Source organism: Saccopteryx leptura, chromosome 1 (genome assembly GCF_036850995.1).
Source record: "Saccopteryx leptura isolate mSacLep1 chromosome 1, mSacLep1_pri_phased_curated, whole genome shotgun sequence".
Taxonomy (NCBI): domain Eukaryota; kingdom Metazoa; phylum Chordata; class Mammalia; order Chiroptera; family Emballonuridae; genus Saccopteryx; species Saccopteryx leptura.
This window is the reverse complement of record NC_089503.1, coordinates 249,251,025-249,382,341: the sequence shown is the minus strand read 5'-3', so window position 1 is coordinate 249,382,341 and position 131,317 is coordinate 249,251,025. Positions and strand designations below refer to the sequence as shown.

Below are 131,317 nucleotides of genomic sequence, written 5' to 3'. Positions count from 1 at the left end.
CTAGATTCAACCAGCTCTACAAACAAAACACCCAACACACAGATATAATGAGAAGTCAGAGAAGTGCAATCCAAAAGAAACCACAAGAGAAACATCCAGGAAATGAACTGAGTGATATAGAAATAACCAAACTTCCGGATGTGGAGTTCAAAATAATTATTGTAAGGATGCTTTTGGATCTTAGAACAATGGATGGTCATTACAAACACCTAAATAAAGAAATAGCAAGTATAAAAAAGAATATTGAAATATTAAAAAAGAATCAGTCGGAGATGACAAATACAATATCAGAAGTGAAGACCACAATGGAACGAATTAAAAACAGGATGGATAGAGCTGAGGATCGAATCAGCAAGTTAGAGGACAACTGGAATGAAGGCAAGAAAGCAGATAAGAAAAAAGAAAGTCTGAGGAAACTCTTAGAGACCTCTGTGACAACATAAAAAGAAATAACATCCACATTATAGGGGTTCCTGGAGAAGAAGAGAAAGAACAAGGGATAGAGACTTTGTTCAATCATATCATAGCTGAAAACTTTCCTAAATTAATGCAGAAGAAGCTCTCACAAGTTCAAGAAGCACAGAGAACTCCATTAAAGAGAAACCCAAAGAAACCTACACCAAGACACATCATAATTAAAATACCAAAGCTAAGTGATAAAGAGAAAATATTAAAAGCTGCTAGAGAAAAAAAGGCTATCACCTACAAAGGAGCCTCCATCAGGATGACATCAGACTTCTCAACAGAAACATTTGAAGCCGGAAGGGAATGGCAAGAAATATTCAAAGTAATGCAGAACAAGAACCTACAACCAAGTCTACTTTATCCAGCAAGGCTATCATTTAAAATTGAAGGAAAAATAAAAAGCTTCCCAGATAAAAAAAAAACTCAAGGAATTCATTACAACCAAACCAATGCTGCAGGAAATGTTAAGGAGCATGGTATAAACAGATCAAAGTGGGAAAAGAATATAGCAAAAGAAGAATACAGCTTTAAAGAATAAAATGGCAATAAACAACTACATATCAATAATAACCTTAAATGTAAATGGATTAAATGATCCAATCAAAAGACATAGGGTAGCTGCATGGATAAGAAAACAGGACCCGTACATATGCTGTCTACAAGAGACACACGTTAAAACAAAAGATAAACATAGACTGAAGGTAAAAGGATGGAAAAAAAAAACATTTCATGCAAATGGAAATGAAAAAAAAGCTGGGGTAGCAATACTTATATCAGACAAAATGGACTTTAAAACAAAGAATATAGTAAGAGATAAAGAAAGTCACTACATAATAATAAAGGGAGCAATCCAACAGGAAGATATAACTATTATAAATATCTACACACCTAATATAGGAGCACCCAAATATAAAAAGCAGACTTTGATGGATTTAAAGGGCGAGATCAACAGCATTATTATAATAGTAGGGGATTTTAATACCCCACTAACATCACTAGATAGATCCTCAAGAAAATTAACAAACAAACAGCAGCCTTAAAGGACACACTAGATCAACTCGATTTAATAGATATCTTCAGAACCTTTCACCCTAAAACAGCAGAATATACATTCTTTTCAAGTGCTCATGGTACATTCTCTAGGATAGACCACATGTTAGGGCACAAAAGTGGTCTCAACAAATTTAAGAAAATTGAAATCATATCAAGCACTTTCTCTGATCACAATGGCATGAAACTAGAAATCAACCACAACAGAAAAGCTCAAAAATTCTCAAACATATGGAAACTAAATAGCACTTTGTTAAATAACGAATGGATTAAGAATGAGATCAAAGAAGAGAAAAAATTCCTAAAAATGAATGATAGTGAGCATACAACAACTCAAAATTTATGGGACACAGTGAAAGCAGTACTGAGAGGAAAGTTCATAGCACTACAGGCACACTTTAAGAAGCTAGAAAAAGCTCAAATAAACAACTTAACCCTGCATCTAAAAGAACTAGAAAAAGAACAGCAAGTAAAGCCCAAATGTAGTAGAAAGAAGGAAATAATAAAGATCAGAGCAAAAATAAATGACATAGAGGCTAAAGGAACAATACAGAGGATCAATGAAACTAGGAGCTGGTTCTTTGAAAAGGTAAACAAGATCAATGAACCTTTAACTAGACTCACCAAGAAAAAAAGAGCGAGGACTCAAATAAATAAAATTAGAAATGAGAGTGGAGAAATAACAACTGACACAACAGAAATACAAAATATTGTAAGAAAATACTATGAAGAACTGTATGCCAAAAAACTAGACAACCTAGATAAAATGAACAAATTCCTTAAAACATATAATCTTCCAAAAATCAATCTGGAAGAATCAGAAAACCTAAACAGACCGATTACACCAAATGAGATCAAAACAGTTATCAAAAAACTCCCAACAAAGAAAAGTCCTGGGCCAGATGGCTTCACAAGTGAACTCTACCAAATATTCAAAGAAGAACTAACTCCTATCCTTCTTAAGCTATTTCAAAAAATTCAAGAGGAAGGAAGACTTCCAAGCTCCTTTTATGAGGCCAGCATAATTCTGATTGCAAAACCAGGCAAAGACAACACAAAGAAAGAAAATTATAGGCCAATATCCCTGATGAATATAGATGCTAAAATCCTCAACAAAATATTAGTAAACCGGATTTAACAATATATGGAAAAAATCATACACCATGATCAAGTGGGATTCATTCTGGGAGGCAAGGCTGGTACAATATTTGCAAATCAATCAGTGTGATTCATCACATAAACAAAAGGAAGGAGAAAAACCACATGATAATTTCAATAGATGCAGAAAAAGCATTTGATAAAATCCAGCACCCATTCATGATCAAAAATCTCAACAAAGTGGGAATACAGGGAACATACCTCAACATGATAAAGGCCATCTATGACGAACCCACAGCCAACATCATACTCAATGGGCAAAAATTAAAAGCAATCCCCTTAAGATCAGGAACAAGGCAGGGGTTCCCCCTTTCACCACTCTTATCCAACGTAGTACTGGAAGTCCTAGCCACAGCAATCAGACAAGAAGAAGAAACAAAAGGCATTCAAGTTGGAAAAGAAGAAGTAAAGCTATCATTATTTGCAGATGATATGATATTGTATATAGAAAACCCTAAAGTCTCAGTCAAAAAACTACTGGACCTGATAAATGAATTCAGCAAGGTGGCAGGATATAAAATCAATACTCAGAAATCAGAGGCATTTTTATACACCAACAATGAACAGTCAGAAAGAGAAATTAAGGAAACAATCCCCTTCACTATTACAACCAAAAAAATAAGGTACCTAGGAGTACATTTAACCAAGGAGACTAAAGACTTGTACTCAGAAAATTATAAAACATTGATAAAAGAAATCAAGGAAGATACAAACAAATGGAAGCATATACCGTGCTCATAGTAGGAAGAACAAACATCATTAAAATGTCTATATCAGCCCTGGCTGGTTGGCTCAGTGGTAGAGTATTGGCCTGGCGTGCAGGAGTCCCAGGTTCGATTCCCGGCCAGGGCACACAGGAGAAGTGCCCATCTGCTTCTCCACCCCTCCCTCTCTCCTTCCTCTCTGTCTCTCTCTTCTCCTCCCGCAGCCAAGGCTCCATTGGAGCAAAGTTGGCCCTGGCGCTGAGAATGGCTCTATGGCCTCTGCCTCAGGTGCTAGAATGGCTCTGGTTGCAACAGAGCAACGCCCCCTGGTAGGCCTGCCTGGTGGATTCCGGTCGAGCTCATGCAGGAGTCTCTCTGACTGCCTCCTCGTTTCCAACTTCAGAAAAATACAAAAAATAAAAAATAAATAAATAAAATGTCTATATCACCCAAAGCAATTTATAAATTCAATGCAATACAAATTAAAATACCAATGACATACTTTAAAGATATAGATCACATATTCCAAAAATTTATACGGAACCAAAAGAGAATACGAATAGCCTCAGCAATTTTAAAAAGGAAGAATAAAGGGGGAGGTATCACACTTCCTGATATCAAGCTATACTACAAGGCCATTGTACCCAGAACAGCCTGGTACTGGCATAAGAACAGGCACATAGATAAATGGAACAGAACAGAGAACCCAGAAATAAACCCACAGCCATATGGACAACTGATATTTGACAAAAAAGGTAAGGGCATACAATGGAGTAAAGACAGACTCTTTAATAAATGGTGTTGGGAAAATTGGACAGCTACCTGCAAAAAAATGAAACTAGACCACCAACTTACACCATTCAAAAAAATAAACTCAAAATGAATAAAAGACTTAAATGTAAGCCGTGAAACCATAAGCATCTTAGAAGAAAACATAGGCAGTAAGCTCTCCGACATCTCTCGCAGCGATATATTTGCTGATTTATCTCCACGGGCAAGTGAAATAAAAGACAGGATAAACAAATGGGACTATATCAAACTAAAAAGCTTTTGCACAGCCAAAGACAATAAGAACAGAATAAAAAGACAAACTACACAATGGGAGAACATATTTGACAGTACGTCTGATAAGGGGTTAATAACCAAAATTTATAAAGAACTTGTAAATCTCAACACCAGAAAGACAAACAATCTAATCAAAAAATGAGCAAAAGAAATGAATAGACATTTCTCCAAAGAGGACATACAGATGGCCAATAGGCAGATGAAAAAATGCTCAACATCACTAATCATTAGAGAAATGCAAATAAAAACCACAATGAGATATCACCTCACACCAGTCAGAATGGTGCTCATTAACAAAACAACACAGAATAAGTGCTGGCGAGGATGTGGAGAAAAGGGAACCCTCCTGCACTGCTGGTGGAAATGCAGACTGGTGCAGCCACTGTGGAGATCAGTATGGAGTTCCTCAAAAAATTGAAAATCGAACTGCCTTTTGACCCAGCTATACCACTTTTAGGAATATACCCCTAGAACACCATAGCACTGTTCCAGAAGGAGAAATGCATTCCCATGTTTATGGCAGCATTGTTCACAATAGTGAAGATCTGGAAGCAGCCCAAGTGTCCGTCAGAGGATGAGTGGATTAAAAAGCATTGGCCCTGGCTGGTTGGCTCAGTGGTAGAGCATCGGCCTGGCGTGCAGGAGTCCCAGGTTCGATTCCCGGCCAGGGCACATAGGAGAAGCGCCCATCTGCTTCTCCACTCCTCCCCTTCTCCTTCCTCTCTGCCTCTCTCTTCCCCTCCTGCAGCCAAGGCTCCATTTGAGCAAAGTTGGCCTGGGCACTGAGGATATCTCTGTGGCCTCTGCCTCAGGCGCTAGAATGGCTCTGGTCGCAACAGAGCGATGCCCCAGATGGGCAGAGCATCGCCCCCTGGTGGGCATGCCGGGTGGATCCTGGTCAGGCGCATGCAGGAGTCTGTCTGACTGCCTCCCCATTTCCAACTTCAGAAAAATACAGAAAAAATAAAAATAAAAAATAAAATAAAAAGCTTTGGTATATATATAATATGGAATACTACTCAGCCATAAGAAATGATGACATTGGATCATTTACAATAACATGGATGGACCTTGATAACATTATACGGAGTGAAATAAGTAAATCAGAAAAAACTAAGACCTATATGAACCCATACATAGATGGGACATAAAAATGAGACTGAGAGACATGGACAAGAATGTGATGGTAAGAGGGGGTGGGGTGGGGGGGTTGGGAGTGGGCGAGGAAGGAGAGAGAGTGGGTGGGGGGAAGGGAGGGGCACAAAGAAAACCAGATAGAAGGTGACAGAAGACAATTTGACTTTGGGTGAGGGTTATGCAGCATAATCAAATGTCAAAATAATCTGGAGATGTTTTCTCGGAACATATGTACCCTGATTTATCAATGTCACTGCATTAAAATTAATAAAGATAAGATTAAAAAAAGAAAGAAAGAAAATGGTAATAACAATAGTAACTCCCTCACAGGATTTTTGTGAGGATTAAATGAGATAAGACATTGTAGAGGACTCAGAACAGCACCCGGCACGAGTTAGCACTCAATCAATGTTAGCTATTATTCTCTGGCACTCAATAACTTCTCAGTAAATGAAAACTATCATTCTTTCAATGATGGAATTTAATCAGTGGTGGGCTGGTAACAACTGGCTCTCCTTAAACTGGCCAGGTAGCTCAGTTGGTTAGAGCATCATCCCAAAATGCCAAGGTTGTGGATTTGAACCTCAGTTAGGGCACATATAAGAATCAACCAATGAATTCATAAATAAGTGGAACAGCAAATCAATGTTTTTCTTTCACTATCTCCCTTCTTTCTCTCTAAAATCAAATTTTTAAAATATATGTATGTATATACACTTTTATCATGAATTCTACTAATACAAATGATGCATTGCACAAAATTTCCTAATATTTATAATAAATACTAAATTTTGTAATAAGTAATATAATTGTACTGATTTTGCTAAACTCTGTATTTATTGTGCATTTTTAATCACATGATTTGATGAATGGAGGTTCACCTCAACCATGAGTTTTGTTCCAAAATGAATGTTGTATGATTTTTCACTCACATTAATGAGTAAGGTGAAAGTAAAACAATGAAAATGTATGTTGGAACTTCTTTCATCCACCAGTCATGTGAGCAATTCCTTTGCTAAACTGAATAATAGTTCTTGAATACTGGGAGAATATTTTCCCCAATTTTAGTGCTATTCACAATAAAATAAATACAATACAATAGACTTTAAAGTTTAATCTGCATCATTAATATTTTCTCCATCACTGTCTCAGGGCTAGATAATTAAGCACACAACGCCCTAATTTGTATTTGCCAATTTCCATGGTATAAAAACTTCCACTGTGGCCAAATTCGAGTTACCAAGAAGAAGCTGCACCATCTTTTACGACCTAGTCTTGAAAGTGATGTATGGATGGAAGCCGTTCCACCATACTGTATTGATCCAGACAATCACAAACTCACCCAATGCAAAGTCACTAAACGTGGAGTTGGGAAGAGATGCACAGTGGATTTATAGTAATTCTACTATGCGGTTATAATAGACTAACCACATAAGCATAGAAAACAGCAAAATGTATAAAATAATTAGAAAGTAATGAGCATTATATATTTATTACCTTTTTTAGTGAGCAAGTGAAAGAAAAAAAGCAGAGGGAGAGGACAGACAGGGACAGACAAACAGGAAGGGAGAGAGATGAGAAGCATCTAGGGAGTTGCGGCACCTTAGTTGTTCATTGATTGCTTTCTCACATGTGCCTTGACCAGGGGGCATCAGCCGAGCCAGTGACCCCTTGCTCAAGCCAGCGACCTTGTGCTCAAGCTAGTGACTTTGAGCTTCAAGCCAGTTACTGTTGGGCTCAAACCAGCAAGTATGGGGTCATATCTTCTATGATCCCATGCTCAAACCAGCAACCCTGCACTCAAGCCTGTGACCCTGCACTCAAGCCAGATGAGCCCTCACATAAGCCAATGACCTTGGGGTTTTGAACCTGGATCCTCAGCATACCAGTCCAATGCACCACTGCCTGCTAAGGTTTTATTACCTGTTTTTAATTTAATATATTCAAGTGTGAGATTATATAATGTAATTTTAAATAATTGCTGTGTTTAACAACCAGTATGTAGAATTCCTGAAAATTTTATGATCAGCTTTCATAACTACTGTGGGCTCTCTCCAGCATCCTACTGATTTTGATACCTAAATCTCCAGAGGAAGTCTCATGAAAGACAAAATGAGAAAATGCATTAAATAACTATTGGACATGAGAGTTTTTTATTTAGTGTAAAGGAAAATATTTTTCATAAATGAGGGATTTTCATACTATGTTAAATTGTATTTTTTGAAGATAGCCATAAAAATATCTCTTATTGCCAAGTGATCTTCTAGAACCTTACCATTTCCCTATCAAAAGGTGGAATCAGGCCTTGGTGAGGTAGTTCAGTTGATTAGAGCATCATCTCAACATGCCAAGGTTGCCAGTTCAATCCCTTGTCAGAGCACATACAAGAATCAACCAATGATGGCGTGAATAAGCGGAACAACAAACTGATGTTTCTCTCTCTCTCTCTCTCTCTCTCTCTCTCTCTGTGTGTGTCTGTCTGTCTCTCTCCCTTATTCTTTCTCTAAAAATCTATTTTTAAAAAAGAGGTGGAGTCAATGTGCCCTCCGCTTAAACTCAGGTGAATTTGTGATTGCCTGGTTCAATACAATATGGTGGAAGTGGCTTCCATCCCTATGTCACTTCCAAGTCTAGGTCATAAAAGATGGTGCAGCTTCTTCCTTGTGAGCTGGAACACCCTGGAAACCTTCAGCTTCCATGCAAGCAGCCTGGTTTCCCTAAGAACAATGTGCTGTGAGGAACCCTCAACTAGCGTATGCAGAGGCCTCGGGATTCCATGATGAGAGGACAAGTGCAGGTCAGCCTCCAGCTGTCCCCTGCTCCAGATTCAGATTCTCCACTTGACTACTACTGCACAAGAGACTAAGCTCCAGCCACACATCTGAGACCTTCCCAGGGCCTTGGAGTAACTAAAAACCTATGGAGGCCCTGGGCAGATGGCTCAGTGATAGAGGTTTGGCCCAGTGTGGATGTCATGGGTTTCATTCCCAGTCAGGGCACACAGGAGAAGCATCCATCTGCTTCTCCATCCCTCCCCTCTCACTTCTTTCTCTCTTTCTCTCTCCTCCTTCTCCTCCTGCTCCTCCTCTTCCTTGTCCTCCTCCTGCAGCCATGGCTTGATTAAAGTGAGTTGACCCCAGGCACTGGGGATGACTCCATGGCCTCTGCCTCAGGTACTAAGAAGAGCTAGATTGTTGAGCAATGGAGCAACACTCTATATGGGCAGAGCATTGCCCCCTAGTGGGCTTGCTGGGTGGATCCAGGTTGGGGCGCATGTGGAAGCCTGTGTCTGCCTTCCATCTTCTCATTGAATAAAAATTAAATAAAACTAAAAGAAAAAAACCTATGGAGCTTTCAGGGGGATGCCAATGAGGTCTTAAGAAAAATGTTGTTGGAAGAAAGGGAAACCTTGCTATGTGGTGGCAGAAGGTCTGTCACCTGCCGTAACCTGGAAAAGAAGAAATATATGTACTGAACTTAATGGTAGAGCAGAATATTAAAAGTATCTTCTGGCTTTTTCTTGCTACCTATGATAAAAATGCAAAAGGAGATGACTAAACAATAAACTATTAAATATCAAGGAGCTAAGACCTGCTGGGCTCACAAACAAAACTGCTTCTCATCCCTAGCCTCTCTAGACCAGTGGTCCCCAACTCCCGGGCCACAGACCGGTACCAGTCCGTGGGCCATTTGGTACCGGTCCACAGAGAAAGAATAAATAAATAACTTACATTATTTCCATTTTATTTATATTTAAGTCTGAACTATGTTTTATTTTTTTTTAAATGACCAGATTCCCTCTGTTACATCCATGTAAGACTCACTCTTTCTTTCTTTCTTTCCTTCTTTTTTTTTTTTTTTTTTTTTTGTATTTTTCTGAAGCTGGGAACGGGGAGAGATAGACAGACTCCCGCATGCGCCCAACCAGGATCCACCTGGCACGCCCACCAGGGGGGCGACGCTCTGCCCACCAGGGGGCGATGCTCTGCCCCTCCGGGGTGTCGCTCTTTTGTGACCAGAGCCACTCCAGCGCCTGGGGCAGAGGCCAAGGAGCCATCCCCAGTGCCCGGGCCATCTTTGCTCCAATGGAGCCTTGGCTGCGGGAGGGGAAGAGAGAGACAGAGAGGAAGAAGAGGGGGAGGGGTGGAGAAGCAGATGGGCGCTTCTCCTGTGTGCCCTGGCTGGGAATCAAACCCGAGACTTCTGCACGCCAGGCCAACGCTCTACCACTGAGCCAACCGGCCAGGGCCTAAGACTCACTCTTGACGCTTGTCTCAGTCACATGATACATTTATCCGTCCCACCCTAAAGGCCGGTCCGTGAAAATATTTTCTGACATTAAACTGGTCCGTGGCCCAAAAAAGGTTGGAGACCACTGCTCTAGACGTCAGTAAATTCTCCAACTAAGAAAATATCTCAGGCTTTTATTACCAGATTTCAAGACTTATTATAAAGCTACAGTAATCAAGACAGTGTGGTATCAGTAAAAGGACAGATACATAGATCAATGGAACAGAATAGAAAGTCCAGAAATAGACCCACTCATATATGGTCAATTGATTTTCAACCAAGGTAAAAAGGCAATGCAATAGACTCAGTAAGGATTGTCCTTTTCAACGAATGGTGCTAAAACAACTGGACATCCTTATGTAAAACAAAAAAGCCTCAACCCATATCTAACCCTCTAAACAAAAATTTACTTAAAATGTACAACAGACCTAAATGTAAAACCTAAAAATATAAAACTTCCAGATGACTTTGGAGAAGGTCTTTGTGACTGGAGTTAAGCAAAGATTTCTTATATAGGACACAAAACCAAATCGTAAAGGAAAAACGGAGACATTGGACTTCAACAAGATCTAAGACTTCTGTTCTTTCAAAGACATTGTTAAGGAAAAAGAAAAGCCCAGAAGCTACATATTTGAAGAAAGTATTTGCAAAGCACATGTCTTATGAATGTTTGTATCCAAGATAAGTAGATACAAACTCTCAAACCTCAATTTTTTTTTTAAAAAACTGTTATTATAAAACAAATAACCCAGTTTAGAATGGGCGAGGACTATCTTTTCTTCACTGTTGTTCTTTTATATTTGGATCTATTTCTGGACTCTGTTCTGCTTCATTGATCTATTTGTCTGTCTTTATACCAACAGCTCACTGTCTTGAATATTGTCATTTTATAATGGCTTGAAATTAAGTAGTGTTGACCCTGGTCATTTGGCTCAGTGGTAAAGCATCAGCCCAGAGTGTGGCTATCTTGAACTCGATTCTCAGTCAGGGCACACAGGAAAAGCACCCATATGCTTCTCCACCCCTCTCCTTCTTACTTCTATCCCCCTCCCATCCTACAGCCATGGATCAATTGGAGTGAGTTGGCCCCAGGCACTGACGATGGCTCCATGGGCTTTGCCTTAGGCACTAAGAAGAGCTTGGTTGCTGAGCAATGGAGCAACACCCCAGATGGGCAGAGCATCATCCCCTAGTGGGTTTTCTGGGTGGTTCCCAGGTGGGGAGCATGAGGGAATCTGTCTCTCTGCTTCCTCTCCTCTCACTGAATAAAAAATAAATTAAAGAAATCAAGTAGTGTTAGTTCTCCAACTTTGTTATTATTGTTCAACATAGTTTTGCTATTCTAAATCCTCTGCATTCTCATATAAATTTTAGAATCAGCTTGAAATTTTGTATAAATAGCCTGCTGGGATTTTTATCAGAATTATATTCAATCTATAGTTCAATTTGAGAAGAATTGACACCTCAACAATATTAAGTCTTCTGACCCATGAACAAGATACTTCTTTATTTCTTTAGGTCTTCTTTAACCTCTCTCAGCTTTGCAGTTTTCAGTCGATAAGTCTTACACATCTTTGTCAGACTATTGTTAAATATTTATTATATTTGATCTATTGTAAACAGCATTGTTTTTTAAAATTCCAATTGTTTATTACCTCTCTATATAGAAATGCAATTGATTTTTGTATAGTCATCTTGTATCCTGCAACTTTGCTAAGCTCACTAATTCTGGTGAGCTCACTAATTTTCATAGGTTTCATCAGATGATCATGTTATCTGAAAATTTTACTTCTTTTCTAATATTAATGCTTTTTATTTCTTTTCCTTGCCTTATCAAAGTGGCCATAACCTTTAATACAATGTTGAACACAAATGGTGAGAGCAGACAACCTACACCTTGTCCCACATACAAAAACTAACTCAAAATGATTTATAGACCAAAATGTAAAAATATAAAACTTCCTGAGGAGAGAAAAAAATATTGTGGTCTAAGGTTAAGCGAATATTATTCATATATAACACAAAAACCATGAGACATAAAAAAAATTGGTAAATTGTTCAAAATTTCAAAAGTCTGCTCTTTGAGTAACACTGTTAAGAGAATAAAAACACAAGCTACAGATCGCAAGAAAATATTTGCAAATCATATATCTGATAAATAACTTGTATCCACAATATATAAGGAACTCTCAAAACTCAGTAATAAGAAAAAAAACAACTCAATTTGTAAAACAGGACAATAGATTTTAACAGAGATTTTACCAAATAAGACCCAGATGAAAAGTAAGCATGTGAACAGATGCCCCATGTCACTAGTTGTAAAGGAAATGCAAATTAAAACCATAGTGAGACATCTCTACACACCTGTTAAAATGACTAAATGAAAAAGACTGACTGTACTGGGTTGAATAGTGTCCCTCAAAAGTTCATGTCTAGTGAAACCTCAGAATGTGATCATATCTGGAAATAAGGTCTTTGCAGATGTTGATTAGTTAAAGCAAGGTTCCCTCTAAGGATCTAAAGGTCATGCCTCACACTTTCCATTATATAATAAGACTTCCAAGAACCTTAAAGGCCTGAATAGGAGCCCAAGATAGAGAACAGCTTATCTTGAAGAGATTTTTTTATCTTGACTTTTATTTAATGGTGTGAACCTTAATAAGATTCATAGAAAACCCACAAAGTTTTAACAGAACTGTTCTGGTAAAAGCAGTGCCAGCTGAAACTAAAAAGATCAAAGACATTACAAAATAAAATGAGGCCCCAAACTTCTGAGGGTAGGAAGCAAGCTGAGAAAATCACTCACTCTAACAGGCTATGTTTTATGGGAAAAGAAGGATGGCTCAGAATCATATCTACAGAGCAACACTAGGTCCTAATCAAGAAATTTACAATACTTACCAACATTTCTTCAGCTGGTTCCAGAATTGCTATGGACCAGTGATTGCTCTACCTCCCATATTCACCCTCTTCATATGAGGAATGTCTATATCAATTGTCCTATGTCTGTCTCCCCATTGTACATTGGGTGTAAGAGGCAGACAACTTGTTCTTTAGTTCACAAGTCTTCAGGTCAAGAAGAAAGGCATTCAAGGACCTGTACCCAAAGCATTGTACCTGAGAAACCTCATCTGTATATGGACCTGATTATGTAACATCTTGAGTTTTAATACTGAGCCTGATCCTGTAATGGAGTAAGACTTTTGGGAGATTTTGAAAGGGTGTATTTTGCTTATGGGAGAGACATAAATTATTGTGGCCAAAGAGCAGATTTGGAAGATTATATTCCCCCCCCCCCCCAAAAAATAGCTGCAATAATATTTCCCATTCCATTTGCTCTTCTAGAAGTTTGTAATTTCTCCGTCAAGAAGTGGATTCAGCCCTGGTCAGTTGCTCAGTGGATAGTGTCGGCCTGGCATGCAGACATCCTGGGTTCAATCCCCAGTCAGGGTACACATAAGAAGCAACCATTTGCTTCTCTCACCCTCCCTCTCACTCTTTTCTCCATCTTCCCCTCCTGCAGCCAGTGGCTCAGTTGGTTTGAGTGTCAGCCCTAGGCACTGAGGATAGCTCGGTTGGTCCGAGCATCGGCCTGTGGTGCTGAGGATAGCTTGGTTGATTCAAGCACCAGCCCCACATGGGAGTTGCCAGGTGGATCCTGGTCAGGATGCATGTAGGAGTCTGTCTCTCTATCTCCCCTCCTCTCATTTAAAAAAAAAAGTGGAATCTATGTCCCATTCCCTTGAACTTTGGTTGGCCTTTATGACTGTCTGGACCTTACTAAATACAGCAAAAGTGTAACTTCTGAGGCTGTGTGACTTCTGAGGTTAAGTTGTAAAAATACCACTTACACTAGCCTTGATCTCTTGGGATGTTCACTCTTAGAACTCAGTCATTATGCTATGAGGAAGCCCAAGCAGCCCTTAGAGAGGTTCACATGGAGAGAAACCAAAGTCCTCAGGTTAGTGCTCCCGCTGAGCTCCTAGCCAACACTTAGCACCAGGATGCCAGCCATCAGTCTTAGAAGTGGGTCTTCTCACCTCCAGTTGAGCTGCCTCAGCTGAAGCCCCATGGAGGAGAGACAAGCAGACCCCAGTGAGGCCTGTCTAAATTGCTGATACATGAGCTAAACAAATGATTATCATATTTTTCAAGCCAGTAAGCCATGGAGTGGTTTGTTTCACAGGAATGAATAAACAGAGCCCTTACATAGAGATATTTTTAAATAATACAGAAATTATCCCAGAGCAAAGAAACAAAAAAATATTGATAAATATTTTCAATTGTAAAACTTCTGCATGTGAAAAAGAGTTAAAAGGTAAAGTTAAAACTTAAGGACATTCACTTCTGGAAATATACACAAAATAATAGAAAATAAAGACTCAAACATATTTATATGCTCTTGTTCATAGCAACATTATTCACTATAGTCAAAAGGTGGAAATACTGTAAATGTTCATTGATGGATAAATGTGGTCTAACCATACAATGGACTATGATCCAGCCTTAAAAAGAAAGAAAATTCTGTCACATGTTACAATGTGAACGGACCACAAAGGCAATATGAATGCTAAGTGAAATACCCGAGTCAGAAAAGGACAAATATTGTATTACTCCACTTATATAAGGTTCCCAGAGGATTCAAATTCATAGAGACAGAAAGAGGAACAGAGGTTACCAGGGGCTGGGGGAGAGGAGATGTTGGGAGTTAGTGTTTATTGGGGACAAAGTTTCAGTTTGGAAAGACACAAAGTTCTGGAATGGATGGTGGTGACAGCTGTACAACAGTGTGAATGTGCTGAATGCTACTGAGCTGAGCACTTAACAATGGTTACAATTGTGAATTTTAATATATATATATATCCACAATAAAAATGTAATAAGTTAACGATAAGTGGAAAACTGGAAAAACACTTGCAATATAGTTGGGAAAATAACATACATTGCCAGTTCTTTTTTCCATGGGAAAATGACAGACATGCAATAAAATGTGAGAATGAGGATGAAGAGAAGGAGGAGAAACAGAAATGGTTAGAGAGCACTTTGGGAATATAGTCAATCTCTCAAGTAATCAGTGTTAGTGAGCATGTGGGGTAACATTATATACAGCTGGTGAGTGTGTGAATTAGCACCTTTCTAGAAGGCAGTTTCGTTCTATGCATCAGATCTCTTTAAAAAGTGCCATTATCCCACAATTGCACGCTAGCAATTAATTCAAAGAAGTAGTCAGATAAGATACAAGAATAGCAATAGAGAATGGCTTATCATCAGACAAAAATCTAAATCAACCTAGAGGTCCATGAAGAGGGAGTCTGTAATAAATGCTGGTTACTTTGTGGACTGTGCAGCTTTTAAAAAGGATGACATTCTGTTATATTTACTGACACACAAGTAACCATGACATATTTTCAGTATGTTGTAGCACAGGGGTGGGGAGTGCATGTGTCTAGAAGTCTAGAGAAAATGTTAATCATACTCATTTCTGGGTAGGGGAACTTAGATAATTTTTCCTTTTTAAAATTATCAACATTTTCTAACTTTTGGGGGGAGCTATGAGCACATATTACTTCTGTCAGAAATGTTAGAAAGGGCTGTTTTCACAACTACAGTGAAGTACAGACAGGGCTGGAGACTGAAGACGCCGCTGTGAATCCCATGGCTGTTTCCATCTGAGCATCTCAAAGCACACCAGGAGACACGGGCTAAGTAAGGTCTTGGCAGATGCTAACTACGCCTTGGTCAGAGTCGCCTAGCCTCGGGGTGTCTTTGGATGAGGGCCCTGGATCCCACTCCCCACCATACAGCTCACTCCCGGACCCTCCTCAAGTCCTCCATGATCTGCCACAAATGAAGAAAACCGAGTTCCTGGACACCCAAGTCTCAGTCACCATCCCTTGTTCTGCCTTTCAAGGCACTGAACTCCCGCTTCACTGTTTTCTGTTGTTTCTTCATGCCTCCAGCTGGTGGCGCATGACTACCCCGAGTAGATATGGTCAAATGGTGCCTACAGCCGCCAGCCTTCTTTGGGCAGAGTCTGTCTGAATCTGTTCTTTGGATACTGGAATGCCGGCTCCCTGAAAAAGCGGGGCATTCCCATCCTGAACATCGCGGTACCCCCTCAAGGCAAGGGAGGATGCCGCAGGAAAACTGAGGCGGGTAGCCGGGGATGAGGTGCATCAATCACTGAACGAGAGTTATGGATTATGTGACCCTGCTAGTGGCCTTTTCCTTCAACTTCTTCACTTGTAAAATGGGAACTTTGGACTTCTCTCTAGATACTCATAGAGGTGGAGTAGCAACACTGATGGAAATAACACTGACAGGAATTCTATTACCCACCACTTCCTGAGAACCTATTGTGTGCACAGCCCTTTACACTTGCAGGCATCAGTCACTTGATCTTCACAGTGCCATGAGGTGGGGACTGTGACTGTACCCATTCCACAGAGGAGGAATTTGAGGCTAGGCGAGCCGCCCACAGTCCTGCAGGTAGGAGGTGGTACAGCGCGAGTCAGGCTGCCGGTCCCCAGGCCCATCCTGGGGCCACATTCTGCTCTGCCCTTCCTCTCCTCCCCACTCCCAAACAAGCCCTACAGTGAAGCACTGTGCTAGGCACTCGGAGAACACAGAGAGGGGCCTGGTCAAGTCTGCATGCCCCGCCCCCCGCCCGCTGGGTCTGATCCTGCCCTAGACGAGGCTGCGGACTAGAGCTAGGACATGTTCTGTGAATCATTGTTTATCACCACAAAACAACTGTCTGTCCATCCATAGGGGATCGAATAATAATTCATGTGACTGCTACACAATGGAAATCTCAGCAGCCATTGCAAAGAATAAAGTAGGCCCTTAGACTAGTGATTTTCTACCTTTTTCATCTCAAGTACACATAAACTAATTACTAAAATTCTGTGACACACCAAAAAATATATATTCCTTGCCGATCTGACAAAACAAAAACAAAAAACCAGGTCTAATTTTGTTTCATTCACACCAGACAGCTATTGTGTTGGCTGTTGTCATTTTTTTTATTTGACAATCTAAGGAAAAAGAGGTCAGTACCCTTGCCTAAATAGTCAGATGTGACACGTTTTAAAAGTTCTTGTGGCACACGAGTTGAAGGTTGCTGCTCTAGGCTCCTCCAACTCTTTCTCCCTCTTTCCCCATCCTGGCCTCATGAGGACACAAGTGTTTGTATACAGCAAGACTCTGGAATGAGGCCTCTGTGGCTCCCTCTGAGTGGTCCTTCCCTGTGGTTATGGGTGAATAAAGGAGGTGTCATTGGGCAGCATAATGTGTCAACAGTAAAGTTAAAAGCATCAGGACCGCTTTCTGGTGGCCAAACCTCAGATCGTGTATTATAGATAGGCTGTGAACAACTCCAAAGCACACACTCCTTTTTCTTCTCTGTTCCTCCTCCCTTCCCCAAGCAGGGACCCAGGTATCAGTCTAGGAGGCTGGGGCAGTAGTGCTACCGTTAGGCATACAGTGCCTGCTTTGGCTTTAATTTGGGGCTACCTGCTTTGGAATATCTGCTGTGTGTCTTTAAAACATTCATAAATGTTTCTGTTCCAATGGGTGTCTGTTTGCCTGTGTGTGAAGTCTGTCCATTGATTTTACATGTGGATATTATCATCTGAGTATGTAAGTCTTCAGTCAAGGGACAGGAGTGTGTGTTTCTCTGTCCATCTATTTTGAGGTGTTTGTTGTGCGTGGAGGCAGCATTGTTTCGGGCGTGTTTCTGTGCCCACTGGAGATTGGTAGCACAAGTGTGATCTATGTCACACCCCTAGACTGTACACGGAGAGCTGGTTGAGGTGATACATTTTATCTGTATGTGGAAACCAACAGAAGGAAAGGGTTGGGTGGGAAAGAAGGACGTTAAGCTGAGAGATGGGTGTGTTCTACCAACCCACCCCCAGCAAGCTCTACAGGGTTTCCCCACACCTTGCCTATGGTGGCGTCCACTGTGTAAAGATGGCTGCCAAGGGGGGTGATGCCTGCAGTTCCTCTGTTCTCAGGGAGAGGGCAGCAGACCCTGTTGGCACCATACTCATAGCTCCCCAGCTCTGATGACGTCCATACAGGTCAATGTCTCCAAAAATGCCTGTGGCCCTCTGGCCACCAAGGCAGGCACTGCCTACCTACAAGTATCCCTTAAGCAGTAACTGATGGAAGCTGATGAACAAATGCCCCAGCTCCTTTGCCCCTCAACTCCCAGGAGTCCTCAACAAGAGTGAGGCCCCCCTGCCACAGCTGTCACCTGCTCATCAGTGCACCTTGTCTTGGCTCCTTCACCTCCTTATCTGCTTTACTCCCTTCTGGAAGCTTCCTGGAATGATGACCTCACACGTAAATTTTACCACCACCCCCCAACCCAAATCCTTGTCTCAAGCTCTGCTCTGGAAAGTCCAACCTGAGACAGTGACCATTTCGTTTATCATCCCACCCAGGATGCTTTGGAGAATTCAAAGGTAATAACCACACCAGGGCAATAGCCAGGCCTGTCCAGGTAATCCAGGACACAGAGTCTCCACCCAACATTTAAGGAAAACAGCCAGATGTCTTGAATATGCAAAGAGGGATGTGGAAGGCACTGAGGAACCACAGTGAGGCAGAAGCAATGACATCTCAGCCAGCAGCAGGGTGATGAAGATGACCGCCAGGTCCCAGCGGTCTCCCCAGCAGCCAGAGCCCCTGAATGACAACATGATCTTGGGGAGAACTGACTAGAGAGACCCAGACTCAACTGAGATGAAGTTTCTACCACGAAGCAAAATAAGAGGGACTCCAGATAGTGATTAAGTTCTACTCTAGGAAAAGCAGATGAGAGTTATGTTTTTGTGACCCAGAACCCGTGAATGTAAACTTCTTTCTTGCTCCCTTTCCTTCTTCAGGTCTTAGTTCAAATGCAGAGGAAGGTGAAGTCAGGATTTGGAAGGTGGGTTTGCCTGTGCCCCGGTTCCCCTCGCAGGGACTCTGAACAATACCAGTCCCTCCATTCATCATTTTATTCAAAGCAATTGCCTTGAGCCTCACCTTCTCAAGGAGCCCCCTGGGGAAATCAGTGTGTTATAAATTAACCATGGCAGGGCATCACCCCAGGAGCCCTGTCAACTGGGCACAGGCCCTCCACAGTCCATCTCGGATTCTCAGCCGACTGGGGCCTGTCACAGCCCCTGGCCATGCAGCCTGCTCATCCTGGGCTCACAGCCTGCAGTTTCTTGTCTCTACCAGTGTGCCAGAGCTCAGCAGTATTCAGAATAATCCTCCTCCACATAGTTAGAGGGGAACCAGCCAACCTAGAAAGAGATGGGGAAGGGGTCAGAGCAGCTTCTACACTGTTCTTCCCACTGTTCCTCGACATACCAGGCAGGTTTCCTCCCACGCCAGGGCCTTTGCATGTGCCATACCTCCCACCCCAGAAAATCCACCTTTCAGATGTACACACAGCTGACCCCCTCCCACCTTCTACTGCTCTCTACTCACATATCACCTTATAAGCAAGGATTTCCTAACCATTCTATTTTAAATTGCAAACCCTGCCCACCCCAACACTCTTTAGCCCCCTTTCTACTTTAATTTCTCCACAGCACTAATTGCCATCTAATTGATTATATGTTATTATTTATGGGTTTGTTGTTGGTTGCCCCATAAACACATAAAAGCACACTACAATGTTAGCTCCACAAGGCAGGGATTTTTGTGTATTATTCACCACTAAATGCCAAGAGCCTAGCCTAGTTCCAGGCACACCGTAGATGCTTAAAGAATATTTGTTGGAAGGAAGGAAGGAAGGAAGGAAGGAAGGAAGGAAGGAAGGGAGGGAGGGAGGGAGGGAGGGAGGGAGGGAGGGAGGGAGGGAGGGAGGGAGGGAGGGAAGGAGGGCAGGAGGGAGGAAGGAGGGAAGGAAGGAGGGAAGGAAGGAGAGAGAGTTGGATCAGTACATGATGCATGGATGGAAAATGAATGTATGGATGAATGGATGCATGGATGGAAGGGTGGATGAGTGGGTGGGCGGATGGATGGGTGGGTGGGTGGATGGATGGATGGATGGATGGATAAATGGATGGAGAGGTGGGTGGATAGATAGGTGGATGGATAGATAGGTGGGTGGATGATGTGTGGATGCATGGATACATGGATGGATGCATGGATGGATGCATGGACAGATGAATGCACAGATGGATGGGTGTGTAGGTGGGTGTGTGGATGCATGGAGAGATGAATGCTTTACAGCTCAGACCTTCCTAAACAATCTGAAAGGCTCTCTCAAACCCTAACTGTCTTCTGCACACTAACCATACTTTCCATGGTTCTTAACAAAACTCTTCACACAAGCAATTGTCCAGGTCACTTTTTCATATGTATTTCCCCTCAGAATGTAAGCTCCTAACCCATTTCTTTGTCTTTATTTAACAATTATTTCTGAGAAGCCATTACGAGTGAGGCAGTACTCTCAAGGCTAAGGATTCATCAATAAATGAAATAACGAAGACTCTCTGCCTTTCTAAGACAAAATAAAAACCAGGAAGAAACAAACTTTTTTGAGAAATCTTGAGGTCCCTCACAGTCTGAATTTAGGCCAGCAAAAAAAGAAGAAAAAAGGTAAGGAAAAAGTGCTTAATCCCAACTGTGTCTCTTCATGCATTCAATATTTATTGAGCACCTACCATGTGCCAGACATTACTCCAGCCACTGATGATACTACAGTGAACATGATAGACACAAAACCTTCACTGATCAGCTCGGCCTCCTAGAAGTTGTGCTGACCTGCTCCAAGGGTGTGTCAGGGGTCACACTGGGGCTCTCATGCATCCCTGTGATTCCCCATTGTAATTCTGACCACTCAGCATTGTAACTGCTTAATTACTGGTTTGTCCTCTTCACCAGACTATGAGTCTCAGGGCGGTGATTGTACTGTGCTCATTTTTATCTCCTTGGCACCCAGTGGAATAGCTAGCACATAGTAGGTGCTCAGTAAATAAATGCAAGTTGCATTAATGAATAAAATTTCTGTGTTCCTCCCTCCCCTTAACCAGGGAAGACCTTCACATGAGCCACTCCCCACCTTCTCCAGCCCACAGTTCCAACAGAGCTTTACTGTGGCAAGGCTGCCTGGGATCCCAGCTCCGCCCGACTCACCCGGCCATAGATCTCCCCTCGCCACCAGCCTTGCTGCCCCTTCTTGTTAAGGATCTTGACAATGTCACCCTCCTTAAGGTTCAGCTCCGATCGGTCCCTGGCACAGAAGTCATAGCGGACTTTGGCTGTGCCAAAATACTTGGTGCTTCCTACTGTATAGGGGAGAGCAGAGTTGGTAAACAGGCCTGTGGCAGACACCGGCCCAGCGTGCAGAGGCAGTGGGAGAATAATGGTTTCAGGAGGGTAACACCAGGATGAAGGCTCTTTCAATGCTTCTTCATGCAGAGTGTTGGATGCCTCGTGCTATTAGGGGACACAGTTCTGCCGAAATCATCCTTGCAAGCCAACCAGCATTCAAATTTCGAAAAATAATACCATTTATAATTTTTTGTGTGTGTGTATTTTTCTGAAGCTGGAAACGGGGAGGCAGTCAGACAGACTCCCACATGCTCCTGACCAGGATCCACCTGGCACGCCCACCAGGGGGCGATGCTCTGCCCATCCGGGGCGTCGCTCTGTCACGACCAGAGCCACTCTAGCACCTGGGGCAGAGGCCAAGGAGCCATCCCCAGCGCCCGGGCCATCTTTTGCTCCAATGGAGCCTCGGCTGCGGGAGGGGAAGAAAGAGACAGAGAGGAAGGAGAGGGGGAGGGGTGGAGAAGCAGATGGGCGCTTCTCCTGTGTGCCCTGGCCGGGAATCGAACCCGGGACTTCCACACGCCAGGCCAATGCTCTACCACTGAGCCAACCGGCCAGGGCCCATTTATAATTTTTTAAATGGCTTAAGTATACAGTGTGTCCATAAAGTCATGGTGCACTTTTGACCGGTCACAGGAAAGCAACAAAAGAAGATAGAAATGTGAAATCTGCACCAAATAAAAGGAAAACCCTCCCAGTTTCTGTAGGATGATGTGGCAGCATGTGCACATGTGCAGATGATGATGTAACACCGTGTATACAGCGGAGCAGCCCATGGCCATGCCAGTCGAGATGTGGACAGTACAGAGGAAAGTTCAGTGTGTTCTGTGTTCTGTGGCTTGCTAAATTCGAATCCGTGACCAAAGTGCAACGTGAATATCGGCACGTTTATAACGAAGTGCCACCACATAGGAATAACATTACTCGGTGGGATAAGCAGTTGAAGGAAACCAGCAGTTTGGTGGAGAAACCCCGTTCTGGTAGGCCATCAGTCAGTGACGAGTCTGTAGAGGCTATACAGGATAGCTACTTAAGGAGCCCTAAAATATCTGTGCGTGAGCCCACATCAAACTGCACTGAATAGGTATGAAACTGGGAGAGTTTTCCTTTAATTTGGTGTAGATTTCACATTTCTATTGTCTTTTATTGCTTTCCTGTGACCGGTCAAAAGTGCACCATGACTTTACGGACACACTGTATTTATAGTAAAAGAAACAGAAATGGTGTGGGAAAATTCATTCTAAGCTGTTAAGTATTATTTTAAGAAGAGCCAAAGGTTGAAAAAGAGAGGGAATGAGAGAAAGATAAGCAAGGGGCGAAAGACTCAGAAAACTTTTCATAGTACAATATGTGATACTGTAATTAATTTGTAGTATTTCTGAAAATATGCTAAGATTAAACATCCATATCTATGTCAGGACAAATTAGTAATGTGCAGGCAGATAGAAACATTTATTTGATTTGGTGATGTGAATAGAGACAGTTTTTGTCTTGGAGTTCTGATGTTATGTAGGTTTTGCCTTTCAGTAATAAAAGTTTAATAATAATTAATTTTTTAAATATCTCTTTAAAAAATTTTTTGGATATAAAAAATTCAGACACAACAAAACCCGTGTGGCTTTTCAGGAAAATGTACTTCAGAATACACTCCAGAAAAATAAAATTAGAATCAAAATAAGGAATTTTAAAAATAAAGAAAATGGAGAACAAGAAATATAGAGTCTGAATAATTCTTGATTCTGTATTTTCAAGTTAAGTTCAATTGTAATGAAAGGATTCCTAAAATATATGCCATAATTAGTTTAATTCATAGCAAACAATATCCAACATTTCAGATTATTTCAACAAATCTAGCGGGTGAGGGATACAAAGGAAAAGGGAAGTTAAAGTGCACTAAAGGACTTGCCTTTTTGTAGGAGAAGGCTGTGGATACTAATTAACCCTTGATACTGTTACATAAATATAGGCTTAAAAGGTGCAGGTGAGGACCCTTCTGGTCCTAGTGTCCTCATCTTTCTCAATATAAAGTAATAATCCCTGACCCACCTTCCATACAAGCAAATGAGTATGCAAACCACTCAAGAGCAAAGGAACAAACAGGACTAGGAAGCGTCCCTGCTGACTCACAGATATGACCTCTGCATCCCCACTGGAAGCAATGTTCATGGTATTTCCAAACTTTCCCTCCATGATATAGGAAGAAGCTGGGGCTGCAGGTCCTCAGCCTGAGGCATTCTACCTGCTGGTTTGCTGATGGCTCTCCTCTCAGGCTCCTTGAAGGGGAACTGCAGGGTGGTATCCAGCGACTTGAAGCAATCCTTTAGGGAGTTCTGCTGGTAAAACTCCACCAGCTCCTGGAAGCAGGACAGCAGGACAGAGCTATACCAGCAGGCCAACCCGTGAGGGAAGAGGCCTAGAAGGAGACACATCCAACTTCTCATGTGAAACAGGCTCCCCTTCTGTTCTCCCTGGCAGATGGTTCCTTGAATACTCCCCATGATGGGAAGCTCATTCCTTTTCTGCACAGCCAGGATCATTTTATAGGGAAGAGACCACATTGCCTAAAGCCAATTCCTTTAATAACCAATTTGCTTCATGATAAATTTACACAATAATCAACTTGCCTAATGACCAGCTCACCAAAATCAATTAATTATTATAATAATATATGCTGGCCAGAAAGCAAATGTCATCAATATCTCCTAATAATCCTAATAAGTGAATAAGTTCATAGTATCCCATCTCATAAATGCAGAAACTGAGTCACAGAGAAGCCATGTTCCTGTACAGGGTCCTCTAGCTGGAAAAAGGGGGATCCAGAATTCAGCCTCAGGAGAAACAGTGGGGTATAGTGGCTAAGAGCTGGCTTCTGAAATATGACTGATCTAAATTCAAGTCCCAGACTTATTACACTTAGGAATAGTTATTACAAAAATGTTCAAGCTGATTCTAATAAGTAAACAATCAAGCAAGTCATAACTAATACATTCTGTAAAACAAGATGTTTGAGTTTTAGAGTTCTAGACTCCAAAGTTGCCAAAGTGAACCCTGAGAAAAAAAATACCCACTAAGACAGGCTCCTGGTGGCTAAATGGGCTCAAGTTTTATACGAAATACAGAGTCTAGCAGCCATTTCCACACAGGGTCCTCTTGGGTAAATTGCACTTCAGGAAGAAGCCTCCACTAAACTACCTGCCTCTGCACTGAACTGCCAGCCTGCACTGTTTCTGCCATCTGAGCCAGCCCTTATAAAGGAGTTCCTAGAATCCTACCTCAACCAATAGGACTGAGGCTTTCCCCATCCAATCGGAGCTGTGCAGCTCCAACCAACCAGAGCAACTCTATTCTAACCAATCAGGACACTGGCTTTTGGATCAATTGCACTACAAGGATTAGTAAGAGTCCTCATTTACATGAGGACAGACTAATCAGGGACCAGGGACGGAGGACTTCTGTCTATATAAGCCTGATCCCCTCTGGCTCTGGGAGCACAGTTTCCCTTTCTGCAAAGACTGAAGACTGCTTTTCCCGGGCTGAGCTGAAACACTGAAGACTAGCTCCCTGTGAGATCAGGTGAAATCTGAAATAATGCCCCTCCAAGAAAAAGCAGGTATGTGCAAGATTCTTGATTTTAAGGATCCACAGACCATGGGAAAGATCCATGTGCCTTAGATCAATTGGCACTTGAAAGGCATTTGCATTCTCAGATGATCATGACACAGATTAGGCAGAGCTAAATCTTGAAGTCTGACAGAAACAGGGATTCCGCTCTTCTGTGATACTAGATAAGATATAAACTTCAGTTTCAGAGAGTGAATTGAGGGGATTAACTAGAGTCCCACCTATACCATGTCTGGCACTAAGTACTCTGTAAATACCTGCTACTGTTACTTGTTATTATCATCATTATTATTACCATTATCACCATCATTATTGCTCATTAGGGGATTGAATTTAAGACCAATTGATCTAAAATAATCTTGGAGGAGCCAGTGTGAATATGGGTAAGAGGAAGGGAGTCCCAAAATGGAGCTTCAGGGCGGGTCCTGCCTGGATTCTAGGAGTCTGGTGACTAGGGAAGACTGGCCCTTACCGTCAGCCCTCGGAAAGCCTTCTTTTCTGTAATCCGATACAGTCCTTCTGCTGTCATGATTTTAATGTGCTTGACCTCAACATTATACCTGGAAACAGTGAGAGGACCAGATGGTCATTGAACACTCAGGCTGGGGACCCAGTCCCATCCTCAGCCAAGCTTCAGCCCCATGTTACACCCCCAACTATGGAAAAGGCAATCTTGGCTACTTCAGGGACAGGGTGACCACTGGGGCCCAAGGACTGAAGCTGCCTCCTGCAGTCCCAATGGGGTTCCTTCTCTGGGGCCTTCTCTGCTCTAAGCCTTCATTTCTTCATTTCTTCCTCTAAGGCTTCAGCTCTTTCCAAAAGAACAGGAATCCTCTTCCTACACTCAGGGTTGTTGACAAGTCAGAGACCTTGTAAAGAAAGGGATGCTCTAGAACAGCAATTTTCAGCCGGTGTGCTGCAAGAATTTTTAAAACACGCAATACCTGACTATTTAGTCAGTAGCACTGACCTCTTTTCCCTTAGAATGTCAAATAAAAAGTAACAACAGTAAACACAATGGCCATCCATACCAGTGGGAAGAAATCAAAATTATACCTATCTTTTTGTGAGATTGGCAAAAGATTTATTTTGGGTGTGCTGCAGAGTTTTAGTAATTATAGTTTATGTCAGTGGTGGGATTCAAATAATTTAATAACGAGTTCTCTGCCCTAATGACCATTTTCAGTATAAAAAAAGATATACCTTAAGGTAGTTTATTATTTCATGCATTTAAAACTTCCAGGGCTTCCGAAATGAGTGATAAGATAACCCTTGAAATCTACATTTCTATTGGTTCATTGTGTCCTAGCTTCCTATTGGTTTCACTATTGGGGGTGGGGGGCAACACCAGCACACTCATAATATCTCGGGAGAATTTTGGGCATAACACAAAGCTGAAACAAATGACAGCTTGTCACCCCTGGTTGTTTGGCACTTTTTCTCTTTACATTATATGTTTATTTACTGAAGTAACAAACACGAGGGAATTAAAATGTAGTATTTCATCAAAGGTATAATGAGTTTTATGAAATGAATAAATAAAAATTATAAGCATAGTTATGTCAAATTTTTTTCACCTATGGACAGAATGAACATTACTGCGGGTGCTTAGGATATGCTGTTGCAAAGTTGAATGTTAAAAAAGAGTAAGGAATGTGAATTTGTGATTTCCACATTGGGCAGCTGCCCAGGCACCCACCTTAGAGAGAACCCTGATTACAAGTGCCATTTTAACTGGTTTGCCAAACTCAACAAAAAATTAGGTATTGGTTCTGCCAAACCAGTGCAAACTGGTTGAATCCTACCACTGGTTTGTGCCATGATATGAAAAGGGTTGAAACTCACTGTTGTAGAAGAGATGGGACAAGACCTATACTGTCACCATCATGTTGTACCACAGGGCAGTAAGGACATAGAAAAGATAGTCACTTCCGCCAGTATGGAGAACTAGAAAACCATGCCTCTTCCCACTACAGAAAACCCCTAGAAATGCTGAGGATTAAAGTGCCGAGTTCTCAAAAAAGTAAGGAAAATGCCCAGATGCCAAAAATGAACACAAAACTAAAAACTAAGCAGTAAGCATGAACTGCTACCCTAAGGAATTTGATGATCTTGGGAACCAAGAAGTTTATGTCTCAATTATCACAGAGACAGAAGAGCTGCTGGGCCCCTATAGGGTGGAGAGTGGGCCTGAGACCTGCCCATACCCTGTCAGGCTGGACTGTTACGAAGCTATGCCTTCAGGAAAAGAGGTGGGTGAGAGAACACCACCCATCAGGCAGTATGGACAATAAGAAGCTTGTCTGCTTCAGCCCCAAAACAAAAAGTGACCCTTGCAAATTCATAGCCTCAGCCAGCTCTCATGTAGGTTTGGTGTGTCAACCAAAGAGAGGTCCAGGCTGTAATAAAGAACAAAAGGCATTTATTTTGAGACACAGATTATTCAGTTATGAACCAAAATTGGGTTCCAGGCGACAACAGAAAGGCAGCGTTTATAAAGGCAAAACTCCCAAAGTATAATTCTTTCTTTCCTGCAAATGAAGGACCGCTGGCTATGTTAACTGGACTCTGTTAGTTTAAATATGCAAGGGGGGTAGGGAGTGAGAAAGAGGATAGGTCCAAATGTGTCCAGGCAGCAGTTGTCCTAGGATGTTTATGGCTCAGCCTTGAGCTGAGTTTAGCAACAGGTTAGCAACTTAATAACAGCTCTGAGAACTGAGGCACAAGATGTGCAGAGGCCCCACTCCCCTCACAGCCTCCTGCTCTATATTGAGTATCTAGGCAATGCTTATTCCATTTTATTCTTTCCATTCTCAGGGGTTTGAACTTAAACCCACCTGTGTAGTCTGGGAAACTAAGGAATTAACCTAAACATATTTTTAACCTAAAAAAGAAATTAACTTGTTGGTGAATCCCACAGAAACAAACGTGAAATCTCTGGAGACACAGGCAGCAAGATTCCCACAGAGGAAGCTTCATTTAAGATCGCAAGACAAGATTACAAAACCTATAAGGAAATGAGTCACCACGAGGGAGAAGCTGCAGTCAGCAAACAGAGACACATGAGAGACACTGTCTGTGAGCCTCGGGTTCAGGTGGCATTTTGCCTCTTCCTAAAGGAAGCTAAATGCCCTTTGGAGCCTCCTAGGAAGCATATGGATTGTCAGTTAATTAAAGGAAATAAAAAAATTTTAAGCACCCAGGACACCAGTGATTGAATACAAGGTGGCTATCGTGACTACATTCCCTTCCTCCCAGACACCTGCATCACCCAGGTCAGGGAGGGTGTAATTACTTAATGCTGATGGCAAATTCCGCTGCATCCTTCACCCTCTGCCGCACCAAGAACGTCCCATCTGAGCGGTTGGTGAGGATGCCTTCTGCTCCAGCACGCTCCATGGGGCCAGCATACCTGCCAAAACACCAAGGAGAGAGGTCTGCACAGCCCCCAGGCCTGGGTTCCTATATAGCTACATGGAGGCCACTTTTTCTCCTAATCCTTGTGATATTTTATAGTTGGTGACAGGCTGGATCCAACAGGCCGTAAACACCAACAGAAGCAAGAGTCCAGAAGAGGACAATTTAAGTGAGGGGCTAAAAGATTCAGCCATCAAGGTAAATAATAACAAATAAGTATTATTTCACACTGTTGAAAAAAATGGAAGAAGCCACAAAGAAATGGAAAGATACTTTGTGTTCATGGATTGGAAGAATCAACATAGTTAAAATGGCCATATTACTTAAAGCAGTATACAGAGTCAATGCAATTCTCATCAAAATCCCACTGGCATTTTTCAAAGAACTGGGACAAAAAAATTGTAAGATTTTATGGAACCACAAAAGACCTGAAATAGCCAAAGCAATCCTGAGAAAAAAGGACAAAGCCAGAGGTTTCAGCCTCCCTGACTTCAAAGTATACTACAAAGCTACAATAATCAAAACAGAATGGGGCTGCAATAAAAGACAGACAGACCAATGGAACAAAATTGAGAGCCCAGAAGTAAACCCACGTGTATATGGGCAACTAATTGTCAACAAAGGAGCCAAAAACATATAACAGAGAAAAGAAATGTACTTCAATACCAGTGTTGGGAAAATTGGAAAACCACAGGCAAAAGAATGAAACTAGATGGTTGTTTGATACCTAACACAAAAGATAACTCAAAATGTAATAAAGACTTAAATATAAGACTTAAAACAATAAAACACAAAGAAGAAAACATAGGTACTAAATTTAATGGACCTTGGTCTCAGAGAGGATTTTTATGAAATTGACTGTAAAGGCAAGGGAAGTAAAAGCAAAAATAAATGAATGGCACTACATCAAACCTAAAAGTTTCTGCACAGCAAAAGAAACTATCAACAAAAGAGCAACCAATTGAATGGAAGATTTTTGCAAACAATACCCCTGATATGAGGCTAATATCCAAAATATATTTAAAAAATTATACAACTCAACAACACAAAAAACAAACAATCCTATTTTTAAAACGGGCAGAGGACCTGAACACTTTTCCCCAGAAGTCACACAGATGTCCATCAGATATATGAAAGGATGCTCAGCTTCACTAGCTATAAGGGAAATGAAAATCAAAACCACAATGAGATATCACCTCACACCTGTCAGAATGGCTATTATCAATAAGACAAATGACAAGTAGAGGATGTAGAGAAAAGAGAACCCTTGTGCACTGTTGGTAGAAATGTAAATTGGTGCAGCCACTATGGAAAACAGTATGGAGGTTCCTCAAAAATTTAAGAATAGTGCTACTGCCTGACCAGGAGGTGGTGCAGTGGATAGAGCATTGGCCTGGGGCACAGAGGACCCAGGTTCAAAACCCTGAGGTCACAGGCTTGAGCACAGGCTCACCAGCTTAAGTGTGGGGTTGCCAGCTTGAGCATGGGATCATAGGCATGACCCCCATGGTTGCTGTCTTGAGCCCAAAGGTCGTTGGCTTGAAGCCCAAGGTTGCTGGCTTGAGCAAGGGGTCACTGGCTCAGCTGGAGCCCCCAAGTCAAGGCACATATGAGAAAGTAATCAATGAACAACTAAGGTGCGACAACAAGGAATTGATGCTCTCCCTTCCTGCCTGACTGTCCCTTCTGTCCCTCTCTCTTGCTAAAAAAAAAAAGAGAAAGAAAGAAAAAAAGAAAAGAGAAAGAATAGCATTACCATATGACTTAGCAATCCCTCTTCTGGTATTTATCTGAAAAATTTGTAAACATTTATTCGTAAAGATATATGTACTCCTACGTTCATTGAAGTCTTATTCACACTGGTCTAGACATAGAAACAACCAAAGTACCCTTCAGTGGATGATTGGATAAAGAAGATGTAGCACAAATATACATGGAATACAGGGGTCCTCGGGTTACAACACAGTTCCGTACCTACAATAGTGATGTAACCCAAATTTTGGTATAAGTAAAAACACACCCTAGCCTAAGTAACTTATCTATCCTAACTGGGATATGCCACTGATGCTGGTCTTCCAGCCACAAAACTAGCAACCTTTCCATCTCGATCCTTATGCCACTTTGCTGTTTAGTAATCAGAGTCGATTTCATAGGGGCTGATCCCTTTACATGCTCTAGGATACGGTCTTTATCCTTGATAACTGTTGCTACAGTAAAGCAGCTCAGGCCTTGTATGTGGCCAATGTTTGTTGCTGATTCTCCTTTTTCTGATCTCTTTACAATGTCTACTTTCACTTCCATCATGACGCTTTCTTCTTCTTAGAAGCACTACCATCTGAAGATGCTGACTTTCATTTAGGAACCAGGATAAGGGCCAAAAGTCACCAAACGAAGCAACACAAACAGAACTCTTGCACTTTTAACAGTCCAAAATGGTGTAGGTAAGCACACTGGGGGACGCCAGCTCCCTAACTCATATGCTGCATTACTGTGTGTTCTTCTGACACACAATCAAACTAGTCCGCCCATGTAGTCCGTAAGTATGACGCTAACGGTGTAAGTCAAACCACTCACGTCTCAATATTCTTAAGTTTTTATGGGAGTGAGCATCATAAACTCGAAACATCATAGGTCGAGACTGTCATAACTCGAGGACCCCCCTGTACTACTAAGCCATAAGAAAAGATGAAACACTGCCATTTGCAACAACACAGATAGATCTTGAGAATATCATGCTAAGTGAAGTAAGTCAGATGGAAAAGGACAAAAACCATATGATTCCTCTCATAGCTGGGATATGATACAGAAAGCAACAAACAAAACAAGCCCATAGACACAGACAACAGAATGGTGGTTATGAGAGGGGAGAAGAGGGAGAAGGGTGGGAAGGGAGGTAGGGGAAGTTAAAGGGAATAAAACATATGGTGACAGAGGAGACTAGACTTTGGGTAGTGAGCATACAATGCAATACACAGATACTGTATTATAGAAATGTATACTTCAAACTTAGATAATGTTATTAACCAAGGTCATTCCAATACATTTAATTTTTAAAAGTAGTAGTTTAATGTAATGCTTTCAAAAATCAAGATGACTTACAAAAGCAGCCATGAAAAGGAGCAAAGCTCTGACACTCGCTACAATGCGGATGACCCTCATACACATGATGCTCAGTGAGAGAAACCGACACCAAAGGCCACACAGTGTGTGACTCCATCTATGAGAAATGTCCAGGACAGGCACATCCAGAGACAGGAAGTGATTTCATGGTTGCCCAGGGCTGGGGGAAGGGATGATGGTGACTGCTAATAGAGATGGGGTTTATTTTGGGGGGTGATGAAGATGTTTGCGAGCAAGATAGAGGTAATGGTGCACATCACTGCAAATGTAATAAATGTTACTAAATATAATTGTCAGTATTAATATATTTATGTTATAAATGTAAATATATAATAAACGTTAATTATACATTATATAATTATAAATATTAAATGTGAATATGAATATACTTATGTTATAAATGTGAATATTCAATATGTTAATTGTAGATAATACATAAATAGATGTTATATAAATGTGAATATAATATTTATGTTATAAATGCAAATATGCAGATATATAATTATGGATAATATAAATGTGAATATAAATATATGCTATAACTATATAAAAATATGTATTAATTATAGAGAATATATAATTATAATGATATATAGGTATAAATATGTAATATAAATATAAATGTTAATATAAATTATGCTTAAAATGGTTAATTTTGTGTTATGTGAATTTCACCTCAATTTAAAAAATGAATGCAAAATAAATCTGTGATGAACAAAATGCCAAAATTTGAAATAAAGACAAGGTCTGATTCTATGCTTACCTGATTCAAAACAATTCACCTTTTTATATTCCCTGCCCTGCCTTTATTTACAGTTTTTTTGCTCATCATGGATATTTTTTTTTTTTTTTTTTTTTTTTTTTTTTTTGCATTTTTCCGAAGCTGGAAACAGGGAGAGACAGTCAGACAGACTCCCGCATGCGCCAGACCGGGATCCACTTGGCACGCCCACCATGGGGCGACGCTCTGCCCACCAGGGGGCGATGCTCTGCCCATCCTGGGCGTCGCCATGTTGCGACCAGAGCCACTCTAGCGCCTGGGGCAGAGGCCACAGAGCCATCCCCAGCGCCCGGGCCATCTTTGCTCCAATGGAGCCTTGGCTGCGGGAGGGGAAGAGAGAGACAGAGAGGAAGGCGCGGCGGAGGGGTGGAGAAGCAAATGGGCGCTTCTCCTGTGTGCCCTGGCCGGGAATCGAACCCGGGTCCTCCGCACGCTAGGCTGACACTCTACCGCTGAGCCAACCGGCCAGGGCTCATCATGGATATTTTTTGCCTTGCTTTTTATTTTTAAAAAATATGGCATTAGGCCCTGGCCGGTTGGCTCAGTGGTAGTGCGTCAACCTGGCGTGCAGAGGTCCTGGGTTCGATTTCCAGCCAGGGCACACAGGAGAAGCGCCCATCTGCTTCTCCACCCCTCCCCCTCTCCTTCCTCTCTGTCTCTCTCTTCCCCTCCCGCAGCCGAGGCTCCATTGGAGCAAAGATGGCCCGGGCGCTGGGGATGGCTCCTCGGCCTCTGCCCCAGGCGCTAGAGTGGCTCTGGTCGCAACAGAGCGACGCCCTGGTGGGCAGAGCATCGCCCCCTGGTAGGCATGCTGGGTGGATCCCGGTTGGGCGCATGTGGGAGTCTGTCTGATTGTCTCTCCCGGTTTCCGGCTTCAGAAAAATACAGGAAAAAAATAAATAAAAAATATATATATATTGCATTAAAATGTGTGGATTTGAGGTTTTGGCACCCTGTTAAATGTTGTACCCACAGAGTGCCTCACTCTCCTCCCCCTACTTTCAGCCCTGCAGACCGCTTCCCAGCAGGGGAGGGCGCTGGGCGTACAGCCTGTAGAGGCTACGGTTTGAATCCTAGCTTTGCCACTTCGCTGCTCTGTGACCTCAGCAACTGATTTTTTCACACTGAGCCCCAATTTCCTCTTCTAAAAAGCCTACCCACCAGAGAGAAACAGTTTTGACAAAGGGCTATAATGCAGTTGAAGTGCCTCACTGGTGAAGACAAGGTTGTTATGTGCCCATTGTGTTCCTATGACTTTCAAGAGGCAGTGAAGTTAGGCTGTGGAATCAGGCCAGCTTGGGCCAAAATGCCATCTCTGTCATTTCCTCATTGTGTGACACTGAACAGATCACTCCTCTCTGAGCCTCCATTTCCTCCTCCGCAAAACGGGAGTTAAGAATAGCACCTACTTCTAAGGGCTATTATGAAAATTAAATGTGCTGACACATGGTCATAAAACAATACTGTGTTACATCAAGGCTAAGATGCTAACAAGTATAAAATGCACCATTCTTTCATGGGCTGTTACAAAATAAAAATCACTATCCATTATTAGTCAAAGACTCCATTGACTGTAAAAAAATGTTAAAATATAGGGCAGGGGAGGATGAACACCTCAGCATTGACGAAATGCGATCATAATAGCTAATGGAAAGAACAACAGATATTAAGTGCTTATTATTATCTGCTCATAACTGTGCCAGTTATGAAGCCTCATGACAGTGCTATGAAGTAAATATTGGTATTAATCCGTTTTCCAGAGAGGAAAGCTGAAGCATAGAGAAGCTGACTTATTAGCCCAAGGATACACAGCTGGGTAATGTTGGAGTCCGGATTTGAACCGAGACAAGTGGGCTTCAGAAGCAACACTGTAAACCTCTACCCCTCACTGCTCTATATGCAGTAAGTATTCATAAAAAAATGAACCACCTTTACCATCACCACCATCATTTTCCTCCCAGTGAGACCATAATCTCCTAAGTTTAGGAGCCTCTTTTGTCTGCTCTCTCTTCAGCAGCTTCCAGTGTGGGGTTGGACCCAGCTGTCAATGCCCAGGGTTCAAAGAATGGATAACTGATTGGTTTGGAGGCTCCTCCCATGCCCAGCCCAGGCACCCACCCCAGACAGACCCCAACTTGAAAGTAAGAAAGGTGGTTCTACTCACCAGAGATAAACAGACAGGTCCTGAGGGGGACCCTAGGGACACAAAGACCAAGACTTAGGGCAAAGAGCCCAGCTGGGCAACAGACTGCAGCACACTTCATTCGTTCGTTCATTCATTCATTCATTCATTCATTCCAGTCATGTGCCAAGTACTGGGGAGACAGTCCTGGAATCAAGTAGGAGAGGCTGGTCCCCTATCAGATAAATCAGGGATTGTCTAGACACTTGTTTTAGCATGACCTTCAAGCTAAGAAAGGTTTTAACATTTTTTTTAGTGATTGACAAAACATTTTTAAAGACTAATATTTCCTGGCACATAAAGATAATATGAAACTCATAGGTCAGGATCCATAAATTCAGTCTGGTTGGAACATGGTCATGCCCCTCATGTACAGACCATCTTTGGCTGCTTTGGCACGACTGTGGAGGAGTTGACCAGTCACAAAAGGGAGTATATCAGTTGTGAAGCTGAAAATGTTTACTATCTATTTACAGGAAGTTTGTCAATCCTTGATCTAAATAAATGTAAAAGAGTGCATTTCTACCACCTCAGACCCATGAGGAGGGCTATCCCCAAGAGAGAGACAATGAGAGAGGGGGGAAAGAGAGGAAGAGAGACAGTAAGAAGGAAAGAGAATGAGAGAGAGGGGACAAAGAGAAAGAAGAAAAGAAGAAAGGAAGGAATGATGGATAGAAGGAGAAGAAAGAAAAGAAAGAGAGAGAGAGAGGAAGGAAGGAAGGAAGGAAGGAAAAGAAAGAAAGAAAGAAAGAAAGAAAGAAAGAAAGAAAGAAAGAAAGAAAAGAAAGAAAGAAGGAGGAAAGAAAAAAAATACATGTTGATGAGGATATGAAGAAATTGGAAGTCTAACTGCATTACTCAAGGAAGAAAATGGTATGGCCTCTATAGAAAACAGATGACAGTTCCTCAAAATAAAATAAAATAAAATGCTCATATGACACAGCAATTCCTCTTCTGGGTTCATACCCAAAAGAATTGGAAACAGGGACTCAGATAGGTACTTGTACACCCACGTTCACAAAAGCACTATTCACAGTAGACAAAAGGTGAAAGCAACTCAAGTATCTATCCACGAAGGACTATATAAACAAAATGTGGTCCATCAGACAATGGAATATTATTTAGCATTAAAAAGGAAGGAAATTCTGACATATGCTATACCACGGATGAACCTTAAAAATATCATACTAAGTGAAAGATACCAGACATAAAAGGATAGCTACTGTGTGATTCCAGTCACAGGAGGTCCTTAGAGGACTCAGATTCACAGAAACAGAGAGTAAATGGTGGGAGCCAGGGGCTGAGGGAGGGGGCTGGGGAGTTAGTGCTTAATGGGGATAGAGGTCAGCAGAACCTTGGCTTTAAGAATGACCTGCATGATGGGCAGCCCCTCCGTATCTGAGTTCTCCCCAAGCCCACATGCCCTCTCAGAACCCCCTCTGGACTTCCTTGCCCTCGCTCCAACCAGACTTGAGGTACTTACGTGCACGAAGGGCTTGACCCTGTTACAGGGAAACCAGCCAACTTCATTGGTAGCTGTATTCCTGCCCTAAAAATCCAGGAAGGAAAATCAGGAAGAGAAAGGTTATAGGCATCTGCTTGCATGTGTGTATCCATTTTCCTGTCTAATAGCCACTTTGCCTGGCCATGTCTTTATCTATGGCCTGGATCACCCAAAGATATGCCAACCAGTTTCAACTTCCTGGGAAGACAACCATCCCTGAAGGACCAGTCCAGCCGCAGAAATCTCTACCTACACCACTCTCCCCAGGTGCTTCCTCCAGACCAGCCTCCCCTTGCCAGAGTCCAGTAGGGCCAAAACCCCACTTCCGAGGGTCATGTATACCTGTGACCCCACACTCGGGTCCTTCTCCACCACTCCCGCAGCCCAGCCTGTACCTGCCACCAGTTCTGTTCAGCCTCAGCCTTGGTGAGCTCCACAATGTCTCCAAGGTTGAGCCGTAGAAAAGGTCCAATGGCTCCCGGGGGTGGAGGAAGCCCATAGTACTCCTGGCAAACCTCCATCTTGGGTAGCCCTGAAGGGGAGGAAGAAAACTGCCATCTGTTTTCCACAACGTGCTTGGCACTCGGGAATTTTCAAACCTGAGTTTCACCACCCACCAGGATAGCAAAACTTAAAAAGACAATAGCAAGTGATGGCCAGGATGGGAAGCACCTAGAACTCTCCTACATTGCTGGTGGGAATCCACTTTGGAAAACTATTTGACAGTATCTACTAAAACTAAACAGATGTCTACCTAGTGATCCAGCAATTTCCCAGGAGACATGAAAACACATGTCCACCAAAAGGCATAGACAAAATGCTCACAGCAGCTTGGTCCACAATAGCCCCAAACTGGCAACAAACAAAATTTCCTCAATAACATGGATAAACAGAGCATGATACAGTCATGCAATGGAATATTATACAGCAATGAAAAAGAACACGCTACTGCAACAAGCAACCACATCAATGAATCTCACCAACATTGTGTCGAATACAAGAAGCTAAATGCAGTAAGAGTATATACTGGATGGTTTCACTTGCATCAATTTCAAGGACAGGCAAAACTAATATATGGTGATCGAGTCAGATAGTGATTCCCTCTAGGAGGTGGGTACTGACTAGCTGAGTATATGAGTTCCAGCACTGTCCCATAATCACTTCCTGTGATTATGGAGATGTTCAGTAATCTGTTCCATGGTCATTGGCCACTGAGCACTGGAAAGGTAGCTAGTGTGACTGCATGAAAGGATTTTTAATGTTATTTAAATTAATTTCTATTTATATTGGGCAGTGCAGGTCTAGAGTGATAGTAATGTTCTAGACCTTGATATGAGTATTGTGCACATGGGTAAAAATTAATTGAACCGATCCATATAATTAAGATTTACGGTAATCACTTTGTGTACTTTACAATATATATATATTTTCTATCTCAATAAAAAGTATATATATGATGGGTATGTGTAAGTGCATATACACATACACACATATGATATGTGTGAACATGTATATAGGGTATTTGTATATAATGGATATATACACACATACACACACTCATATATTTCCTCCTATGGAGGACATTTGGGTTGTTTCTAATTTTTGAGTATTGCAAATAAAGCTGAAATATGTATATATGTAAACATATCAATATAAATAGGTAAGTAGACAAGAAATCTGAGTCTTTACACTAACTCAGTATGATACTAGCAAAGAGTTTATTTCTCTCAGCCACTCTGTTTTTACTTCTTTCATAATGCTTTGCCCTCCTGACGCCTGGCCTTTGCACATGCTGTTCCCTCTGCCTGGAACACTCCTACCCTCCTCATCACCTAACTCCTCCTCATCCCACATGTCCACTTAAATGTCTCCAACTCTGAGAAGCCTTTCCAGAAGGCTCAGATTTGTCAGGTCCCCTAATTTTATGCTCAAGAAAACCCTATAATTTACCTACCACAACCATAACGGACTTAACCAGTCTGTCTCCAGCTCCCAGGCAAGAAGCACAGATGTTTAGTTATTATTTTCTCCAAATGATCCAATAGATGCTGAATAAGTAACCCATCATTGCAGTGATTCCACAAAAACCATTGACTTACAAGGATTCCAGCCTGTTCCGCCTGCCATTGGACTAAAATGGAATTCTGGCTTGGCCAAACTGTTTCCCATCCCCCATCCTCCAGGTGGAGGCTGCTTTGCTGGCATCACCGTATTACAACAAGATTTTGTGGTGCAGAATCAATAAAACAGGGGATGAGAAGAACTGCAGAGATGTACCTCTTTGGCTAAGACTCCAGGAATTTGTCAGCCAGAAAAAAAACAAGAGGTAGTGAATAAGAAAGGTGGACAGTAGTGGAAGAGGATCTTACAAGGATCACTCCATTTCATACATTCCCTTCATGGTTTTTGAGCAAAGCAGGTAAAGAATTTGAGTTAGTTATTTTTAAGTCCTTTCAAGTTTCTAGGATGGAAGCAAATGCTTTAATGTAAAGCAGGACATTAAGTGGTCACTGACAGAATTGTTGAGATCTGTCCCTGGGCCAGCATCACTGAGACAAAGACCAGATTTCCTCCTGCCCCACACAGCACCCCCTGCTGACTCACCCAGCTCATTCCTCTTTTTGTCCTGAGCCCGGCGATGTGTCTTATCCTGGAGAGAGAGACCAAGAAAGCCAGCATGGACACCTGTGCTTAGCCTGGGGATTCCTCAGCCCCTTTCTGAATACCTAGCAAAGGGCCATACCCACTGCTGGGGTCTCCCGGGGCCTCCTGTCATCACCCCCCATGATTTCCAGGCACAGAAAGAAATATGGAGTCTTACCTTCCTCATAGTTCCAGAAAAATCTATGGGAGGGAAAAGGAAGATTAGGATGGGAAATGCCACATGCAGAACCAAGCCCACGTCCTCCCTCTCTCCCACTGGTACCTTGCCCATGGCGGCCGCAGGGAGGGACCCTCCCCAGACATTCTTTGTGTGCAGGTGCCCGACACCGATGACAACGATAGCCCTGGTAGAAGGTGCCTCTGGCATTCAGGGAGTGAAATAAAGGAGAGTCAGTGATGTTGATGGACCCAGCCAGTCATTTTACCAACAGCGTGAAGGGCTGAGCTCTCTCTAGAGCAGTAGAGAGATGGAGAAGCTTAAGATCGAAGGAGAACCTCCCACCTCCCAACTCAGAGGACTGATGGCTGGAGGAGCCTCTTTAAAGAGGAACTGCTGACTAAGCCCAGGACCCAGGCCATCCTCCCAGACTTCCACCTCAGCAGCATCTGGCAGGCCTTGCAGGATGTGGTCTCCTCGAAAGAGAACATCTGGAAGTCATGCCCGTTGGCTGTGGCATTCTCAGGATAGATGTTGGAGCTGGAGAGGTAAGATAATTCCATGCAATGAAATAGTATTCAGCCATGAAAAGAATAACATGCTCATAAATGCTGTAACTTGGATGTAGCAGTTCTTTCTTCCTTTGTGTGGCTGAATACCGTTCCACTGCGTGGATACACCAAATTGTGTGTATTCATTCATCTACTGATGGGCATTTGGGTTGTTGCCACCTTCTGGCCACTGTGAATACTTTTGGCCAAAGCTGCTATGAACATGGGAGGAGACAGAAGGCAGATTAGTGGTTGCCAGGGGCTGGGAGTAACCTTTTCAAGGGTACAAGGTCTTCTTTTGGGGGAGATGAAAATTTTTTGAAACCAGAGGTCATAGTTGCACAATAATGTGATATACTAAATGCCGCTGAATAGTATACTTTAAATTGGCTAAGGTCTTTTTTATTGATTGATTTTAGAAGAAGCGAGAGAGAAGTATTCATTTGTTGTTCCACTTCATTGTACATTCATTGGTCACTTCCCATATGTGCCCTGATCGGGGATCAAACCCACAACCTTGGTGTCTCTGTATGATGCTCTAACTGACTGAGTTAACCAGCCAGGGCCTTGGCTAGGTTTTTGGTATGTGAATTTCACTTCGGGGGGGGGGAGGAGGAAGAGGAGGAAAATATTCTAGGCTGATAACCAAACTTGCACAGAACCTTGAGCATCTGGGAGATGCTGAAAGTCTTAAGCCTGTCCCTCCCGTTTCTCAGATAATGAAACAGGTTCAGAGGGGTGCCACAGAATGTCAAAGCAGATGTGAGACGAGAGCACAGAATTGCCTCTCAGCCCCTGCACATACATGACAGAGTCCTCTGAGGATAGAAATATGGAGGAGGAAAGGGTCTTACATGGCCATCTCGAACTGTTCCATCCACTTCTTCTTCAGTTCTCGTGTCTTGAAGAACAGCTCATAGCCCTGAGCACCTTGGTCCTCGATCAGGAGAAACATGTGAGTCCACTGCAGGGAAGCAGTATTCAGATTGAAGGTACCCACCCCACAGAGGGTGGAGCCATATGCCCACCAACCCTTACTCTTGTAAGGAGAAAAGAGTGGGGACAGTAACAGCCTCTCTGCCCCCAGGAGAACCAAACACACAGCCAAAATCCAAAATCACACACACTCACATCTGAGACAAGTGCACACAAGAATTCCAAAGGCCAAGTGGAGTGTCTCAAAAATGGGGGTTTCCCAGCAATGGGGTCCCCAATTCTGGCCTTAGAACCCTACCTTCTTATTGTCACGCTCTCCCGAAGAGTCATCCCGAACTTGGAAGTTGTGCAGGTTCACAAATTCCTTGAGGTCATAGGAGTCCCCTCGGCGCTTACAGATGAGCAGAGCTTTGTCAAGCAGGAACGCGTACCTGGGAGCAGCTAGGTCAGGTGCCTCTGTCTGGCTCCTCCCAACAGTCTCTTCTAGCTCTTTGCCTGATTCCTTCTACCTTCCCAGTCTACGTTGCTGTCCATGTAGGACTCCTACCCTTCTCCTCCTCCGTAGTCAGCTTGGCAATACTCACCTTCCCATCTTGACCTCACCCAAATGTTCTATGCTGGTCCCGACACCTGGTGGTCTTGGCTCCACCCACATATACAAGGTGGCCTTGCCCTGTCCATCCAGACTCCACCCCTGGTCCAAGTGGCTCCACCCATACATCTATTTTGAAACATGGTTCTGCTCATGCCAACACTCCACCCAGATTGTGTTGGCTCTGAGCCTTGCCTTTGAACCTGGATCCACCCTTGCCCAGGCCCCACCTACCTGTCCATCTTGGAGCGGCGCTCCACAGTGGTGATCTTGAGCTCCCCATCGATCTTGGGCCGGCCATAGTGAGCCAGAGACTGGTCCTAGGCAGCAGGTAAGGGTTCTGGCATGGGGCCACCAAGGAGGAAACTAAACATCCTTCCCACATGGCCCTCCCAGCCATACCCCCTCACCAGGTTCTCAATAGACAGCTGGAAGTTGGTGATTTGCCGCAGGGTCTCATTGTCTCGCTTGACCTCATTCACACACTGCGCCAGGTCCTGGGGGTTAGCCAGATGTGAGCCTGGGCTCCCCCACCCAGCACAATCCCTTACCCGGCCGAGGATAGGGGTCAGCCCTCGCTAGGGACAGCCAGAGTGGTAAAGACAGTGTCCATAGCATGTCACTAGCCTCAAGGGGGAATGCTGTCAAAAACTTGTCATAAGGTGTGTGGCCCTGTGGTAGAGGAAGGTGTTGCCCATGGTGTGACTTTGTGTCTGAATGGCACTATGCAGCACTACCCTGAAAGTGTGTGACTGTCACCCTGTGTGTGACCACTCACTCTCATTGTGTGTGACTGTCACCCTGTGTGTGACCGTCGCCCTGTGTGTGACCGTCACCCTGTGTGTGACCGTCGCCCTGTGTGTGACCGTCGCCCTGTGTGTGACCGTCGCCCTGTGTGTGACCGTCACCCTGTGTGTGACTGTCGCCCTGTGTGTGACCGTCACCCTGTGTGTGACCGTCGCCCTGTGTGTGACCGTCACCCTGTGTGTGACCGTCGCCCTGTGTGTGACCGTCGCCCTGTGTGTGACCGTCGCCCTGTGTGTGACTGTCGCCCTGTGTGTGACCGTCACCCTGTGTGTGACCGTCACCCTGTGTGTGACTGTCGCCCTGTGTGTGACCGTCACCCTGTGTGTGACTGTCACCCTGTGTGTGACCACTCACTCTCATTGCATCCAGGGCCAGCCGCAGGTTCTCCTTCTCCACTGCATCCTGCGTGTGTTTCACCAGCTCCTGAATGACACACAGAGACAGACATCACCTGGGCCTGTCCTCTCCACCTGGGTGGCCTTCCAAACAAACCTGACCCACCAGCTCCTCCTTCCTCCTCCTGCTGTGCCAGGAGGCAGGGGCATGGCCCCAGTGACCCCTCCCAGAGGGTCCTACAGCCCAGCCTCCAGAAGCCAGCCCACCCCCACTCCTATGACACAGGGAGGTAGATATCCAAGCGCATCATCACTGGACCTAGGAGGCTCCCACTGTGCACCTGGAGAAGGAGGTGGTACTTGAGGACTCGCTGCATTGGCACCATCAGCAGGTCCCGCAAGGTGAACCTCCCATTGTTGGCTCGCTGAGAACATTCCTGGAGGATCAGAGAACCAGGTAAGCAGATAAGGCAGAGGCAGGTGTGGATTTTCTAGAGCTGGAAGCATCCTATCTCCCCTGAGGAAATAAGGGAGGAAGGATGCCATGAGGTGAGGGGCAGTTAGTCCCAGCTGGAAGGCAGCCTGGGGAGGAGGTCCAGGACCTGTTAGGTGAGTGGGGTTGAAGAGAGGAAAGGGATAGGCTGGAGGTCCCCCGCATGCAGACAAAGAGGCTGGAGGTACGGAGCACACGGTGACTCCTCATCGCCCCTGCCCAGAGGCAGATCTAACAGCAGGCACACCAGGCACGTGCCCCGGGCCCCAACTACTAAAGGGCCCCGCAAAACCCCACCTTTATACTTTTTTCTAATGTAAGGGGCTCAATATTTTCTTCTGTGCCCGGGGCCTCAACTGACCTCGATCCGCCTCTGCCCCTGCCCTATCCTTGCTTCCACCAGACACAGGAGTCCAGGTTGGGGCTCGGTCCAGGATCAGGGCTCAGTGTGAATTTGGAGCTCAGCCCAGCCTGGAGCTCAGTTTGGAGTCAGAGTTCAGTTCAGGGTCACAAGCTCAGGCTGGGGTGTCAGGGCTCAGCTAGAACTGGGATTCAGTTGGGGCTAAGGCATTGGTCCATTTCCTCCTGCTCCAGTACCATCCTCCCCAACCTCCGATGGGCAGACCCCTAGCTGGGCTGACACAGAAAGTGATGCTATCTCCAACTCAGTGTCCTCCCTGCTGCCCTCTCCCAGGCCTGTGGTGGGGGAAAGCCCCCCAGATGTGGCCCCACCCAACCTCTAGCTTCATTTGCACATCCTCCCGGGCGCTGGCCACACGGTCCAAGTGCTTGCTGGCCGACTCCACCTGGCTGCAGTAGCGACCATAGACGAGGAACCTGCGGGAAGCAATGGCCGAACAGGTAATAGCGGCTAGCACTAAGGTCAGGCAGCTCTGGGCATCAGTCCTGGCCCACCTCTTCCCAGCTGGGTAATGCTGAACCTCCATCTCTCAATCTCTAAAATGGGTGTAACAATAGCATTTCCCGTATGGGGTTACTGTAACATTAAATGAGATAATGCACAAAAGGTTCTTTTATTTTTATTTATTTATTTATTTGAGAGAGAGAGAGAGAGAGAGAGAGAGAGAGAGAGAGAGAGAAAGGGGGGAGGAGCAGGAAGCATCAACTCCTATATGTGCCTTGACCAGACAAGTGCAGGGTTTTGAACCGGTGACCTCAGGGTTCCCATGTCAGTGCTTTATCCACTGCGCCACCACAGGTCAGGACACAAGAGATTCTTAGCACGTGGCATATCATCTCTGCTCACTGTGTATTTATTTACAAACTTACTGAGCACATACTGTGTGCCAGGCCCTGTACTAAGAACATTAGGCATCAATTTATTTGGTCCTCACCACAACCCTAGAAGGTATGTTCCTGTCCCACATTGACTTTATTAATATGGAAGCCGAAGTAAAGAGAGGTTAAGTGGCTTCCCAGAGCCATGTCCAGTTCACAAAAACCAAAGCTAGGGATTGAACCAGAGATGGGTAGCCCCTTGCCCGTGAGCCAAGAAGGTAAAACCCTCCCTGTCCAGTGGTTTCTAAGGACAAGGTCTCTCCAATGCCCGGTGTGAGCAAGGCAGGGTAACCTTCAGGGGTCCAGGCTGGCCAGCTGGGTCTCACCTCTCCTTGTATCGTATAAAGACCTGGTGGAGGCTGGGTGATCCGGTGGTAGCCAGGGCTTCCTTCATCTCCTTTAGAAAGTGAGTGTGCACACGAAGCAGGTCCTAGTCAGAGGGAGGAGTGAGGGCTGGGCGGAAGCCTGGGGCTCAGGAGAAGGGTAATCCACTCGCCTTATGTTGCCCAACTCCCACAATCCAGGAACAGTTGGGGCCAGGAGATGGTTCCCAGTTGATGGCAGCCCAGGAGGGAAAAATCAGAGACCAGGTAAGCAGGATGAGCTGGAAGACTGGGAAGGGGCTGGCTCACCTCAATGTTGATAAAGATGATCTCTATGTCCTCGGGTTTGAGGAACCGTTGCAGAGGCTTCATGAAGTGCTGCAGGGAGGGGAGAAAAGGACGGAGGAAGATGAGATGCCTTCCTCAAGCCCAGTCCCAAAGAGGCAAGGACAGGGAGACAGGGAGAGAGAGGCAAACAAACAGAAATCAGGAAAAAAAGAAACAGAGATACGGAGAGAGAAAAGAGAAAAACAGACAAGGAAACACAGACAAGCAGATAAAGAGAGACAGAAGAGAACGTCCGCAGGCAAACCTGTACATGACTATTCATTGCAAAAAAAATCAAAATAGCCCAAAAGTGGAAGCAACACAAATGTCCATCAATGGATAACAAAATGTGGTCCATCCATATAATGGAATATTACTCAGTCATGAAAAGAAGTGAAGCTCTGCCCTGGTGGGGTAACTCAGTTGGTTTAGAGTGTCATCCTGATACATCAAGGTTATGTATTTGATCCCTGGTCAGGACACATACAAGAATCAACCAATGAATGCATAAAAAAGTGGAAGAAAAAAATCTGTGTTTTCTCTCCCTCTCCCATTCTCTCTCTAAAATCAATAAAATAAAATTTAAAATTTAAAAAAAGGAGCTCTGGCCCTGGCCAGTTGGCTCAGTGGTAGAGCGTTGGCCTGGCGTGCAGGAGTCCCGGGTTCAATTCCCGGCCAGGGCACACAGGAGAAGTGCCCATCTGCTTCTCCACCCCTCCCCATCTCCTTCCTCTCTGTCTCTCTCTTCCCCTCCCTCAGCGAGGTTCCATTGGAGCAAACTTGGCCCGGGCGCTGAGGATGGCTCTATGGCCTCTGCCCCAGGTGCTAGAATGGCTCTGGTTGCAACAGAGTGACGCCCCAGATGGGCAGAGCATCGCCCCCTAGTGGGCATGCCAGGTGGATCCCTGTCGGGTGCATGTGGGAGTCTGTCTGACTGCCTCCTTGTTTCCAACTTCAGGAAAATACAAAAAAAAAAAAAAGAGCTCTGGTCAATTGGATCAGCAGTAGAGCATTGGCTTGTTGTGTGGAAGTCCCAGGTTGGATTCCCAGTCAGTGCACACAGGAGAAGTGACCATCTGCTTCTCTACCCTCCCCCCAGTCTTCCTTCTCTCTTTCTCTCTCACTCTCTCTCTCTCTTTCTCTTCCCCTCCAGTAGCCATGGCTGAAATAGTTCAAGCAAGTTGGCCCCAGGCACTGAGGATGGCTCCATGGCCTCACCGTAGGCACTAAGGTAGCTCAGTTGCTGAACAATGGAGCGGTGCCCAGGATGGGCTGAGCATCACTGGGGAGGGGGTTTGCCAGATGACTCCTGGTCCAGGTGCATGTGGGAGTCTGTCTCTCTGCCTCCCCACTTCTCACTTAATAAAAAAATTAAAATGAAAAAAAAAGGAGTGAAGCTCCGACACTCACTACTATATAAATGGACCTTGACAACATGATGCTCAGTGAGAAAAGCCAGGGACAAAAGCCCACATGTTGTATGATCCCATTTATATGAAATATACAAAATAGGCAAATTCAAAGAGACAGAAAGTAGATTTAGTGGTTTCCAGGGGCTGGGGAGGATAAGGAGTTAGAGGGTGATGGATAAGGGGTATGGGGTTTGTGGGGAGTGATGAAAATGTTCTAAAATTAAATAGTGGTGATGATTGCACAACCTTGTGTATATACGTAAAGCCAGCGAATTGTGTATGTTAAATGGGTGAATTGTATGGTACAGTAATTAAATCTCAATGAAGCTATTAAAAAAGCAATGTCCAAAGTAAATAGAGAAAATAGAAAGGCAAAGACAATAATAGAGACAGATGAGGATGAGGAAATACAGAAGGAAAAGGAGACAGATAGAGAGAGAAACAAGAAAGGGTGAAAGACACAGAAAACCAGAAAGAGAGACAAAGAAACACGAAGCAAGGGGACAGTGGGGCCTCCCCGTGTGCAGGACAGGTGATCACACGCCTGCTGGCCCCACCATGCGCCTGGCAGGGGCTGGCTGGGAGAACCGCACCTGTTGGATGGAGCCTAGCGTGTCCGTGTACTTCTCTTCCGTCTGCTGGATCTCCCGAAGGCAGCAGCACCGCTTGTCATACTCTGTCATCTTGGGCTGAGAGGGGGGAGGGGAGGCAGGTGTTGGGGGACCTGAACTGCCTGCCACCCATGTATCCACCCAGGCCCGGCCCTTCGCCCCCACACACCGGCATGGGCACTGGCTCCGTGCGCATGAGGTCCTCGTAGATCTCATCGCCCTCAGCCTCCTCGTTCTCTACACAGTCATACAGGTCCTCATCCTCCTCCACCGTGTCACTGCAGGATGTGGAGTCAGGCAGGACCACAGGAACCCCCAGGCCAGGGGCTCCTCAGACCTCTCCCAGATTAAGTTGTGTCCCCTCGGTTCCCAAGGGCAGGCTCATGTCCCTCTCAGACCCCCAGGGCATAGTCTTGTCCCCCCAGGCCCTCGGGGCAGGGCCTAACCCCAGACACTCACTCAATCTGGTCGGACAGGCCACTATAGATGTCTTCATCCCCCACACTCTCCTCATCAGTGGGGAAGGGCCTGGGGGGCCAGGACAGTATGAGCCAGAGGCCTGATGGCCAGGTGGGGAGGGGGGTTTCAAGGACAGGGAGGATGGGGTCAGCTCAAGCATCTATTGCCTCAGTGGTTACTCACATGATCCCCTTGTTCTGGGCAATCGGTGTCCAGGACAGAGCGGACAGGGTGTAGATGACCTGTGACAAGGGCGGTGTTTTGCTCAGCAAGTTCCTTGCTCACTCACATGCCACAACATGGTCTTGGACTTGAAGCTGCTGAGACTGCACCTTGAGTTAGACCCCATGCCTCTGGGAGCCGAATTCAGGACTTTCTCACCTCCCCATTCCCCCATGTCAGCATGCCAGTGTTCCCTTAACTGAGCACGCACCACTTGGTCCTGTTGACTATTTAATCCTCATAACCACTCAAAGAGGATGGGCTGATATTATTCCCTAGGACTCAGAGGCATGGCCACATATCTGAGGTCACACAGCAGGTGGTGAAGCAGGGACTCTAACACAATTCCACATGTCCTAAGCCAGGCTCTTTGCATTTGGTGATGGCCTGGCATGGCACATCAGTCCTTCCCTTAACAGCTCTTAGCCCGCCTAGTGCAGATGTTCATGGAAATAAATTAAAGTCCAGTCTTTGGGCTCGGTGTGCTCAGCTCACCTTCCCGAAATCCTGCACATCGAAGAGGTCAAAGGCTTCAAAGAGCTCGCTCCGCTTGAGGCCAAACTTCTCACAGCAGGTAGACAGGAAGGTCCGGATGTTCTTAAGGCACAGGAACTGTGGACAGAACAGAAATGAAGGTGGGAAACATAGCGGGGCCGGGGAGAATCTCAGCCCCAACAGCCTGACCTGGGGATGGGAACGGAAGGGGAAACTATCGGGCAGCTCCTCCATAAACCACACCTGCTTCTGATGAACATACAGCTTTACCAAGAACCAGATCTACCCCTCAAGTTTTTTATTGAAGTAAAATTCATACAACAGAAAGTTAACCATTAATCAGTAACCAAATGTACCACAATACATACAATGGAAAATTATTCAGCTATTAAAAAGGAACACAATTTTGATTTATGCTACAGCATGGATGAACCTTAAAAACATTGTGCTCAGTGAATAAAGCCAAATACACAAGGACAAATACTGTATAATTCTACTTATATGAAGTCCCTAGAGGAGTCAGATCCACAGAGACAGAAAGTAGATGGTGGGTGCCAGGGGCTGGGGGAGGGGGATGGGAGTTAGCATTTAATGGGAACAGCATTTCAATTTCAGAGGATGAATGGTTTTGGAGATAGAGGTGACAGTTACACAACAGTGTGAATGTATTTAACGTCACTGAACTATACACTTACAAAGGGTTAAAATAATAAATATGAACATTTTATTTATATGTTATTAATATATTTTGATATAATCTTTACTTATATTTATAAAACATATTATTTTATTCATACATATATAAAATAAGTATTATATATATATATATTTTTTTTACCACAATGAAAAGATTGAACCATTAACCATTTTGGAGTGTACCCTATACATTCACAACGTTCTATAACTATCACTTCATCTAGTTCCAAAACACTTTTATCCCCTCAAAAAAGAAATCCAGTGCCCAGTAAAGCAGTGACTTTCCACTCTCCACTCTTCTCCTTCCCCCTGGCAACCACAGGTTTGCTTTCTGTCTTTACAAATTTCCCTACATCCATTCACTACTGATAAATGCATTAACAAAATAGCCATACAATGGAATGTTATTCAGCCATAAAAAGGGGGCACCCTCAAACGTGATACACAAAGTGAATACCCTCAAAAACGTGATGCTGCCTGACCAGGCGGTGGCACAGTGGGTAAAGCGTCGGACTGGGATGCGGAAGACCCAGGTTCGAGACCCCGAGGTCACCAGCTTGAGTGCGGGTTCATCTGGTTTGAGCAAAAAGCTCACCAGCTTGAGCCCAAGGTCGCTGGCTCAAGCAAGGGGTTACTCGGTCTGCTGAAGGCCCACGGTCAAGGCACATATGAGAAAGCAATCAATGAACAACTAAGGTGTTGCAAATTGCAATGCGCAATTAAAAACTAATGATTGATGCTTCTCATCTCTCCGTTTCTGTCCGTCTGTCCCTGTCTATCCCTCTCTCTGACTCTCTCTCTCTGTCTCTGTAAAAGGAAAAAAATAAAAATAAAAAATAAATTGTTTAAAAAAACAACAACAACAAAAAAAAAACGTGATGCTGAGTGAAGGAAGCCAGACACAAATGGTCATATATTGTGTGTTTCCATTTATTGAAAAGCCCCTGAACTTTTCTATTTCATGAGTCAACACATTCCTTTTGTGATTAAAACAGTTTGGGTTGGGTTATTGTGACTGGAGACCAAAAAAAAATCAACTGTCAGACATACAGGACATTATGCTGGTTTGGGGGGTATTTGGCTCTGATATACATACGCCCTCATGTCCTTGCATTTGCCCAATATCAGCTCATTCAAATATCCCAGTGGGCTCAGCTCTCTCAAAGTGTCCTCAGATCCTAAAGAATTCTAACCAACCTCAAGACCAACAGCCTCCCCCAGCACACAGAGCTGGCCTCTCCCATGACCCCCAGCACTCTCAATGAAGTTGATGTTGACCAAGATTTCTGGAACTATTTGATCTGGTTAAAATGCATCACCCAAAGCCACATATTGTGTAATTGCAGTCATACAAATGTCCAGTATAGGCAAATTCACACACTGGAATATTTCTCACCCAAGAAAAGGAATACAGTACTGACACTCACTAAGTGGTTGAACCTTAAAAATATAATGCTTAATGAGAGAAGCCAGAAAAAATTATTCCATTTATGTGAAATGTCCAAAACAGGCACATCCACAGAGACAGGAAGTAGGTTAGTGTTTGCCAGGGGCCAGAGAAGGGAGAATTGGGGATGGCTGTTGATGGGGATGAGGTTTCTTTGGGGGGAGGTGTGATGCTGTGGAATTGGATAGAAGTAATAGTTATACAATTTTGTGACTATATTAAAAACTACTGAGCCCTGGCTAGTTGGCTCAGTGGATAGAGTATTGGCCCAGCATATGGATGTCCTGGGTTCAATTCCCGGTCAGGGCACACAGGAGAAGTGACCATTTGCTTCTTTTCCCATCCCTCTCCCCCTTCTCATTCTCTTTCCCCTCACAGCCAGTGGCTTGATTGTTTTAAGCATCAGCCAGGACACTGAGGATAGCTTGGTTGGTCCAAGTGTGTCAACCTCAGGAACTAAAAATAGCTCAGTTGATTGGAGCATCGGCCCTAGATGGGGGTTGCTGGGTGAATCCCGGTCAGGGTGCATGCAGGAGTCTGTCTCACTATCTCCTCTTCCCTCACTTAAGAAAACAAACAAACATACAAAACAAAACAAAAAAATCCCACTGAATTATGCACTTTAAAATGGTAAATTTTAGCCTAATAAGGCGGTGGCACAGTGGCTAGAGTGTCAGACTGGGATGCGGAAGACCCAGGTTCGAGACCCCGAGGTCGCCAGCTTGAGTGTGGGTTCATCTGGTTTGAGCAAAGCTCACCAGCTTGAGCCCAAGGTCACTGGCTTGAGCAAGAGGTCACTCGGTCTGCAGCAGCCCCTCAGTCAAGGCACAAATGAGAAAGCAATCAATGAACAACTAAGGTGCCACAATGAAGGATTTATGCTTCTCATCTCTCTCCCTTTCTGTCTGTCTGTCCCTATCTGTCCCTCCCTCTGTCTCTCTGTCTCTGTAAAAAAAAATTTTTTAAAGGGTGAATTTTATGGTATATGAATTCTATCTCAATAAAAAAGGTATCTTCCAGGTAATTCCTCTTCCTACCTACTCAGTTTGTGAACACCTGCATTAGGTCCTGTCCTTCCTCTACACACAGCTCTTCAGGGCTGCCATCTCCCTCAGGATAAAAGACTAAGTTCTCCGTGAGGCCCACAAGACCCTTCACAAACTGTTTCCGTCACCTCTCTGCTCTACCTACGCCCTCTCTCCTTCTCACTCACTCTTCTCCAGCCACACTGGCCTCCACACTATTCCTACAACAGTACAGGCACAGTTCTGCCCCAGGGCCTTTGTACTAGTTATGCCCACTTCTTGGAATATACTTTTCCCTGTGTTGTGGACTGAATTGTGTATCCCGCCCCCCAAATTCGTATGTTGAAGTCCTAATCCCAGGATGTCATAATGGGACTATATTTGGAGATAGGGCCTCTAAGGAGGTAGTTGAAGTAAAATAAGGTCACAAAGTAGGCTCTAATCCAATACAATTGGTGTCCTTATAAGAAGAAGTTAGTGTACAGATATGTACAAAGGGAAAATCATGTGAGGCACAGGGAGAAGGTATCCATCTGCAAGCCAAGGACAGAGGCTTCAGAAGAAACCAAACCCACTTATACCTTGATTTGGACTTCCAGCCTTCAGAACTTAAGAAATAAATTTCTGTTGTTGAAGCCCTCCCACCCCTGCCACAGCCCTGGCAAACTCATCCACCCTGATGTCCACAAGGTTCCTTGCCACCTGCTTCAGTTTTTTGTCTACAGGTTACCTTGAAGAAAAAGGAGGAGGAAGAAGACCACCAGAGGAACATAGTTAAAAGAATAAAATGGCATACCTATCAATAATCACTTTAAATGTAAATGGATTAAATGCTCCAATCAAAAGATATAGAGTAGTCTGACTAGGCAGTGGTGCGGTGGGTAGAGAGTCAGACTGGGATGTGGAAGATCCAGGTTTGAAACCCCAAGGTCTTCGGCCTGAGCACAGGCTTACCAGCTTGAGCACAAGGTTGCTGGCTTGAGCATGGGATCATAGACATGACCCCATGGTCTCTGGCTTGAGCCCAAAGGTTGCTAGCTTGAAGGCCAAGGTCACAAGGGGTCACTCACTCTAATATAGCCCCCCCGTCAAGGCATATATGAGAGAATAATCAATGAACAACAAAGGAGTGGCAATGAAGAATTGATGCTTCTCATCTCTCTCTCTTCATGCCTGTCTGTCCCTATCTGTCCCTCTCTCTTGTCTCTCTCTGTCTCTGTCACACACAAAAAAAGACATAGAGTAGCTGAATGAATAAAACAAGACCCATAGATATGCTGTCTACAGAGACCCACCTCAGAATAAAAGATACATACAGACTAAAGTAAAGGGATGGAAAAAGATATTTCATGCAAATGGAAACGGGGAGGGGGGGGGAAAGCTGGGGTAAACATACTTATATCTGACAAAAGACTTTAAAACAAAGGCTATAGTAAAGGACAAAGAAGGACAATTCATAATAATAAAGGGAGCAATCCAACAAGAGGATATAACCCTTGTAAACGTATATGTACCTAACATAGAATCACTTAAATATGTAAAGCAAATCTTGATGCATACAAAGGGAGTGATCAATAGCAATACAGTCATAGTAGGGGATTTCAACACCACATTGAAATTAGTGGATAGATATCCCACACAGAAAATCAATAAGGAAACAGTGGCCTTAAAAGACACACTAGTTGGGTTTAATTAATATCTTCACAGCATTTCACCTTAAAGCAGCAGTATATACATTCTTTTAGTCCCCATGGAACATTTTCTAGGACAGACCACATGTTAGGACACAAAACAAGTCTTAGTAAAATTAAGATTGATATTATATCAAGCATTTTCTCTGACCATAATGGTATAAAACTAGAAATCAACCACAAAACTGAAAATCACACAAAGACATGGAGGCTAAATAATATGTCATTAGGCTCTGGCTGGTTGGCTCAGTGGTAGAGCATTGGCCTGGTGTGCAGGAGTCCCAGGTTCAATTCCCGGCCAGGGCACACAGGAGAAGCGCCCATTTGCTTCTCCACCCCTCCCCCTCTCCTTCCTCTCTGTCTCTCTCTTCCCCTCCCACAGCCAAAGCTCCATTGGAGCAAAGTTGGTGGGGGGGGGGGGCTGAGGATGGCTCTATGGCCTCTGCCTCAGGTGCTAGAATGGCTCTGGTTGCAACAGAGTGACACCCCAGATGGGCAGAGCATTTCCCCCTGGTGGGCGTGCCGGGTGGATCCCAGTCAGGCGCCTGCGGGAGTCTGTCTGACTGCCTCCCCATTTCCAACTTCATAAAAATACCAAAATAATAATAATAATAATAATATGTCATTAAACAACTACATACTCAAAATCTATAGGACACAGAGAAAGCAATCCTAAGAGAGCAATTCATAGCATTACAGTCCTATCTAATGAAACAAGAAAATTTTCAAATAAACAATCTAACTTTATGCTTAAAGGAACTTGGAAAAAGAACAACAACAAAAAAGCCCAAAGTGAGTAAAAGGAAGGAAATAATAATAAAGATCAGAGCAGAAAAAAATGAAATAGAGTCTAAAAAAAAAAACACACAGAAGATCAGTGAAATCAAGAGCTGGTACTTTGAAAAGATAAATAAGATCAACAACCTTAATCAGACTCATCCAGAAAAAAAGAGAAAGGACACAAATAAATAAAATTAGAAACAAAAGAAGAGAGGTGAAAATTGACATAAAAAATACAAAAAATTAAAAGAAAATATTATGAAAAACTATATGCCAACAAATTGGACAATCTGCCTGACCAGGTGGTGGTGCAGTAGATACAGCATCAACCTGGGATGCTGAGGTCCCAGATTCAAAACTCCTAGGTCACCACCTTGTGTACAGGCTCATCTGGCTTGAGCACAGGGTCACCGACTTGAGCGTGGGATCATAGACATGACCCCATGGTTGCTGGCTTGAGCCCAAGATCACTGGCTTGAGTAAGGGGTCACTGGCTGAGCAAGGGGTCAAGGCACATATGAGAAAGCAATCAATGAACAACTAAGGTGCATCAACCACAAATTCATGCTTCTCATCTCTTTCCCTTCCTCTCTCTCTCTCTCTCTCTCTCTTTCTCTCTCAAAAAAGAAATTGGACAATCTGGAAGAAATGGATAAATACCTAAAAACCTACAATCTTCCAAAATTGAATCAGAAAGAATCAGAGAATCTGAATAAACAGATTACAACCAGTGAAATTGAAGCATAATAAAAAAAAACTCCTAACAAACAAAAGTCCTGGACCAAATGGATTCACAGGTGAATTTTACCAAATATTCAAGGAACTAACACATGTCCTTCTCAAACTATTCCAAAAAATCCAAGAAGAAGGAAGACTCATAAGCTCATTTTACAGATCCAGCATTATTCTAATTCCAAAACCGGATAAAGACACTACAAAGAAAGAAACTTTTAGGCCAATATCCCTGATGAACATAGACGCTAAAATCCTCAACAAAATAGTATCAAACTGGACCCAGTGATACATTACAAAGATCATACTGCATGATCAAGTGGGATTTCTCCTGGGGATGCAAGGTTGGAATAATATCCACAAATCAATTAACATAAACAAAATAAAAGATAAAAACTACATGATCATATCAATAGATGCAGAAGAAGCATTTGATAAAATCCAGCACACATTTATAATAAAAAAAACTCTCAGCAAAGCAGGGATAGAGGAAACATACCTCAAGTAATCAAGGCCATCTATGACAAACACAGCCAACATCATCATACTCAATGGGCAAAAACTACAAGCATTTCCCTTAAGATCAGGAACAAGGCAGGGAGGTCCACTTTCACCACTCTTATTCAACATTGTACCAGAAGTCCTAGCCACAGCAATCAAGTAAGAAGAAGAAATAAAAGGCATCCCAATTGGAAAGGAAGAAAAGAAAAAAAAATTGGAAACAAATAAAAATGTCATTTTTTTGTAGATGACATGATTTTGTATATAGGGAACCCTAAAAATTCCACCAAAAAAACAACTAGAACTGATAAATGAATTCAGTAAGTAGCAAGATACAAAATAAATATCCAGAAGTCAGTTGCATTTTTATATACCATAATGAACTATCAGAAAGGGAAACTAAGAAAACAATCCTGCCTAACCAGGCAGTGGCCCAGTGGACAGAGCATCAGCCTGGGATGCTGAGGATCCACGCTCAAAACCCCAAGGTCATCGCTTGAGAGCAGGCACACCAGCTTGAGCATGGGATCCACAGACATGACCCCATAGTCGCTGCCTTGAAGCCCAAGGTCGCTGGCTTGAGCAAAGGGTTACTAGCTCAGCTGGCACTCCCCAATCCATGCACATAGGAGAAAGCAATCAATGAACAACTAAGGTGCCACAACTATGAGTTGATGCTTCTCATCTCTCTCCTTTCTTGTCTGTCTGTCTCTGTTTCTGTCTCTGTCTCTTGCTAAAAAAAAAAAAAAAAAAAAAAATCCCATTTACAACTACTTAGAAAAAAACAAAAACCTAGGAAGAAATTTAACCAAGGATGTAAAGGACCTATACTCAGACCTGACAGTTGCTGCAATGGATAGAGTGTCAACCTGGGTTGCGAAAGTCCCAGGTTCAAAACCCTGATGTCACTGACTTGAGTGCAGGCCCACCTGGCTTGAGCGTGGGGTCACTGGCTTGAGTGTTGGATAACTGACATGATCCTGTGGTCACTGGCTTGAGCCCAAAGGTCACTGGTTTGAGTCCATGGTTGCTGGCTTGATTCCAAAGTCGCTGGCTTGAGTCCAAGCTTGCTGGCTTGTGCAAAGGGTAACTGGCTCAGCTGGAGTCCCCCAAAAGGCATATACAAAAAGCAACCAAATAACTAAGGTGTTGCAGCTATGACTTGGTGTTTCTCATATCTCTCCCTTCCCATCTCTCTCCCCCTCTTTTGCAAAAAAAATATAAAAAAGACCTATACTTGGAAAATTATAAGAAATTGAAGAAAGTACAAACAAGTGGAAGTAGTATATATCATGTTCATGGATAGGAAGATTTAATATCATTTAAATGTCCATACTACCCAAAGCAATCTATAGATCCAATGCAATTCCTATCAAGATACCAATGGCATATTACACAGAACTAGAACAAATACTTCAAAAATTTATGTGGAACCACAAAAGACCTAAAATAGCCACAGCAATCTTGAGAAAGAAGAACAAAATTGGAGGAGTCTCACTATTTGATGTCAAACTATACTACAAGGCCATAGTAATCAAAACATCATGGTACTGCCTGACCAGGCAGTGGCACAATGAATAGAGTATCAACCTCGGACACTGAGGACCCAAGTTTAAAACCCCAAGGTTGCCAGCCAGAGTGCAGGCTCATCAGCTTGAGTGCAGGGTTGCCAGCTGGAGCATGGGATCATAGCCATGACCCCATGGTTGTTAGCTTGGACCCCAAGGTTGCTAACTTGAGCCCAAGGTCACTGGCTTGAGAAAGAGGTTACTGGTCCAGCCCAGTCAAGGCATGTATGAGAAGTAATCAATGAACAACTAATGTGACGCAACTATGAGCTTATGCTCCTCATCTCTTCCTTCCTGTCTGTTTGTCTGTCTTTCTTTCTTTCTGTCTCTCTCTGTCTCTCACACTTAAAGAAAATCATGGGCACTGGCTAGTTGGCTCAGTGGTAGAGCGTCAGCCCAGCATGTGGATGTCACGGGTTCGATTCCTGGTCAGGACACACAGGAGAAGCGCCCGTCTGCTTCTCTACCCCACCCCCTTCTCTCTCTCTTTCTCTCTCTCTCACTTGCTTGCTCTTGCGCATGTGCTTTTCCCCTCCCACAGCGATGGCTGGATTGGATCCAGCAAGTTGGCCTAGGGCACTGAGGATGGCTCCATGGCCTCCACCTCAGACACTAAAAAATGGCTCTGGTTGCAAAGGAGCAACACCCCAGATGGGCAGAGCATCACCCCCTAGTGGGATTGCTGGGTGGATTCTGGTCGGGGTGCATGTGAGAGTCTGTCTCTCTGCCTCCCCTCCTCTCACTAAAATAAAGATTTTTAAAAAATCATGGTACTGGCATAAAAACAGACACGTAGAGTGTGGTGTTCTCAAAAAAAAAAAAAACAAACAACCAAAAAAACAGACATGTAGATCAATGGGACAGAATAGAGAGCCCAAGATTCAACCCACACCTTTATAGTCAATTAATATACTGCTCACAAATATTAGGGGATATTTCAAAATTAATATAAAGCGATAAAATATCCCCTATTTTGTGAGCAGAATTAGAGGATATTTCAAAATGAATATGAAGCAATAAAACATCCCCTAATTTTTGTGAGCAGATTTGACAAAGAAAGCAAGAACATACATGGGGTAAAGACAGTCTATTCAATAAATGGTGTTGGGAAAATTGGACAGATATGTGCAAAATAAGTAAATAAATAAATTAACTAGACCACCTTCTTACACCATATACAATAATAACCTTAAAACAGATTCAAGTAAGGCTTAAATGTTAGACTCGAAACCATAAAAATTCTAGAAGAAATCATAGGCAGTAAAATCTTCAACATTTCTCGCAGCAATATGTTGTCTGATATATCTCCTCACCAAGGGAAACAACAAGCAAATAAATAAACAAACAAATAGAACTACATCAAACTAAAATTTTTTGCACAGCAAAGGAAACTGTTAACAAAATGAAAAGACAATCCACCAAATGGAAGAACATATTCATTAATGATACATCTGATAAGAGGTTAGTATCCTAAATTTATACGGAACTTATAAAACTCAACACCCAAAAAACAAACAATCCAATTAAAAAATGGGCAAAGGTCCTGAATAGACACTTCTCCAAAGAGGACATACAGATGGCCAATAGAAACATGAAAAGATGCTCAACATCACTAATCATCAGAGAAATGCAAATTAAAACAACAATGAGATTTACCTCACACCTCTTAGAATGGCTACCATCAAATCAACAAACAAGCATTGGTGAGGGTGTGGAGAAAAGGGAACTCGTGTGCACTGTTGGTGAAACTGCAGCCACAGTGGAAAGCAGTATGGAGTTACCTCAAAATTTTTTAAATGGAACTGCCTTATAACCCAATGATTCCAATTTGGGGAATTTATCCAAAGAAACCCAAAACACTGATTTGAAAGAATACAGGCACCCCTATGTTCGCTGCAGTGTTATTTTCAATAGCCAAGATTTGGAAGCAGCCCAAGTGTCCATCAGTAGATGAATGGATAAAAAAAAGCTGTGGTAAATTTACACAACGGAATACTAGTCAGCCATAAAAAAGAAGGAAATCTTACCTTTTGCTGCAGCATGGATGGACCCAGAGAGCACTATGCTAAGTGAAATCTAATGAACAAAATGAACTAACAAACAAAATAGAGACAGACTCATAGAGAGCATGCTGACAGCTGTTGGAAGGCTATGTGAGGGAAGTGGAGACATTGAGCACAAAATAGAAAAAACACATGGCCAGGTTAACAGTGTGGGAATTTACCGGGGAGAGGAGCGGGGAGTGGAGGGGGGTGGGGTGGAGGACAGTATAGAGGGGATGAACGGTGATGGAAGAAGACTGACTCAGGGTGGTGAACACACAATACAGGGTACTGATGATGTGTTATGGAATTGTGAATCTATAATAACCAGTGGCACCCCAATACATTCAATAAAAAAGGAAAAAATATATAGACAACAAAGAAAAATAAATAAAACTGCAAAACCTCCCATTCTGACATTGTCTATCCTCTACTGTGCTTTATTTTTCAGCCCTCACCCCCAATAAAATGTCAATTTTAGGAGGGCAGGGCCCCTGTTCTGCTCCTTGGGTATGTCCATTACCTGGAATACTGTAGTAGACCCACAATAAATATTTGTTGAATAGATGGATAGTGATGAGGCCTGCAAACCTTCCTTTTAACAAGCTCTCCAGGTGATTCCTGGGTCCCTCCTAACCCCACTCTGTCATTCTACAGTTACAACACTTACATTCTTAGATGACTGCTACCAGTGGGTGGGCACTCAGATTTATTCTGTTCTCATGGCAACCCTGTTCCCTACAAGGAAGCCATTTCAGAAAGGGAAAGAAATTCAGAGAGCCCAAGATTATCCACAGCAGGAGGAAATCCATGGAAAAGCTGTAATTAAACTCCAGGATGCTAGAATCCAGAGACGGCTTTCTGGACCACAGACCCTCACTGCCCTGCACGAGTGACCATCATGTATGTACTCAATCCCCAGCATTCTGTCTATATAGTTTTAAATTTTATATACTTTAATATTAAAAATGTATATATTTAAGGTGCACAACAGGATGATTGGATATACACAGTGAAATGACTACGGTCATGCTAACTGACATATCTCACAGTCACTGTGTTTTTGTGTGTAATAAATGCCCCTGAAACCTACCCTCTCAACATATATCCAGTGTTATCAATAGTGTTATGAAGGACAGTCATCACACCTGGACATTACACCTCTAGACTGATTCATCTTCCATCATTGTAAGTTTAGACCCCTTGACTTCTCTGCAGTCCCCCACCACTCTGCCCCTGGCAACCACCATTCTACTCTCTGCTTCTGTGATTTCTCTCTGTCTCTGTCTCCGTCTCCATATATCTATCTATTTATTGATGGCTAGATGACATGGAATCTTCCCAACCATCCTGCAGGATAAGGACTATTACTAGCCTCATTTTGCAGGTAAGGAAACTGAGGCAGAACCAGATAGTCAGGATGCAAGCCCCGGCAGCATGACTTCGAGCACTGGGCTTTAACGGCACATATGAAACAGCTCAACACACAGTGTTCCTTGTGTCGTGTATCTCACACTTCCCTCCACAGACTGCGTCTGCTCAGTTAGTGCCACATCCTAAACCATTCTCTATGGAAACACGGATTCTGACTTAACTTTAACTTAAACAGATGTATTTAAGAAGAGAACGTTGCATCCTACTATAAGAGGAAACTAGGATCATTTGTTGTAAACCAAAGCCAGTGTACAATAAATATATCAACGGGAGTGTTACATTCTAACTGGATCCTGCTCTCTCGCTGTCAACAAGAGGTTAGTCACAGTGAGAGACACCCAAAAGACACAGTAGCAATTCAACTTTCAAAAGAACCACTCTTGGTAAAGAAATGGGAAGGAACTTCAGTAACCTGATAAAAAGCATCTTCAAAAAACCTTAAACCTGGCCCTGGCCGGTTGGCTCAGCGGTAGAGCGTCGGCCTGGTGTGTGGGGGACCGGGGTTCGATTCCCGGCCAGGGCACACAGGAGAAGTGCCCATTTGCTTCTCCACCCCCACCCCTCCTTCCTCTCTGTCTCTCTCTTCCCCTCCATTGGAGCAAAAATGGCACGGGCGCTGGGGATGGCTCCTTGGCCTCTGCCCCAGGCTCGCTAGAGTGGCTCTGGTCGCGGCAGAGCTACGCCCCGGAGGGGCAGAGCATCGCCCCCTGGTGGGCAGAGCGTCGCCCCTGGTGGGCGTGCCGGGTGGATCCCGGTCGGGAGCATGTGGGAGTCTGTCTGGATGTCTCTCCCCATTTCCAGCTTCAGAAAAAAAAAAAAATAAATATAAAAAAAAAACCTTAAACCTTTGTTATAAATAAAAAGCAAAACAGCCCTGGCCGGTTGGCTCAGCGGTAGAGCGTCGGCCTAGCGTGCGGAGGACCCAGGTTCGATTCCCGGCCAGGGCACACAGGAGAAGCACCCATATGCTTCTCCACCCCTCCGCCGCGCCTTCCTCTCTGTCTCTCTCTTCCCCTCCCGCAGCCAAGGCTCCATTGGAGCAAAGATGGCCCGGGCGCTGGGGATGGCTCTGTGGCCTCTACCTCAGGCGCTAGAGTGGCTCTGGTCGCAACATGGCGATGCCCAGGATGGGCAGAGCATCGCCCCCTGGTGGGCAGAGCGTCGCCCCATGGTGGGCGTGCCGGGTGGATCCCGGTCGGGCGCATGCGGGAGTCTGTCTGACTGTCTCTCCCTGTTTCCAGCTTCAGAAAAATGCAAAAAAAAAAAAAAAAGCAAAACATTATATGTCATAGTGAAATGTTAAAAGGATTCCCTGAGAAGTCAGAGCCAATTCAAGGCTGCCTGTGATTACCAATTCTGTTCACCAGCGTGCTAAAGACTTTCACCTGCACTGCAGGACAGGACAGAAGGAAGAGAAAGAATTACAATGGTCATTTTTGCAGATGATACGATTGACAACATTGAAAGCCCCAAAGAATGTACAGCTAAATAACCAGCATTAATAAGATAATTTAGCTATTACCCTAAGTGCGGTTAAGTCAGAGAAAGACAAATACCACATGATTTCACTGATATGTGGAATCTAAAAAACAAAACAGAACAAACTCATAGGTACAAAGAACAGACTGATTGATGATTGCCACGGGGAAGAGGGTAAGAGGGACTAACTGAGTGAAAACAATGAGGGACTAAAAAATACAAATTGGCAGTTACAAAATAGTTATGGGGATATAAAAGTACAGCATAGGGGAAAAAAAAGTACAGCATAGGGAATGTAGTCAGTATATGTATGGTGCAGGTGGGTGCAAGACTTTTTATGGTGATCACTTCATAAGTTCTATAAATGTCTAACCACTATGCTGTACACCTGAAACTAATATAATATTGTATACTGGCCCTGGCCAGGTAGTTCAGTTGGTTAGGGCATCATCCCAATATGCCAAGGTTGTAGGTTTGATCCCCGGTCAGGGCACACACAAGAATCAACCAATAAATGCATAAATAAGTGAAACAACAAATCAATGTTTTTCTCTCTTTCTCTCTCTCTCTCTCCCTTCCTCTTTCTCTAAGATCAATATATAAAAATATTTTAAAAACATATAATATTGTATACCAACTGTAATTAAAAAATAAAAAATTATTTTAAAAAATAATTTTGCAGTGTGACTGCATACAGTATCAATATATGAAGTTTATTATGTGTTGGTACATCAGCAACAATCAATCAGAAAATGGTTTGTTTTTTTTTTTTAAGATAACATTTGCAAAATCCTAGAATAAGCAAAACCAACCTACAGTGATAGAAATCAGATCAGTGGTTACTTCTGGGGTGGAGAGGGTGGCAGAGATTGACTCAGAAACCCCACAAGTAATGGAAATGTTCTGTGTCTTGATAAGGGTATAGGTTGCACAAGAGTAGGCATGTGCTAGAACTGATTGAGCAGTAAGCTGAAGGCTTGAGCATTTCACTACGTGAAAACTGGACTTTGATTTTAAAAGAATACCATTTACCATAGCCTAAAAAATGTAAAACAAACAAACAAATAAAAATGCTGGTAATCTCTAACAAATCTAACGGAAAGAAGTACAAATACTTTACAGAAAAAAATGATAAAATGCTATCAAAAGACATATAAGGAGATCTAAATAAATAGAGTGAAATATGTACTAATTCATATCTAGAAGACTCAATATTTTAAAATTTTTTACCCTTTCCATAAATGAGCTATAGATTTAATGCAACTTTGATTAAAATCTCAACTTTTAATAAGATTTATTCTAAGTCAGACCATATTTGTTCATTTTGAAGTTTAAGGATTGTGTTTGTTTCATTTTTGTTATTAAGTTTACTGGGTTTTTTGCTGAACTTGACACATGAATGTTAAAATTTGTATGGAAAAGCAGAGTCGCAAAGAGCCAAGACAATTTTATTAAAAAAAAAAAAAAAAAAGCAGGAGTACTAGTCCTACCAGATATCAACTAATCATAAATCTACAGTAATTAAAACAATGTAATTACAGTAATACCTCCAAGATGGCCCCCAGTGGTCCACGAACCACAGTATTCATGCCCTGTTTGTAATCCTCTCTCACTGAACCAAGACTGGCCCTGTGTGACTAACAGAGCACGGTGCAAATAACAATATGGGACTACTATTCGAGGCTAAGGAATAAAAGACAGTGTAGCTTCCACTTTGGCCTCTTGAGTTGCTCACTGGCTGCCATGTTGTGAAGCCTGGTGGGGCTGGGACCCCTCACTCCTCAGGGGAGACCTCTATAGCTAAGATATTCTCCTGATTTTTATCCACCACCAGTGGGTGTGGAACCAACCCGTTCTGTGTCTTCGTCCCTCCTACCAGTCTGGGCATGGCTTCTTCTGTAAGTCCTTAGTGATAGGACTTCTATTCAGCAACTCTGAACGATGGTTGTTCTGCAATTTAGTTGTAATTTTCAAGTAGCCATGGGAAGAGATGAATAGTACACCATCTACCTACTCTGACAACTTGACCAGAAGCCTCAAAAGAATTTAAGTATTAAAATTTCAGATCTTGCCTGACCAGGTGGTGGCGCAGTGGATAGAGCGTGTGTTGTACTGGGATGTGGAGGACCCAGGTTCGAGACCCCGAGGTCGCCAGCTTGAGCGCAGGCTCATCTGGTTTGAGCAAGGCTCACTGGTTTGAGCCTAAGGTCACTGGCTCAAGCAAGGGGTCACTCAGTCTGCTGTAGCCCCCGGGTCAAGGCACATATGAGAAATCAATCAATAAACAACTAAGGAACTGCAACAAAGAATTGATGTTTCTCATCTCTCTCCCTTCCTGTCTGTCCCTATCTGTCCCTCTCTCTGACTTTCTCTGCCTCTGCCAAAAAAAAAAAAAAAAAAAAAAAAAAAAAAAAAAAAAAAAATTCAGATCTTAATTTGAGAATCTTCTAGAAGGTCTAGCCCATTTTCCCCCCACAGCCAAACACACATCAGAATCATGTGGGGGTACCAGTTAAAATGTAGATTCCTGGCTTCTGCACCACTCCAACAAAGTCAGAATCTCCAGGGTTTGGAATCCAGGAGTCTGCATTTTAAACAAATGCCTCCAGGTGATTCCAGTGCACAGGAAACTCTGGGGCTGGCTAGCCCAGCCTCTGCCCTGCCCTGAGTAGTAGCTAGAATGCACCAGGAGCATAGCCCTTAAATGCTCACCTGCCCACATACAAAAAACACAAAGGACAGAAAACTTGGAGTCATTTTTCAGCTCAGAATTTGTAACCCTTCTTACCTGTATTACTAAGTTCTTCCTAGGTTTGAAGACTTTCCTTGCCTCCCTGCACCTACCTGCTGGCACTGCCCTCCTGGCCCTTTGATGTGGGGGTTTCCCAGATAGAAATATTCAAGCGGTAAGCTTGGACCCCTGGTTGCTTTCCCTTCCTTTCCTGCCTGCCATTCTTCAACACGTCTGGCGGTTTTTTGTTTGTTTTTTTATTTCTATTAAATTTAAAAATATCTCTACATTTGGAAAGCTCTCTGGCACTAAGAACTGGAATTATTCCCCATGCTTCTATATCAAGTATATAATTAGTATTCTTCATTCTACGTGTAAACATTTTGAGGCCAGGAGATAGTACTAAAAAAAGAAAAGAATCTGGAAACAGCTTTGCTGGGTGGTTCTGGCTCAGGTTATCTCATGGGGTTTGTCAAGGTGTCAGTCTTGCGCTGGCCAGGGAGCTCAGTTAAAGCGTCACCCTGATACACCCAGGTTGCAGGTTCAATCCTCAGTCAGGGCACACACAAGAATCAACCAATGAATGCATAATTAAGTGAAGCAACAAATTAATGTTTCTCTCTCTCTCTCTCTATCTCAAATCAATAAATTTTTTAAAAATTTAAACTCATGAACAGCAGTGTGGTGATTGTGGGGGGTAGGAAAGGGCAAGGGCGATAAGAGGACAAAGACTCGACTTGGGGAATGAACCCACGGCATGATTACAGACATGTGTTTTAGAATCGGGCACCTGAAACCTGTTAACTACATTAACCAGTGTCACCCCAATACATTCAATTTTAAAAAATCTTAAGATGTAGGTCCAGGCTGCCATCATCAGGTCAGAGATGGAAGATCAGCTTCCAAAATGGCTTATTCTCCTTGGAGCAGGAGGCCTCAGTTCCTTAGCATGTGGGCTGTTTTTCGGGAGTATGGAAAGGAGACGGGGCATGTAATCAAGGAAGGGCGAACAGGGGTTTCTAAGGCTGTTTCCCAAACTGTGGGCCACGAACCATTAGCAGGTCACAGAATGAGCTGAGCAGATCCCACTGAAATGGAATAAAACACGTTGCGATGTTTTCAGTGTCAAAAAGATGGGGATGCAAAGCTCTCGTTTCAATCACGCATGCTCTTCAGACAGTGGGTGTGGGAGTCATGGGAAAAAATGCATTTCTTGCGAAAGTCAGTCAAAAAAGCTTGAGAGGCACTGTTTTAAGGATTCCCAAGAAATGGTAATGTTCTAATTTTTCACCGGAGGGATGGGTGCATTGCTCATTTTATTATTCTTTAAACATTTCCTATATGCCTTCCCCCACCTCATTCATATGTGGTAGATTTCACACAAGGAAGAACAGATGACAACAGAGCGGAGCTGAGACTCCCCTGGTGAACCAAGGGGAGAACGGCCTCCACCACTCTGAGCGATGCTCTCTGTGTGCCGCCATGGTGACTTAAATTACAGACATTACCCTGTGTTTACTCTTTGTACAATACAGCACAGTTGTCTGGGGGTATCACTTACATTACAAATCGAGCGGTGTGCTGAGATTGCATCCCTATTCTAGTTTGGACCCCTGGAAAAAGCCCATGACAGATGGATTTATGGTACACACAGAGGTGGGATTCAGCCAGTTCGCACAGGTTTGGCAGAACCAATACCTAATTTTTTGTTGAGTTCAGCGAACTGGTTGTTAAAATGGCACTTGTAATCAGGGTGCTCTCTAAGGTCGGCGCCTGGGCAGCCACCCAATGTGGAAATCACAGATTTACATTCCTTACTCTTTTTTAATGTTCATCTGCTCAATAGCGTATTCTAAGCGCCCATAGTGATGTTCATTCCATCCACAGGTAAAGGAATCTACAGTGAGAAGATGGTTAAGGATAAATCACACAGCTGATGATGCTCAGATAAAAGCAAAGAAAATTGCAAGTGAGGGTGCCAATTATGAAGCCATATGGAAATATCTTAAATAACAGCTTTATTGTTTTTTGTCAGGTATTATTTAATATTTTTTCATTAATATTTTAAAACTTTCTCTTATAATCTAGTTTTGTGTACCTCTTTTATTGTTCTTATTTAAATATTAAATGCAGGAAATAATAAACTACCTTTCGGTATATCAGTATTTTTATACTTAAAATGGTCATAGGGCAGAGAACCAGTGGTTAAACTATTTGAATCCCACCCCTGGGTACACGTAGTATATCTGAGAGGTGATCCAAGAAGGACTTGGGGCAGCAGGGAAGTGGGACAGGGCAGAGAAGGACTCCCACCCAGCAGGTGCCTGCTGACGTCAAGTGGAGCCCGATCCTCTGGTAGATAAGGTAGGCGTTGCCCAGTATCATCCCATATCAGAAATAAGAACACCATGATATTGATCCCTCAACTCTCCACCAGCACTGCTTGTGGGCACCGCTCAGGGTAACTTCCCAGCACTTCTAGGCTGCCCCGGGCAGGCTGAGACTCTTCCCACAGCCAGAGAACATTCTCAGTCAGAGAGGTTCAGGGGGCCATCAAGAACCCTCTGTACGTGACCCCAGAGTGAGCTAAGAACTTACAGGTGGGGCACCCGCAGCACCTGCTAATGCCCTGAGCAATTCTCCTTGGTCTACCCCTACTCCCTTATCTTCCAGAGCTTCATATTATAGTCACTGCAAGAACGACTGACACGCAAATGCTCGAAGAAACTGAGATTTCACAAAGAGTCCAGCTGAGAAATAAGGGAGCAAGAAGAACTTCGCAGAGGTGCTGGGATAGGACAGCAAGGCGCTGAAGGTGGGAGGAGGTCCCAACACATCTCTCCCATCAGCAGATTCACTCCTGACCAGGGTCACAGCATCTTCACTGTGAACATCACTAACCTTCAGCGCTTTCTCTCCAACCTACTCTTCTCGGAGTCAGGAGGGAGGTGCTGGGGATGGTAAGATAGGAAACAGGACAGAGAACATACCCCCAACGGGCTCCTGATCCAAAAGGAAACAGGAAGACCCTCCTACCTTCTGTGTGTCTTGGCGCAAGTCAGCTCCTCTCTCTCAACTTGTTTTCTCGCCTACTAAATGGGGACCATCATAAAGCCTGCTGTGTCCGGCTGTTATCATTTAGAATAATAATACAGGTACAGGGCCTGGTATGGTGTGAGCCCTCAATATCTGAAAATGATCATTATCAGCAGACCACAATTATCACCATCATCACCATCACCATAATCAAGATTATCATATCATCAATGTTACTATCATTTCCATCATCAGTATAATCATTATCTGCAGTATCACCATCATGATCACAACCCCCAGCCCTTGTTGGGGGCAGGCACCATTTATTGAGAACTTAGCCTTTTCCAAATCTTATACAAAGAGTTTGATGTGAAGGTTTTGTTTAATTCTCCCAACAGACTTGTTACCAAGACCTAGGAGGAAGGCTCTAATAATATCTGTCCTTTCAGTTATTTGGACCCAAAACACCAGAGTCGACTTGACTCCTCTATTTATCTCACTTCATTACCAATCCATGAGTAAATCCTGTTGGTTCCACCTTCTCTCCACCTCCATTGCCATCTCCCTGGTTCAAGCCACCATTATCACTCACCTGGATTACAGCAATAATCTCCTCCCTGGACTCCTTGCTCCCACCCCTGAACCCCTATAATTTATTTTCTTTTCCGTTTTTAAGTGAGAATAAGGAAGATAGTGAGACAGACTCTCGCATGCGCCCAGACAGGGATTCACCCAGCAAGCCCCATCTGGGGCCTATGCTTTAATCAACCGAGCTATTTTTAGCCCCAGAGGCTGATGCTCAACGAGCTATCCTCAGTACCTAGGCCAACGCTAGAATCAATCGAGCCACTAGGAGCCACTGGAAGCCACTGGAAGCCACTGGGAGCCACTGCCTGTGGGAGGGGAAGAGAGAGAGAAGTGGGAGAGAAGAGGGAGGGAGAGGAGGAAAGAAGCATATGATTGATTTCCCTGTGTACCCTGACCAGGAATCGAACCTATGATATCCATAAGCCGAGAGGATGCTCTATCCACTGAGCCACTGGCTCCTGTGATTTATATAATTTCTTTTCAATACAGCGGCCAGCGCGATATTGTCAAAACCTTTCAGGACTCTCATTCTACCCAGATGCAACCCCAAGTTCTCCCCACAGCCGACAGTACTGCCCAACCTGTCCTTGTCACTTCCCTCTCTCCACCTTGCTTACTCTCCTCTGGCTACATGGGTCTCCTTGCTGTTCCTAGAACATGTCAGGCATGATTGAGCCCCAGGACCTTTGTACTAGCTGTTCCTTTCTGCCTAGACTGTAAGTTCCATAATTAACCTGGGGCCTCCCTTCCTTGTCTCTTTCCCACCTTTGATGAAATACCACTTCTCAGTGAGACCTTCCCAACCACGTATGCACGCACACAGTATTCCCCATCCTCCTTTTCTGCTTTATTTTTTCCCCATATATTGTCTGGAGCACTGTATATGTCACTTAACTTATTTTACTATTTCCTGTCTGTCCTCTATCCACCCACTTCTCCACACTAGAACATCAGCTCCACAGGGGCAGGATTCTCCCTGTATTTTGTTGATAGCTGTGACCTCAGCACTTAGTACAATGACTAGCACACAGAAGTTGCTCAATGAAAGTTGGTGCATAGATGAATGAATCCCCATTTGACAGATGAGACAGCTGAGGTTCACAGAGAAGACATACGCCTAAGGCCACAGAGACAGGAATGAGGAGTACACACCGGCTTTCTGGGCTTAGAGGCAATGCCCTTAACCACTGCACCACACTCTCTTTGAACCACACCAGGCCTCCCCCTGGTGCAATGCGGGACCATATTGGGGGGTTCAGTATGTGACAAGAGCCACATGTACCACCCTCTAGCCCAGCAGCCTTCGTGGAGTTTGTGGGCTGATACTTGACATGCCTTACAGGTCACCAAGAGCAACAGAACAGATGGCCTCATCTGGCTTGGGGGAGGAAGTTCCTTCCAGACCTCAGGGAGATCAGCTGAGCCTTGAGACTCCCTCCCCCCAGTCATGTGACACCTCAAAGGGGGAAAGGGATTATGACTCATCAGCCCTCTGGGCTGGAGCGAGGCCAGCTGAAGAAGGGGGCTACCTCAGACAGCAGGAGCCACTGAGGTTAGACCACCAGAAAAACTTCCCAGTACCCTGTGGCATGGGAGAAGGTGGCAGAGGACAGAATACCCTTTAAACAAAACATAGGCAGAGTGTATGAGGACATTTCTTCCTTGTTGGGGAGCAACCACTTCAGCTCCCCTTCTCCTTCCACCAGAGTAACAGGGTTCAGCTGGCATCTTACCCACATGCAAATCCACACCCTGGCACTTCCCCTTTGCCTGCAGGTCCCCCACCAGCACAAAGATAGAGCAAGAAGGGTGGCTAGTTCGCTGCCCTTCTTCAGGGAACCAGTGGGCAGGAACAGACCCATTTTGTTGGCCTCCGAGGATAGCAGAGCCCTAGAGAGGACCCAGAGCTGAGCACACTACTACAATCAACTCCCCACCCCCACCCCAGCCCCAGGGAGTGGCCGGAAACAGGAAATGCCTGTTACCAGGGCTTGCTGGGGAGACAGAGAAAGAGGGCCCCCTGCCTTCAGCCCTTGCAGCCCCTTAATCTTCAGGCTACAAGACTTCATCTTGCAAACAACAGAAGGTGGGTGTGCTGTGCACCCTTTTCAACACATAAACTCCTCATCCTGGTCTTCAGAACCCTCCACGTGCCAGTCTGTCTCTCTTCTCCCTGCTCTCCCACCCCAGCACACATTCAACATCTCAGCATCTGTCAAGGGGTCCTGACAGAGTCCCAGCTCAGCCACTGCAAGCTGAGGGACTTGGATGGGTCTCTGTACCTTCTGGGCCCCAGTTTCCTCATCTTCACATTGAGAATGAAAATACCAACCAAATGAATCTCCCGTCTAGCACCTAGCCCACTAGGCAAGGTTGTACATTCATTCAGCAAGCAGGTATTGAGTACCTAGTATGTGCCTCATCGTGGACCTGGTGGTGGCCAAGACAGAACCCTGTCCTCACAGAGCTTATAGAGTTTAGTGGAGAGAAAGACACTAAGCAGATATTAGCACAGTGATGAGTGAGTGTGCATAAAAGCACAGAGAGCCATGGGATCTGGTTAAATAGGAGACGCGTCTGATAAAGCCAAGGATTAAGAAATGGTGAAGCAAAGAGGAGAAGCATTCCAGGCAGATCTCGCACACTGCTGGTGGGGTACCAGGTGGTACAAGTGCTTTGGAAAAATGGGTTGACGGTTTCTTAAAAAGTTAAACATGCCCTTTCTGGGTAGCTTAATTGGTTAGAACAACATCCCCAGGCCCTGGCTGGTTGGCTCAGTGGTAGAGCGTCGGCCTGGTGTGCAGGAGTCCTGGGTTCGATTCCCAGCCAGGGCACACAGGAGAAGCGCTCATCTGCTTCTCCACCCCTCCCCCTCTCCTTCCTCTCTGTCTCTCTCTTCCCCTCCCGAAGCCAAGGCTCCATTGGAGCAAAGATGGCCCGGGCGCTGAGGATGGCTCTGTGGCCTCTGCCTCAGGCACTAGAATGGCTCTGGATGCAACAGAGCGACGCCCCAGAGGGGCAGAGCATCGCCCCTTGGTGGGCATGCCGGGTGGATCCCAGTCGGGCTCATGTGGGAGTCTGTCTGACTGCCTCCTCATTTCCAGCTTTGGAAAGATGCAAAAAAAAATGCAAAAAAAAAACAACAAAAACATCCCCATACACCAAGGTTGCAGGTTCGAACCCTAGTCAGGACACATACAAGAATCAACCAATGAATGCATAAATAAATGGAACAACAAATCAATGTCTCTCTCTGTCTCTCCTTTCCTTTCTCTAAAATTGATAAATACATTTCTTATTATCATTATCATTATTTTTTTAGTGAGAGGAGAGGCGGCAGAGAGACAGACTCCTACGTGCGCCCGGACTTGGATCCACCCAGCAAGCCCCCTACTGGTCAATGCTCTGCCTATGTGGGGCCACTGCTCTGCTGCCCAGCAACTCAGCCATTATTTTACTGCCTGAGGTAGAGGCCACGGAGCCATCCTCAGTGCCCTAAGTCAACTTGCTCAGAGCCAATCAAGCCATGGCTGTAGAAGGGGGAATGAAAGAGAGAGAGAGAGAGAGAGAGAGAGATTCCAGGAGAAGGGGAGGGAGAGGGTGGAGAAGCAGATGGTCACTTCTCCTGTGTGCACTGACAGGGAATCAAACTGGGACATCCACACACTGGGCCAATGCTTTATCACTGAGCCAACTAGCCAGGGCCTACATACATTTTTTTTAAAAAAGATTCCCCACATTATGGTGCTGTCATTGTTAAAATAAATAAATAAAAAGTCAAACACGCACTACCATGCAACCTGGTCCATCCCCAGGCATTGACCCAAGAGAAGTGAAAGCAAACGTTCATGTGGAGACTTGCACTCAGATGTCCCGCAGCTTTATCTGTGAGAGCCAAGAAGTGGGAGCAACCCAAATGTCCATCAACAGAACGGGGTGTATTCCAGGCAGAGGGAACAGCACATGAGGGGGCGCTGATCGTCCATCGTGCTCCAGGCACTCGTCCAAGTGCTGCAGGGAGAGCTGTGAACAAAAGAGGTACAGATCCCTGTCCTGTGAGGGTGGCATTCCAGCAGCAGGAGGCAAACAATGTGTTACATGAAAATGAATATAGTGTATTAGAAGGTGGTGTTCGGGGACAAAAATGAGTAGGAAGAAGGGGTGGGGAGTGTCAGGAGGCAGTGCCATTCTAAATAAGCAGGTCCAAGAAGCCTTGGTGAAAAAGTGACATTGACTAATTAAAGAACGAAATGATTCAAGTCTGTGTCTGGAGGAACAGGATTCCAGGCAGAGGGAACAGCAAGTGCAAAGGTCCTGAGGCTGGACACTGCCTGGACCCTGCCTCGTCTGGAGGTCAAGAAAGAGATTGGAGGCCAGAGTGATAAAAAAGTGGAGGGGGAGGGAGTGAATCAAGGGTGGTTTCAGGTGCTTATTTATAAAAACAAGCCATGTGATCAAAAGGACAAGTGGTTACACCATAAACATCCCACCATTCTGCCATATCTCCCAGAATCCCTGCAAGGGAAACACAAAGAGTTGGTGCCTTTTGAAGCATTTTCTCCAATGCCTCCTGGCCCCATGCTTAATCACAGATCAGACTGAAAGCAACAGCCCCACATCTCTTGGGGTGCTCCTAACTTCTGCCTGCCTGGGCATCATTCTAGGTCCCCTGAGCAGACAGGCACAAGACAGCCAGCCCAAGGTGGAGTTCTGGAAACACTGTCCACTGAGGAACCATGAACGGGCTGTGGGTGTTCTGCCAGCTCTAGGCAACTTGGGGGAAGCTGGAGACATAATCATGGGAGGCAGATCTCTGATAGGCTGTATGGAGGAAGGCTGATTAGCTGTGTGCTGCTGGCCCGTGACAAGAAAAGTACTAAGAAAGAAGATCTGGGTTTGATGTAAAAGTGAGCTAAACTTCAACCGTAACAGAGCCAGTTAAGGAGAACCTTGCCACAGGAAATAAAACCATTGTATAACATCAATTTTCAAGCAAATAGTTAACAGCAGTGCCCTTTAGTTGAAATAATCCACTGAGCTCAAAGAGGCAGTCACTTTTTTTTTTTTAATTAAATGAGAGACGAGGAGGCAGAGACAGACTTCCATATGCGCCCTGACTGGGAGTCACCCGGCAAGCCCCTTACTGGTCAATGCTCTGCCGATCTGGGGCCACTGCTCTGTTGCTCCACAATCAAGCCATTTTAGTGCCTGAGGTGAGGCCACAGAGCCAGCCTCAGAGCCCGGGGCCAACTTGCTCAAACCATTTGATCCATGGCTGCAGGAGGAGAAGAGAGAGAGAGAGAAAGAGAAGGGGGAGGAGTGGGGAATGAAATTATTGCTTCTCTTGTGTGCCCTGACCAGAAATTGAACCTGGGATTTCCACAAGCCAGACCAAAGCCCTACCACTGAGCCAACCAGCCAGGGCCAAGAGGCAACCACTTCTTCAAGGTCTCTAAAGCTTGCTTGCACTCAGATCCATTCTGCAACCTTCTTCTGCTTTGCTCTGTAATGAAGGGAACTACATTTCCCAGGCTACATTTCCAAGGTGCAAAGGCACCTTGACTTCCAGATAGATTTAGCCAATGGGAAGCCCAGTCAGGAGACCAGTCGGCCTGAGGAAGAGAGAAGCCAGTGTATTTCTCCCTGTCTTTCTCTACTTCTTCTAGCAGAAAATTTGTCTATTCCATGATCTTGGTTCCCCGAAGATAAGCTATTGTCCCATGTTCTAGCTCTCACTGAACGGCCCTGGATCCTGGTCACACCACTTCCTTCTATTGTTCCATCAGCCTTGTCCCTCCTTTCTTAGTATACCCCAACTGTCTTCTCAGCTTCCCCTTCACCCACTAGCAAATTCTCTGAATTATATTGCTCAAAAAAATTAGGGGATATTTCAAATTGAATATGAAGCTATAAAATATCCCCTAATTTTTTTTGTGCAGTAAATTCTCTCCATCTGAGAGACCTATTATTATGTCCGCCACCCTGAGTGAACTTTAAGAACCAGAAATCTCAATCCAAGACCATCTTCATAACCACCTGAAAGGCTCCTATATCCCCTCAAAGAGGCAATAGTCATGTAGCGTGCATGGTCACAAGTTTTGAGGGCCTGGGCCATTGGGTTCAAATCCCAGCATAGCTATTTATTCACTCAGGCAATTTAAACTTTCCATGTTTTGGTTTCCTCATCTGCATAACTAGTGACTTACTTGTCACCAAGAATGCAACACAGTGACACTGCAGGACGCTCCAAGTAGGTCAAAAGAAGACTTGAAGCTTCTGTCTTGGTCTTTGAGGAACAATTGCTCTCTCTTCTAGCTCCTCCTCAAAACCTAGTTGCCATATTGTGAGGAAGCCAAGGCCAATGCTCCAGTCAATAGCCCAGCCCAGGCAGCCACCATTCCAGTGAAGGATTCACCAGGTGATCCCAGCACTCAGACATTTCAAGGTTCTTCATTATGGAGCTGACAAACCATCATTGCTGCGCCCCATCTGAACCCCTGACAGAATCTGCGAGAATTATAAAATAGTTGTTGTCTTACAGCACTATGTTTGGGGTTGTTTGTTTCACAGCACAGAAGTCCTCCTTATCCATGGTTTCATTTTCTGTGGTTTCAGTTACCTGCGGTCAACTGCAGTCCGAAAATATTAAATGGAAAATTCCAGAGGTATATAATTCATAAGTTATAAATTACATGCCATTCTGTATTGTGTGATGAAATCTCACGCTGTACTGCTCCATTCCATCGAGGACAGAAATCACCCCTTTGTCCAGCATATCCACACTGTACACACAATACAAAGGAGACTTTGAAAGACAGAGAGACCACCTTTTATTACAGTATACTCTTACAATTGTTTTATTTTATTATTAGTTATTGTTGTTAATCTCTTATTATGCCTAATTTATTAAGTAAATTTTATCATAGGTATGTATGCATAGGAAAAAAACAGTATATACAGAATTCAGTACTCTCCACAGTTTCAGGCATCCACTGGGGGTCTTGGAACATATATCCGCAGATAAGGGGGGCCAACTATAATAGATAACTGAGACGTAATGGCACCTACTCCATAAGTTTGTTGTGAAAATGAGTTAATAAGTATTTTATAATTTTTTTATAATTTTTTTTATTTTATAATTTTTTAAAAAACTTTTTGAGTTAATAAGTATTAAGATCTTAAAAACTTGCACATAGTAAGTGCTCAATCAGTGGAACCTGTTTCTTTTTCTTTTAATTGACTTTCATTTATTGTGTTTACATAGATTCATGTGTCCCACCGAATACATCCTCCCCTCCACCCCCGTGCAGTGGAACCTGTTTCTGTTGTTACTATTCATTTATACTTTGAGTCAACTCTTGTCCACTTTATTAAAACCATACCAAGATGTCAGTGTGGATACGCTTTCCTCTTTAGGCCTCTTGACACTAGACTCTTTGGGTTTTACTCCAAAGTTACTGAATTCTCCTCTTCTGGCTTCTTGTTGCTTCTTCCTACTCTCTCACCCTTCAATGCTGCTGCTCCCTAGGGCTCAACCCTCAGACCTGGTGATCTCATTGGCTCCCAAGGATTTATTTTCCAATAACTAACAGGTACTCACTACAGTGCTTTACAACTTTACAACTATTAACTCATTAAATACATATGACATCCTTATAAGGGAGGGACTATCCTTTCCCCCATTTGAAAGATGAGGAAACTGAGTTACAGAGAGGTTCAGTAACTCATTGAAGATCCTGCAGTCAGGACTGGAACCCAGATGCTCACACCACTGGATTCCATGTCCCTTATATAGGATTTCTCGCCCTCAGCACTGCTGATATTTATAGGGCTGTCCAAAACATTATATGTGGCAGCATCCCTGGTCTCTATCCACTAGATGCCAGTGGGACATCTTTCCCTCCAGTGGTGACAACCAAAATGTCTCCAGGCATTGCCAAATGTCCTCCGGGAGAGCAATGTCTCTCTCCCATCCTGGGAACCATTGGGTTAACCACTATTCTGAGATTCCTTCCATCTCCAATATAACATGGCTCAATCATAACTTCCCAAAATTTTTCTATGTCCAGGCTTCCCTCTTAGCAAATGATACCTTAATCGTACAGGTCCTTAATCTACAAATTTAGACATCATCTTGTCTCCTTTCATTCACCGCCCCTCTTCTCCCTCATCTAATCCTTCAGCAAGTCTGGTCAGCTCAACAAGACCAGATACATTGTATCCAACTCCTGGTCCAGACCACCATCACTTTTTGCCCAGACATCTTCATCAACTTCCTCCTCCCAGATCTCTTCGCTGCTACCTCCATTGCCCTTAAAGTCTAGTCCCCACAGAGCAGCTAGAGGGAACATCTTTAAACCACCAATATGCTTAAACCTGCCAACAACTTCCCATTACATTTAAATTCTGAACACTTGGCTTGAGGAAGGGGTCACTGGCTTTGCTTGAGCCCTCTGGTCAAGGCATGAATAGAAGTAATCAATGAACAACTAAAGTGACACAACTACAAGTTGATGTTTCTCATCTCTCTTCCTTTCTGTCTCTCTCTTTCTCTTTCACTGAATACTGCACACATCCCACAGCTACTCCCAAAACTCATTCCCTATGACTCTTCCTTCACTCACTCACTTTCCATCAGCAGATCCTTCATTCAGATCCTCCCTACCACAGGGCCTTTTCATGCCTTTGCCTTCCTTGCTCCATTCTTCTCAGAGATAGCTCCTCCTCCTCAGTTCTTCAGACTTCCTTAACCACCCTCAAGAAAGCATGCCCCTTGTTTTTCTTCATCTTGATCCCTGGTTTTTGTCTGCAGCATTTATTATAATGTTTCATTGATTCACCTGTTTACTGTCTCTCATGGGTTAAATAGTTGACCCCTATAAAAATATGTCCACATCAAATACCTGGAACTTATGAATATGATTGTTATTTGAAATAAAAGGATTTTGCAAGATGAAATTAATAAATTAAGGATCTCAAGATGAGGAGATCATTCTGGATTACCCAGTGGGCCCTAAACTCACTGACAAGTGTTTTTATAAGTGATGCACCGACAGACACAGAGGAGACGACCATGTGAAGACATAGACAGAGGTTTCAGTGACACAGCCACAGCTAGGGGACGCCTAGAGACACCAGGAGCTGGAAGAGGCAAAGAATCTATTCTCCCCTAGAGCCTCCTGATGGAGAACAGCCCTGCCCACATTTTGACTTCAGAGCTCTGACACCAGCACCGTGTCGGGATACATTTCCAGGTTTTCAGCCTCTCAGTTTGTAGTACTTTGTTACAGCCACCCAGAGAAACAAATGCACTCCCCTCCTCCCCCACAAGGCCATGAACTCAGGAGAGCAGAGAGTTCATCTGCTGTGTTCTTTCCCAAGGCCTAGCAATCAGCATGGTGCCTGCTGCTGATAATAATATAAATGTGTCTGGCCAGGCAGCTCAATGGATAAAGCGTCAACCTGGCATACCAGAGACTGCAAGTTCAACACCTGGTCAGGGAATGTATAAGAAGCAATCAGTGAGTGCACAACTAAAAGGAACAACTAAGTGAAACGAGCTGATGCTTCTCTCTTACTCTCTCTCTCTTTCTCCCTTCCTCCCTCTCTTTCTCTCAAATCAATGGAAAAATTTAAAACTAATAATAGAAATGAATATTCTAACTCCGAGAAACTCTCAAACTCTTCTTTACTGTCACCAGTCAGTAAGTGTTTATATTTCTTTGGGTTCCCCTAAGATAGGAAGTTTACTCCCTCCAAAAGAGAGTTTCTCTAATCCAGTGGTGATCCTGCTCCCCAGGGGGACATTTGGCCATGTCTGGGAACATTTTGTTGTCACAACTCAAAAGGGAAGAGCGCCATTGCATCAAGTGAGTGGGGGCCAGGGATGCTGCTCAGCGCCCTACAATGCACAGGACAGTCCCCAGGACAGAGAACAAGTTGGCCCCGAACTTCAGCAGAGCTGACACGGAGAAACTCCAGACTAAATATAATACTTAACACCAATAAAATATCAATTGCCTCCTAATACTTATTCCCCCTTCTTCCGCTGACAGTCCCTCAGTTTCCCCCTTGTACCTGCCCCTCCCCCTCTCTCAGTCTAATTCCTTTCGGTAGAGTCCAGTCAGCCCCCAACTCCAGGATGAACAGGTGACCTCAGCCTGACCAATCAGAGCATCAGATTTTTCTAAACACAGCAATTGGTTCAGGAATGGATGTGTGACTCCACCAAAAAAAAAAAAAAAATCACATCCAGTGAAACATAGACTTTGGCTCAAAAGGCCTTTATATTGACCCTCCCATTTTCTATTAGACAGAGAATTGTGGGAACACAAATCTGGAGCAGCTGGGCCTCCATTAGGGAAAAGAATGACTGAGAATAGAGAAAAACATGCAAAAGAGCAAAGTTAAGAGATGAAGAGTGGGGAAGGGGTAGGGGATGATTTCCCTGATATAATAATGTCTGAGCCTCCTGGATCCAGCCAGACCTGAAGGTATTTTTCCTCCCAATATTTTCAGTTATGTGAACTAATAAATATATATATTTTTTACTAAGCCAGTTTCAATTGGGTATTCTTGTCACACAATCTAAGATACTTGGTTAAACTTCTGCACACTGGCCCTGGCCAGTTCGCTCAGTTGGTTAGAGCATCATCCAGAAACATCAGGTTGCGGATTGGATCTCAGGTCAGGGCACATACAGGAAGTGACCAATGAATGCACAACTAAGTGGAACAACAAATGAATGCTTCTTCCTCTCTCTCTCTCTCTCCCTTCCTCTCTCTCTAAAAAGGAGGGGGGGAAAACCTTCTAGCCTGACCTATGGTGGCACAGTGGATAAAGCATCGACCTGGAACACTGAGGTCGCCAGTTCAAAACCATAGGGGTCAAGGCACATATAGGAGTTGATGCTTCCTGCTCCTCCCCTCCTTCTCTCTCTCTCTCTCTCTCTCTCCCTCTCTCCTCCTTCTAAAATGAATAAATAAAACCTTTAAAAAAAAAGCACTTCTGCAGACTAAGCTCAGAATTTCCTCAAGCCTTAAACTTCTCCAACTGAACATCCTTTATTTCTTTCACTATTGCCCAAGTGACCTGACTCCTATGTTCCTCCTAAAGTTCAGGTCACAAAACACCATCCCTGATATCTAAGAAAAACAGTCTGTCTCTGCAATGTGGTAAGATCTTTAGAAGGTCAGCTGCGCTCATCTATCACATACTCAGATTCTATCTGCTTGCTGGCACCATTAGTATAAGCAAGGGAGACAAAAAGAACTGCTTTTGGCTCTCTAAATATACCTCAACTTCCCATATTCAATTAGCGTGTCACCTCCTCCAGGAAGCCTTCCTGATTTCTTCTCCCACAATGCCCTGGACTCCCAAACCCATCACTGAATGTGTTGTAACAGCCTATTTTTTTGTCTATTTTTATGAGCTGCAAGAGAATCTGTATCTCATTTATCATGGACTTCTCCATCACCCAGCACATGGCCAATACAAAGAAATGTGTATGCCATGGCAGGATAACTCGGTTGGTTAGAGCACTGTCCCGAAGCATAGAGGTTGTCGATTCGATCCCCCGTCAGGGCACATACAGGAACAGATCAATGTTCCTATCTCTCTCTCCCTCTCTCTCTCTCTCTCTCTCTCTCTCTCTCTCGCCCTCCCTCTCTCTCTCTCTCTCTCTCCTTCTTCTCCCTCTAAAATTAATAAAATAAACATTTAAAATATTTTTAAAAGAAATGTCTATGAGGTGGGTAGTATTATCATTATTATTATTAGTTATTATTACTATTATCACCATCATTTTACCCATTTTACAGATGAGAAAACCTAGACTCTTGTCCAAAGTCACATAACTAGGAACTTATAGAGGTAGGATTAATTCCAGGCAATCCATACTCAACCACTGCTAACTACCACTAACCAATAATCAGTGAACACTCAGTAAATGCCTATTACATCAGGCCTCAATCAGCAGCAAACTCTTTCTGTAAAGAGTCAGTCTTTTTTTTTTTTTTTTGGCTTGCAAGTCATAGGTCTCTGTTATGACTATTCAGATAGTGAAAGCAGTCATGGACAATATATCAGTGGATGGGGGTGACTGTGTATCAACTAAATTGTGTTTATAAAATTTGGCAGCCAGCCCACAAGTTATAGTGTGCTGACTCCTGTATTAAATGAATGATGAGTGAATGAGCTGAACATTTAATAAATACTCCTTGAGTACCTACTTATATGCTGGGCACTGGAGATATAGTTTGTGAGCCAGACAAAAAAAAGCTTTGCCCTGACATTTCGAGGAAAGCAGATAATAAGCAAATAAATAAAAACTGTGGTAGGTCAGAGGGTGTTAAATGCTATGGGGAAAAATTAAACAAGGGAGAGAATGAAAACTGTATGTGTGCAGGGAGGAAAAAGGGGTGCAATTTTAATATGGAAACCAGGGGTCTCTCTGATAAGAAACCTGAAGGAGATAGAGAACAATCACTGTGCATATCTGGAGGAAAAGGGATCCATGGGACAAGAACAGCACATGCAAAGGCCCTGAGGCAAGATTGCACCTGGTGGGTTTTAGAAACAGTGATGGGGCCTGTATGTCTGCAGTAGAATGAGTAAAGGGAAGAGAGGGAAGAAATGAGAGCTGAGAGGTAAACAGAAGCCAAGTCTTCTGAGCCATCGTGAGGACTTTGTATTTTGCTCCAAGAGCAATGGGGAGCCATGGGAGGGAGCAGAGGAAGGACAGGGTTTTCTAGCACCCCCTTTGAAAACCCTGAAAGGTAGCATTTCCCAGTACTGAGCCCAGGAGGAGATCAGTGAACAGAACAGAATGGAATGGAAAAGAAGGAAAGCGTCAAATATCGACCCTCCCAGGCTTCCATCCCCATCAGTCCTAGTAGACATGTTGAGATGAAGTCTTCCAGCCAACATAGTACAACCCACTTTGATTTGCTTGCATCCAGGCCCTCCGTCCCTAACTGAATCGCTTTAGTTCAGGTCCTCTTCATTCCTCACCTCACCAAGGTTCCTCCAAACCAGCTCCCTTCAGGCCTGCATCTCTGAAGCCAGCTGGGTCTCACTCTGGGGTTCTGTGGCATTAACTTCTCTATATCCACCCAACCCATTTCCTTGTTCTTCCTGACTTCCAGCTAAATTACATTCCCAGCCTCTCTTACAATTGGATGGGATTGTGTGACCAAGTTCTAGCCAATGGAACAAGAATGAAGGTGATGGCGCCACTTCTGGGACTGTTCCATAGAAGCCTCCCATAGTTTCCTTCCTCACACTCCTTCCATGTCCTCTGGATAAATAGAGAGGACTCCAACAGCTTTAGGGAGGGTGGGGCCATGAGACGGACGAAGCTAGGGTCATAGAGAAACTATAAAGAAAGGCCATCCCCTCAACCCCCCAGTTGACCCAAACTGGACTGCTATGTGTGCAATAAGTAATTCTTATTGTCACTGAAGTGATGTAATTTGTCACAAGAGCTAATATCATATACCTTGACTATATCACATCCTACAGCCAATAATTAAATTAGCAAGAGTGACTCCCATGAATTTAGCACTTTAATATATGTCAATCACTACGATAGGATTTTTTTTTTTTTTTTTTTGTATTTTTCCGAAGCTGGAAACGGGGAGAGACAGTCAGACAGACTCCCGCATGCGCCCGACCGGGATCCACCCGGCACGCCCACCAGGGGCGACGCTCTGCCCACCAGGGGGCAATGCTCTGCCCCTCTGGGGCGTCGCTCTGCCGCGACCAGAGCCACTCTAGCGCCTGGGGCAGAGGCCAAGGAGCCATCCCCAGCGCCCAGGCCATCCCTGCTCCAATGGAGCCTCGGCTGCGGGAGGAGAAGAGAGAGACAGAGAGGAAGGGGGGGGGGTGGAGAAGCAAATGGGCGCTTCTCCTATGTGCCCTGGCCGGGAATCGAACCTGGGTTCCCCGCACGCCAGGCCAATGCTCTACCGCTGAGCCAACCGGCCAGGGCCTACGATAGGATTTTTAACTTACCTTATCACATTCAATCCTCACACAACCCCAAGATAAAGGTGTTACCCACATCCCCATTTTTTTTAACTGTTTTTTGTTTTGTTTTGTTTTGTTTTGTTTGTGACAGAGACGGAGAGAAAGACAGAGAGAGGGACAGATAGGGACAGACCAGAAGGGAGAGAGATGAGAAGCATCAATTGTTTGTTGTGGCTCCTTAGTTGTTCATTGATTGCTTTCTCATATATGCCTTGACCGGGGGACTACAGCAGACCCCTTGCTCAAGCCAGTGACTTTGGGCTCAATCCAGTGAGTGACCTTGGGCTTCAAGCCAGAGACCATGGGGTCATGTCTATGATCCTATGCTCAAGCCAGCGACCCCAAGCTCAAGCTGGTGAACCCATGCTCAAGCTGGAGGAGCCCTCGCTCAAGCCAGTGACCTCAGGGTTTTGAACCTGGGTTCTCTGTGTCCCAGTCTGACACTCTTCCCATTGCGCCACCTCCTGGTCAGACCACATATCCTCATTTTTATAGAGTTTTCCATTGATTGGAGAGAGAGAGAAAAAGGCAATGGGGAGGGGGAGCATCTACTCTTTGTTCCACTCAGTTGTTTCATTTAGTTGTGCACTCACTGGTTGTTTCTTATATGTACCCTGACCAGGGATCAAACCCATGACTTTGATGTGCCAGGATGACGCTTTATCTACTGAGCCACATAGCCAGGGCCCACATCCCCATTTTGTAGATAATGCAATCAGGGCTCAAATAGGTTAAGTAATGTTCTCCAAGATCACAAAGCTAATAAGTACTTGACTTGAAATTCAAACCAGTCTAATATATAAAGAGCTCTGGGAAATCAATAAGAAAAAAAAGGCCAACAGTACTAGAAGAATAAAAATAATGGGCAAATGATATAAAGAAGTATTTCACTGAGAGAAAATAAAAACAGCTCTTAAACACAAGAAAAAAAGGATCAACTTCATTTAAAAAAAAAGAGAAATATAAATTGAGCCATAATGAGCTTCATTTATCCCCCATGTTGGCAACCCAAAAAACTTGACAACAGAATAGTCTGTTGGCAAGGCAATGGAGAACAAACACTTTCATACATTGCTAGTGGTAATGTAATTGGTACAATCCATATGGGAACAATCTCATATAGAGAACAATTTCCCCATTTCCAAAACACACACTCACTTTGAGTCAGCAAACCTTATTGAGAATTTATTCCATGGATATACTTGCCCATAAGTAAAGCAGCAATAGTAATATTTACATGTAGCCAGGTACTTCTCTGGGTCCTTTATAGTAACTCATTTATCTCTCACAACAATGCTTTAAGATAGGGATGTATTATCTCCCTTTTACAGATGATCAAATTGAAGCACAGAGAGGTTAAGTCACATGCCCAGAGTTACACAGTACAGGAGCCAAAAAATGACTCATGAACAAGGTAATTGATGGCAGTAAGCTTGTCAGAACGAAAACCAAGTGTCTGTGGTTGTGGGGGGTAGTAAAATAAATGATCCCCCAGCCATGCAATGAAATAGAGGCAGGTTAGAGTAACAGATCCTGGGGCCAGGCTGAGTGAGTTCAAATCCCTGACTATGCCACTTTCAAGTTGGGTACCCCCTAGAGAAAGTTACTTAACACTATGTGCCTCAGTTTCCCTATATGAAAAATTAGGATAATAATACTATTGACCTCATAGCTTGGTGTAGGAATTAAATGAGTTAATGTATAGGAAGCATTTAGGCCAGGAATCAGTGAACTTTTTCTACAAAGATCTGATAAGTAAATACCTTCATCTCCTCAGGCCAATAGTTTCTGTTGTAACTACTCAATTTTATAGTTGTGGCTGGAAATCAGCTATAGACAGCACATAAATGTATATGCATGGCTGTGTGCCAATAAAACTTTATTTGTAAAAACATGTTGTGGACAGATCCGGCCCTCTATAGTTTGCTGTCCTGTGGTTTAGACTAAAGCTTGACACACAGGACAATATAAGTGGTTTGTTAAAGAAGTGAACTATCTAGAACATCATATAGTCACTTTCAGAAGGGAATGCGGACAATCTCTATGTATTGATTTGGTAAAATTCCCAAGACAATTATTAAAATAAAGAAAGCAGGGTATAAAGCAGTCAGCGTTAAAGGAAGAGTGCAGAAAGTAAGAATAGAAATTCTTTCCTTTTTTTTTTTTTAATTTTTTTGTATTTTTCTGAAGTTGGAAACGGGGAGGCAGACAGACTCCCGCATGTGCCCTACCGGGATCCACCCGGCATGCCCCCCAGGGGTCGATGCTCTGCCCATCTGGGGCATCGCTCTGCCACAACCAGAGCCATTCTAGCACCTGAGGCAGAGGCCATGGAGCCATCTTCAGCACCCAGGCCAACTTTGCTCCAATGGAGCCTTGGCTGCGGGAGGGGAAGAGAGAGAGACAGAGAGGAAGGAGAGGGGGAGGGGTGGAAAAGCAGATGGGCACTTCTCCTCTGTGCCCTGGCTGGGAATCGAACCTGGGACTCCCGCACGCCAGGCCGACACTCTACCACTGAGCCAATCGACCAGGGCCAGAAATTCTTTCTTTTTAAATTAATTAATTAATTTATTTACTTTTTGTCAGAGACAGAGAGAGTCAGAGAGAGGGACAGATAGGAACAGACAGACAGGTAGGGAGAGAGATGAGAAACATCAGTTCTTCGTTGCAGCTTCTTAGCTGTTCATTGATTGATTTCTCATATGTGCCTTGACCAGGGGGCTACAGCAAACCGAGTGACCACTTGCTCAAGTCAGTGACCTTGGGCTCAAGCTTCTGAGCCTTGATCAAACCAGATGAGCCTGCGCTCAAGCTGGCGACCTCGAGGTCTCGAACCTGGGTCCTCCGCATCCCAGTCCGACACTTTATCCACTGCGCCACCGCCTGGTCAGGCAAGAATAGAAATTCTTTTTTTTTTTTTTTTTTTTTTTTACAGGGACAGAGAGAGTCAGATAGAGGGATAGATAGGGACAGACAGACAGGAACAGAGAGAGATGGGAAGCATCAATCATCAGTTTTTCGTTGTGACACTGTAGTTGTTCATTGATTGCTTTCTCACATATGCCATGACCGCGGGCCTTCAGCAGACTGAGTAACCCCCCGCTCGAGCCAGTGACCTTGGGTCCAAGCTAGTGAGCTTTTTTTGCTCAAGCCAGATGAGCCCACGCTCAAGCTGGCTACCCTGGGGTCTCGAACCTGGGTCCTTCTGCATCCCAGTCCAATGCTCTATCCACTGTGCCACCGCCTGGTCAGGCAAGAATAGAAATTCTTATTTGTTTATGTTTGCATAAAGAAATTCTGGAAGAACATACAGTCAACTTTAAAAAAAATGTAGTCACTTATGGGGGAAGGTAGAAACTGAGTGTCTATGGAACTGGACTAGAAGTTAAAATTTTCCATGCATGCATTTTTATACATTTTAATATTTGAATGATATAAATGTATTACTTAACCAAATGGTTAAATAATTTAAAGATTCTACTGGGCTCTCTGTCCCCTAGCACAGGGTTCTTAACCTCAGCACTGCTGACATTTGGGGTAGGATAATTCTCTGTTGTGTGTAGCGTTTGTAGTCTGGTAAGCAGCATCCACGGCTGCGACCCACTAAGATGCCAGTAAGATCTCCTAGAAGTGACAACCAGAAATGTCTTCATATTTTCCCAAATGTCCCCAAGGGGTCAAAATTGCTGGTTTAGAACTGCTATCCTAACCTAGTTCCTACCTGCTGTGTTATGCAGCACCCACTCCTGCTACCCCACATCCTTTCTAAAAAGACTTTTTAGTGAGGATTTTATCAGGTATCACACACTGTGCTAAGCAGTACTGAAATATCACAAGTATCCACCCCAAAAAAGGTGCTGTTTTTATTTCACAGATGGAGAAACTGAGGCTCAGGGAAATAAAGCCAGGTAATAGTGGTATCAGCATTTGAACCCAGATCTGGCTCCCTCAAGCCACTGCTCCCTAGCCCACCCTCCTGTGCTAACTCTCCTGCCCTCTCCCTTCCCTGCCTCTCTGCCAGTGGCATCAGCATGAACTGAGCTGGGAACCTTGACATCATCTTGGCCCCAGCGCCTGTACCCACCCCAAGTTTAATCAGCTCCCCTGTCCTGGTGGATCTTTCCCACAATGACTATCATATTTGTCCCTTCCTTTTCACACCCTTAGCCATAAAGTTTCATCTCTGTGACCCAGAATTTGGAGCCTCGGAGAACAGTGGAAGAGAGTTGGGGTGCCTGGTTGTCACTGCAGCCATTTATGATAATATTTTTCACTCTCTCTGGGCCTCAGATCTGAGGGACCTTTCAGCTGGAAGACACCCTCCAATCTGACCTCACCCATGAACCATTTCCACCAGCCAGGCCACTCACTGCCCTGCAATATAGCACAGCCTATGTGAGCACTCGCCTGTTCTGACCCCAGGGCCTTTGCACTGATAGTACCCCCTATCCGGAGCACTGTTTTCCCAGATCCATATGGTTCATTCCTTCACTCCCCTCAGGTCTCTGCTCAAATGTCACTTTATCAGTGAGGCTTCTCAGGCCCCTGTGGCCCCCACACTCCTGAGTCCCCCTTTCCTGCTTGCTTTCTCCAGAGCACACCTCCTAACAATTTATGTTTCATTCCTTATTTGCTCATTGTCAGTCTCTCCCACTAGAACGCAGGGTCCACAACAACAGGGGTTTGTGTGTGTCTTGTTCCTGGTTTGTGTGTGTCTTCATGGTTCCTGGCACCGTGATGGGCGTCTAGCATACATCGTAATTGTTGATGAATAAATGAATGTTTATTTATTTTTTTAAGTGAGAGGAGGGGAGATAGAGAGACAGACTCCCGCATGTGCCCCAACTGGGATCCACCCAGCAACCCCCATCTGGGTTAATTAGCCAAGCCATTCTCAGCACCTGAGGCTGACACTGGGACAAACCGAGCTATCCTCAGTGCCCCGGGCCAATGCTCAAACCAATCAAGCCACTGGCAGCAAGAGGGGAAGAGAGAGATGAAGGAGAGGGAAGAGAAGCAGATGGTCACTTTTCATGTGTTCTGACCTGGGATCAAACCCAGGATATTCGCACGCTGGGCCAATGCTTTATCCACTGAGCCAACCAGCAGGGCCACGTATAAATGTTTAAATATGTTCTTCTCATCCTCTTTCCTGAAATCAACTAAGCCATAACAGAAGAACTATGAAAAGGAAATGAGAAGCATCCTAATCCCAGCCTCCACACCTTTATTTATGCCATTACTTCCCTACCCCCTCCCACACCCTTCAGAAGCACCCTCCCTTTTCTCTCTCTGCCCTTCAACATCCCGTAGCCCTGGCTTACATCTGTTGACACATAGGGATCTGCAAACCTAGGGAGGCTGTTTTTGCAGCACCTCCCTCTGGCTTAATGTTTTAGCTTCCCCACACATCCCCACTGTGAACAGGGTATGGGGCTAAGCTTAGAAGGGAGACAAAATGGCAGGGGCAGGAGGGTGCAGAGGTCCCAGGCAGGAAGGATCAGGGAATATACCTGCACAGCCTGGGGCCTTACACAACTGGGTGCAAGAAGCCAGAGCAATGAGAAAGCTCCTACTCACTCTTCAAAACCCAGTACAATGTCCCCTCTTGCAGAAAGGCCAATGTCTTGTCTTTGCTCCAATACCCACCATCCCAGAAATTTGTCCCTCTACCACAATCCTGACAACAATGGGCTAAAGGTATCTGGTTGTTTCCCCCAGTTTGGGAGCACCTTGAGGGCCAGCCCTGGGCCTGGGTCCTAGGCATTGCCCAGAACATAGAATTAAGATGGTCCCTGGAGTCCCTGCAGCTGCCCTTCTAGACATTAATGCCACACCTCCTTGCTTTTTATCACAGAACCAGCTTTAGGCAAGATGCACGCCAGGTTTCAAGTTCATCCTTAAATCTGTTCACTTTTCTCTCTTTTTTTTTTTTTTTTTTTTTTTGTATTTTTCTGAAGTTGGAAACAGGGAGGCAGTCAGACAGACTCTCGCATGCGCCCGACCGGGATCCACCCGGCATGCCCACCAGGGGGTGATGCTCTGCCCATCTGGGGTGTTGCTCTGTTGCAACCAGAGCCATTCTAGTGCCTGAGGCAGAGGCCATAGAGCCATCCCCAGTGCCCAGGCCAACTTTGCTCCAATGGAGCCTTGGCTGCGGGAGGGGAAGAGAGAGACAGAGAGGAAGGAGAGGGGGAGGGGTGGAGAAGCAGATGGGCACTTCTCCTGTGTGCCCTGGCCAGGAATTGAACCCAGGAATCCTGCACGTCAGGCCAACACTCTACCACTGAGCCAACCGGCCAGGGCCTGTTCACTTTTCCATTAACTGCTTTTCCAGCCTCACTGTGGGGCTTGCCAGCCTACAGATCTGGGCCCTGACAGGTCCCACAGCTACTTCCTCATGTGCTGGGAGCCAGAAAGACACAAGCAAATGTAGGCAAATTCAGGATGGCTTTTGGCCAGAAGGGCTGGCAATGGGGGAGGGGAGTTTCTAGAGCTCCCTCAGTCCATCAAGAAAACCTGCCTGGGCTAGGAAGGGGGGAGCACCCATCTCTCCACCCATGGCCCTGTCCCAAGAAACACCCCCAGGGAACCCCATGGGCCCTATCCCGGAGCACTTCCCCTCCCCCATATGCACATGGCACCTCAGATCAGAGAGGAGCCTATAGATGCCCCAACTGCCCTTCCCACCAGCCTACAGCTCCTCTGGACAAGACTTTCATCTTATAGAGCCTAAGGTCTGGGCTGTGGGTCCCCTTGGACCCCCATGTCAGGTAGGGTACCCCCAACCCCCATCCAGCAGCATACACCATTTTCACCCAGAACCCAGGCAGCCATAGGGAACCAGAGATAGTGCTACGGAGAGAGCATCCAGTCCAGTTACCTCCCTCACCCAAACCACATTCAAATAGGGACTTGAATGTATTTCCTGAGTCAGGGTGGTCACAGTCAAATCTACCTCCTCCCGGACCCTCCGCCCTTACAGAAATTGTTACTGAGAAAGAGCAGCTATTTCTAGGCTCCCAAACCCCGAACCCACTCTTTGGGGCTCAGGACCGGCCCTGCCTCAATGTTCCCCAGAGGATAGAGAGAGCTGGAAAGAGCAGAGCCGCCACCTGCCACAAGCTGCCCCAGACCCAGGCAGGAAGCCAAGGGGAAGAAGATGTGAGGGGAAGGAAGGGGCCCAGGGCCTGAGGAGGAGACACATGTGGGGAAGGAGGAGAGGAGGCCCCTCCCCCATTGCCAGAATCTGGGGGTAGGGGGTTAAAGAAAACCTCAGGCACCCTGTTGGCCATCCAGGGGGTTCCTAGGCACCCCCTCAAGACTTCCAGAGAATGGAACCTGGAGCCTTGAATCCCAATGAAGTCAACCTGGGGCTTAGGGAGCAGCTAACCCCCAGCTTGTCAGTTCTCAGCCTAGATTTGGGCTCACTCATGCCTATGAACACATTTCTGTTACCCTGACGTGGGTCATCCCAGAATCTCATTGTTACTGTCCACACATCTCCCGTCTCCTAAGCCAGCCGCAGAGTTGGCATATACCCGTCTACATTGCCGACACAGAGGTACATTGCACTAACCCAACCTGGAATGTTCCCCACTTCCACCCCTCGGCCCGACAGCCCGTGGTGGGCTCACCTGAGACATCTGGGGGCGAAGGTTGACCTCGCGTAAGTTGATGGCATGGGGCAGCAGGTTGTTGAGCAGCTGGCAGAGAAGGACCCCATCCCGAAGGGCCTGAGCTAGCTCGCACACCTGGGCCCCGTCCCAAGTTACGCGGTGGCTGGGTGGCAGCACTCGGCACTGGATCAGCCAGTGGGTACACTGTCGCCACAGCTCCATGGCCGCTGCCTTCCCGGGCCGGCCCGCGCACCCTCGCAGCCTCTGCCACCCGCCCGCCCGCCTGCCTGCCTGTGCTACTAGCTACCACTTCCTCTTCTTTGCCTGTAACTGTCGCCCGGAGAGGGGGTGGAGGAGGAGGAGCCGTAGGGTTGGGGGCGGGGGGAGCACCTATATCCAGCCCCGCCTAACCGAGCCCCTTCCACGCGAGACATCTCTTTCCCCACCAGCACAACACCTGGTCACCTGGCAATGGGGAGCGGCTGCCGGTGGTCAAGCTAACTAGAGTGAGGTGCCTTTCTTCATATCCAACCTTTGAATCGTAACTCCTGAAAGTACTCAAAATCCGCCCTCTGCCCACCCCTTCCTCTCTGCCACCACCCTGGTATAGCCCCATCATCGCTAGCCTGGACCAGGCTGTGTCCTCCTTCCCGGTCCCTGCGCTCCCGCCCTCTCCCTCCAGTCTATACTCCCCACAACAGCCAGAGGGCGCTTGGGAGCATCAGAGTCAAGTCAGGATGTCCCTCTTCTTGTCACATACCTTCTTTTGGGGGGTAAAAGTCCTTCTTGCATTCCACAAGGTCCTATAGGATCTCTCGCCCCTCCCCGCCCTCACCTCCTCCACTCCCCCCCTACTTACTTGCCACACAGTCCTCCTGTTGTTCCTCCAACAAGCTTGGACTCGTCCTGTCCCAGGGCCTTTTTTCGCAAGTGCTCCTCCTCTGCCTTAGGCAACTTCATGGGCTAGCTCCCTCACCATCTACAGGTCTTTGCTCAATGTCTCCTCATGAAGTCGTCCCAAACCTCCCTATTTAAAATCACAGCCTTTTATTCCACCCCATCACACCCTATCTCTACTTTAAGTCCTGATCATGTCAAACCTGGTATTTTATTATACTTATTTATTTATTTATTGTCTATTTAGAAATTTGTCCCTTATTACTGCTGCACTTGGCACATATACACACTCCATCAATATTTCTTGAGTGAATGAATAAACAAATAAATGGTTGAAAGCTCTACCTCTGACATTTATCCCAAATCCATCCATTTATCCCGCTGGTCTTGGTCATTATCATCTCTCTCCTTATACACTTTGCTAGTGTCGTTTGTTAATTGATTCGTTTAGCAAATATTTACTGTATTCGTAGCTGTTACTACCACCTGAAATCATCTTGTCTATGCGGTCTCTCACCCCACTAGGTTGTGAATGGCCTCCCCTCCCCCCTCAATCTTATTAGACACCCCTTGCATTTTCTAATTCTTGTAACCACTAGGGGGCGTTAGGCCCCTTTACTGGACATACCCTCTACCCTCTTGACCAGAGGTCCCCAAACTACGGCCCCCTGAGGCCATTTATCCGGGCCTCCGCCGCACTTCCGGAAGGGGCACCTCTTTCATTGGTGGTCAGTGAGAGAAGCACATTGACCATTTCACTAGCCAAAAGTAGGCCCATAGTTCCCATTGAAATACTGGTTAGTTTGTTGATTTAAATTTACTTGCTCTTTATTTTAAATATTGTATTTGTTCCCATTTTGTTTTGTTTTTTACTTTAAAATAAGATATGTGCAGTGTGCATAGGGATTTGTTCATAGTTTTTTTTATAGTCCAGCCCTCCAACGGTCTGAGGGACAGTGAACTGGTCCCCTGTGTAAAAAGTTTGGGGACCCCTGCTCTTGACTAACCAAAATTAGACATGAGGGCGGTCAAGGAAGATACTCCCCTCCTCTCCTCTTGAGCCCCTCTTCCACATGAGGGTGGGGAGGGCAGCCCGGCCTGGAAATTCCCAGATTTGTGATACTACCAGTACCAGAAGTGCTCATCCCCAAGTATCTTTGGCTTACTATGAGTCAACTTTCTCATCCATAAAATGGGAGACCGTTTAAGATCATGGTCGAGATCAGAGATGGTGGAGGTAGGAAGATGAAAGCAAATAAAACAGGATGGCCTTCCGGGGCTCCATGTTTGAATCGACCCCTCACAAACCAGCTCAATTTGGACATATGGCTTAGCTGTCTGGCGCCTCAGTTTCTTCATCTGGAAAATGGGGGGGGGGTGGGTGATGAAAATAGTACCTACCTCACTGAGTGGCCTAAGTAAAAATTAAATGCGTTGAGGCAGTCATACAAGCAGTACAGTCCTCAATAAATGTTAGCTGAGTCAGGGAACAAACAGGAACAGCTCCATGTTACTGTTTCTCTGTCTCTTTCCCTGCCTCTCTCACAAAAATAACGTTAGCTGAAACCACTGCTTTCTTTCTATTCTTCCTTCCCCCCTTCCTTTTACCTCCCTCTCTTTTTTCCTTCCTCCCTCCCCCCCCACCCCCATAAACGTGGCCAGGGCGTTCTTTCTCTTGTTCTTGATCCCTTAACCTTTCTCATGCTTGTTTCCAGGCATCATGATGGAAGCCCACCCCTTCCTTCCTCCCACCTAGAAAACCACCTGAATGGTTCCCCGCCCCAACCCCCCGTCTCCACAGAATCCAGCTCAACTCCATCGTGCTGTCACTGGGGGAGTCTGTCGTGTTTTCCCGCATCTGTCCACAAAACCCTTCATCTGGGGTTCCACTCCGGGAAACCCAAGGGGGCGGTCTCGAGAAAGCGCACCGCTTCTTGTCACAGCTGTCGCCACACCCTCGCCAAGAAAGAGAACCCATAGGGGCCGCTATTCCCCTTCCCGGGACCCTGAGAGGCGAAGAGAGAGACACCCTCCTTCCGCGACCCGAGGGTCCATGGGTACTTAAGGCCAGATGCTAGTAATGGTGGAGCCGAATTCTAAGAACTGGGACTAGGAGGGACTGGGAGGTAAGTGGGCGTGACCAGTTGGAGGAGGACGGCGCGACGATGTTGTATGGGGACTGTCCGCTTTAAAAGACAACCGGAGTTTCCCAGGGTAGTGTGGTTTATACAGAAGGACGTATATTATCCAAAGGGAATGTGGTTAGTGCAAAGAAAGGTCCTTAGGGGCGGAGTGAGAACGAAGGGGCGGGTGAAAGCCTGGGAGTCTACAGTTGGAGGCGGGGCCCAAAAGAGGCGTGGTCTTAAGGGGCGGGGTCTCAAGGGCGGGAACCTGATTAGGCTTGGTTTCCACCTGCGGCCGGGTGGGAGGGGCTCGGAGGCGCAGACCTCCTGCTTAGGTTCCGCCCCAAGCCCTTCAGAGCTTCTCGCGTCCTGTCCCAGGTGAGTAAGGAGCCCCGGGTGGATACAGGACCAGGGGGTTATTTGAGTGGGGAGTCCTCTCTTTTCTAGGTGGGGCTACTAGCACGCGAGTAGGATCTGGGTGTCTGTCCAAGGGCATCCGCGAACGTAGAAAGGGTCGCGAAGGGCCTGCTTGGGTCGCTGTGCCTCACACAGGTCTGTGTACCTGGGCTTGCTCCTGTAAGAGGGTTTCCTTTGCAACATGGAGATCCTCCCTGCTTCCACTTTTACCTGACAAATCTTTTTTTTTTTTTTTTTTGCATTTTTCTGAAGCTGGAAACAGGGAGAGACAGTCAGACAGACTCCCGCATGCGCCCAACCGGGATCCACCCGGCACGCCCACCATGGGGCGACGCTCTGCCCACCAGGGGGCGATGCTCTGCCCATCCTGGGCGTCGCCATGTTGCGACCAGAGCCACTCTAGCGCCTGAGGCAGAGGCGCCCGGGCCATCTTTGCTCCAATGGAGCCTTGGCTGCGGGAGGGGAAGAAAGAGACAGAGAGGAAGGCGCGGCGGAGGGGTGGAGAAGCAAATGGGCGCTTCTCCTGTGTGCCCTGGCCGGGAATCGAACCCGGGTCCTCCGCACTCGAACCCGGGTCCTCCGCACGCTAGGCCGACGCTCTACCGCTGAGCCAACCGGCCAGGGCCTGACAAATCTTTTTAATCCACAAACCAGATTGTGCCCCTCCCTCACTTAAAACCTTTCCATGGCTCCTATCCCATACCACTGAGATGAAAATTTTGGGGTCCACCAGTTCCTGCATGGTCTCACCGCTGCCTACCTACTGCTCTGCACTTAGCTTTTTCTTCACTGCATTCCAGCCACACTGGCCTCCTTGATGATGTCAAACAAGCTCCATAAAAACAATTTTAAAAAGGCAAGCTCTGTCTTACCTTTGCATTTGCCTTACCCCCCAACCTGAACTGCTGTTTCTCAAAATCTTTGCATAACTGCCAGTATCTCCTTCCCTTTTCTGAGGTCTCAGCTCCAATGTCACCTTCTGGGACAGACTCTGTGCTATTTAAAGCACTCTGCCTCCTCCAGCCATCTTATCACATCTCCCTGTTTTACCACCTTAGAATGTATTCTTGTTTTGTTGTGTGCCTTGTCCACCAGACTGTGACAGGCGAAGACAGGTCTCTATCATCACTGTATTTCCAAAGTCTAGAACAGCACATAGTGCTCAACCGATTGGTGGTGTCAAGTCTTTGTCCATGTGTCCATCTGCTAGTGGCTGCCCCCTGCAATTTATATCCATATATATGGTCTATATGGCATGAATACCCCCTCCCTCATTTCCCTGTGTTTGCCCCTTCTTCACCCCCTCTCCTGATTCTGTCCTCTTCCTCTCTCTCCTACCCAAGTATCCAGAAATTATTCCAGGACACAGGGCAGGAGGATGACTTAGCCTGTGGTGACCTGTGCCCACTCAGTGCTTCGTGCTCCTCTTTGGGACAGTGTAAGACCTGTGAGGACGGCAGGGATGAGGGGGGTGGCTGACGCCCCATGTGCGTGGACTGATTTCCTGGACTACGACCGGAGTGGGCATTGGCTCCTTTGTTGGATGGACTTACGGATTATGGATTTTGGACAATGTGTAATACCCTGATGGGGGTGGGGGGTGGCTTTGCTGGAAGCACTCCCCTGCCCCGGGAAGTTTTTCCCATGGCTAGAAAGAAGGCCGAGGACATTTTGCGCTTTGGGCTAAGTGCTGAGAGACTGGTGAAATGTACCTTTGTAATTGTTGAAACTGTATGATTTTTGCTGTTGTAATCTGTGTAATGTGCCTAATATCCTTGCACAGGGATGCTGGTGATGTAGATTGTGGGTAGTAAAGTGAGCATAGGGGTGGATTGTTGGGCAGATAAAATGTATTATGCTCACTTTGTTAAAAATAGGCGCTGCCCACGTGAGGCCATTGCCCAGGTGATATTAATGTGTGTTGAGAATTGTTGTAGCCTGAGGCTTGGTTTTGGGATTAAGCCTGTCCCACCCTTTTTGGTGTGAGGTGGTACAATCCTATCATGCCTCAGAAGTGACTTTGTATTAGAGACTTCCCTATTATGTATATTGGATTAAGGGTTTGGATTTCTACACTATAAAAGGGAGGCAGAACGGGACTCGGGCTCTTGGTTCCTGAGGTTAGCATGAGAGAGCGGAGAGAGTAGAGCCAGCAGCTAAAGGAGGCCACGTGGAGGAGGCCAGGAGAAGCAGCCAAGATGGCGGAGTGCTGAGTGAGATGCCAGTTTGTGTAGAGTTTGTATCTGGGATAAGGATGCAGATGGGGAACTGAGGAGAAGAAGGCTGGTGAGCTAGAAACCTTTGATTCTAGGAAACTCGGATAAGTCAGTGGCTTTGTGAGCACTGAGTGTGACTGGGTTTTGGAGCCCAGTGTGTATTTTTACTTGCCCTCCGGGTGCAAGGTAGGATTAAAGGCTATGGCCCATCAGTTTTTGGCTCCGCTGTTTCTTTACCGACTGTCCGAATCCAATGCGAACCTGCATGTGAATGGCCACGATGGCGGCTCCTGGCTTTACACCCCACCCTCAACTAATCAGAGTTTTCTCAGTAACCCACCACAATGCCCACTAAGGGAGACATGAGACAGAGGAACCTGGTGTTGGGAGACTCTTAAGACAGGCTGGTCCTGGCCAGGTGACAAACAGGAAGTGAACAGGCATCCAGGAGACACACCTGGAGTTCAAGTATGCATAGCCTGCAGCCAGCTCTGGGCCCAGCTCCAGGCCCAGCTCCCCGCCCCTTTAAGTCACCTAGGGCTGGCCACGGAACTTCCTGTGCCTGTCAGGCCTTCCAGCAGTCTGACTCAGGATGTAAGAATCCTGGTGCTATTTTCCTGCAGACCCTGGCCAGCCCTGAAGACCTTGTAGGGTGGGAAAAGTGAGAAGTAGACCCCTTGCTTCCCTCCTAAGCCGTTTATAGGTTTGATTTTCTTTTTTTTACAGAGACAGAGAGTCAGAGAGAGGGATAGACAGGGACAGACAGACATAACGGTGAGATGAGAAGCATTAATCATTAGTTTTTTCATTGCGCATTGCGTCACCTTAGTTGTTCATTGATTGCGTTCTCATATGTGCCTTGACCGTGGGCCTTCAACAGACTGAGTAACCCCTTGCTGGAGCCAGCGACATTGGGTCCAAGCTGGTGAGCTTTTGCTCAAACCAGATGAGCCCGCACTCAAGCTGGCGACCTCGGGGTCTCGAACCTGGGTCCTCAGCATCCCAGTCTGACGCTCTATCCACTGCGCCACCGCCTGGTCAGGCAAGGTTTGATTTTCTTACCTCCTAAGAATCCTGGTGTAGGTGCATAGATTGTTTAGAAGCTATGGACATTAGTAAATTAAATTACCTCTGTCTGGAATGTTCTTTCACCCTGAGAACCAGCGGGCTTGCTTTCTCAAAATCTTCCCAGTTATACTGAGACCTTTTCTCAGGCCGCCTGATGGAAAATCTTAACTCCACCACCTGGATCTTCACATCCCATCCCTAGTTACATCTTTCTGCCTAGCTCTCTCTGTCCTAACTACACATTCAACTTATTTCTTTTATTTAATTTTTATTTATTCAGAGAGAGGAAGACAGAGAGACAGAGACAGATACATCGATCTGTTCCTGTATGTGCCCTGACCAGGGATGGAACCGGTAACTTGCATATCAGGACAACCAACCAAGCTGAATTGCCGGCTCGCTCACTAGAATGGCAGTGGTCTCCGGTTTTTTTGTTGTTTACTGTTAGGTCTCACCTAGAAGAGCACCTGGCACATAGTAGGTGCCACATAAATATTAGTCTTAGTGAAGTAGTTAATTAAACTTCTACAACATGGAGCATTATGTCATCTGCATAAAATGCCATTAGTTTTAAAGCAGTGCATGGATCTCTATTTGCAAGGATCCCAGTAAATGCCTGGCTGTTTCAATGAAATTACAGCCAATTCTAAATTATAGTTACTCAGTCTGATTTTATACATATTTCTTTTTTATTATTAAGTTTTGAGAGGAAGGGAGAGATAGAGAAAGAGAGAACTGTTTATGTATATAGTTGACTCTTAAACAACCTGGGTTTAAACAGCATGGGTCCACTTATATGCAGATTTTTTTCAATAAATGCTGTAAATGTATTTTCTTTCTTATGATTGTCTTAATTACATTTTATTTTCTCTAGTTTTATTGTAAGAATACAGTATATAATACATATAACATACAAAATATGTGTTAATCAACTGTTTATGTTCTCGGTGAGGCTTCTGGTCAACCATAGGGTATTAGTAGTTGAGTATGGAGGGATTTATTCACAGATTTTTGATTCTGCAGGGTTCAGTACCCCTAACCCCTGCATTGTTCAAGGGTCAACTTTAATCTGGCATATATCTATATGTCTGGCAGATAGATAGATAGATAGATAGATAGATAGATAGATAGATATAGATATATCTATCTATCTATATATATATAACCTATGAGTAACTTGTTTAAGTTAGAATATATAATCTATACATATACATAGAAATGCATTTTTTAAATTGATTTTAGAGAGTGGAAGGGAGAGAGAAAGAAACAGCAATTTGTTATTCCACTTATTTATGTATTCATTCGTTGGTTCTTTTATATGCCCCACCAGGGGATCAAACTGCAACCTTGGTGTATTAGGATGATGATGCTCTATCCAACTGAGCTACTTGACCAGGGCTAAGAGATGCGTTTTAAGGTTTGAAAGGATATGAGCTGCTGTCTCCAAAACTAAAAGGAGCACACAAAAAAAATTAAAAGAAAAAAAAAAAAACCACTAAGAGGAACATGGAAGGATCAACTCAGCTACTCAGGAAGCAGAAATAATTATTCCCATTTTACAGAAGTGGAAGACTGAGGCCTGTGAAAGTGAAAAGCTCAGCCCTAGTGTCCACTGCTCCCAAAAGCTCCGTACAGGCACCACAGGATGAAGAGGACTTTGCCAGCCAACCCTGGCACCACAGCCCTTTATCCCTCCAGGTACTGCCTCCTGCAGGGCCTCAACACCTACAATGGGGAACCTCTCCTGCCCTTGATCTACTGGGGACTCTTGGGTCCTAGATAAGGAATATAGGGTCAAGATCTATTGGAAGGGGTGGCTGGGGGTCTGGGGACTATCTTGAAGCTTGGTTGGTGTGGCACATCACCCTTATATTTAAATTATCACTCTCTTTGGGATGGTGTTGAGGATGGTAATAGAGATTAAAGAATGTCCTAACTCCCTCAAAGCACCCTTTGTTTCTGCTTGTCTCTCTCTCTTTGGGTTCCAGGCCCCTGTGGCCACCAGGGCCCCATCTACCTCTCAATTCAAGGCTTCCCACCCCCATCCTCAACTTAGGTGTTACCCACAGGAGTTCTGGGACCCTTGGCATCCAATGAAATCATGAAGCAGTATGCTTAGTGGTTAAAATCCCATGCCCTAGAGGAGGGGTCCCCAAACTTTTTACACAGGGGCCAGTTCACTGTCCCTCAGACAATAGGAGGGCCGGACTATAAAAAAAACTATGAACAAATCCCTATGCACACTGCACATATCTTATTTTAAAGTAAAAAAACAAAACGGGAACAAATACAATATTTAAAATAAAGAACAAGTAAATTTAAATCAACAAACTGACCAGTATTCCAATGGGAACTATGGGCCTGCTTTTGGCTGAGATGGTCAATGTGCTCCTCTCACTGACCACCAATGAAAGAGGTGCCCCTTCCGGGAGTGTGGCAGGGCCGGATAAATGACCTCAGGGGGCCACATGTGGCCCTCAGGCCATAGTTTGGGGACCCCTGCCCTAGAGTCAGACATAGTGGGATTAAATCCCAGTCCTACAACTTAAATTGTGTGACCTAGGCTAATATATTTAACCTCTCTGGGTCTGTTTTCCCATCTGTATAAATGGGGACAATAGTTCCTACCATTTAACTTTGGTGAAGAATTAAATGAGTTCACGTTTTACACCTAAAGCAGCTGGAATTATGTAGGCCTACATGTGTCCACTGCATATATTGTTCAGCCCCCAGCCACTGTCACCAGCTCTGCTTTGCTTCTCTGGTATCAGAGCTCTCAGCCCGTTTTCACACTAGCCATCACAGCTGTCATAAGACAGCTTGAAAATTTTATAAAGAATGATTTATGGGTTACACTGGAAAAATCAAACTAATGGCTTATATTGAAGCCACATTTGCACAAGAAAAAAAGCTAGTGCATTTATTCAGACTTTTAAGTTGTATCAGTCAGTGTCAGCTAGAAACTATAACAAATAATTCCAAGATGTCTTTAGCTAGACACAATATACATTTTAGGGCTTGTTTATGTCACAGTCCAAGGTGGTTGAAGAATGAGAATGTGGAGCTCCATAAATCACTCAGGTCCCAAGCCCTTTCCATCTTGTGGCTCAGCATTATCCCAGAGTTTTGGTGATATCAGCTGACAAATAGGGGTCAGAAACTAGGATTTTGCAGAAGGGTTTTTATGGGCCAGGTGTGAACAGTTCCAAATGTACTTCTGCCCTCATCCCTTTGGCCAGATCTAGTCACATGACAGCTCTAATTGCAAGGGAGTGTGGGAAATATAGTCCAGAGGCTTGCCCATGAGAAAAGGGTAAATGATTTGGCACAAAACTACCCAGTCTCTGGGATGGCTTTTATTGGGTGAGGGTGGTGAGGTACCATTAATTACTGATCTGGGCTCATGCCTAAATTTCCTGACCCATGTCCTCTACCCTCAGGAGGCAGAGGCTCTTCTTCAGCAAGATAGTGACTTCTTGGTTCACGCATCTGGGTCCCATGGGGGCCACCCTGTGATCTCCTGCCACTGGTGTGGCTTGGCCCTACACTTCCAGGTACTCAATGTGGCCTTGCATCGCCAGCCAGGACGGCCCACAGCCAGAGGCAGATTAAGGTCGGTTGAGGCCCCAGGTGCAGAAGAAAATATTGGGCCCCTTAAAAAAAGAGAGAGAGACAGGGAAAATAAAAATACATGTTAACCATATTTTTAAGTAAATAAAAAATATTATGTACTACTAATGTTAAAATTGCATATATGAAACTTGGTGTCATTAGAAAAAAGTATATAAAGTTGGGGTTTTGCAGGGCCCTTCAGAAGTCGGGGCCGAGTGCGCCCGCCATTAAATCCGCCTCTGCCCACAGCCCTCTTTCAGCTGGAGGACGAGTATTTCCCAAGCCAGCCCGCCCTGGTTCACAGCCATGTGACTGGCCAGTGTCCACTGACCTGGGCTACAGGGGCTGTGGCCTCCAGGCCAGTGAAGCAGCAAGAGCCTATTCAATACAGCTTTAGTGAGAACACCCTCCTAGACAGCCCGAATGGGGTAGGGCTACTCAGGTACTCACAGGTTACTGACCTTCCTCGCAACACCTAAAACTGCTGGGTTTCTTCACCTTGGCATTATTGACACTTAGAGCCAGATCATTCTTTTTGAGGGGTGCTGTTCTGTGCATTGTAGGATGTTGAACATCATCCCCACCTGACCTCTGTCTACTAGATGACAGTAGAATTTTCCTCACCACACTCCCTAGCTGGTAACAAACAAAAAATATCTCCTGACCTTGCCAAATCCCCTGGGGATGAAGCTCCCTGGTTAAGATTCAATGGTCCTGAGTGACTGCATGTAGGAGTTTCTGAGCATTGGTGGGGGTGCCCTGCTCAGGCTAAGCCTTCACATCTACCCCATCTCTGTCGCCCAGGGCTAGGAAGTGGAGTGACAATCATCCTACAGATTTGGAGCATGTAGGTGGTCAAGAGAAGGCCACTCTGAACCAGGTGAGAGTGCCAGGACAGCCATGGCTCAGAGGTTTCTTTGCCCCTCATTCCCTGATTGATCTTGGGAAAGGACTTAACCACTTGGAAATGGGGATGATGATGATGCTAAGTTGTCATGGTGATTTTAAAACACATAGAAACTTTGTAGGTTCTTGAAATGTGCATTTACAATTATTCTTTAAATTTTATTTATTCATTTTAGAGAGGAGAGAGAGAGACAGAGAGGGAGAGGGAGAGGAGAGAGAGACAGAGAGAGAAGGTGGGGAGGAGCTGGAAGCATCAACTCCCATATGTGCCTTGACCAGGCAAGCCCAGGGTTTCGAACCGGCGACCTCAGCATTTCCAGGTCGACGCTTTATCCACTGCGCTACCACAGGTCAGGTGCATTTACAATTATTCTATGAAGCCCTACATGACTTCCCTAATAATGTCTGCCATATGCCCTCACTCAGTCACACAGTCTTCCTTTCAGTTGCTAGAACCTTTCAAATTTGTTCCTGCCTCAGGCCCTTTGAACTGATTGTTCTTGCCATTGGAAAGCCCACTCCCCTAATCTTTTTCTGACTCCTTCTCACCCAAAATGAGTTCTTCAAAAGAACTTACACTAGGCCCTCGCTGGGTAGCTCAGTTGGTTACAGTGTTGTCCCAATATGCCAAGGTTGCAGGTTCAATCTCCAGTCAGGGCACATACAACAGTCAACCAAATGAATGCATAGGTAAGTCAGTCTCTCTCTCTCTCTCTCTCTCCCCCTCCCTCCCTCTCTTCCTCTCTCTCTCAAGTCAATTTTAAAAAAACCTTAACAAAAACAAACCAGCTTACCCAGTCATGCTACCTAAAGGTCTCCCCCTCCCCCATGCCTGGTCTGCCTTGTCTGCCCTATACATCCTCCACTCCATTCAGCATGAGCTCTCTTTGCATGCCAGGCAGAGATACTAAGTGCTGAGATACATCAGTGAACAAGAAAGAAAATTTCTTCCCAAGTGGAGCTAACATCCTGTTAGAGGAAGATGCACCAAGAACAACAAAAAGAAGTCAATTATGTATTTGGGGTAAAAATTAAAAGTACAACAGAGTAGGGGCGATTTTAAGTAGTAGTCAGGAAAGGCCCTATGGAGAAAGATTTCAAGAAGGTAAGGTGGGAAAGGATGTAGATAACTGGGGGTGAGTGGCCAGGCAGAAGGAACAACAAGTACAAAGGTCCTGGGGCCAGAACAAGAGTTTTAACTACTCATTTAACCAAAAAATGGTGAGTGTAGCTGAAGCACTGGGAAAGAAGGGGAAGTCAGAGAGAGATCTGGGACTTAGATTTTGAGAGTGCTTTTGGCTACTCTTTGGCCCTTACTCGGAGTAAGCTGGGAGCCATGGGAAGTTGTTAAGCCCCTCTAACAGGGCCTATTTAAATACTTTGTAAGTACTGAATCTCCCAAAAGTCTGGGTATGTTTCTAAGTTCTAATAACCTTGGAAGTAAACATGCCACAAACTTAACAAAAAATATCACCTGAAGGTTTAATAAATTCTATTGCTTTGATGTTTATGTAGTTTTGTGAACTGATTAATATACATTTAATTTTGTACTGTCACTGCTTTACCATCTTTAATCAGAGGGACAAAAGCAAAGAATTCAAATTTAAATTGTGGTATTCAGAATTTACAAAACTACTAAAGTGTCAGTTTATTTTTAAGCCATTGCTAAGTGTGTAGCACTTATACTGAGGAAGTTGTTAAAGTTCAAAGCCACACCAAGATAGATGGGGATACCCAGGTATTGACTGAATGAATGGGTGAACCAGGACCCACCTACCTATCTTCTCTGTGTACCTCCTGCACTCCATCTTGTATGACTCCCAGGAGCCTCTGCCATGCCCGCATTTGCCCTGTCTTGCATGGATAGTGACCCTGTGTTGCTGAAGACCCTGGCTGCCCTGGGATCCATTACTGACAGCCTCAGGGCCTCGGATGGGCAGCTTTATGCCAAGTGTTGGTCAAATAAGTTTGTAAATATGATATATATGTTTGCTCGCTTATAGTTTGCATTGGATGTGGGGGAACAGGCTGTGAGCAGGCAGGATTCTTATAGCCTAAGGCTGTTTTAAGACTAAGCCTTTTCCACCCTTTTTGATGTAGGGTGGTGCACTCTCATGAGGAATCCCATTATGCCTCAGATAAGTGACTTTGTATCAGAGACTTCCTTGTTTGTATATTGGATTAAAGGTTTGGATTTCTACACTATAAAGAGGGGCAGACTGGGAGCTTGCTCTCTCTTGGTTCCTGAGACTATCATTAGAGCAGAGAGCAGAGAAAGACCACATGGAGGAAAGGAGAAGCAGCCAAGATGGTGGAGAGCTAAAGGAGAAGCCAGTTTGTGCAGAGAGAAGGACATGGGGAACAGAGGTGAATAAGGCTAGTGAGCTAGAAACCTTTGATTCTAGGAAACTTGGATAAGTCAGTAGCTTTGTGAGCACTGAATTAATGGGTTTTGAAGGCCAGTGTGTGTTTTTTATTTGCCTGCCGGGTGCAAGCTAGGATTAAAGATAATGGCTCACCAGTTGGTGGCTCCGTTGTTTCATTACCGTCTGTCCGAATCCAATGCGAACCTGCATGGGCCGGGTGGTTGTGATAGTGGATGTGGATACTGGCCTTACACCAAGACACCAACCAAGCCACCTCAACCACCCTCACTGGTGCTGCCTGGTGCCTCTGGACAACCCCCAATGGACTGTGAGCTGGTGTTCCAAGAGTCTAGTGCCCAGGGAATACCCCTTGGCCACAGCTGCCCACAGCCAGAGGCCCCATGGTGAGAGGTCCAGGAGGAGGAGGAGAGATGTCTTACAAGACCACAGGGAGAGATCTTTTTCTGCCCCCCTGACAACCTCTCTGGCCTGCTGGGCCCCCAGAATTAGCCCTTAAGACCCAAAGTCCTGTGTACTCTCCAGGCCTGTTTCTGGAGCACCATCCTGGGTACACGGCCCTCTACCTGCTATTGGCAGACTGCCAGGTGAGTCACTACCAGGTCCCTTCTCCCCAGGCAGGGGCAAGGTCCAAACACACTTCATACCCATATACTCAATCTAATCACTCACCCCTCAACTTCCCTGCCCCCAGGCTGCAGACCTACTGGGAGGAACCAAGGCTCAGCAGGATGCCATGGGGGTTGCCTCTGGCCTGGAGCTGCTCATACTTCCCCAAAGCCATCCCTTGAGGTTAGAACTGCAGGAAAGGTAAACCAGCCACCTGGAATTCCCAGAATCTCCAAGTCTCCCCACTCAGGGAGGGTGATGGGCAATGCCACCTCCTGTCCTTTCTCACCGCGAAATATAAACCTCACTACCCCCTGACCCTTCCCCTCCGCCTCCACAGGCACAAGGTGCTGGTGCATGCCGGTGCGCTGGTGGTGCTGGGCTGCGTGGAGCTGCTGGAGGAGCGTACAGCGGCCCTGAGGGGCCTGATGGAGCCGGCACTGGCGCTGCAGCCAGGGCAGTGAGGGACCTGCCCAGACTGGCCGCAGTCATGGGCGCCCTGCTCATGCCCCAGGTACATAGGGTGCAGGGATGGGGAGGAAACCTAAATGCAGGTGATGGGAAAGAGGAGGCATGCTCAGGGCTCTTACCCCAGGTATCCCGGCTAGAACACATGTGGCGCCAGAACCGAAGGAGCCACACTGAAGCCGCATTGGCCTTCAAGCAGGAGTTGAAGCCACTGATGCAAGTTCTGAATGAGGGTGCCAGTGGGTGGCATCATTTGAGGCTGGGAACCTACTCAACTCAGAATCCTAATCCAGTCCTAGGCCTAATCCCCCGCTTGTTTTGAGCCCCGCCCCTTCACCCTAGGCTCCGCCTCCTTTGCCTTAGGCCCCACCGCTTCACTACAGGCTCTGCCTTCCTTATCCTAGGCCCCACCCTATGCACTAGGCCTGGTCCTACCTATCCCCAATCCCTAGCCCCCGCCCCTGCCCTGTCCCATGCCCTTAACTATCTAGCATTACTAGGCTTGAGCTTGTTAGACCTAAATCCCTCCAGTTACTTTAGTTGTAGCGTGCCTGGCCTAACGTCCCACCATCCTCACTCTAGGCCTCGGCCCCTGCCCAAAACGCACCCCAGAGCCTTCCCCTACGAGACCCTGCAACCCCCGCGAGGTGGCGCTGCCTCACGTGAGACCTGTGGTGCGCCTGCTTGAGGGCGAGGAACTCCAGGGGCCACTGGACGAAAGCTGTGAGCAGCTGCTGCGCATCCTGCAGGGGGCGCATCAGACAGCCCAGAATGTGTCCAAATTCCACAAGGCCGCTGCCCCGCACCTGCAAGGTGAGTGCCCCCTCTGCGCCCCCTTAGGAGCAACCCGCATGCTCCAACCGGGTGCCTCCAAACCGTGCCAGGGACCAGAGCCTCCTGTCACACCTCCCAGAGTCCCACCCAAACTGGGACTCGGCAACCAACAGTGGTGACAGGAAGTGCCCTACACCCAAAAGGGGTGGCCCCGTCCCCAGAACCATGCTTATCCTATGGATCCCACTCCCACCAACCCCAACTTCCTCCCAAGTTTGTTGCACAGGGTGGCCCAGAACCCCAAATCCTGACGCGGGGGCACCTTCTTCTCCCGGCACAACCTCTAAGGTGGGGCTCCTAAGCAGCTCAAACCAGAGACAGAGCGCCCCCTTGCACCCTGACAGAACTCATCTGCCCCTCAGCCACACCCTTCCCCACACCTGCAAAGACCTATGAGCCCCGGCTCTCCACCAACCTCACCTGTCCAGAGTACTTGGGGCAGAGTCTCTCCAGGCCCCTGCTGGGTCAAAGTACCCAGGGGAAAATGCAGATGTGGAGACGGGCAATGTAGGCACCTGAGCCCCGCCCCCAGCACACCTAGCCCTGCCCCCAGAATTCTGGCCCAACCTTGACCTGCAGGAAGCCCTGATCACTGACTGTGCCAGACTGCCCTGGGGGAGCCCGGGTGAGTGGGCATCACTGGCTGCTCATCTGAAGTTTCAGCACATCCTCAGTGCCCTTTCACGGCACCTGGAGCCTGAGTGTTGAGAGCACAGACTTGCTCCTTCATCCTGGGACACCCAGACTTCTGGGAACCCCAGCAGGAGACCAAGGAAGTCATCCCAGGTTGCTCACACAGTCAAACAGGGTGAGAACCCACACCCTGACTTGCAGAAGGGAGGGTGGCCAGGTTTGCAAGAACCCACTGTGCCCCCTAAAAGTTTACAGGGATCCTGAGTAAGGGGCCGCCTCCTCCCCCACACTAGAAGACCCAGGTTTCTGGGGGCCCTGACCACCCTCTCCCACCCTCATCCCTACACACATTCCACAAATCATGAACATACAGCTTCTAATAATTAATAAGAGAACTTGCAGCTCATAAGAGGCCAGAGTTCAAATGCCATTTAAAAGTTGTGTAACTTCCAGCGGATTGCTTGCCCTCTCTGTGCCCGTCTTCAACATAAAAGGAAGACTAACTTTCTAGGGGTTATCATGTGAATTAAAATTCAATGTTTAAATGAGATAATGGGTAGAGAATGCCAGGCACACAGTAGGTGCTCAATAAACACTACCTGTTCTCAGTAAGTTGGCATGCACATGAAAGGGATAATGTTTGGCACCCTTCTCTCCGCACTGGTCACAGACAAGGACCAATTCTCAGGAAGGGAAAGGATATGTCCAAATTCACCTCCCCTTCCTCATTCCCTGTGTGGCCTGTAAGGAGGGTGGCATTTGAATATCCAGCCCCAGTATCTAAATCTAATAAAGCATGGACTCCAAGAACATTACCTAATTTTTTTTTTATATATATATATATGTATATATATAAAACAAAACAGCCCTAGCCAAGTGGCAAGAAGATTTAAAACATGAATATGTACATCAATGGTAGAAGGCACAGCGGGTCCATCTGAGGTGAAGTGGCATGGAGGTGGGGGCAGCAGGTTACACAGGTCTCAGCTGAAGCCACAGGGGCAGAAATAAAGTGCGTAGGTCCTGGGGCCCCCCATGGTCCAGAAGCAGCAGCCAACAGCCCCCCTCTTCCCACCTCTGGCAGGGTTCAGTTGAGTGTGACTCGAAGGTATGAGGTGGGCACGTAGCCTTCACCTCCCTGTTTCCGCCTGACCCGAGTCCAGCCATCACCTTTATCCTCTTCCATGAGACTCAGGTCTTCACCCTCAGCCATGGAGATGGTGCCCTCGCTGGACCCTGTCATTGGGGTGGTGGTTGGCTCAGGTCTGCTTTAGGCAAATTTAAATAGAACTTAGCCAGATACCTCCCACCCCCACCCAAGCAACTGATGCTCACCTTCAAAGTGGTAGATGGCCACACAGTGACCTATAGGGGATGCAGGTTCCTCCTCAAAATCCTCATCAAATTCTGTGTAGATGGGGGTGTCCTGGCCTTCCTCCAAGGGGGGCTCTTCAGAGCTGGTAGGAGAGAGCAAAGCAGGTGGTGAAGATAGGTTTCCCATGTCCCAGAGGGCAGACCCACTGTGGCCACCCTACTCACCTCTCCTTGTTGTCCTGTGATCCGCTGTTGCTACTGCTGCTGCTGTCGGGTGGGGCACTAGCTGGGGGGTCTGGAGGCTGGGTGTGCCGGCTCAGGCTATCCCCCCGGTTGCTCAGGACCCGGCTCTCGGCTTCTGCCAGCCAAGCCTGAGAGGAAGGGACCATGTGGTCAGTTCCAGGGCAGCGCTTCGGGGTCAGCCCACTCTGGGCTCATATGTTTCCTGAGATCACCCATGCACACCCAAAGCTGTGATGAGAAACATCTGGAGCCTCCCCTCAACACCTCCCTGTCCCCCAGGCAGTGACTCACCCAAGCTGGCCGGCCCCCAGCCCCCGCCCCTCCCCAGGGTCTTCCCTGACCTCATACTTCTGGACTTCCAATTTCAGCCGTTCAATGTTGTTCAGGGTTTCTGCAATCTGGGGCTCCAAACTGGCAGGGTCCCCCATCTGGGGTGTCTTCTCATACACATCCTTCATTTTCTTCAGGGCTTCCCTAGGACCAGACAGACAGATGTGGAAGAACAGCCCATGTGACTTAACAAGCAAAAAATAGGGGTTTTGCTTCACAGAGCAAAGAGCCAGAGACAGTGCTCAAAGCTCACACACTAGTGCTCTACTGCCTGGGCTCGTAATTCCAGTCTGGGCACTTTCTAGTGGTGTCAGTTCGGGTCGTTAGTGAACCTGTCTCAGTATGCTAACCTTGAAAATGAGGATAACAAAACATGTATCTCATGTGAATGACTGTGAAGATGAGAACAGTGCCTTTATGTATTCATATACACATTGAGTACCTCATAGCAAGCACTGTTCTAGGCATCAGAAAATACAACAGTAACGAAGACCATCAGGATCCCGTCTCTGCTCACACACAGTCTCTCAGGAAAACTTGGGAACTTCAGTGAATTGATGTAAAGGGTTTGGAATAGTGCCTGGCATACAGTAAGTGCTCTATAAATGCTGGGCATTGTTATTCTCAGTCCCTGGTCCCTATTTCCTCCATGACTATATATACAAGCAATAATTGTTATGAGCATAGACTTCTGGAAAATATCAAACCTGGGTTCAGCTTCTTTCCAGTCCTAATAAGACCCATGTTACAGATGCAGAAACTGAGGCAAAGAGACAAAATAGCTGGAATTCAAGGACAGTCTTGACTCCGGAGCATGCTGCACACTTAACCCCTACTCCATAAAAACTTGGGAACCACAGCATTCCTAATGTAATTTAACAGCAATAAAAGCTGTTTTGTAAACGATGGCAGAATATAATTTGTCTGCCTGTCTGCAAGTGGCAAACGTCATTTCTATTATGTAAGAAGACTGGGAAGAGGATCTTGTTGCTTGGAAAGAATGAGTAAAAATTTTCTTTTTAATCTGGCAGATTTTTTATTGTTAATCTTTTTAAGTGTTTGTGTGTTAGTAAATAGATAACCATGTGTTGTTTTTTAAGCCAATTAATATGGTGAATGAGACTTGATAGATTTTTTTATGTTGAACCATCTTTGCATTACTGGGGTAAGAGCCACCCGCTCATGATTTTTTAGTCTTTTTAAAAAATATATTTTATTATAAAATAAAACTTCCTGTTTGAGTCATTTTGGGGTTTTTATGCCAAGTATACAGTACCATGGCACAAAGTACATTCACATTGTGCAACCATCACAACTGCATGATGTATTGGTTTTAAAATACACCATTGAATCGAGTTGCTTGGCTAGGATTTCGCATCTAAGATCATAAGTGAAGTAAAATGAGCCCATAATTTTATTTTCTTGAATAAGAATTCAAGAAACTGATTTTGAAATCAAGATTCCGCCAGCCTCCAAACTGAGCTGGTGGCATTCACTCATCTTCTGGTGTGCTGGAATGAGTTAGAATGAACTATATAAGATAGGAAGTAACTTTTTTTTTTTTAATTTAAGTGAGGGGTGACAGAGACAGATTCCCACATGCCCCCCGCCACTGGGATCCACCAGGCAATCCCTGCTTGGGAACGATGCTCTGCCCATCTAGGGCCATGCTCACAATCAAGCTATTTTTTTTAGCACCTGAAGAGGAGGTTCCATGGAGCCATCCTCAGTGTGCCCAGCCATGCACTCAAATCAATCCATGGCTGCCAGACGGGAACAGAGAGAGAGGAGAGGGGGAGGGGAAGAGAAGCAGATGGTCACTTCTGTGTACCCTGACCAGGAATCGAACCCAGGACTTCCAAACACCGGATTGACGTTCTATCACTGAGCCAACTGGCCAGGGCCAGGAATTAAAATGTTTCTTATAAATTAAGTAGGAATCACCTGTATGACCACTGGGGCCTGGAGCTTATTGGGATAAATTTGAGTACCATACAATGTATAGATGGTCCCTGGCTTACCACGGTTCGACTTAAAATTTTTGACTTCACAATAGTGTGAAAACTATACACATTCAGTAGAAACCATTCAAATTTTGCTCTTTTCTTAGGGGTAGCTATATGCAGTATGGTACTCTGTCGTGATGGTGGTTGTGGCAGAGCCACAGTTCCCAGTCAGCCACGAGCATGAAGGTAAACAACTGACACTATGCAGTGTAGTATTAAATGCAGTTTGACTTTCAGCATTTTCGATTTACAATGGGTTTACTGGACGTAACCCCATGGTTAAATTGAAGAGCATCTGTAATTCTGTATTATTTTATTTTCTTCTTTGCCTGCCTCCCTCTCACCTTACCTCTGGTCAACCTCCTTCTGTAGTTCACGATTACGTTCCTCCAGCTGCTGTTGAAGCCGCTTCCTCTGCTGTTCTGGGGGCAAGTGGCTAAAATCCTCAGTCACCACTGTCTGCAAGATAGGAAGAGAACTGAGTTTGGGATCATGAAGTCTGAGCTTCCAGGCTCTAAGATACTCATAAGACACACCAAGTCTACCTTCCTCCCCACCCAAGGTTCTTAGGGAGCAAGGCCATGCACAGAGCAAAGCAGGTCCGAGTCATGCTATGGGAGGAGGGGCCCAGCCAGCAGCAGGAAGCGAGCCCAGGGTCCCGCCACCCACCTGCTGGGCAGGCTGGAGCTGCCCCCTCCTCCTCCCCTGGAGGCCTCACTTACCCCACGGCTGCCTCGAAGGCTGCGGAAGGATGCTAGCCGCGGTTTGACCGACTTACTGATCTCACTCAGTATGGCCAAGGGGTCGAGGCCGGAGCGGGGGGACGGGGGTCCATTAGGCAATGCCGAGGGCAGGGGGCCCCCCAGGGGGGAGAGGGGTAGGGGACGCGGCTACCGGTAGGGACCATGAAGTGGGTGGGTCAGGAGGGGTGGGAGAATATAAAGAACAAGTACAAATATGGACGGACCAAGGGATGCATAAAGGAAAAAATGAGATGGAGAAAAGAAAAAAAAACGGTAAGAAAATCACAACTCAAGATGCACAATCACACACAGAAAATGCATGCAAAGAACAACACAAAAATCCGAGAGGTGGCAGGAAGGGTATTAGACTGTGAGCCAGAAGGCAATGCCCCTCCCTCCCCTAATATATCCCACACCCCATGTATCCAATATCCAGTATCTATACTGTGGTTTGGGGGCATAGGGAAGTCCATGTTTCTGTCTTCTGCCCCCTGCACAGCTTTCTGGACTCACAGTCTAGAACGCAGAGGGAGATGTGTGCAAAAATCAAGGTCTTATACAAGTACAGGGCCACAGAAGTCAAGGGCAAGCTGAGAGAACGGTCAAAAGCATGAAATATCAGAGGATTACAGGTGGGTTTCAGCTGGGTAGGGGGGTGCTATAGTATATCAACTGAAGCAGGGTATCAAGGGCCAAAGATATAAACTAGGGAGGGGAATGTAGTCTAGGTATGTGCTTGACATTGAAAACCAAAAATCCCAAGAAATAAACAGCTTGGACATCAGGTCCCAGCCTCATGGGTGGGATGGAGAATGACCCAGGGCGAGTCCCTAAGGCCAGCAGCTGAACCCTCACCCAGCCCTGAATCCCACAAGCAGGTCTTCTCCTAGCATCCTGAGAAGCAGCAGACAGACGCCACAGCGCCCCCCCCCCCCCACCTCCTGGCCCCCATCAGCCTCAGGGGACTCCCAGGCCAATCACCATCTTCCTTCCCTCTAGCCTGGGCTGGAAGCCAAGAGGAAAATTCCTGCCCAGGACTCAGCGTTCCAACAGCTGGGGCTGACTCAGTGGGCCCCCCCCTTGCTGTCCCCACTCACTCACATCCCCTCCTCAAGAGCCCCGGCCCCCACCTTGTTCTTCTTGCCAAAGGGCCAGCGTTTGGCACGGCTACGGCCCGGGCCTCGCAGCTCAGGCCGACCATCTGAAGGGGTGCCCAGGCTGCTGTCTGAGGGTGCACGGTTCATGCGCTGGCTGAAGTCTTCGAATTCCACGTCGCCAGGGCGGGCAAAGCCTGACTTGTGCAGTTCAATTAGGACCTGGGAGTCCTGGAGAAAGGGTACGGGGAGGGGGAGAGGGCGGTCAGAGGCAAGACTAGCTACCTAACCTTTGGGGTCCTCCTGCCCACCCTGCAACCCACTGGCCCAGGACTAGGCACCCACATTCTTGGTGTCCACAGCAGCTGCAGCCACCTTCATGCCCTCCAAACACTTGGCAATGATGGGCACCACCTGCAGCTCAGCCTCTGACAGCAGCCCGTACCCAGCAGCCAGGTGGGTGGCCCGGCGCTCGTCCATGTCCTGTAGCTTCTACAGGGACAGGGCAGGGGTACTAATGGAGGGGCCAGAGCATAGACACTTCCAACCCAGGGTGGTCAAGAGAGAGACAAGGGGCCAGGGTGGTTTCAGAGGGAACTTTAAGGAATCCCCCAACCCCTTGTCTGGGGAATCAAGAAAGGCCTCTCAGAGGAGGTGACAATGAGACAAGGTTTTGAAGAAAAAGTAGACCCAGCACAGATACTGCCAATCTCAGGATTAGGACAGAGAGTGGAATATAAGGCTGAAAAAGAGGGAAAATTCAAGAGCTTTCAGAGGGGTTGTTAGAGCTGGGGCTTAGAATGACTGAGATTTTCAAAAGGAAAGACATCCCTGGCAGAAGGAACAGCTTGAGCTAAATAAAGAGCTCACTATATTACTATTTGTTTCTTTCTAAATTATTATTATTGATTGATTGATTTTAGAGAGAAAGAGGAAGGAAGAGAGAGACAGGAACATTGATTTATTGTTCCACTTATTTATGCATTCATTGGTTGGTTCTTGTATGTGCCCTGACTGGGGATTGAACCCGCAAACTTGGTGTATCCAGATGACACTCTAACCAACTGAGCTACCTGGCCAGAGCACTATTTGTTTCTAAATTTCTTTCAATTTAGAGATTGGGACATTGCAGCTGTAGTTTTGGCAAATGTGCAGGAGATGATTAACAGTGGAGTTTTTTTCGGGAAGGCGGGGCTGGGGGCTTGGAGCACTCACATCAAATATCTGGGGCATCTGGGAAAAATAGAAGTGGGCCTGATCTCGGTTGAAACGTTGTAGTTGGGCTGCGTACTCATTTTTGCTTTCTTCTGCCATATGACTCCGAAGGTGGGCTTGTTGCTTGGCCTAAGAAATATTAAGGTGGGGATCACTGGCAGGTTCTAGCCCCAACCCACCCTGACCCCTAAGCCTGTCCCAGACCCCACAAGCACCTTCTCCACATCGGCCTTGGTGGCATTGATATCCTGGTCTAGCCGCTCTGCAGTCTGAGCTGCCTTCTCAGCCTCCCGGCAGTCCCGTTCAAATTTACGCTTACTCTGCATGGGCGGCAGAACCAGAAATGAAGGTACTGCCATCCCTGATGGCAATGGGGTATGGGAAACCAAGATTTCAGGGACTAGCAGGAAGTCATCCAGCAAATGGGGGACAGTGGGCATTTTGGAAACCCTCAGGGAGGGGGGTGTCCTGGCCAGACAAACGGGGCAGCTCTGTGGGTCAGTAACCCTCACCATGCTCCCTGGGACCAGAGCCACCTCCACACCCACAAACTCACATTCTCCAGCTGTTTGAAGCCACTTTCTAGCTGCTGCTGGGCCCGACGGCCTTCTTGGAAGTGCTGTGGAAAGAGAAGCAATAGGCTCACCCAGGTCCTGTCAGAAGCCATTCAGGAAGACCCAGGGAGGAGACCACTCACCATCTTTCTCTCCTGTTTTATCTCCTGTGAGTACTTCGCCAGCTCAAGACACACGCGGACGCTGAGGTTCTCAGCCACCAGCTCCCGCTGGCCAGCAAAGTCATTTACCTCCTGAAGAATCTGCGCAAAGGACTGCTGCTGACTGAACCTCAGGGACAGAGTGGACAGGGAGCCAGATGTCAAACCCCAGGACCCACCTCCACATGAGAAAGGACAAGACCCAAGACATTCACCCCTGAAGCAATGACAAATTCTGCCCCTATCACTTATCCCTAGCTCTTGAGTGGGATACATTTTGGAACTCAAAATTTTTTGGATTTTAGAAAGGAGATAAAATGCTTATATCATCTTTTGTGCATCACTCCAGTTAGGGTCGGGGGCAACATGCTGTAATCAAACACTATAAATATTTTTGCAGTGAGAAATATTATATTCATACTGAGTGGATAAAAACCATGCCCATAATTAACCTGACCCTCATCAAATGAGTTCAGATCAGAGGTGGCCTCCAAATATTAGTTAAAAACTTTATTTCTAGAACTTTTTGGATTCTGAACAGTAGACCTAGAATAAAGTGAAATGTTCCTACTTACTATGGACTAGGCACTGTTTTAATACATTAATTCAGTTAATCTTCACATGAGCCACACAAGGTCATGGTCATCATGCCCATTTCACAGATGAAGAAAACACAAAACAAGTCACTTGCCCAGAGTCATTCATTTAGTTAACTGCTGGAGCATCCCTCATTTAATAGGTAGAAGAAAAATGGATGCAGAGAACTTGAGTCAACTGCCCAAAGCAGTCAGCTAGAAAGTAGTGGATTTAGGTTCTAATTCCTGCACTCTGAAGCCTATACCTATGCTCTTACCTCTAGGTGGGAATTGAGGTGAGATGTGAGGGACCTGACTGAATGGCTGTTGCAGTAAAATAATGTTATAGTAATTAAATATAGAAAAATATGGAAGATACTTAAAAATAATTGGAATATAATATTAAAAGCAATTAAGGTAAAAGTTACGCCGTCTGGATAGGAATTAATATAGTGTGCACAGATATGATAAACGGACTCAGCCTTTCGCACAGGGCCCAATTAGTGTGTGTGTGAAGTTATATATAGATAAGAAGTGGCTTGATGTCATAACTCTGTAGGTTAACATAAACAAGAAGCTTCCCTAGGAACACCTTAAAAGTGGCTTAATATGACATTTCAGTAGATTAACATAAAAAAGGCTCCCTTGGAGGAACTCCAAAAAAGGTGGTTTGAGGTGATAATCCTGTAGTTGACACCTGTTAGAAGGTGTAGGCCAGAAAAGGTACTAAAGCTAAGGGGCTCCCCTGCTGCGGTAGTCTCCTAGACTCTGACGTTTACTCCCATGTTGACGTGGAGTTTCCACACCACTCTGACCAAAGACAGCCTAGAGGAGTACGCCTTAAGCTATACCCAGGCACACCAAAAGGATTTATGAGTTAGAAACTAACTGTGTGATTCTTGCAACTAACTTGTGTGTCAGTTGTGTCTTTCCTCTGGTGCAGTTAGTGTTGGCACTGATAAGTAGCATCCTCATAGCTGCCTCATAGAAGCTGCCAACCCTGCTGTTAAGCAGGAGTGTCCCACTGTGCAGGGAAGTCGTATCAGGGATGCCTGATCCATGTAGTGCTCTGGCTGTACTGGGATAACGGCCCAGCTAAGGGAGAGAGAAAGTGGGACCAATGCCCCCTGCGGACCCCCAAATCTAGCCGCACATACCCTCTCTATCCTTACTTGGATTCAGGGTCATCTTTGGCAGGTCTCTTGGGCAAATATTTCTTCACTAGGCTCCTAAGGGGAGAGAGGCAGGAAGGCTGAGCCCCCAGGCACCAAACTGCACCCTCTAGCCCCTGGGTATGTCCATCCTCCTAGGGTCTCACCGCAGCTGCTTCGCATAAGCCTGCTCCACCTCGATCCGCTCTTTCACGAACTTCACATATTTGTCCAACAGGTCTAACCCCCACTGCGTGTGACGCTCTATCACCTCAAATTGATCCTGATGGATTGGAGATGGGGATGGGGAGGACCGGGTCAAGATCCCGCAGCCGGATAACCGGCAGCAAGCTCCGAGAAGTGACTTCCCAGACCCGCCCCGGCGTGGCTGGAGTGGGGGAGAGGCAGGAAATCGGCGGGAACCCCCTCCCCTTCCCGGGAAGAGCCAGGGAACAGGGGCGGGGCCCCAGCAGGACGACAAGGTCCCTGTCTCCGAACGGCCAAGAGGAGAGTGGAACGGGCAGGGCCACTCCCCTTGCTCCGACTCCCCTAATCCCCCCAGATTCCGGAAAATCCGGCCGGCCCGGCGTGACTCAGGGCTAAAGGGGCAGGATTCCCCGCAGCTTTGGGGGGGGGGGTTGAATGGCCAAGGGGCCGGCACCAACTTTCCCGAATCGCCCTGCTCCCGGGTACCCTTATGTACTCAGTTTCTCCCACTGACTCCACTGAATCTCCAAAAAAAATTCCAAAGTTGATGATCCAGTTACCTCGCTGCACCTAGAAACCCAGACGGGCCACCGCTCCCAGAAAGAAGAGAGATCGGAGGTCCCGGCTTGGATAGGGGGAAATTCCTGGGGCTTCCAGAGCTGAGGTTAGAGGCTGCCTTGGGGCGGGCGCCTGGAGCGGGCTGGGGGAGCAGGCCGAGCCTCACAGCCCCTTCCCTCAACTAGAGCTTCCCAAGCCCCTAAGTGTTGATTGGAGGCAACAGAAAGGGCGGTCAGGACTTCTAGGTCCCACGTGGGGTATAAAGCGGCCAGAGGGTCCCCTCCCCCCACCAGCCGGACAGGCGGGCGGCGGGCAGGAACCCAGGGGCCGTAAGATAAGCCGCCCGCCCAGCCAGGGCGCTGAAAATAGGTGACCTCGCTCGGCCGCCCGGGCCTAGTCCTAGGACTTCTTCCTCCTCACTCTGAACCCTGTGCCTCAGTTTCCCTACGCCGCACCTGCAAGGTCGCCCTTCGTCCCCGGGCGTTCTGAGACGCCCCGAGAAACTCCAAGAGAGGGCGGAGCAGGGACTCCAGGGATCGGTGAAAGGGAAATTGTGGAACCTCGGCTAAGGTATTGCGGGGCAAAGGGGGGCGTCTGAACCCTAGTAAGAGAGAAACTTAGAACCAGGCCGATTGGACTCACCCACAGCTCAGTGCCCCAATCCATGCTGCTCCCGCCGAGGACGACACCGAGGCCGCCGCGCCCGGTCCCCGCCGCCCGCCGCCAGTCGCCCGCCGCCGGGACACTCAGCCTAAGGCTGTGCGCCTGGCCACGCCCTCTAAGGCTCACCCCGTCCAGGCCCCGCCCACTCCCGGATTTGCCACACCCCTCCAGGCTCTGCCACGCCCCGGCCCGCGTGTTGGTCCCTAGCAGAGACTAAAGGCGGGGCCCCAAGGAGGCGTGCTCAACGGACATCCCGCCCCTTCTTGAAGTTACGTTGCCACCAGATGGCACTGGACAGGCTCCTTAAAGAACCCCCACCCATTTTACAAATCCCCGGGCTCCTCTTACTCTCTCTCCACACTCCTGCCCTGTTCCGGACTGTTATAACTTAACTCTTTCTCTTCAGCCATTCCTTAAAGGGTCAAAACACTAAAAACCCATCCAGTAGGTCCTTCCCCCACACTTTCGCAGGGAGAACCTGAGGTCACCCAGCTCTTGCAGACCGGCCAGGCTCCAGACATCTATGCTCTATACGTCTATGCTCGTCCCACTAATGGCCTAGTTCCTCCGGCCACAGGGCGGATAGAACTTCGATCCTACCCAGGACGTGTCTCCGCCAAGGCCGGGTCCATTAGCTCTCCCACCGCATCCTTCCTTCCCTCCTCTAAAGTCTGCACCAGGAAACTGAGGACGAGCTGTCCTTGGGGCACTGGGCCCAGGCCTTTCCTCGGCAGTTCGCACTTGCACCTGCCTATTTTTCAGTGGCATCAATCAAGGCCCAATTAGGTTTAATTGTCTTTACTGACCCTGGGATTCCGACTCCAACCCTCCCTCCCAGGCGTCGCCAAACTACGGCCCCCTGAGGCCATTTATCCAGCCCCCACTGCACTTCTGGAAAGGGCACCTCTTTCATTGGTGGTCAGTGAGAGGACCACTGTGTTTGGCAGCCCTCCAATGGTCTGAGGGACAGTGAACTGGCCCCCTGTGTAAAAAGTTTGGAGACCCCTGCTCCTGCTTGGGGCTGGGGAGTGTTTCAGCTCCCTCATAAAAGTTTCACACTTTGTTCATCCTTTTGAGGCACTGGGATGAAAGAGGAGAGATCCCAGCAGCTCCCACCCTTATCCTCTCCCTCCTTTGGTGCTTTCTCTGTGACTACAGAGGTGACAGATGTTCTGCTGGGGCTGGGAGCTCTGGTCAAAGGGACAAGTCAGGCTCTGCGCTCCCAGAAATCCAGTACACATACCAGGAAGCCCTGAAAGATAGCTCCAGGAGCTCATACTTGGAGAGATGGCTCTGCAGGGACCTGGCCCCACCTGCTGGTAGTTTATGAGCTTAAAAAACACATCAAGTTGCAAAGTGTGGCGCTGTGTTTCAGAGTTTGGGGGAGGCTGGGGGAGTCTATAGCTTCAGCCTAGGTTAAGGTTCTCAACTCTGGTCTCATACTTAGATTGGACTTAGGCCAGGTTGGGAATGAAATTGGGATGGGACCTCAGATGGGTCAGAGACTTAGCAGAAGGGTCAGCAACTCAGTTGGGAATCTAAAACTCAAATGGGGGTCCAGCGGTGAGGCCTTACCTGGGGTCCGGACTCAGTTCAGGTGGGGGGCCCAACCACAGATAAAAGCTCAGTGTAGGTCTAGGGTCAGAAGGACATGGGGATAGGGTTTCAGGCTGAGGTAGGGGCTTAGCTGCAGGAGGAAGACTCAGCTTGGGGTCTGGGTTCTGCCCATATCTAAGTCCAGCCTGGGATCAGGGGGTGGGCCTCCAGTTGCCTCACTCCGGGATCAGAGGCTTCACATAGGGCTGGGACTCGACCTGGGGTCATAGGTCATCGTAGGGTCAAGATTTAGCCTAGGGCCTGGTTTAGGCCTTTGAGTTGATCAAGATTAGAACAAGACAAGCCTCGGCCGATGCGAGTGTTTACCAAAAGCCTACACCCTGGCTGGGGTCCACATCCCAGGGTAGGAAAGTGGAAGCCAGTCCTTGGGAATCCTGGGAAAAGTAGTTTACTTAACGCCTTGTTGAGCTGTCCCCTCCCTCTGCATTCTGGGTATAGTAATCCTGGGCCGGTCTGTCAGTTGAGTTGGTGGAGAAACGCTTAAGAACCGGGTATCAGAACTATTACAATTGGTTAGGTGGGTTATCAAATTACATCCGGGACAATTTTTCTAGTGATTGGTGGAAATTGAGGCGGGTTTAAGGGATACCAGAACTCCTATTCCGGAGCCAGTGCAGTCCATTTGGAATCGTGCAGGGGCGAGTTTGCAAAGAGGCAACCGCTGATTGGTTGAGTGGGCTAGAAAAGCCGTAAAGTCGGCCCCCATCGTGTGGCAATTGGCTCGGCGGTGTCAGGGAAGGCGGTGGCTTCAGAGATGGCAGTGAGCGAGATGGAGCTCGCCGGCAGGACCCTGCGGAGTGGGTACAGCTGCTACTTCTGCTTCGGCTGCTGCTGCTGTTGGGCTGCTGCTCTGGGCGCATCCGCCGACTGGCGCTGACATTGAGTGCCACCGAGCCGCGGTCGGGGACAGGGAAGCCTCTGGTTTGGAGCGCTCTCGTCCTTTATCCCACCCCCCTGCTTACGCGGGATGGAGTGGTCGAGCACCCCCGGCTCCCAGGACTGGAGTGTCCTCGCCCGGAAGGACAGTCTGTTCTTCCGGATGGAGTTGCCTGGTCCACTACCCTGGTGTCATGCCCCGCCCATCCGGGGCGGAGCTTCATTTTCCGGGACCCCCAGACTCTTAACCCTCTAAATTTGGGGTATCGTATTGGTGGTTCTAAGGACCCTTGACGCCATCCAGGAGAGTCCCCGGGAGTTCTAGAATGGAGTCCTCTGGGCACTCATTGGGATCTTGGGGGCTAAGTTGAAATCACGCTGGGGGCTCAGTTTGGGATTCAGAAGTCCGGGAGTTGAAGGCCAGACACTAGAATGCGTAACTCTGCTTCAGGGTGGCACTCACCCGGTGTGGGGTGGGGGTGGCTTCCAGGTGCTCCAGACTTTCTTCCTGGAGTCTCAAAAATAGTGTCCGGAGGACCCGGAGCCACTTGGCCCCTGTCTGGTGTTGGTCTGGGGACACAGCCTCCAGGGAGGCACTCGCAGCCTGTTCTGTCACCCCTTTGGAGCTGTCCTAAATAAAGGGATGCCAGAAGGATGCCGAGGTCCTTGGGGGCCACTCCGCCAGAGCCCTAGGGCTGAGCCAGTGGGAAGAACTCCGAACTGCCTCTGCCCGCTCTTGGTGTCCGCCAGGGGGAGAAGCGGCCAGACATCCAGCTGAGCCGCTTTGGTTTCTACGCCAAGGGCTCTCAGGAGGTGAACTTGAGCCTCCTGCAGTTGGGTTTTCGGGATACAAAAGAGAAGACTCCTCTTTTGTGAGGGGCTTTGAGAAGTTTGCTGGAGGAAGTATCCAAGTCCACCTGGATTCACATCCTAGCTCTGCGTCTCACCCATATGATCTTGGACCAGTCCCTTGATCTACCTGAGCCTTAGTTTTCTCATCTGGAACATGGAAATAATATTTCAGGCAATATGTGTTAGACACAGCTGGAATGGGGAAGAGGGCATAACAATGAAAAAAACAGCCCCAACTCCCACAGTCAAAATGAATAGCTAGCATTTATTAAATGCCCACTGGGTACCAGGTACCATGCGAAGCAATTTTCATGGCTCTGTTTTCTTGTAGCCACCTCTCAGGGATACTTTGAAAATGTTACACCTTTAAAGTCAATTTTACAGGTGCTTATTCAAGCTCAAAGGTACCGGTATGAGTCACAGAGCTGCATATAAATCCAGGGTCCAAGGCAGAAAAGCATCAACATTTTATTTGATTTTTACAAGTTTTATTTCTTTTTACATCAACATTTTACTTGGGAAAATAGGGCTGGGCTAGGTCTAGAGGGCCAGCGAAGATCTCCCTGAGGAAGGGACCTCTAAGTTGAGTGGCACAGGTTGGTTAGGAGATAAAGAGGGTTGGGAGGTGAAGGCAGGATGTGTTGTTGGAAAATTTATTGGAGTGAATGTGGGGTCTGGCATGTAGTAAGTGTTCAATAAATTCAAGGTTCAATTTCTATTGCTACTGAAAGAGGTGGCTTGGGTGTTCCTGCTAGAGTCCTTTGTGTTCTCCCCTTTATGTTTGTCTGCCAAGTGGGGTTCAGTCTTACCTGAGTTTGAGCTGGCAGCACTTGATCCTTCCCAGTGAGTGAAGGGGGTGGTGAGGAGGGAGTGAGAAGTGGCAACGATGGTGCAGGGTAAATCTTCTGCATCTGGAGCCCAAAAGCTCTTGTTTTCCCCTGAGGAGGGGTGGAAGAGACCCTGCCTTGGAGGGTGGGTAAGGAGAAGGCAGGGTTGGGCTGGGTCAGTGGGAGGTGGTAACTAAGGCTCCCCTCTTACCCACTGCCCAGATCCAGGACCCCAACAACTGTCCTCTCTAGAAAAAGTGGCAACCTCCTGGTTCTCTTCCTTATCAACACCAAAGATCTTCAGTGAGTTGGGGGGCCAGGGGTTGCCCCTGGAGACCCATCATTTGTGTTTTCCTGGGTGTAATACCTACATGAGCTGATGAGGTGGAATGAGAAGCCAGCTGAAAAGAACTTTGCTGCCCTTTGGAAGAAAACCAAATGTTTTATAATTTCCTCTTCAAGCTTTCTGATTACGGCAAGGAGGGAGAGAGGAGCAGGATGCCTAGGGATTGTTGAGGTCTTAGTGCGAAAGATCCAGACACAGAATCCAAACAATTATTCATATTTGTTGAATGCTCCCTATGCACCAGGCAGCTTGTTCTTCAAGCTTTACAGGTGTTAACTCATACACTCCTTATACTATTATTATACCTATTCTAAAAATGAAAGAACTGAGGCCTTGCCTGACCCGTGGTGGTGCAGTGAATAAAATGTTGACCTGGAATGCTGAGGTTACTAGTTCTAGACCCCGGGCTTGCCTGGTCAAGGCACATGCAAGAAGAAACTATGAGTTGATGCTTCCTGCTCCTGTCCCCACCCCCATTCCTTGCTTTTCTCTCTCTAAAATCAATAAATTAAATCCTTTTTAAAAATTTATTCATTTTAGAGAGGAGAGAGAGAAAGAGAAGGGGGGAGCAGGAAGCATCAATTCCCATATGTACCTTGACCAGGTCAAAGACACAAATGAGCTCAATGTATAGCTAAAGTGAAAGCAACTATGAGTATGCTTTTCCACCTTTCTCAACCCCTCCCTTCTATTCTCTCTCACTCCCTAAAAAACAAACAAAACAAAAAAAAAAACTGAATTTTGAATCCAGGGAGCCTGGTACCAGGGTCCAATGGAACCTATGTATATACAAAGATGTTGTCTCTCTATACATACAGTGTTTTTTGTTGTTGTTTGTTTGTTTGTTTTTGTTGTTGTTTTTCATTTTTCCGAAGCTGGAAATGGGGAGGCAGTCAGACAGACTCCCGCATGCGCCCAACCGGGATCCACCCAGCATGCCCACCAGGGGGCGATGTTCTGCCCCTCTGGGGCGTCGCTCTGTTGCATCCAGAGCCATTCTAGCGCCTGAGGCAGAGGCCACAGAGCCATCCCCAGCGCCCGGGCCATCTTTGCTCCAATGGAGCCTCGGCTGCGGGAGGGGAAGAGAGAGACAGAGAGGAAGGAGAGGGGGAGGGATGGAGAAGCAGATGGGCGCTTCTCCTGTGTGCCCTGGCCAGGAATCGAACCCGGGACTCCTGCACGCCAGGCCAACGCTCCACCGCTGAGCCAACCGGCCAGGGCCAGTGTTTTTTTTTTAAATAAGCTACTACAGTAGAACAAGTCATTGTCACAGGAAATGTCAAATAATCACAGGTACAGGCAGTGCATACATGTGGCAGCCATCTTGATAGGTGGTGGCCAAATGCTGGAACTTTGTGACCACTGATTCAGCCCAACACCAACCCCAGAAAGGTGACTCAGAAGGCCCAAGGGAGCATTGAGTCCCTCTGCACAGGTGGTATGCCTGTCCAGAGCCTTTAGACTCCTGGCCTCATCTATCCCTTGCCCCCTGCCCTCACTCCAAGGTCCAGGTGTGAAAGTGTGGGGAGCAGAAGAAGCTCTTCATCTCCCCTGGGCTCCTGCTCCCTGATATATCCTCCAAGTGAGGCTTCCTAAAGCCAGAGCACATGGCCACCCCCAAGGTGGACAGTGGTAAGGCAGGCTGCCCTATGGGCAGGGAGGGGCAGATGGACAGGGCTGCTTTGCATGTCCCCCCATCTTCTGCTGTTCTTCTGTTCATCCATCTCTAAACTCATCCTCCTGCTTCCTACAAGGACCATTACTGCACTCAACAAGGCCAAGTCAAAACCCACAGTGTCACGAGAACAGCGGGTTCTGTTGGTGGCAAAAACACTACCAGGTGTTTGATCAGTGGAGTCAGACCACTCCTCAGTTCAGCAACCTCAGTACTTGAGTTCTGGCTAAGAAAGAATCAGAGGCAAAGCTCAAACTATAGAACTATAGGAGAAAGTTTATTGAGAAAGTTTCAGAGGTTAAAGTGAGCTATAGAAGAAATGGGCCTGGGAAACGAGTTACAGGGGTAAAAGGAGGGCCCTTGGAACTTAGAGGAAAGAGAGCGACATACACTAAAAAAAAAAAAAAAAGACTGGAGCCAGTATGCTTGGAGCAGCAGAGCGAGAGCATGCCCTGAGTTTGCATCTTGAGGGTTTTAAAGACAGGGACTTACAGGGGAGATCTTGGGGGAGAACCTCAAAAGAATATTCATTAGCTTTCCAGGTGTGTCCTTTCCAGGTTGTGGTTTCCACTGATTGGTTGGTACCAGAGCAGGGGCATTACTTTTCCCAACTAGTATTGATGGCTGCTTTGCTTGTCTGGTTTTCCTGCTTTTCTGCCCTGGAGCTGAAACACAACTGAGGCCTAGATGTTATCTCTAAGGGTTAATGCTTATGGAAGTGGTTGTGCAAGGGCCCGCATAGGAGTCACATAAGACCACTTTAGAGCTGCTTGTTCCTCCTCCAAGGGGGTCTACTGCCTGACTAGTGACATGCCAGGGGAGGAAAAGGTCAGCGGAGGGTTCAAACCGCATCACCAGTGATATGAATGGTCAGGAAGTCTAAACAGCATAACCAACGACATGTAGGGAAGGAAAGCTTACCCTGGGGGGAGAGGTCCTTATTTTCCCAGTTTTACCTGTTGCTAGGACCCAGGTCTTCCATCTTGGTGACCTTATGTACCTGGCCCATCTTTGCTCTGCTCATGTCTGTCTAACTGCCTAGCGCAGTTCAGGGAAGCCAAGGCAAGAGGGAGAAAGGCTTGGGGGTGGAGTGGAGAATGAGGACATGGGGCCACCTAATATTCAGTGGAGGTGCTCTCTGTCCCCTCAGGACCTTAGTGAGAAGGACAAGGACTATGTTGGGCCTGGGCATCGCAACAATTCCTACAACTTCAGTGTGTGTGAGTGCCTGCAACAACCCCTCACCCCAAGCTGAGGTCTCTTCTCCCCTCTGTCCACCACCACCACCCAGTTCCACATGGTGATTGGCTTGAGGGCCAAGGGGGGCCACTATAGTCTCAATTTCCACAACTGCTACAAGCTGATGCAGGGACAGAAGCGGCCATTTGACATCACAGTAAGTGGACGACAGGGTAGCAAGCTCATGGAGCCCTAACTACAGGCCACATTGCGTTTAGCTTCATCATACCCCCCCCCCCCCAGCAGCTAGCTGTGTTATGAAATGAAAGCTGACATACCCATTTGGGAGATGGGAAGACTGAAGCACATAGTGGGGAGTTGGCCATCTAGAAAGTGAGAGAGCTGGAGACACCCGCTTATGGTTCTTCAAGTCCAGGGTTAGTATGCAACCTCCACTTTCTCCCACTGCCCTCTCCCCAGGCAGTGATCCAGGAGAAGACCCTGAGGGCTTCCTGTTGGCGGCAGAAATTCTTTCCAAGCTCTAAACCAGTGGTAGTCAACCTGGTTCCTACCGCCCACTGGTGGGCGTTCCAGCTTTCATGGTGGGCGGTAGCAAAGCAACCAAAGTATAAATAAAAAGATAGATTTAACTATAGTAAGTTGTTTTATAAAGATTTATTCTGCCAAATTTAGCGAAAATCTGACATAAAGTACTTGGTAAGTAATTATTATTATATGCTTTAACTTGCTGTAACTCTGCTTTATAAGTTTTATAAAGTAAAGTTACTTCCCTACTTTATAAACCATCATTACTGTGGAACCAGTGGGCGGTTAGAAAATTTTACTACTAACAGAGATACGAAAGTGGGAGGTAGATATAAGAAGGTTGACTGCCCCTGTTCTAAATGGTCCTGTCTACCTGCTTCCTGGCTACCTGAATCTTCTGAGTATCCATCCTCTGCAAGAACACATAATGCCCTTGCCCCTGGGGGTACCTCACTCCCTTTCACCATTCCCTCCCATCCCTGCCCCTGATGGATGCCCCGTACCCTTTTCTGACCCCTTTGCCAGGTATAGCTCCAAGATCCACTGGTTCATGGCAGCCCTGGCTTTCACCAAGAGTGTCTTGCTCCTTTTCCCCAGTATGAGAGTCTGGGCTGGGAGCAGAAGGTGGGCTGGACTTCCTGGGTCCAGGAAGCAGTCTTAACAGGCCATTTCCTTGCCTGACCTGTGGTGGCGCAGTGGGTAAAGTATTAACCTGGAACACTGAGGTCACAGGTTCAAAACCCTGGGCTTGCTGAGTCAAGGCACATATGGGAATAAACGCTTCCTGATCCTCCCCCCCCCTTTCTCTCTCTCTCTCTCTCTCTCTCTCTTTCTCTCTCTCTTTTTCATCTCCAAAATGAATTTTTTTAAAAAACCAAAACTGTAAAACAGGCCACTTCCCAAATCTCTGCAGAACCCTGGGCTTGGCAGTTCCATATCTCCATCTGTGTGTCCATCTATTTTTACCATTGTGGCCAACTGTCCATCTACTTCATCTGTCTACCTGTTCTTCTGTCCAGCCATGATTGTGTAACTGACCAATTGTCTCACTACCCATCTAACTATGCCTTTCTTCCATTGCTGTGGCCATGACTGCCCGTTGCCCAGTCCAAGCATCTGTCAGGCTATGAATGTTCATTTCTGAGTTCACTCTCCATCTTGATCATAACCATAATTTTACTTGACTTTCTGGCCACCCATTTGACCATGAGTCCATGTTCCTAAACCGCCACTATCTACCCACTTGTAACCACCTTCCAACCATCTGACTGTCCATCTATCTGTCCATTTCCAGACCAACTACTACTTTATCAACAGCCAGGACCACCGCATCGAAGGCCTCACTGTTATGCACTACATTACACACCTGTGAGTGACCTTCTCTGCCAGGAAAGTGGCAGACAGGGGGCAGTGGAGGGCTCGGTGCCCTGTCCCACATCCCCATCCCGACCTCTAGGCTGAAGGCTGCCCTCTTCTACATCACCATTGCCTTGATCAGCTCTGGCTAGGGCTTATCAAGTACATCCTGTCTGACAAGGAGAAGACCTTTGGGATCATGATCCCAATACAGTGCATCTGGGGCCCTAACTGGGCAGCAGGTCAGTGTGCCTGCACATGTGCGGCATGCCCACCTACCTCATCCCTGCCCCACATGGCCATTGTGGCCTACACTGTCACTGAGTCCCGTGAGGAGGGCAACAGCAACAATGGATTCCTCTTTCTGGGGTATCTTATCTGCTGCGATGCCGTCCTCTTTCCCATGGTTTGGTGAGGACTGCCCCTGCCCTCCCCCAGGCCCAGATCCTGCTTCCCATGGACATGGGTAGAGGAAGTGCACATGTTCCCCGTGTCTTTCACTCCATCCCAGATCTGTCCGGCATCTTCAGAACCAACAGCACCAATGGAATGGGTGAGGCCCTGCTTTCAAGGATCTGCTGTGGCCCCAGTCCCCATTCTGCTCCAGGCCCTTCCTGCTGACTGCCAGATGTCCCTTCCCTCTGCTCTAACTGCTCCCTCCTGCTTCTCTATCCCCTTCACTTTCTCCTGTACACACCCCTCTAGACTTTCTGTCCCATATCCTCCCTGTCCCCTGCCCACCTCTACCCCTCTCCCCTTGGTCCTGCCCCCCAGCTTTGGTCCCCTGACACCTGCTTTCTGTACCCACCATTCAGTGGCAGTGAACCTAGCCACGCCGAAACTGTTTTGGCATTACTATGTCATGGTAGGAATCTCATTCCCACTAATAAAGGGAGTTTTGAGGGGGAGGACAACCAGCCCATTGGCATACTCTCCCCAAACCCTACTTCTGCTATACCTCTGAGCCCCCCTGCTCAGCCTTCTGTCCTGGGCCCCACCACAGGCATCTCCAGTGGTCCTTCTGATCTCACTAGGCCCCATGCCCACCCATGTCCCTACAGGTCTTCTGTAACATCTACTTCATGGGAATCATTGCTGTCCTGCTGCGGGTGGCCATGCCCTTCCAGTGGCAGTGGCTATACCAGGTGAGTACAGAGGCCTCAGGCGGGGCAAAAGGTAGGCCAGACACGGAGGTGGGAGAGTTGAGTGTGTGCTCCTCCACCCTGTCTCGAGCTCTTGCTGGATGGAAGGTTCCACTCTCGCTTTCTTCTTGCTTACCACAGGCTACAAGTTCCAGCAAGCAGGCAACAACCCCAAGCAAGTGTGAGCCCCAGGCTGGAATGGGTGGAGCTCTGATGGGCGGGGCCAAGGCTCTGGGCGAGGTGGGAGAGGCTTCGTGGCTGAGGCAGGACCAGAGGCTCTGGAGATAGATTGCTGGAGGTGGGGTGGGCGGGGCCTGAAGGTTGTGGGTTGGAGTGAGGCGGAAGTTGGGTAGTTCTGGGAGAGGAGCCAGAAGATTCCGGTTAGATTTGGTCATGGGAGCGGAGCTTAACACCTCAGCTCTGAGAGTACCTTGCTCTGTGCCTCTGGAATGACAGATTCTGAGTTCCGGAAGGCCTGTCCAAAGTCAACAAAACAGCCAGTGGGCAAGAGCTGTTGTAATCATTACCATCTCAAGCCATGCTTTTCCACTCTCCTCCTTCCTCCTTTGCTCCCACACTTTCTGCACTTCAGCTTCTCTCCCAAAGTGTGGGAGGTGAGTAGGAAGGGGGTGCTGTACACATAAGGTGCTCCCCAACTCCCTGGAAGCCATGTTCCAGAATCCATTCAGAACAAGATGGACAACCTCCCCCAAGCCTGGGCCAACGCTACTCCCACCCACTTGCGGCTGTACAATAATGCCCAATCCATTTTGCTCCCCTGGTTTCTTGCCTTTCTGGGGGTTGAGGTCTAACACAGGGGTTGTGTTTACAATTTAGAAACCTCTATTCACCAGGGATGGGGGCACAGGGAGGTTTGCAATATGCTTTACACATGCAATAAATATGACTTGATCAACTACTGTGAGTAGGTCCTATGCCGAGTGCTGAGGACAGAGCAGTGACCAAACCCACCCAATCCCTACACTCAAGGGGCTCACAGTCCTGGGAGTAGGGTGGGGAACAGGAAGAGAGACAAGCCGTCAGTTTCATCACATGGCCCTCCCCCAGCCTGGAAAGTCAGGAAGAGTGAATAGAGAAGCAGTGGGAAGGATGCAGGCTTAGATAAGGAAACAGCATGTGCAAAGGCTGAAGGTGAGAAAAAAATAGTGATTGAAAGACCCATAATGGCTCAGGCAAAAAGTATAAGTAGTAGTAGCTATCCGTGGACCTTAACTCATTAAGAAGCTTGTGAGGCACAGACAAGCTGAGTAACTTGCCCACGATCACAAAGCTAAGGAGTTGGTGGGAGACTCAGGACTCAAAACACTGGTGACCACACCTCAATCTTGCCCCTATTTGCTGTGTGGCCCTGGATAAGCGGTTTAATCTCTGTTTCTTCACATGTAAAATAGGGGTCATTGAGTATCACATATGAGTGTCTGCCTGGCTTAACACAGTGCCCAGCAACACAGCCTCACCTTCCATGGACTGCCCAAACCTTGAGGTGTGACTTCAGGTTGGAGACACACCTGTGGACTTCCAAAATGCATTTTGTCTCCCCTGCTCCCCACCTTGCCCTTTAACTAGAGCACCTAGGAACCCTTTTGAAGCTTTGAGAAACATTCTTCAGTGGGGGCCACAGGTATGGGACAGGGGTAGAGAGACAGACTGGGGTCAAGGCTTCCTGCAGGTGGAAACAAATGTAACTGGGGCCCAGATGAATAAATAGCCCAGCCAGACAAAGAAGGAAATGGGATGGTATTGCAGACTGAGGAAGTTGTGTGAGCAAGGTGGAGAAGCCCAAAGTAGCTTGCAAGTCCTACCATGGGGTTGGCTAGGGCCAGTGGGAGGGCAAGAGCAGCTGAGGGAAACTTAAAGACCAGCAGGTACACCTGGACTTTGTGCTGGGGCCCATAGTTGCCAAGGAAGAGTTTAAAGCAGGGAGGGACATGGCCATACAGGGTGGATGTTTTATCCACATGCATGCGGGGGTAAGCAGAGTCATAGCTCCCCAAAGATGTTCACATCCTATACACCAGAATTTGTGAATATGTTACATGGCATGACAAAAGATACTCTGCAGGTGGATTAAGTTAATGATCTTATAATGGGGACTTATTCAGGATTATTCGGGTGAGCCTAATATTATCACAAGGGTCCTTATAAGGGAGAAAATACCTGACCAGGTGCTGGTGCAGTGAATAGAGCATCAATCTGGGACACTGAGGTCCCAGATTTGAAACCTTGAGGTTGTCAGCTTGAGTGCAGTCTCATTCAACTTGAGCTCAGGCTCACCAGTTTGAGCATGGGGTCGCCGGCTTGAGCATGGGATCATAGACATGACCCCATGGTTTCTGGCTTGAAGCCCAAGGTTGCTGGCTTGATCCCAAGGTCACTAGCTTATGCAAGATGTCACTGGTTCAGCTGGAGCTCCCAGATCAAGGCTCATATGAGAAGCAATCAATGAACAACTGAAGTGCCACAACTATGAGTCGATGCTTCTCATCTCTCTCCCTTCCTGTCTGTCTATCTATCTATCTATCTATCTTTCTTTCTGTCTCCTTCTGTCTGCTTCTCTCTCTCTCTTGAAAAAAAAAAAAAAATATATATATATATATATATATGGGATTAGGAAGAGCCAGAGAATGAGATGTGATGATGGAAACAGGCTGGAGTGATGTGTTTTGAAGATGGGGGAAGGAGCTAGGAGCCAAGGAATACAAGCAGCTTCTAGAAGCCGGAAAAGGCAGGGAACGGGTTTTCCCCTAGAGCCTCCAGATGGAACTAGCCCTGCTGATGCCTTGATTTCAGACTTTTGCCCTCCAGAACTGTAAGGTAATAAATAGGTATTGTTTTAAGCCACCACAATTGTGGACATTTATTACACAGCCATCAGAAACTGCTGTAATCTGAGCTCTGGAGTACAGCTGCCTGTGTTCAAATCCCAGCTCTTATCAGCTAGAGGATCTTGGGCAAGTGGCCAAATCCCTCAGTGTCTTCATTTGTAAGGTAGGGATAGTAACAGCACCTATGGCATGTGAAGTAAACCAGTTCAGATACATGAAATAGACAATTTGCTGCCAGCTGAACCTCATGGAGACATTTGCTGTCAGTTGTTCGTGCTCATGTTATACATCATAACTTTGTGAAAGGAATATAAAGGTGTGTTTTAGGGAGAAAAATCCCCAGTTGCTGTGTTATATATGAACTGAAAGGGTGAGTCTCTGGCAGGGAAGCCAGGGAGCGCAGGGGTGAAGAGAAAGGATGGGCTCGAAGAGACAGTCCAGGAGTTGGTGAGGGCTGGACACGGAGGGTGAGGGAGAGGGAGGAAGGGAGGACTCTGGCTGGGAAGCCTGTTGAGACAGTCAACAAAGTCAGGCAAGAGGAAGGAGGAGCATGTGTTAGCAAAAATAAATACATGTTTCAAGCACGTACAGTGTTCACTATGTAATGGGTGCCACGCTGAGCATTCTGCTTGCCTGATGCCACCTGCTTGTCACCCCAAAATGTAGAAGGAGGTACCATGACTGTGAATGTCCAGTGTACAGATAAGGAATGAGCTGAGAGAAGTCAAAGCTAGAATCAAAACCTGCCCACTGTGTCCTCCCAGGATGGGGTTCCCTGGGGCCCAGGCCTCTGCTGAGTATGCATAAAGGCACGGAGTCAAGGAGCCATAGGGCAGATGGATTAATTCAACCAGGTCAAGGTTACCTACGAGTTAATGAGTAATAAGTGGAGCAGTGCAGGGAGCCCCGGCTGCATGATGGGGCGGGAAACCTGGCTGTGGGTCATCGAGGGGAACTCTCATGGAGGGAAAGCCGTGAAACAAGGACCCTATCCTGAAACGGTGGAGCTGGGAGAGAGGGGGCTTCTTGCTGTTTCCAGGCCTGGCAGTGCCTCTGTGGGGAAAGGGTGGGGGCTGCAGCAGGGAGACAACTGCCCCCAGGCAGGTGGGGATAGGGGAGGGGTACACAGATCCCTTCACCCCAGGATTCATAGCCACTTCCTTCCTCATGCACCCCAGTGAGTGTTGCCAGGCAAAATACAGGGCACCCAGTTTGAGATAAATAATAGGTACTTTGTTAGTACAAGTATGTCTCAGATGGCCCACTCAGTGTCCACGCAGGCAGCCTCGCTCTCCTCTCCTCCATGCCCCAGTGCTGGGCCAGGTGGACCTGCTAACTGGAAGTCCCCCTAAAGTCACCTTCCCTCCCCCATCCTTTCTGGCTTCTCTTGCCCACCTTTCCCCTCCCAAACTTCACACACAAAAGTCAAGAAGCATTCCTGTCACTTTTGTCCCTCCCAAGGGGTGCCTTGCTGCACTTTCCCCTCCCTCCTTCTGGTCTAGGGGCTTCAAGGCATCTTAGCTCCTTTAATTGTCCAAATAGCAGAAACTATCATCAGTCTGAAGAGATTCGCTGAGGCTCTGAGGAAGGAGGAACCAAGTCTTGCAGGGAGACAGAGGCCAGGCTAGGAAGTCCTCAAGGTTATGAAATCCCAGGACCTGAATGCTTAAAGCCATAATGAAACCAGAAAATGAAGTTGGGGTTTGGGAGGATCAGGGGAGGAAAATAAGGGCAGTACCAGGGGGCTGGGAAATCCTAGCAGGCATCTCCACCCCAGTGTCAGAAGGTCAAGCTCAGTCCTGGAGAATAAGCAGGTGTTTGTACTCTGCCTCCTCTTCTAAAGAAAAAGTGTCGCAATCAACAGCAGACAGAGGCCAGGTTTGTTCTGTTTCTCCATGCCTCCCCCTCTCAGGGCATTGGGGCACGGCTGGGAAAAGAAAGATAGTGAGCGAGCGCGTGGTTTACAGGAACTTAGAACCAGTCCCCGTTAACCCCTTCAACAGGGTTTTTGAAACCGGCCCTCCAGGGAATCGGGGTCCCCCACCCACTAAGCCCAGACTTTCCATACCCCCTACCCCAGATGGCCAATCTTGCTGGGAATCAGAGAGATGCACGATAAAATGACACTGAGGCAAAAACTCAAAGCTTTACCAACATGAC

At 46.2% G+C, this 131,317-nt stretch overlaps 4 protein-coding genes across 8 annotated transcripts; 2 read left to right on the top strand and 2 right to left on the bottom strand.

The window, feature by feature from the left end:
- Positions 1-18,867: 18,867 nt before the first annotated feature.
- Positions 18,868-89,222, bottom strand: VAV1 (vav guanine nucleotide exchange factor 1). 2 transcript variants are annotated; one of them, XM_066345364.1, is made up of 27 exons: positions 88,933-89,222; positions 47,518-47,634; positions 46,984-47,042; positions 46,801-46,869; positions 46,511-46,619; positions 46,324-46,419; positions 44,301-44,369; positions 43,995-44,098; positions 43,107-43,206; positions 42,218-42,313; positions 41,896-41,964; positions 41,145-41,231; positions 40,969-41,054; positions 40,441-40,573; positions 40,061-40,170; positions 39,094-39,195; positions 38,761-38,858; positions 38,656-38,678; positions 38,439-38,484; positions 36,230-36,366; positions 35,814-35,879; positions 34,313-34,344; positions 28,126-28,242; positions 25,303-25,390; positions 23,449-23,563; positions 21,012-21,163; positions 18,868-19,168 (listed from the first exon to the last, which is right to left on the bottom strand). In XM_066345364.1, exons 1-27 carry the CDS (start codon positions 89,134-89,136, stop codon positions 19,115-19,117), a joined length of 2,538 nt encoding a protein of 845 aa, XP_066201461.1. In that variant the 5' UTR covers positions 89,137-89,222; the 3' UTR covers positions 18,868-19,114. The 2 variants fall into 2 exon arrangements, with proteins under 2 accessions (XP_066201461.1, XP_066201470.1); XM_066345373.1 differs by having other exon boundaries at positions 21,012-21,160.
- A 3,017-nt stretch (positions 89,223-92,239) lies between these two features.
- On the top strand, positions 92,240-108,133 carry SH2D3A (SH2 domain containing 3A). The gene is given in 18 exon segments (XM_066345353.1): positions 92,240-92,312; positions 95,916-95,989; positions 97,198-97,333; positions 99,076-99,238; positions 99,497-99,689; positions 100,052-100,098; positions 100,101-100,127; positions 101,978-102,104; position 102,254; positions 102,778-103,057; positions 103,060-103,124; positions 103,232-103,347; positions 103,487-103,602; positions 103,605-103,660; positions 103,742-103,857; positions 104,243-104,427; positions 105,002-105,256; positions 107,106-108,133. Coding segments are annotated over 16 exon segments (1,809 nt in total). The 5' UTR covers positions 92,240-92,312; positions 95,916-95,963; the 3' UTR covers positions 105,157-105,256; positions 107,106-108,133.
- TRIP10 (thyroid hormone receptor interactor 10) lies at positions 99,180-115,996 on the bottom strand. 4 transcript variants are annotated; one of them, XM_066345318.1, is made up of 15 exons: positions 115,875-115,996; positions 114,635-114,750; positions 114,489-114,545; positions 112,724-112,871; positions 112,583-112,645; positions 112,242-112,346; positions 112,027-112,155; positions 111,157-111,303; positions 110,848-111,042; positions 109,697-109,864; positions 109,324-109,433; positions 106,980-107,112; positions 106,621-106,766; positions 106,417-106,538; positions 99,180-99,288 (listed from the first exon to the last, which is right to left on the bottom strand). In XM_066345318.1, exons 1-15 carry the CDS (start codon positions 115,896-115,898, stop codon positions 99,194-99,196), a joined length of 1,758 nt encoding a protein of 585 aa, XP_066201415.1. In that variant the 5' UTR covers positions 115,899-115,996; the 3' UTR covers positions 99,180-99,193. The 4 variants fall into 4 exon arrangements, with proteins under 4 accessions (XP_066201415.1, XP_066201408.1, XP_066201437.1 ...); XM_066345311.1 differs by lacking the exon at positions 99,180-99,288 and adding an exon at positions 105,890-106,317; XM_066345340.1 differs by lacking the exons at positions 99,180-99,288; positions 109,697-109,864 and adding an exon at positions 105,890-106,317.
- A 1,448-nt stretch (positions 115,997-117,444) lies between these two features.
- On the top strand, positions 117,445-126,831 carry GPR108 (G protein-coupled receptor 108). The gene is given in 22 exon segments (XM_066360205.1): positions 117,445-117,458; positions 118,247-118,397; positions 119,139-119,260; positions 119,638-119,644; positions 120,290-120,315; positions 120,317-120,374; positions 121,919-121,995; positions 122,168-122,234; positions 123,239-123,304; positions 123,380-123,500; positions 123,748-123,795; positions 124,159-124,258; positions 124,339-124,417; positions 125,108-125,181; positions 125,270-125,316; positions 125,319-125,386; positions 125,465-125,580; positions 125,944-126,034; positions 126,231-126,345; positions 126,453-126,492; positions 126,730-126,776; positions 126,779-126,831. Coding segments are annotated over 22 exon segments (1,587 nt in total).
- The last annotated feature ends 4,486 nt before the right edge of the window (positions 126,832-131,317 follow it).

Excerpts from the sequence above, each read along its gene's own strand:
- VAV1 (XM_066345364.1), bottom strand. The coding sequence starts at position 89,136 with ATGGAGCTGTGGCGACAGTGTACCCACTGGCTGATCCAGTGCCGAGTG. Across the intron at positions 47,635-88,932 it reads TTCGCCCCCAGATGTCTCAG|TTCCTGTGCCTTAAGAACAT; the intron begins GTGAGCCCACCA and ends TTCTGTCCACAG. Across the intron at positions 21,164-23,448 it reads AGCCATCAGCAAACCAGCAG|TAGGAAGCACCAAGTATTTT; the intron begins GTAGAATGCCTC and ends TCCCCTATACAG.
- TRIP10 (XM_066345311.1), bottom strand. The coding sequence starts at position 115,898 with ATGGATTGGGGCACTGAGCTGTGG. Across the intron at positions 112,646-112,723 it reads TAAAACAGGAGAGAAAGATG|CACTTCCAAGAAGGCCGTCG; the intron begins GTGAGTGGTCTC and ends CTCTTTCCACAG. Across the intron at positions 111,304-112,026 it reads AGATGCCCCAGATATTTGAT|AAGCTACAGGACATGGACGA; the intron begins GTGAGTGCTCCA and ends CTGTCCCTGTAG.